The following is a 142,198-nucleotide window of genomic DNA, read 5'->3' as shown; positions in this document are numbered from 1 at the left end:
TGTTAGACATTTCAGCGAGTTAGATCGAGACCTTTTGTGTTCTTTCCTTTTCTTAGATGTCTGTTGCAAGGTGGCAGTCTTGGCTGGGACTGTTTCCCTTAAACAGCAAGAAACTGAGGGCCAGGGATTTAGCTCAGTGGTTCAGCCGCCTGTGCCTGTCTCGCAAGTGCAAGGTCTCAAGTTCGATCCCTCGAAGAGCAACAAACTGAAGTTAGAAGCAGAGGCTCTGGACTCAGACAAACACAGGTTCCAATCCCAGCACTACCTCTTGCAAGCTGTGTGACCTTGGGCAAGCTGCTTACCTTCTCTGAGGAACAATAAAGTAAAGAGATGGGGAACTCACTTGCAGGCCAGTTGTGGGATTAAATTAGGTGAAACATCTGAATTACCTCGGGGGAGCACAGGTGCTATTGCACACTGGAGTCTGAAAACAGGGCTTGGTCCTAATGTGACAAGGGGTGCTGAATGACCAGTCTGAGTGCTGGGCCTGGGCTGAGCGTTGAAAGTTGCCTACTCCTAGACTCTGATTTCACAGCAGAAGCCTAGAAACGACTGCCATGGTCATTACTGGCGATAAGAGCGATGGTTTACATTTTACAAGAGCTATCCAGCTCCTCTCCAAGTGCTGCTGAGGTCACTTGTACTTGAGGAAGGTTACACGGGGGCCTGGATGTCTGCTGCTTCCTCCTGCTTTCCAGCTTTGGGTCAGTTTGTTCCCCAGGCCCCTGCAGAAGGGGCTTGCCAGGCAAGGCTTGCTTTAAGCCCTCGATTCTGCTGTGCATCGGGATGGAGTGGATCTTGATGGGCTGATGAAGGGGACTCTCCTGGGAGATCCTGAGACATGACGTCTGCCACCTCTTGTTAAGCACTTAGCTCTGGGCAGGCGCTGGGCTTGGCGATCGATGCTTCCCCTCATGACATCCGGCCCAGCAGCTCACCCCACCCACCAGTGCTCAGGGGAGGATGCTGAGTCCCAGAAGCAGGGGGACCTGCTCAAGGCCCCGAGCTGGTGTCAGCCCACATGTCCACTTCCAAGGGATGCTCTTTCCCAGAGCCCCAGCCTCCCCAGGAAACCCGGCATGGCCCTCTCACTCCCTTAACAACCTCACAACCTGCCTGCCCCTCCTAGAACGCCTCCCTCCCTCCCTCAGTTCCAGTCATGCCCGTCCACAGCAGAGAGAGCTCTCCAGGGGCCAGGTGCTGAGTCTTGTCTGACTTTGTTTACCCCATGGTGCCCAGCACAAGGCTGATCCTAAAGTGGGGATGTGAGACAGATTTGTGAGCTTCCCTGAGGGTCTGGAAAGCTACTTTGCACCCACTGCCTCTGCTACACAAGCCCACTATAAACACCACGACGGATGTTGCCACACAACAGTGACATTGCCCAGGTCCCCCTGCCAGCCTTGGTGTGAGGCCCCTAGAAAACAAGAGACACAGCTGTGGAACAGGATCCTAACAGCCAGACACGGTTGACTTAAACCAGCTTGAATGGCAGCAAGAGAGCCTGGCTGGCCGCCCCTTGGCAAGAAGTGGGACTGGTTCAGGAGGAGGGCAGGTGAGAACACGCTTGCTCTGCCCCAGCACCCGCCAGCTGGGCCCCTGCCCATGCAGCCCAGCCAGCGGGGACAGGAGCAGGGGTGAAGCCACCATGCTTGACAGCTGACCTCCCCCTCCTCCATGTGACAGTGATTTCCTGTACAAATCCTGAAATGACAGGAAGAGCGATTGTGCAGGTGCACTGGAGCGGCTGCACGGCCGATCTCAGAATCTTTCACTAGCAGCACATGATTTCAGACCTGACACATGTTTAAATCCACCCAGACGTGGTGGTTTCAGTTGCCTTCTCTTTCAGTCTTCTGATTCTTCATTGTTGAGCTTCATGAAATTCACGTCATTTTAGGTTGGCGCAGGTGCCCTGCTCCAAATTTCTTTAGAAATTCAGAAAAATGACAAGCCACCTGATGGTCTCCCAGTACTGTTAGACACTGAGTTACTCTGAGTTTCTCCAGGACAAAAAAGTACAATGATTTACCCCCTGGCTTTTATTTATACACCTATCAGTTTGCACTTTGACCCTTTGGTTACAGTGTGATGTAAACATGATTTATGTCAATAATTAGCCAGTGACTAATAATAGGATGTTAATAAACCCAGTTTACTGATAACTCATTGTCTTGATTTTGTTCTGTCATTTTTAAATAACTGAATAGTAAGTTTCAATTTTTGAAACATTATTGAAATTCAGCAAAATATTTTAAGCAAGAGCTAAATTATATACTCAGCAAAAATATTACACCTCAGAGTTCCCACTATTTTAAGTTTTAGATAAAAATAAATTGCAGTCACCTAGTACGAATGATATGGTAACTCCAGTTCATTTTGCTCATCTTTGTATTAATGTGCTCTCAGTGTTTACTTTAAATCTACCTTTTAACAGTATGCATGCCTGTAATCCCAGACTCAAGAGGCTGAGGCATGAGGATTGCCACGAGTTCAAGGCTAGCCTGGGCCATACAGTGAGACCCTGTCTCAAAAAAATAAAATAAATCTACTTTTTGAATGCAAGAGTGTGACACAATATACCAGACACAACCGTGCTGGGGAAGAACATAACTAGGTTTGTACTGCACTTTAGAAGGCTTAGTTCTGCACCTTGACCCAGTGCCTCTCGAAATAACTGCCCCAGTGGGTCTGAGGAACCCCCATGCATGATAAAACACTCACTAAAGGCTAGGTCAGAAGACCGCCCCAGTTGAAGGCTTACGGACTTGTGGCTGTTACCATCAAAGCCTCCATCCTGGAGGTAATCACTGTGCTCCAGACCCTCGGCAACTGCGGCTACACCAATCCTGACAGTCGATGGCCCGGCCACCACCCACCTCCCCATCACAGCATCCTGGGATGCAGAGGATACCGTGCACCCAGCAAAAGCTCCCAGGAGCCACGCAGCCCCCAGCCCCTTCTCACAGACACTGCACAGCCACAGCCTTTGGCCTCTGTCACTCCAAGCTGTCCCTCATCTCTCAGAACAGTGACCGCAAGCACCGACCATGGGTCTCTCCTGCTGCTGAACCCAGAATTACCAAGCACTGTGCTAGGAACAGTGGGGAGAATGACTGGCATGACAGTTGAATTATTAAATATTTCTGGTCATAAATGTCCTAAAAGAAGGGCATGGAATATTTGTAAGACCCTTTTTCTTTCCCATCTAGAAGCTCTAAGACAAGATAGTCATACCTGCACCAACTTTACAGCCAGAGCTTTTGGGTTTGAATCCCAGCACCATCTCTACTGGTGGCTGTGGTATATGATACAAGCCTCACTGCTCTCTGAGCCTTAGTTTCCCCTTACAACGTAAGAATGCTAACTCTTACCCCTGTCAACCACAGAGGGTGCTTTAAGGATAAAGTGAGCTAATGTGTAACAAAGAGCTTTGTTGACCGTGCAAATGTTAGGTTGTTCTTTCAATAAACATTTATTAAGCGTGCACTCGAGCCAAATGCTGAGTTAGGCATTAGGCCTCTCAAGTGTAAACATCCTGTCTTCCCTGGGATTCACCCTTTTTTTTCTTTTAGGTGAAATTCACATCACATAAAATGAACCATCCCAAAATGAATGGTTCAGTGGCATTTAGTGTGTTCACAGTGTTGTACAACCAACACCTCTATCAAGCTCCAGAACACCGTCACTTCCCCCCCGCCAAAAAAAAGACTGTACACTGCGTTAACCATCAGCCTCTTTTTTTTAGGAAACCTTTCTCTTGCTCTCTTTGGTCCTTTCCAGACACTGATTCCATGCACTCGAACTGCAAGCATCCCAAGTAGAAACCCAGCCTTCTCTGCCAGCGCCAGAGAAGCCAGAGCCCAGAGCCTGCCACTTTTAATTACCCCAGGGCTGGGTGAGCAGGTAATCGTCATGCATTTCAGTAAATTACCTCGAATAAAGGGGCCATCCTGTTTGCTCACGTGCCCTCCCTTCCGGGAACAGCTCCCTGCTTGCCAACATTGTATCTTCCCAGCAGCCTGTGCGCTTGCTGAATGTCCTCCTTGTCAAGCTGGGGACAGTCAGGTGCAGGGGGAGAGGGCAGTGTGTGGACAAATATTGGACTTGGCCACACTGCTGTCCATATCGGGAACCCAATTGGTGTTATTGATTGACAGATCCAGGGACCAACTGTTTAGAAAGCTGAGCCCCCTCGGAGTGGGCTAGGTGTTTCAGCAAACAGCCCTAATACTGGGCAAACAGGGCTGTTAGAAGAAGTGCCCAGCATGTTAGCAGAACAAACCAAGCACTGAGCAAACAGCTTAAAAGAATGTGGGCCACCTCCTCGTAACCTCGACCAAGGTATTGATCCCACTAGAGGCGGGAGAGGGCCCTCGTGGGGAACAGAGAGATACAAACCCCGGCAGAATGTAAATGTTATCTTTAAGCTGCGGCTGTCAGGGCCCTAATGGGCATCTGTTTGGAATTTGTCTTCTTGCAAATCTTTAAATCCAGGTCAGGGGCAGGCACAGAATTTAATAACAACTTTTCTGAGAGATGGGGGCTTGGGGCTGATTTCATTCTTCATAAGCCCAACTGGGACTTTTTCTGTTTTTCTTGGAGACAGCTGCCTCACATGGAAAGTTTCTGGGTACAAGTCCTACACTGGAAGAGGAAAATGTGAATGCTGGTTAGCAGGCTACTAAAGGAGAAGTCTGGAAATAAAGATGCTTTCTCTGATTTCTGAGCTGTTCATGCATGAGAACTGGTCAAGATGCAAAGAATTCCAGAATCAGACCCAGGAATAAAGGGAATTTTAAAACTCTTCTGGCCATCTCTGCTGTTGGCATCTGTTCTTAGGATGATAAGAACTGGAGAAGGCTGTGGTTCAGGACTAGGGCATCCAACTGGGTGGGTCTTTGGGCAGGGGCTTCACTGAAGAATGGACAGGAAGCAGTTCAGAGCTTGGACCTTGGGGTCAAGTGTCTTGGGTGGCATCCCAGCCCTGCCAGCGCCTGGCAACATGGCGAGTCATCTTACTTCTCTAGCCCTCACTCCCCTCATAAAAAAGGGTTATTAATGAATGTCGGCTCTCAGTGCTGCACCTCAGATCTTCAAGGACAATAAGGACATGGGTCTAGGACCTTCTGCACAGAGACAGTTCAGCGAAGTCCAGAGAAAAGGGACTTGCCCAAGGTCACAGAGCAGTTCAGTAGCTGTGCGGGTCTTTGAGACAATGTGGAAGTGCATGATGAGGCTGGGGTGTCTCAGGCAAAACCTCTGATGGGTGACAGGGAGAAGTTCAAGCCTGCCTCAACAGTGAGAGGACAGCGACTCACCTCGCCTCCCTTATCAAAACCGTGTTCATGTGGGATGCTCTACCACGGTGAGAAGTAAACAGCAAACTGTGCGGCGTGAAAACGAACTTGGACGAGTGGAAATGTCAGCCTCAACCAAGGTTGTCTCAAAGCCATTTGCTTTGAGGACAAGAGAGAGAACCAAATTCACAACCATGGAGGCAGTTCATGACTTTGGTTAAGTAGAGACGACCCTGCTCCTAAAACCCTACCTACACCTCTCCTCTTGGCTCCAAGGGGCAGCAGCATGCAGGCTCCTTGCCCTAAACCAGGATGAGGTCAAAAGTACATGGGGTGCCACCTGCCTCATAAGCACAAGATCCCAAGTTCCATCCCCAGTACCAAAAAAAAAAAAAAAAAAAAAATACATGGAGGGCATGATGGCGCACGCCTATAATCCCAGCACTCAAGAGGCTGAGGCAGGAGGACTGCCATGAGTTCAAGGCCAGCCTGGGCTGCATAGTAAATTCAAGCCCAGTAAATTCAGCTGAACTACATAACAAGACTCTGTCACACACACACACACATAAACACACACACACACACATACAAAGTGCATGGGAAAACTTGTTGAATAAAATCATTGGCTTTTACATGGGTCGGGGAAAGAAAACAAGGTCACTTGCAGACTACAGGGCCTTCCCCAATTATCCAGAGTTCCGGAATTTAGTCTCACTTCTGAGCAACAAAGTCTTTGTCTCTTAGCAGGAAAGATGCCAGACTACTCTACAGAGCCGGGGGAGAAGCAGGTTTGGGAACAGGGTGGGTCCCCAGTCATTGGACCACCCATCCCTCAGGTGGGAGGCCTGGCAGCCAGGAGCCCAGGGAACATGCACTAGGGTTTCTGGGAGCCTTGGCCCAGAGTGGATTAAGATTCAAATAGAGGTGTTCAGAGGGCGTCTCACCCCACCTTAACCCAGGGGCCAGAACTCCCTATCAGGTACCTGTTTTGCCCAGGGCCAAGTTCTAGGCAGTGGAAGCACTGTCCTGATTCTGCAGTTCCTGTGTGTACCTGCACATGCCACACTCCTGCTTCTGCACGTGCAGGTCCTCAAAACCAGAAATGCTGTTTTCTCTGCATTCCCACTTTCTCAGGCCACCACCACACAGTTGCAATTACCAACTGTTTACAGGAAAGGCAATTACTTGGAGTCCCCCAAGAGAAGGGGTTAATTATTACAAGACAGGAAAACAAGGAGACGCTGTGTGCTGACCCCACCTACCTGGATACATAGTAACTCATGCTGTTTGCAAAACACCCAGTTTAGAGCTGAGTTTCCCCGTGAGAAGCGTCAGCTACATAAGGACCAGGATGATGGGCACTGCCAGATACCACCAGCGTCACTGATGAGTATTGGACCGGCTGGGCAGCTCCAATGCTCAATGAATGATTCCCCGTGAAATGCATCTCTTCATGGGCCCAGATCCGCTAGAACCCAGACTGCTAGAACCACAGCCCTCTCTTAGAAGACTGGACCTTCCATCCAGGCTTTAGATACCTTCCAAATATTCTTATGAGAGGACAATTAAGTGTTTTATTTTATTAGTATATGTTTGTGATACCTAGTAAATACATTCATTGTGGAGAAATGGTACAGGCACATATTATATGTTGATTATTTTTACTTCCCCTTCCCCTCCCAACTTCTTCATTGCCAGATCCCCTTCCCATCTCCACAAAGTCTACCTCCTTGTTTTTTATCATCTTTAATTTGCTCTTTAAATTATTTATACTTTAGGTTTCTCATATAAGGGAAAACATGCCATATTAAGTTTGCATGTCTGATTTATTTCACTTAGCATTACGGTCTCAGGGTGCATCCATTTTCCTACAAATGACTCAAATTGATCCTTCTTTATGCCTGGGTTCAGAACATAGGACTTGGGAAAAAGCAGACTGTAAGCCCTATACGTAGGTATGGCCCGTGCAGCTAATTCCTTGGGCCCCCGCTGGGTTAGCGCTCTCCTCCCACCCTCTTGAAATGTTGAATGATTTTCAAGCAGGGGTCCCCAACATTTTCATTTTGCACAGGGTCCCGCAAGATACACCACCAGACATCTATCAAACTGTTCAAGACAAAACAAGAGGTCTTGCCTTCGTCTGTTTTCTATTGTTATAATAAAATCCCCGGAGGTAATTTATAAATAGTAGTTTATTTGGCTTGGGGTTCTGGGGGCCGGGAAACCCACAAGTATGGCACTGGTATCTGCTTGGCACTTGCCCAGGGCCTTCTTGCTGTGTCCTAAGGTGCCAGAGGGCCAGCTTTGATCTCTTCCACTTCCTATGACCCTCCAATGCCACCCTCCTGACTTTATCTAACCCCTAAGCCCTAATTGCCTCTCAAAGCTCCAGATAGCACTAACGTATGGATTTGGGGATTAAGTGTCCAACACATGAAATTTGGGGACATAGTCAAACCACAGGAGGTCTCTATGGCACACACAAAAAAGCCGTAGTTTGTACAGAATATGCAGAAGTAACAGATAGCTGTCCCCATGTTTTCTACAAGCTTTGGACCCCACAAAATGTGCATGCTCCTCTGCTCCCGTTGCCACCGCTGGAGATGCCACCCCTAACGTCTTAAAATGTACCCACATCCCACATTTGATATAATTTATAAATAACTCTAGGAGTTGAGTTGGAGTTGGCGTAATGTCATTTGCCTAGTAGGCTTTTAATTAAACATTCTTTCATGTTGGTTTTGGTTGGCTGTAAGGAATGTTAATTTTGGAGGCGACCTGTTTTAAATTTCCACCATGCGATCATTTCCCTAGGCCCTGGAGAAGCTGTGGCTCCCGGGTCGCAGGGCTACTGTGCGTGATGAATGAAACAGGACCAGCATGAATATCTGCACAGTCATTTCCAGTGCAATAGAACTGTCTCTGTAATGTCTAATTCATACTAGAGAGAGATTGGAGTGGTGGGGAGAGTCAAGTGTGGATTTCAGAAATTGAACTTGTATTATTTTCAAGAAACAGCAGGTTCCCACAAACTAGGTTAACAAGGTGTTATCTAACAAGACCTTAGGGGGCTGCTTTATTGGTTAGGACAAGATTGTTGTGTAATTAGCTTATCAACTCTGTGTATGCAAATGTAGGCTTTTAAAGTCCTTGAAACTGGCTTCTGTTCTTAAGTAATTGAACTGTTTCCTCTGGATGCTCTTCATTCTCTCCAGTTTGGACACTTCTTCCCTTAATTAAGCCTCTCTGCAAGTCTGTCTTCTGCGAAGGACTGTGTCCAGGAACTGAAAAGTACATGAGCACCAGCCGCTGCCCTCGGCCAGCCTCTTGTCCAATTGGGGATCAACAAATATTTTTTGCAAAAGGCCCCAGCAGTAAATATTTTCAGTTGAGCAGACGTCTCTGTTGCAATGACCCAGCTCTGCCCTGCTATGCACAAAAGCAGCCAAAGATAACATATAAGCTAAGGAGGATGACCAGGTTCCAATAAAACCTTATTTGCAAAAGCTATATGGCCATAGTTCGTGGAGCCCTGGTCTAATGAGAGGCAGATTTGTGAAAGAATTGGCTGTGGGAAGGTAGACACCTGATTCTGTGCAGGGATGGGAGAAGGAGCTACCTCAGCACTAGATCAAGATGGAGAAAGAAGTCATTGATTCCCAGGGGAGCAGAAAAAACTTTCTGCTTTTCTTTTTTCCAGTACTTGGTATTGGACCCAGGACCTTGTGCATGCTAAGCAAGTGCTCCATCACTGAGCTACATTCCTGGAAGTTGTCAGAAAAAGGTATCCAAGTGTAGGGAGCCACAACCTTTTGGTTCAGGCCTTTATTGTCCCCTGGTTGTTCAGTTCTTATCTATTTGTCTTCCGCAGAGGCTCAGGGCCTCTGATACCTGGTGTTTCCTGTACCATTCACTGCTCAGCTAAAACCCGAAGTCCTGCCTGCAGAGCTATATTCAGAGTCAGTGTCCTGTCCCATAAGGCTGGCACTGCAGGAGCAAATCTGACATCTGTCTACTCAAGCTTAGGTCACCCTGACTTATTTGGAAGCCATGGTGCTTTGGAGGAGAACTGGACACTGTAATCTCCCACACAAAGCCTCTGCTCCAACTCCACTTTTGTCCTTCCAGCACTTTCTCAATACCCAAATGCAACTTGGTTTACTGTAGCTTGTTTACTCAGGGCTGGGCAAATAACAGAACAAAGAAGCTGTGAACATCACCAGCCTCTGCCGTCACCCACTCTCCTGGGAGCCTGGCAGCGTGCAGCATTGTGCCCTGCCCGTATGGGGCAAGGCCATTCAGGTTTGGCAGGAGGCAGCCGCTCTCTGAAAGGTCTCCTGATAGCGGATCTGCCACTGCAGTAGGACCTGGGAAAGGATGGCACCTGGTGATGTCAGCGGGTCCGTGAATGCCTCACAGTGAAATGGGCGGGCCTGATGACAGCAAGGCCCAAAGAGGGTGGGGTCAGAGTGGATAGCAGGGCGTGGCTTTGAGGATCCAGCCCCTGCTCAGGTCCTCCAAATTAACAGCCAATCTATCTGTGAGTACAGTGTGCTGGCCATGCCACACACACACAAGTGCTACCCAAGCCCTTTCTCTAGAGACCGTCTTGCAGCCCCTTGGGACCCACCCAAGATCAAGGTTCAGAAATCCCCAACATGTGGAGGATGTCCCAGGAAGCCAGAGGACAGATTCGAGGATTCTGGGTCTCAAATGCAGCCTGCTGCTCACCTTGGCCTCCTCCTAGGTGGACCCACCCCTCTCCTCCCACAGCAGCCTGCTCCCTGGAGCACGTCTTCCAGCACACATCTGTAATCCCAGCACTCTGGGAGGCAAGAGGATCCTGAGTTTGAGGCCAACTTCACTTCACTTTAATCTTTGTTTTACCCGCCCCCCCAAGTACACTTAGTGCACAGCACCGAGCTCACCATCAGCTGGGCACATGTGCATACCATGGGGACTGAAAAAGACATCTGTGTAGACAAATGTGCTGCTGTCCTATTGTTTGTGACCCAATCTTATTTCCCAGAGAACTCCAGTGAGCCTCCAGGCCTCATCCTGACATAGGACCCAGAGGGCAAAGGGCTGGGGCCAGGCCTTGGGTACCCTAGGAGTGCACTGGCTCCAGGAGGTAGTGATTACAGTTGGACTGGGTCAGATGACCTCAAGCTCTCTGCATGCTGTCTCTGATCTCTCCCACCAGCACGTACCCTTTGCTTGTCAGGTCTCAAGGCCTGGGTGCACCCTGCTGCTTCAGGGTTTCCACCTGCAGAAAGCTGTCCCTAGCCTGGCTTCTGCCCTCTGGCCTCATTTCCTATCCTGCCTCTGATTCTGCCTCCCTCATCTCTCTGGGTTTCTTCCTCCTGATCCCAGGAGGCCAGATCTGCTGGACCTACCCTTCCTCCAGGGGTACATCCCAGATCACTGTCCTGCGGACGGATGCCTATGACTCAGGCTCTGTCTTCTGCTCTGGTTACTGGGGCCGGAGTAGACACAGTCCAGATTGCTGTGGCAGGGCCAGCAGTCTGCAGAGGAAACTCCCCGATGGACTACCCACCTGCTGCCTCCCCACCTCCCTAGGGGTCCCCCACCCTGACCCACCAGCTCTGGCTCCAGGCTGGCTCTTCCAGGAAGCGGCCCTCAACCCCTACAACATCAAATTTAATCACACCCTGCCCAGTCCCACTGGCTCCTCCCATGTGCATTCAGCGTCTCCCCAGAGGCTCCTCTCTGGCTGGAAATGAGGCCTCCACTTTAATCCCCCGTACACCACACAGGGCCAAACAGCAGGTGCCCAGCAAATACTTGGAGTACATTTCAAGGACTTTAAAAGGGTCTAGGCCAGCGTCCTCCTCTTTTAAAAGAAGCTATGAGCATGCTAATAACCAGTACCCACAAGGCATTATCCATTTGGCAGAGACTCACCATACTCATTATCTCAATTAACCAGCAACCCAGGGCTTCAAGGCAGCAAGAGCCAGGGGTCTGCCTGAGAGCACTGCTCACGGGTGGCTTGCATTTGAACCCAGGCTGCATGACATCAGTCCTTTTTTCATGTCTCATGGGACTGTGAGCCTTCAGAGCCAAGGCCAGGGTCAAGGGGGGCTGGTAGCTTTGCTGGAGAGGTCACCGAGGTCATCAGGAGATGGCAGCAGGTTTGCACCACACGCAAGGGTATCGGGGGAGCGGGGGGAGTTCGCAGGACCGAGGCAGAAGCAAGGCGCCATGGGCAGGTGGGAAAAGGGGGCAGAGAGGAGTGCCAGGCCCAGGCATAACGGGGTGAGGAAAGGCATCTGTGGGTCCCACTGCACAGCTGGCACAGAGCAGGGAGAGGGTGCAGAGCCTGGCAGACCCAGCATCGAGCTGCACAACTGAGGACGAGACCCGGGTGCGGGCAGAGACAGAGGACTCCACGAAAGACAAGTAAGCCTAAATCAAGGCCATTCCACGCCCAAGCCAGAGAGATTGCTAAAATGTCGGTGTGATTAACCACCACGGGGGTGGCAAAAAAAATTTGCCACTGATTTTGACTGGGAAGGAAACAGGCAGTATCGCACAATGTGAATTTAATAATATCCTGTCGCCAGGCACTATCTCATTATTCCACCCATGTTCATTATCTCCCCAGATTGCACATAAGCTGGCTTTGGAAACTCGGTCTTTCCGCCTCTGCAGCTTCTCGTGCAGGGCAAAGCACATAGCGGGGACCCAGCGGATAGCAGTGGGGATAAATTTCAAGAACATAAAATGGCCCTAAATCCCATGGTCTATGGAGGAGCATTTCAGAGAGAGAGAGAGAGAGAGAGAGAGAGAGAGAGAGAGAGAGAGAGAGAGAGGTATCAAGTCAATACTTTCCTAAAATCACTTTGCAATAGCGGCCAGAAGTATTCAACAATGCCCAACATTGAGACACTATGACTTGAGGTACAGGGTACCCTGTCTCTTGCAGTATCCAAGTAGAAACTAGACAACCAACTATCAGGGGCTCCGTGGAAGGAACCCCTACAATGGGAGGGAGGCCACACAGAACAGCTCCTGCAGCCCCATCTCTCAGACACTATGGTTCAAAAATCCATTAACTGGGCATGGTAGTGTACACTTGTAATCCCAGAATTCAGGAGGCTGAGGCAGAAGGATTGCCATGAGTTTGAGGCCAGCCTGGGCTACATAGTGAGTTCAAGGCCAGCCTGAGCTACATAACAAGACCCTGTCTCAAAAAAAAAAAAAAGGCTGGGAGTTGGAGCTGCTTCATTGGCATGCCCCATTCTGAAATAGCCAGGCTGACTTAAAAAAGAAATCTCCGTGCCGCCTTCTATTTCTTCCAAACCCTTTAAATGTCAAGTTCCAGACCACGGCTCTGCCTTGCCGGGTGGTCGGATACCAAGCCCATGAGTGCTGAGTTTAGAATAGCGCCTGGCGTGGCCGGAGGAGGAGCCTGACTTCGTGCATTCTAATGCACATCTATTTTTACAGGCATGAGACACGTCGCCTTCCCTTGCTGTGCACATCAATATCACACAGGGACGCTGACACAGGGCCATCTGTCCTCGCAGACGCATTCTTTTGAGAGGGAAGGCAGAGGGAACAGGAGGGGGATGGAGATGCATTTTCGTTCTAAGTCTGAAAACGGACACGGGACATGATAGCTCCCAGACATCAGCTGGCCAGAGATGCCCCTTGCCAACTCCATGGGGATGGCGTGTCCTGTTTTGTCACCTCCTTCTGGAGTTTAGCAAGGCTGCCAAGTTGCCCAGGCACACACTCATCACTCACCGTCTGCCTCTGGCCTGCCAGCGCTGGTCATCATCCTTTCCCCTGCCTGGAGCCTCTAGAGGCCAAACTCACCATGCAAGAGGGTGTGAGGGGGAGGACAGGACCCCATGGGTGACAGACGAGGCCAGTCCTCCTGAGCACCTCCAGTGTACCCAGCCTGGGCCCGGTCTGCAGGTCCAGTGGGTGGGAGTTTCCCCTATAACAATCGTCCCTGTGTCAGGCAGGAGGTGACCCAGGCCTGAGAGCACACCTCCTGTGTGCTGGAACGAAACTCTCACATGGACAGAACATTTTGATCATTCCAGATGAAACTCTGTACTTCGTACTTAATAACTCCCCATTTCCTGCCAAACTCCCAGCCCCCCATAGCCTCTATTCCACTTTCTGTGTCCATGAACTTGTCTAATCCAGGAACTTCATGTAAGTGGAATCATGCAATACTGTATTTTCATTTTTATTCCTGGTTTTGTTCACTTAGCATAATGCTTTCAAGGTTTATCCATGCTGTAGTATGTATCATTCCTTTTATGACTGCATAATATTCCATTTATGGATATACCACATTTTTATTTAACCATTTATCTGTTGGTAAACACCACACCTACATTGTTTCCACCTTTGGCTATTATGATTAACGCTGCTGTAAACATGGGTATCTGCTCAAATCCTGGCTTTAAATACAGCTGGGTACATACCTCGGAGTGGACATGCTAGTTCCTCTGGTAATTCAGTTAAACTTTATAAGGAGGCATTGAGGGACATTTGATGCATCTGATGGGCCACACCCCCAGTGACCCAGTTCCTTCAATCAGGCCCCACTTCCCAATAAACCCATTCAGCTATGAACTGGATGAGGTTGGTGTGCAGTTATTCTTGATCCAACGGGACCTTTCCAATGGATGAAATAGAATCTGAAACCCAGCTTCTCTACACTCACTGAGCCACGTGATCCCGCAGAGGGTGCCCCCTTCCCTTATCTGCTCCCATGCTGCAGTGAAAGTGGAGTTTCTCAACTCAGACCTGGCCCCTGCCCCATTTCCCCAGCACTGTGGGGCTCCCCATTTCCTTAGGGTAAAGTCCACACTATACCGTGTGTCTTCTGAGACCCACAGACCCTACCCCTCCCTGCTTCTAAAGTGCCCGTTCTAGCACCTGCTTCTTGATCCCGGTTCTCCAAGCCTCTTGTATTTCTTTCCTTTATTTTAATGTGAGATTCTCTCTGCCTCTCTGATCTTTGGATGCAGAAACTGAATCTCTGTCAAGACAAATGCCATGCCCAAGGTCACACTACTGGCAAGAAGCACTACCAGGCTGGGACCCAGATCCAGGAAACTTCAACTGTATGTTCTGGCTTCAGGGGCAGAGTGCAGAGGGCATTAGCAGTCAGGAGTTCTGGGGTGAAATACCAGCTCTGCTCTTCTGGGCTGGGTGACCTTGGGAAATCACCTCCCCAGGAATCTTGGCCCTGCCACATGCTAACTCTGTGGTCCTAAAGTGCTACCCAATCCCAGGATCCTTAGGTGTATCACAAAGGGAGTGTATGATTGCTGTTACCTGAGAGTTGGCTGCTCTCGTCTCTCCTGCCCTCAATGGGGACTCTGTTGGGCCTTGTGAATAAAACCTGTAACATGAAGACAAATTTGAATGGAAAAAGCCCTGGGCAGCATAGCTCCATATCTAGTGGCCAGGACATCAAAGTGGCCATGGTATCTGGAGACGGCTAAAGTGCTCCAAGCAGGCATCCAGGGCTGGCAGCTCATTTCCTTAACAAAGATTGGAACAAGCAGAGAAACGGCACTGCAGGGACCTAGTTTACAGACAAAGATTGGGAAAATAAGAGAAAACACATTTTCACCCCTGCAGTCTGTGAACTCCAGCTCCTCTATGGCCAGGCCAAATGCGATGGTGCAGCTATCAGCAGGTGACACTGCATGGAAGGTCAGAGGAGCTTCCCCCAGGGTCCCAGGCTCTCACTGGCCCACCATGGACAGCTCTCTGGGATTCAGGGTCTGGGACAATCCTTTAGGAATTCTCTAGAAATGCTGGCCACTACCTCAGATGATTTTCTCCCAATATGGCACTCAATTGCTCTGACACTATTTTAAGGGTTGATGCGTAGCCCTCCTACTCCTGAGTTGGGGCAGTGGTCAGAGAAAAAGTAACCAGCTTCATTATAAATTTAAATAATATTGGCTCTCCAAAGTGTGCACATGATCACAAATCATACAGGCACACATCATGACCTGGCAACTCCCATCCAGGTTGTATTATTCAGCTATGGCTGCGTAACAAATTGTCTCAAAATTTACCAGATTAAAACAATAAGTATCTGTTATGTCCATTTCTGTGGGTCCAGAATTTGAGGGAAGTTTTCCTGGGTGAACATGACATTGATAAACTGTCCATCAGAATGTCAGGTGGGGCTGTCACCTGGCCAGGGCTCAGGCAGAGATTGAGGCTAGGAGGACTATCTCCAACATGGCTCACTCACACAGATAGGCAGGTGGTACTGGCTGAGGACAGAAGGCCTGCTTCTCACCACCTGGACCTCCCCATTGGGCTTTTACAGCTTTACATCCTTCAGGGAAATGTAAGATCCTGTTTCCAAATATCATTGGCTCTCTTTGGGTCATATGACCACCCCAGGACCAAGCAGTGTGACCAGAGAAATAGTCTGCTTGGCTGAGCCTGAGCCTTACATTGCAAGTCTACACTGGGGTAGAGGACCTGTTCTCCCTGTTAGAAGCACAAGAAATTAGAGTGGGGCAGAATGGGGTCCTTTCCACTTGGGGAATCAGGACACAGGGACTGGGCAAAGGGCACATGGGACTGGGGTGGCTCTGTGGTTGACAACCACCCTCTCTCATGAGACACATGTCTCTCATGAGACATGATGTCCCTGCACTGTAGAATATTCCCAGTATGCATAGCTATCGCCAGCATCTGCTCAACATTAGTAACTTCTGGGTATGGGGGCATAATGATATTTTTAAAGCCTAGAAATCCCCAAACTTGGCAGCATGTATAAAGGCAAATCTTTATGGTCCTCATGAGTTCTTAGAGATATTGGTTGTGCCCAGTCAGTACCATCCATGATTTTATTTTGCTTCCATAAATCAGAAAACTTTTACACTCCATGACTTTTGAAAGAATATATATGTAATTCAGTAGAGAGGCTCTCAGCTTTAAGTTTCAAACACTGTTCAAGTCGATCAGAATCTTCAGGAAAAGAAGAAGCAGCCCAGTCTTCCCCATTGGTCCCACATACAACTCAGGCCCAGGTTTTTATCCCCAGACTGGCCACACTGTTCAATCCTTTTCCACATGCGAGATTCCTCCCCTCGTCTTAACGTGAGCTCCTGGAAGACTGAGAATCCATCCACACTGCCTGAGTCCCCAAGAGCCACCAGGGAGGGTGAAGGCTGCCGAGGTGGTCATCTGGCTGGCTGACCCACTGTCTGTCTGACAGTCTGTCTGGCTGCTGGTGCTGCCTGGATCCTGGCAGTTGGCAGAATTCCCATTTGTCTGCTCAGCCCAAACCCCAGCCCCGCTGCCAGCCAGGGTTTAGGCCCCGACCATTAGAGGCTCCATTTGTGCCATTAACGGGCGCGCCGGCGACAGCTGCCAGCAGCAGGTGCAAAGCCAAACAGAGCCAGCTCTGGAGACAAGTCTTTTGCTTGTTTGAGCCAGCTGTAGAGACAGTGTGAGAAGCAGGAGGGGAGGGGAGGCCCCTTCTGAAAGCCTGCGTAGAGCAGGGCCCTGGGTTTTCATCTCAGAGTCAATCAGTCTGATGGGTCAGCTGTTTGTGCACCCAGCCATACCAGCACCGAATGCCCCTCTTCATGGAGAATGGGGTGGTGTCAACTGCCCCCCTCTTCCAAGGAGCGAGCCCCTGCTCCACCTCCAAACCCAGACTTTCCTCCTGGAGTTGTTGAACATGCAGGGTTTCAGCCCTGCTCCAAAGCTCCCAAGTGAGAATTTGCAGGTTAACAATTTCCCCAGGTGGACATGAGGGTCTGAGAAGTGCTGGTTTGGTAATGAGGTATCCAGGTAATTGTTTAACCATGCCTGGCACTGTCTTGGGTGCTGGGGCACACCAGGGAGTAGGGAGGTAATACGTCCCAGTTCTTGTGAAGCTTCAAGTGGAGAGAAACAACAAATAGGACATAAAATAGAATGGCAGTAGATGATAGCTGCTAAGGAGAAAAACAAGGTAGGGAAGAGGAGACGAGAATGCAGGTGGGGAAGGGGGCAGATGCAAACAGGATGGGCCTGAGGAAGAAGCCAGGCTAAGAGGAGGAAAGGAAGGATGGAAGGCAGCCAACACATGGTTTTCCCAAGACTAAGGGGAGTTCAAGGCCAACTTGTTTCAAAAAACAAAAAGCGACAACAAAAAATGCCGGGCATACTGGCAAACTCCTGTAATCCTAGCACTTGAGAGGCTGAGGCAGGAGGATTGCTGCAAGTTCCAGGCCAGCCCAGACTACATAAGTTTAGGAACAGCCTGACTCATAGTGAAACCCTGGGTCAAAACACACACACACACACACACACACACACACACACACACGAAACAATAAAACAAGACCAAGGTGGCTCCTGGTGAGACTTTCAGTTTGAAAACCAAGACAGTCTCGGGCAAACTGGGACAGCTGACCCCCACAGAAGGAGGGTGTCTTAGTTATTTTTCTTGTTGCTGAGATAAAATACCCAACACCCAAAGTAAAGGGAGGAAGGGTTTATTTAGCTCAGTTTGTAGACGTTTCAGTCCATAATTGGCTGGTTCCAAGGCAGGGTGGCACAGCAGACAGGCATCACAGAGAAAATTCATGGCAGGCAGAAGGTAACAAAACAAGCAAGGGGCCTTAACAGCGTCTTTCGGCTCCCTCTATTTTATCCAGGCTACTTAGGGTGGGTAACACTCACAACTTTAATTAGTGCCTTTGAGCCTAGCATCGCACCATGAATCAATCCCAGCAACACACACTCTACTTCCAGCCACCTCTGAAAAAGCCCTACCTATGATCACATGAGGCTTTGGAGGGACATCTAGGCACAGCCCCTAACAGAGGTTGACACTGGCAGCCGAGCTCAGAGAGGGGACATCATCCTGCAGAGTCTCTCCACGCAGCTCCAGCGTGGGAGCTGTCGGGAAGCAGCTCTCTGGCCCTGCCAGACCTCCGGAATCGGAATCTGCATTTCCACAAAGCCCCCAGGGCATCCAATGCTTATTGGCTCCTTGTAAACCTTTGTAGGGACTTTGGGATTGACTCTGGGTGACACAGGAGACTATCACAGATGGCACACTCTGATGCTGAACAGGCTGCTGGGGTGAAAATGGCCTGGGGTAGGCACAGGAAGGAGAGGCCACATCATCCAGGTGGCATTCAGGTGGCCCCAGGCTGGTTACAAGAGGGGTAGTCTGAGTGATTGGGTATTGGATATATACTGAGGTGTTAGCATGGAAATCCTTTCTGCAAGTGTGTTCTCCTGACCTCGCCTCCTCTATTAATCTCTTGCATTCATCCCCTTCTTTCCATCAGCATGTTGAGGGGCCTGGCTGAGGAATGAGGCCTGCCTGGGGGTCCAGGCATGAGGACCATGAAGAAGGAAACCCCAGGGCCCCAGAGAGGACCAATATGGGACAGGGATGGGTGCAGACAAAAGTCCCCTCCAAAGACTTGTCCTTGAGCCACAGCTGAATCTCAAGGAGCCCGAGGTGCTCAGCACCTGTGAGTACTGGGGGCCTAGGGGCAGGGAGCATGCCCAGATGTGGGGTCATGGGGTCCGCCATCACCTCTAGCAACAAGTCCAATCTCACAGCCCAGTGTCCAATGCCGTATTCATTCAATCCCAAATGTCTCTTTTCCCTTTCAGCTGTTCCCTCCCCATTCACCTCTCTCCTCTGTCCCTGCCTGGGCCAGGCACATCTAGGCCTCCACACTCTGTTGAGCCCCAGAACTGGGCAAAGAGCCCCGCTCTGGACTCAGTCTCCACACGCCCTCCTGTGGCCTGTCCTCCGGCTCCCTCCATATGGTGACCCTGGACCCCACTGCCCAGCAGGCCCCTCTCCCCAGGCCAGTCGTGAGGGAGGAGAGCAGGTCGGCCACTTACAGGGCCTGAAAAGCTTGAACAACGTACAGTGCTTCCAAAGTGTGGGGTGGAGTCTAGGTGGGTGGAGAAGGGAGGAGCTATAGGCCCAGCTCCTCGGGGCAAAATTCCAAGGATTCTGGAAATTCTAAACCAGAGCTACCTCCCTGGTCCTTTTGACGATGCACTTGTACAGAGGAGCAGACAGGCTTGCTGCACTGAACACGCTGTTAGTGTGAGTTACAGCTTTGCAGCACTTAGACATCTGGTCCACAGCCTTCGTGCACACGCTGACCCTGGGCCCCACAGGTGCTCTGTCCACTCAGACCCTGCGGTCCTCCTTGGCAGGCTCCACCCCTCCCCTGCTTGTCCCATCTGACCTGAAATATATTCCAAGTCCACGTGGACATCATCCATCCTTGTTGTGGCCTTTAATCCTACCCCTGTTCAGCTAGTGCCCACCGCCTTTCCTAGAAGAAACCCATTCCCTTGGCTTGGGTGCAGCTGAGTTCCTAGGAACTATCAGAAAAATCGGTCTTTTAGCTGGATGTGGTGGCAATTACAATACCTGTAATCCCAGCTACTCAGGAAGCTGAGGCAGAAGGTGTGCAAGTGAGGATGGCCTGGGCAACTTAGTGAGATCCTATCTCAAAATTTAAAAATAAAGAGAACTGGGGATATAGCTTGGTGGTGAGTGTTTGTGTATCATGCATGAGGCTCTGGGTTCAATCAATCCACTCAGAGAGAGAGAGAGAGATGGAGAGAGATGGAGAGAAGGAGAAGAGGAAGAGGAAGAGAGGGGGAAAGGGAGGGGAGGGAAAGGGAGGGGAGGGGAGGGGAGGGAATGGCATGGAATAGAATGGGAGAGGGAAGGAAGGGAGGGAGGGAGGGCAGAAAGACTCTATCTCTTTATGATGGAAAGACAAGCCAGCAGAGGACAAAGCAGGAGAGCAGGTAGAATAGGAGTGAGACAGAGCCCAGGGAGCCCTGTGTGACCCGTTGGATCCAGCCATCCCTGACACAGCCCTAACCTAGGCCAGTAAGTGGCCCCTTTTCTCATTAACAGGTGGTGCACACGTGACTGTCCCATCCGGTGGCTGTACAGCTAGCCGGGGATGAAGTGGCACCGTCATGCATCTCATGGGTGTTGTGTCCTGATTCCAATCCCACCATCCTCACCAAGAAACCGTGGGGAACGACTTCCACACAGGACAGATAATAGGGCCTGGGGACCACTCGCCGAGGGACCAGTCAAGGCCCTGATGTGGAGTTCCTAGATCCGGCCTCGGCCCCATCCAAGGAAGCGCCTGGCTCTGAGTTCATGCTTCTCGCAGGAAAGCCTTTTGATCTAACAAGCTATTTCCCAGGCCATTAGGAAAACTACAACTGGAGGCAGGAATGCAAGGGTACGTTTTTTTCCCTCCATTTCCTTTTATTTTCAGTTTTTTGCCTGCGGAGTTCTCCCCCCCCCCCATTTTTCAAAGCCGAGTTGCTAACTTGCACCTCGCAGGCAGCTCCTCAAACTGGGTCCCGAAGTGCTACATGTCTGTAACAGACACTTGCGAGCAGCGCTTAGCCGCGGGAGGGGCTGGCAGGCCTCGCTAAAATTACATTTCCATTTTGGTGCCTATGTTTTTAAGCTGTTATCTTAGCATTTCTGACTGATTCACAGTTGACACCTACTGATGGAAAATTAAATGAAACTTGGCCAAGAATGCGCCTTCCCTAGCCTCCCCAGGCTGGGCGTTAGCTTCTTTTTGGAAAGAGACACAGATGTTGGGGGATGCGGAAAGGCTCCCTGATTTGGGGACGAAGTCTGCAACACTGTCCCAACTCTGCCACCCGAGGCCCCTAGGACCTGGGGGCAAATCAGCCCCGTGCCTCTGGACGAAGCCGTTTCTCTGTCTGGGAGGGAAATCAAGTGGAAATTTGGGAAACCAGAAGGGGTCACAGGACATCCTGCTATCTGACCATACAGTGACAGCACGAATGCCGGGCAAAGTCGTGGTGCATAGTAGGTGCTCAACAAATGTGGGTTGTGTCAGGTCTTAGTCCTTTCTCTCCTAGTCATTTGATCTGACATCCTTTGGATTGGTTTACGCTGTAAACTGCGGAACTAAGTGATAACTTAAGAGAATCGTGGGCTCCTCTTCTTCCTAGTCCAGTTAAGAGACTGTGCCCCACATCCAGGCTGCACCTTGCTACCTGTTGGTCTCAGCGAAAGCACTGTCCTTGCTGGGGATGGTGTCCTAATCCACGGAGCCACACACAACACATATTGGCACCCTCCTCCCTCTTCCTCCTGGCACACCAACTTCTGGAGCCATGTGCTTCCAGCTACCAGATGCCCTTTCCTGCCTGCTAGCACACTGTGGGACAGTGTTGCCACAGCCCGTCATGGGACAGCCCCAGGCCTGCACTGTTGCTGTCCAGCCCCTGCTACCCAGTGAGTACCAGGACTGTGGACATGTTCACACCTGCTCATCCTTATCCTCAGTGCCATCACAATGCTTGACATACAGTAGTGGGTCAGAAAATGTCCCATAAAAGCATAAAGAGGACTTGCGAGGTGTGGTGGCACATGGCTGTAATCTTAGCACCAGGAAGCTGAGGCAGAAGGATTGCCACAAGTTTGAGGCCAGCCTGGGCTACATAGTGAGTTCAGGGCCAACCTAAACTCCGGAGACTCTGCCTCAAAAAACAAAAACAGAGCAACAACAACACAAAAAACAAATGGAAGGTCAGCAGCCAGCTGTCTCCACAGGAAAGGCAAAGGTGGATTACGTGTGGCATCAGCCAGGATCGGCCAGCTCTGCTGTGGCAACAACACGCCCCTGAGCTCAGCGACGGGCCTCAGTGAAAGCTGATTCCCAGTTCAGGGTCCAGGTCCCTTCCCTCTAGGCCTCATCTGCTTAGACCCCCACGTGGCAAAGGAAATCTGGGTTGGAAGCCCAACTCCAGAGACCTGTGCCGCAGCCTCCCTGGTTGTTCAGCAGGAGTGATGGTCGCAGGTTGTGTCTGGTGGGCTGCTCCTGGGGACTGAATGGCAGCATGCATTGCTAGATCTGTGCCTGGACTGTTTCCCACAGGTGCCAGAATCGGACTTCATCTACACTGCTTGGATATGGGCAAATTCATGCTGTTGGACCAAACAGGTCTCTTAACAAACATGGATGTGATGTCAATCAATACAGTGGTGTTCTTTTTTTTTTTTTTAGGTACTGGGGATGGAACTTGGGTCCTTGCGCTTGCACAGCAGGCAGTGAAACCACTGAGCTAAATCCCCGGCCCAATACCCAATACAGTGGTGTTCTTGACCCAGAGGCACAGCTGGACATGTGGGTGTTTTCCTGTTTGGAAGGAGAGGTAACCTGGGAGCTCCAGAAGGTCTTGCAATGGCCTGGGGTTCCTGGGCAGGGCTGCAGGGGCATGGCTAAGGACCTAGGGATAGAGCAAGGAGTCCAGAAAGGAGCCGAGAAAGCGCATAGAAAACTGGCCTGGGCTCCCCCATATCCTGCTCATCCTTTGGGAGGTGGCCAGCCCGGCTGCAGCCACCTTTCCCCACCGCCTGAACATTCCTCTTGCCAGGCCCCCAGCTTGTCCTTAGAAGGACCCTGGTCTTGGCCTGCCCAGCCTGCCTTCTCTCAGTGACAATGACGTCTCAAAAGCTGGGCAGCAGCCACCTTGCCTTAGGTCTCTGTCACCCCATCAGGTGTGGTGCAGGACCTGAACAGAGAATAAGGACTCGGAAAATGCGTGCTGAGATTGAGATGCAACGTCACTGAGCTGGTGGCTTTCCTTGGGGCCAGTGCTGGGCCCCACTGCAAAGTGGGCTATCGATCTTATAAAGCTGTTGCACTTGGGAGGAAGTGGGGAACCTGGAAGGACACAAAAAGCCAGGACAGGGACCAGTGGCAGCAAAGGAATCTCAACCTAAAGGAGTGGAGGAGCAGCCAGGAATAGGGGTGCAGGCCTGTAATCCTTGTACTCTGTGCAGCTGAGGCAGAAGGATCACTAAATTTGAGGCCAGCCTGGGCAACTTAGTGAGACCCTGGCACAAAATAAAAAAGGGCTGTGGATATAGCTCAATGGGAAGGTCCTGGGTTCAACCCTCAGTATGGAAAAAAATTGCTCAGGAGTACTCTTGGTTGGCAAAGGTGAGCCCAGGACACGTCATGAAGTCGCATTAACAAGCAGGCTTGCTGCTGTAACTTGGTGCGTTTACTGGGGCAGCGGGGAGGGACAGCTACAGAAAGCGAGTGGGTGGTTCCAAAGAGACATCAGCCTTCCCCCAGCCACCCAGCTAATGGTGCCAGAAGGCACCCTCCCTGCTAGATGTCAGCGCCATCCTTTCCCATCCTCAGGAACAGGGGCATCAGTCTGCCGTGGCAAACCTGGCGTCATCTTAGTCCCACCCGTCCAAGGTGACCTTGGCAACCCACTTAACCCGCTGGGTTCCCATTTCCCCCGCTGTAAATTGAGCCCGACCTACAGCACCCTTCACTGCATTTTAAGCAGGCCACCTCCCTCACACAAAGGACAGCGATGGAACCCAGAGCCCGGTGCCTAGTATCAGTGAGCGGCACAGGCTGCAGCTGGGGATTACAGGAAAGCCACTGGAGGCCACCACTGGTGGCACCGCCTGCCCAGGAGGCTTCGCTCTTGTCAGAATATTAACACCCTGGATGCATTTGTGTCTCCCGTGATTGCGAGCTCAGTTCCAGAAGGGTTATGCTGCATGCATATTTATGAGACAAGCCTAGACAAAGACTACCACATTTTAAAAGATGCAATTATCTCTAAAAAGTTCAGCTTTATTTTCATGCTAATGAATACAATATTTTTAAGCAAACCTAATTGGTTTGCCTGGGCTCCCATAAAAGCTCTCAACTCATTAGAGCTCCGAGGTCCCCTTCAAAAGGGGCTTTAGAGGAGATTGGGGGGCACCGAGGGAACCGGTGCCCAGGAAGCCGTTTGCACAAGTTTCCAAGCCGTGCCCTCGCCACTCCCTTCCCAGGCTTTTCAGCTGGGCCACCCTGGTGGTCCAGGCCCTGGGAATAAGGCGATCAGGGGAAGCTGAGGGCCAAGAAGATTGTGCTCCCTTCTGCCTGCAGGCCTGCTGAGGCCTCCCTGATCCTCAGCCCCAAGGCACAGTGTACAGCTGTGCAGGATGCACACTGTGCAATGCCTAGGGACAATACAGTCTATGAATGGTGGCCCCAGAGTTGTAAAGCAACTCAGAAACCTGGCTTCTCCTGGCTTCCTGCAGGGTGGTTTGGGGAATGTGTGCCTATAAGGTGTGCAGGAAAGACTTGGGGATTACCCTGAGCTTTTCTGCTTGAACAACTCCCTTTAACCACCTCCTTGGGGTGAGATCCAGGTGCCTGGCAGCTGCAGGGTGTTGCCCCGGAAATGTGCAACAGGGCAACAAGGGGTTGGAGGAAACCAGTGGGGACAAGGCAGGAAGGAGGCTGAAGATCCAGGCCAGATGCTGCCACTCTGCAACCTTGTGCCTCCACTGCCCCGGCTGCTGATCTCGAGATCCCACCCATAGCAGGCTTCTTTTGACTCCAAAGCAGCTTTCCCCAAGAATTGCTGGAAGAAGCAAGGGCATAAAGCAGAGAGGCAGAAAGAGGGTCCTGAAAGCCAACCTTGTGGGTATGATTTCACAACCCTAGCTGGGTTGCATTTCCAGGACTAAGCTCTGGGGGGCGTCAGGGAGCAGGCTGGAAAGGCTGTGGCAGAGGAGGGTACTGATTGGTGCTTAAACACCAAGCCAAGTGACCTGGGCGTTGTGGTGCATGCCTGTAATCCCAGCACTCAGGAGGCTGAGTCAGGAGGACCCCCACATGTTCAGGCTCAGCCTGTACTACACAGACAAACCCTGTCTCAAAAAACCAATTTTAAAAATAAACCAAGTAACCCAAGAGGCGCAGTGATCCTCACTGCCACCTAGGAGGGAAAAGATTGGTAAGGAAACAGAAGCCGAATAGGTGACACATTGCCTGTCTGAGGACACCCAGTGCATGCTGGGCCAGGGTTGAGTCTAAGACTGAGATGAGAGCAGGATTATTCTGAGTTTAGCAAGAGGGGTTTCATGTTCCCTTCGGGGCCTCCTGCTGATCGCCAGGGCATGACCCAGATGCTTTGGGCATCAAACTCTCGACCTGGAGGTGTCACTGCAGGGACCTTTCAGGAGCTCAGAGCCAAACCCACCCCCCAGTCTTTATCCCACCTAATTGGTTTAGATTTATCAAAGTAATTTTAAGGAGGAATTGTATATGAAGGTAATTAGCTCAGCTGAACTAATTTTATTAAACAATGCTGCCTTAGTGACAAACAGATCTGTTATTAATTTGTAACCAAGCAGCTATTCCATTCAGTTTGCAGCATTAGTAATGAGCCCTGTGGCTGCCTAGGACCCGAGGCCAGACTCGGGCCTGGCCCCAGTACTACAGTGCACGCATGGGACTCCAAAGGCCCTGCTCTCTCTGGGCTGTTTCCCTGAGATATGAAGGTCTCAGACCAGAAGCTCCCTAGAGGAATGCCCACTCTGCAGTACTGTGTGCCTCAGTTTCCCCATCTATAAACTGGAGATAACAGTGCCTACTTCCTAGAGCAGTGATGGTGAACTTTTTAGAGCATTCAATGATACAAACAGCCCTCTGCAGCTCGAGTGCCATAGGTTCACCACCCCTGTCCTAGAGTAACTGTGAGCATGAATTGAGGGAGCGCCTATTCCGCATCTCACCCAGGGCCAGGCACACAGAAGGTATGCAGAAATGTGGCTGCAGATGGCAGGGAGCCGACAGGTGGGGATGGAATGGGAGGGGCTCTGCTTCCCCTAATCACTAGCACCCCTGATGCTGGGTTTGCTGGGACCCATCTCCTTCCACCCCTTTCTGAAGGAGACAGTCACCCTGGTGGCCTTCAGGACTGTGCCTTGGTTTCTTTATCTCGTGGCCACTCCAGGGAACAGGCGGGATCATCAGATAAGTCTCAAACATGGCTGTGGCTCAGGACACCTGGAGGGAGGGCTGATGGGAAAATACTGCTTCCTGGCCCTGTCCCCCAGAACTACACCACAGTTGTGTGCTTGATGGTGAGTTCCGCAGGGCACCCTACACCTGCTGCCTTGGGGGTCTTTCTGTGCCTCTGCACATGGAAGATTAGTTTCAAGAAGAAACTGAAAGTACGTGACTAAAGGGGTGAGAGTGATGTGGGCCACCAGCCCACCCATTCCTGGTCCCGCTGAATGCTTGGTGGGGCTGTGCTGGCTGGAGGTTTGTGCAGTTTGGGTTACTTTGGGGCTGCACTCTAGAGAGGCCTCTCTGAGTCCACCTGCTGTCTTGGCTGCTGAGAAACAGGAAGCACTTGAGATTCAGGCTTTCAGCAAGTAGCTATTAACATCCCATCAGCATGCTGTCACACAGACAATAACCTCCCCAGGTCACAAGAGCCCCCAGGCCTATCCCAGCACCACTTCTGCAATTAGGCCCTCCCTCATGCCTGGGAAGAGGTAATGTGTCTCCGGAAGGCTGCTATGAAATCCCAACACACAAACACACACCATTTAGCCAGGCCCTCCCTGCCTCCCTCCTCTCTCCATCCCAGTAGCGAAATTCCACTCATCTTTTGTGACCAACTCAAGTTCTACCTTCTCCTCTGCACTTCCCAGCCTCCCTCCAAAGTGGGCAGAGACTATGTGGTCACTGCTGACCAATAAAATGTGCTCCTTGAGGCTGAGTCAGTAAGAGCTGGCCACAAGTATCAGAGCCCCACACTAAGAGTGTATTCATCCGCTACTGCTGTGTAACAATGAGCCCCAGGCTCGGTGGTTTAAAATGATAGTAACCAGCTATGACCTCACCCAGTTGCTGCAGAGCAGAAATTCTGGAGCTGTTAGGCTGATGGCTCTGGCTGAAGGTCTCTCAGGGAGAGTCAAGGCATGAGGCAGGCCTGCCAGCAACTGAAGTCCCATGGACTGTGCTTCCTCAAGACTCACACCTTCCACAGCTGGTAAGTTGGGCTGGCTATTGGGAGGCCTCAGTTTCTGCCACATGCATCTCTCCAACTCGTTCTTCTGACATGGTGGCTGGTTCCCCCAGAGCAAGCCATACATGAGAACAAAGCTGAGCATCGACATCCTTTCTAGCTTGTTGTCCTCAAATGTCACACAACTACACACATCAGTTCCCTTATCTTCATTAGAACTGAGTCACCAACTTTAGCCCACAGTCAAGTGTAGGGGAAGTAGCTCCACATTTGGAAGGGAAGAAGGGCAAAGAACTGGTGGACATACTTTTAAAACCACTACAAATATTGTTTATACTGGCAGAGAGGAAAAGAAGCAAAAGCCTCCTTCCCCACATCACTCTGTGATCAGAGAGAAAGATTTTCCCAGAAGGCTTTGGTAGTGTTTCCCTTATGTACAGCTGGCCAGAACTGAGTCAAGTGCTTGCCCTCTGGACCAATCACTGGCAGAGGGAAACAATCTCATGACTGGATTAAACCAATCATGAACCTTGTTCTGAAACCAGGCTCATTTCTGCTTTAACAAAATTAGGTTTCTAGCAGCAGGTTAGGGGGAATGACTGCTGGGTGGGCAACAAGAGTGCCAGGCCTGTTGTTCTGTTAATTAGGTGATTGGGAAAAGTTAGACACTGAGGTGGTGATAATCCACAAACAGGAAACGTTGTTACTTTATTAACGGCTTTCACATTGCCAACCCAAACTGAATCCATTCCAGGATCTGTCTGAGAGAGGGATTTGTTCACTTGGGCTGGAGTTTCATCCCTTGGGTGCAGGGTTTTCAACTCAGCAGACCTGGCCTGGAGTCCTTGTTCTACCAGATGTTGCCTGGGCAACCTGAGCAAGAGCACTACCCTCGCTGAGCCTCTGCTCCCAGCTATATGCAAAGAGAATGATATACTTCCCAGGTTCCAAGGCTAATGGAATGTGCTATGTGACCTATCAGGCCACATGCATTTTCATCATCCTCATTTGCTCTGGGTCTTGGGTGAGAGACTAGACACCACCACCGCCCCCACAAGGAGGCTTTTTGTCCCCTTTCTTCCCATCTCCAATTCCAGCACACAATGCCAAAAAGAGGAGAACTGAGCCCAGAGGCCAAATCCCCCAGCCTAGAAACAGTAGGTGCCATTGTCAACACCTCCGGCCAGAGTGCCTCATCCGGTTGAGGAAGCCGCACTCCTACCCCGCTTAACCACACATAGGCTGATTTAATGTGAGCAGCTGATCTCACCGCTTCCCTAGCAAGTTTAATTTGCTAGGAAAGCAAGCTGGTGAAGTTCTAATAACACAGAGCTACAAATAATACCAAAGAGAGTTTGCATTATGATAACTTTCCAATTAAAATGGATTAATGGAGGAGAAACAGCGGCAGTAGTGTCTAGACAACATATTACTAAATCCTTGGAGAGGGACAGGGAAAGGAGCTGAGGGAACACAGGAAAGCAAGATAAACAGGTGAGCTGCATGAGTGGGTGGCGCTCCTGTGTGATGTGACGCTCTGGAGGTGGCAGGCAGGGACACCTTATCCCTGGTGTCTCATCAGTTACAACACCGGACTTTCCCTCACTTGAGAAAATCAATCTTTAAGGACCCAGAGGCCTTGGGTCTCTTGGATTCCTTTTTAAAATGCAAATCGCACCTTGGGTTTCCTTGCCTGCCTCAGAGCTGGGATTAACTTGCTGCAACCTGGGAGCCACAGGACCCACAGAGTGAAGACTCTGCTGGCATTAGGGGACCCACAGAGCTTGCTGTGACACCAGCTGTGAACACATCCAGGCTTCATTACAGGACTAGAAACACCTTCTGCCTTACAGAGTTGCCACTAAGCAAGAGAACAGTGATGGCAGGTAAGGCAAGGACAGGTTGATTGGGGCTGGCAGTTTTGATCTCTAGTTTTTAAGGCTGATTATTTTCCAGCTAGGTCTTATTTTTGGAGAAACAGCAGTTCCTCCATGACTGTGCCAGTGATCCTGACTCCAACCCCTGTTGAGTGACCCCTGGGTCCATTCAGAACTTCTCTTCTTGGAACCTGCATTTCAGACCTGAGCAGCGCAGGGTCTGGCCACGCTGAGGCCAGGCTCCTTCATGGATCCACCTCTGGAGCAGAAAAAGCCATAAGCTCTTGCCAGTTCTTGAACTGCCCAGGAGGGCCCAGTTAATGAACGTGCTTGCCATTTTATAAGTAACCTGGATCCACACTCCTCTCCTTTGCTTCTGCTAGGTGGCCATTCTCTGCTTCCTTCAAACCAAAGAACTTTACTCTGTCTCCTTTTTCTGACGATACCTGGGAAAAGTCACTTAACCTGACTGAGGCCCTGCCTCTTCGCCTGGAAGATGGGAGCCTCCACCACAGACCTCCCTTGCACACTGCTTTCTTCCTGCATTGGTAAAAAGATGGATTAGAGATCACCGCTTAGGTCTCTCTCAGCTCTGAAGTTGGGAGGTTTCAGAAATGACTCTCAGAGATCAGGGAAGAAGCTGTCTGGACACAGGGGCAGAAGACTGGGAATCTCATGGACCTCCATTCTACCAGCATCACTATCTTGCAGGGTATCATGACTATTTCAGCACAGGGCTGTGGATCCTCCCAGAAACCCCCAAGCTTCCCCTGTTCCCAAAGGCGCTAATCTCTTGCAAGGCCCATGAGCCTGTGAGCCAGTCCCTTGTGGGTGAAGTGCTGGCCATGCACTGCCCCCTGCAGGCCCCTGACGCTCATCACACAGAAAAGAAAAAGGCCCCAGAATCATAGGCAGTCACAGGGGCTGTATTCAGGGCACAGTTCTCCTCCATGGTAATGATTCTCTTCTCTGGGTACACATGGCCACAAAACTGCCACTGACAACCAATAATCCTGGGGATAAAGAAAATGAGACAAGGCCCATGGATTTAGCTCTGGTTTCACCGCCTGCCTCACAACCACAAGGACCTGAGTTTGATCCCCCATACCAAAAGAAAAAAAAAAAAGAAAATGAGACAAGAAACTACTAGGGAGATCCAGGTGTGGTGGTGCTCACCTTTAATCCCAGCAGTTGAGACGGAGGCCTGAGGATTACTGTGAGTTCAAAGCCAGCCAGGGCTACACAGTGACTTTAAGGCCAGCCTAAACTAAATAGTGAAACCCTGTCTCAAAAATAATGATAACAATTCCTGGGCCGGGGATTTAGCTCAGTGGTTTCGCTGCCTGCTGCACAAGTGCAAGGAACTGAGTTTGATCCCTGGTACCAAAAAAAAAAAAATCCCACTCCCCCTCACCCCCAGCTCTGGCAACCACCATTCTTTCTATTTCTGTGAATTTGACTATTTGAAGTACATTGCATAAGTAAAATCATAAGATTTTATTTGTCTTTCTGTGGCTCCTTTATTTTACTTAACATAATGCCTTCAAGAGTCATCTGAGCAGCAAGGCATGGTGGCACATCCCTATAATTCCAGTACTCAGGAGGCTGAAACAGGAGGATCACAAATTCAAAGCCACCCTGGACTTGCATTCAAGCCTGAACTACATGGTGAGACCTTGTTTAAAAAACACACAAAAAAAGATTTATCCAAGTTGTAGCATGTGTCAGAATTTCCTTCCTTTTTAAGGCTACTCTTCTACTGTATATGTGCACCAAATTGTGTTCACCCACTCCTAAGTGGGCACTTGGTTGGTTTCAGAATTTTGGTACCGTGATTAGTGCTCCATGGGCATCAATATAGGCACACACATATCTATTGAAACCCTGCTTTGACTTCAGTTAGGTATATTCCCAGAGTGGAATTGCTGGATCATATTCTAGGTTTCATTTCTTGAAGAACCATCATACTGTTCTCCCTAGCAACCACACCATTTTAATTCTACTTTCTCCACATCCTCATCAACACTTGCTGTTTGCTGTGTGCTTTGATGGTAGCTACATGAAGGACACAGGATCTCCTGTTTACATTGTCATTTGTCTGATGATGAGTGATGTTTATCTTCTCCTGGGTCTATTGGCTGTTTGTATATCTTTGAAGAAATGTTCATTTGAGCCTTTGCTTTTTTATAATTGGGTATATTATTATCACTTTGTAGATTCTTTATATATTATGGATAGCAATCCTTTATCCATATATAAAATCTGCAGATATTTTCTCCTGTTCCGGGGATTACCTTTTCACTCAGATGCCAGGATCCTTTGATGCACAAAAGTTTTTAATTTTATGGAAGTCTAAGTTATTTATATATTTTTTCTTTTTCTGCCTGTGCTTTTTGGTGTCATACTCAAGAAATATTTGTCAAATCCAATATTTTAAAGTTTTTCCTTTTTTTTCAGTAGTAGGGAATGAAGCAAAGGCCTTCACATTGAGCTACATCTCAGCCCTTTTTATTAATTTTTTTTAAATTTGAGACAAGGTCTTGCTAAGTCATTAAATTGCCCAGGCTGGGCTCTAATTTGCTATCCTCCTGCTTCAGCCTCCCAGAGTGCACAGATTATAGGTATGTACCACCACATCTTATTCCTTATGTTTTCTTAAGAATTATGTGTTTTATAGCTCTTACACTTAGGTCTTTACATTTTGAATTAGTTTTCGTATGTGGTATAAAGGGTCCAACTTCAATTTTACTGCACGTAGATAACCAGTTTTCCCAACACTCCTTGTTGAAAAGTTGTCCTTTCCCCTTTGAATAGTCTTGGATACTGGCTTATTTCTGGACTTACCATTCTATTCCATCGGTGTACATGTGTCTTCATGCCAGCACTACAATGATTTGATTACTATATCTTTGTAGCCAGTTTTAAAACCAAGAAAGGTGAGACACCCAACTTTGCTGTTTTTAAAGCTTGTTTTGTCTGTCTGAGATTCCAGCTGAATTTTAGGATGGATTTTTTTATTTTGGCCAAAAAATGGAATTTTGATGGGGACTGCATTGAATCTGTGAATTGCCTTGAGTAGTACTGACATTTTAATAAAATTAAATCTTCCAATCCATGAACATGGGCTATCTTTCTATGTATTTAAATGTCTTCCTCAATTTCTTTCAACAATGTTTTGAAGTTTTCAGTGTGCAAGTATTTCACCTCCTTGGTTAGTTTTATTCTGAAGTATTTTATTCTTTTTGATGCCATTATAATATTTTAAATCTCTGTTGAATGTTCATTATTAGTTCATAAATATGTAATTGATTTTTATGTGTCAATTATTAATCCTACAACTTTTATTAGTTCACTTCTCCCTGTGGATTGGTAGGTGTTTGGCTTTGCGTACCAGGAATATTTTATTTAAAACTACATAACTTGGGCTGGAATTGGTAGATTGGTGGTACAGTGTTTGCCTAGCAAGTGTGGGACCATGAGTTTGATCCCTAACACAGAAAAACAAACAAAGAGATCCTTTAGGCCTCAAACATGCTCCCAAGAAAATACCATCTCTGGCCAAAACCAGGGCCCACGGAGAGGACAGCTCTGGGCTCTCACTGGTGTCTATGGTGCCATAGAGACTCTATCTCTTCTCTGTACCCCAGCAGATTCCAGCTCCCCAGAAAAACAACAGTGCATCCCAAAAATGAGCAATGCAGCCACACAGTGTCTGAAGAGGCAGAATGGTTCCCAGGAGTCAGATCCCTGGGTGGGAGGATGGGCTCCCTTCATAGTATTCATGGGGCCAGGACAACCCTCTCCCTGGGTCTTAGTCTCCCCCTAAAGTAAGCAGGTAGGTTTGGTGATCTCTAAGGCCCTTTGCACATGAAGAAGGTCACAGGATGAACAGGCAGAGGATGTAACTGGAGTCACTGGGATCTGGACAGAAGCAAGGGTCTCAGCTGTGATTCACATAACTACTCTGCAACCTCCTAGCTCATGAAGGAAAAGCTCCCATTATGACTTCTCCAACCTGTGACTTTCAAATGACAAGAAATGATTTATACTTTGGCTGCTGTGTTCTCTCCCACATAGCAGCCCTCACACTGTAGTGTAGTTGTTTTCCTACTTTTATTTGACCCAACCTTGCTCTGCAGAGCCTGTTTCTTTTTCTACCATTAATAAACCTTTGCTACTACTAAAAAAAAGAAAAAAGAAATGACTTATACTTTAATTGTTATGAAAAGAACCCCTTGCTCTGCAGTCTGTAAAGTGCTTTCACATTTTTTCCTCCCTTTACCAGTGAGGAAACTGAGTTTCAGAAAGTTGGAACTACTTGCCTCTAGCCAGGTAATAAACAGCATCCCTGGTCTGGCTGAAAATGAGTCCCAGGTCAGGTCAGCTGCCTCAAATGCTGTATGGCCACTACTGAATAATGAGATAGTTAAGGGAAAGAGGAAAGAGAAGGGATGAGAGAGGAAAAAAAACTCCAGAAGCTTGAATCATACGTTGATTTAATACAGTTAATTTTCTGCAAGGTCCAATGAAAAACCAGGAGGTAGACTCAGAGTGTAATAAAATATTGCACTAGTTGGAAAAACCAATCCTGCCCTCCATTCCCACTCCAGTCCTGGGGCCCTTCTGCCATTCATGATGCCAGCCTCACCCCTCCCAGGGAGGCCTTCTGGCTGAGTACTTTGCCCAGGCCACCTCTGTTTCCATCATCCCTTCCATGTGGTATGCCACAAAGATTGACAGTGTAAGTCTACAGGACATGACAAAGGTGACAGGCATAGGGAGAGCAAGTGAGAAAGATAGGGAAATAAAAAACAAAGATGGGAAGGGCCCGGGACTTAGCTCAGTGGCAAGGCGCCTGCCTCACAAATGTAAGGTCCTGAGTTTGATCCTCATTACCAGGGGGAAAAAAAAAGATGGGAGTCCAATGTGGTGGTGCACACCTATAATCCCAGCACCCAGGAGGGTGAGGCAGGAGGATCCCTATGAGTTCAACGCCAGCCTGGGGTACACAGTGAGACCCTGTCAAAAACAACAAGAGAATGAAGTTGGAAACTGCTTCACTCCAAACTCAAAACATAAATGTATCAATGACCTAAGTATAAGAGTACGTTTCATAAAACTACTAGAAGAAAACAAGGGTAAATATACATGATCTTGAATTTGACCACAGATTCAGATTTGACACAAAAAGCATGAGCAACAAAAGAAAACATTGGTAAACTGGACTTTATAAAAATTAGGATTTTTGTGTGCTAAAGGACAGTACCAAGAATATAGAGCAACCTTCTGGTGGTATACACCTGTAATCCCAGCACTCAGGAGGCTAAATTGCTGCATGTCTGAAGCCAGCCTGAGTTACACAGTGACACCCCATCTCAAAAAAAAAGAAAAAAACAAAAGACAGTAAAGCAACCAACAGAACAGGAGGAAATATTTGCAAATTATGTATCTAATAAGGAACTTGTATCCTGAATATGTAAAGAACTCTTATGGTACAACAACAACAACAAAAAACTAAGCAATAAGATTTTTAAAAAGGCAAAAGATTTGAATAGACATTTCTCCAGAGATGATACACAAATGGCTGAGAAAATCATGAAAAGATGTTCAACATCATTGTTCATTAAGGCAAGTCAACATCATGATGAAATACCACTTCACACCCAGTAAAATGGCTGCAAGTTTAAAAATGGATGATAACAAGTGTTGGTGAAGGTGCATAGAAAGAGGAATCCCTAACATATTACTGGGGCAGATGTGGCATAGCTCATCTTCTGTGAACAACAGTAAAGTACTCCTCAAAAAGTCAAATATATAATTAGCCCATGACCCCACAAAGGAGAACACATGTTCAGTAACTGGTAGATGAAAGTTCATAGCAGCACTATCTATAACAGGCAAAAGGTAGAAATAACTTACTGCCCATCAGCAGATGAATGGTTAAACTGTGGTGTATCCATTCAATTGACTATCATTCAACCATAAAAACAAATAAAGTACCCCCACATGCTACTGCACAAATGAACCTCAAAAACATTATGCTAAGTGAAGTAAGCTAGACACGAAAGGTTACATGCTATTTGATTTCTTTCATATGAAATATTCAGAGTACACAAAGTGTACTGCCAAGGGATAGGAGGAGGAGGAGGGATAAGCAGAGATCACTTGATGGATATGGAATGTTCAATCAGAGAGAAGTGGTGTTTGCCTAATGTTGTGAATGTACTAAATGCTCTGAACTGTACACATTAAAGTGTTTGATTGTGCCTGGTATGGTGGTGCGTGCCTGTAATCCCACCATGCTGGGAGCCTCAGGCAGTAGGGTCACAAGTCCAAGCCCAGCCTGATCAACTGAGCAAGACCCTAGATCAAAATTAAAAAATTAAACAAGACTGGGGATGTGGCTCAGTGCAAAGGTCCTGGATTCAACCTCCAGTAATGGAAAAAACAATTGTATATCATGTGATTTCCACCCCAACTTACAAAAAACAAGAGAGCCTTGAGATAGCAGAGAGAGTGGAGATAGCAAGGCTGAGACAGCAACAGGGACCCAGAGAAAGAAAGATAGAGAAGGAAGACATGGAGCAATCAGGAAAAACCACGGCCCATTACAAGAAATTTATTAGTGCTATTTGGTCAGCAGGTTGCTGGCTAAATTTAATATGGATCTATATACAAAGAAAACGCCTCGTTCTACGTAATGAATATTTAATCTTGCATGGGTCGGGCAATTTCACAGAAGTAATTAAAAGCTGCCTTTTGTTTATTGCTCCAGAATGATGGCGACCCGCTGACCGGTGCTGCTGATGCGCTGATATATTGATGCGTTACCTCGTGACACACGTTATTAAAGAGGAATTAAGGGCTGTGCTGTTGCCTTCCCTTTGGAAGTCAGTGTCCCTAACTAAGCCCTCCTGTCTGCCCACACGTAGAGGCTGGGGACCAGGCCAGCACCCTCACCACCCCTTTCCCCAGATCCATGAACAGAAACAGATGACAGGCTCTGTGAAAAGTTCCTCCTCTGTCCTGAGGTCCCAGCCAGTGGCAGCATTGTGTCCATCCTGTCCCTGGGCTCCTTGCCACTGCCTGCTGCTCCCTGTTCTTGCCCACTAGTGACCTTCCCTGGATCTGTAAAGCAAGGCTTTCCCTCACTCCTGCACCTCCCATGGCTCCCCATTGCCTGCACTCCTCCCTATGCTGCTGTTAAAGGGTCTCATCATCTGGCCCCTGCTGCCCACTCTGCATTGGCATTCTCACTCACCAACAGCAGAAGGTGACTGTGGCTGTTCGATCAGTGATCTTCTTGTGCTTTGAGGAAAGATCACTTCACGAGCGTGGGAGTTGCCCTGTGACCAGTCCTTGCCAATGGAATGTGAAAGAAGTCTTTCTGCATCACCCAAGAGGTAATCATTTTTTTAACTTAGTTTAATCCCTTTTATCTAAGCAATTTTAGGGACAACGCATATAAAACCTCAAGAGAGCCATTCCCATAAGATAGGCCTCCTTGGGCTTCAGTTTCTCTATCTGTAGGACTCTCCTCCAGCTCTAGCTATGGATCTAAGCTGGACTCCATCCCCTTAGCCTCCCTTTCCCTTCTCGTCTGCCCCGCCCCGGCTAATATTTCATCTGGGAAAGAGAGACCCTGGATTCCCTTCTCACATGTCAAGCCCTGCTTCTCTCAGGCTCACAGAGACCTGCCTGCCTCCCTCATCACATTCAGGTCACAATTCTGCCCTATCAGTCTCCAGAACAAGCAATTCTGCTGCAGTCTTATCTCTTCTGGAATACAAAACACCACAGGCTCCTTCCCTGGTCCCCCTCACTTCCTGGTCACCATGATACGAGCAGCTTCCCTCCTCCAGACCCTTCCTCCATTCTACCTTGGAACCAGCTGACTGGACTGAAACCTCTAAAACCGGCCCAAATAAACCTCACCTCCTTTAGGTTGTGTGTGTTAGGCATTGTGTCCCAGTGATGAGAAAGTGACTAAGACAGGGTGGGCTCCTGTGTCCTTGTAAGAACAGGAGATCCAAGATGTAGGCGCCCCAGAGGAGAAGTTAGCTGTGTGACAGTGAGGAGACTGAAGAACTGCAGGGCAAGCCGGGGGCGCCAGAGGCCACCAGCACACAGTAGGCGCTAGGAAAAAAGGACACGACCTCATCACCCCTAGGCCCTTTCCAGAAAGCCCCGCCGATGCCTTGATCAGAACAGTAGAGCATGCAGTTCTGTGCCGGCAATGGTACTTGGCCTCATGGTACTTAGTGACAGCAGCCCTTGGAAATTAATTCTCTGCTCCAGGAGGCTGCTTCCAAGGCGGTATTTGCCGAGACCTTGCTCTCCAGCTCCCGGAGAAATGGTGCCAGCACAGATGACAAAGCAGGCAGAACAAAAGCAAGATGACAGGCAGAACTAGGGCAGTGGGTTTGGGAAGTGACAGGGGCTGGACAAGCTGTCGAGGCCCCCGGCTCAGAGCGCCAGTTGCAGACGGTCAGTTCGTGTGTTCAGCTGCACCAGAAAAACCTGGCCCTAAAAGAGCCCATTGTGCCCCACTGAGCTCAGGAGGCCCTGGGGCCCCTTTGGACCATGCTCCTAGGGTCTCAGGCTCAAGCCCTGAAACAAGATCAAGCAGATCCCATGGCAACGGGGGCCACTTTCATCTTCCCCCCAAGGCTGAGTCATCTCAGTGATAGCTGTGCAGGGACCCAGGCACCCGGAGCCCAGGTAGAATCCAGGCCTTGGCTCATACTGAGCCTGGGAGCCCAGGGAGCCTTCAGCTGGGGCAGCGGGGCCATCGAGTCAGACTGGACGCAGGCACCATATGGCTGACCTTTCCACGCGGCCCTTACCCCTGCCGGGATGCACATAATTGAGGTCTTCGAACAAAGACAGATGCCAATTTCATGAGACGGGCAGGGACTTCAGCAACTGCCACACAGAGGGTGAGGGCAGGGCAGGGGCTCTCACCCTCACCAGCAGGCCTGGCGCTGAGCCCAGGTGTCTTGTGATGAACATGAAAGCGACCGACTCAATTATCTCGAAGGCCTTTCCTGCCTCAATTTTCTCTCGCTGCAGGCACCCTGCACCCTGCCAGGGGCCTCATACTCTCCCTCTCCCTCCAGCCTTGCCAGTGGCTCATCCAGGCCCTCCTGTCCTCCCTGCCACCAGAACCTATGCTTAAAGCCTGCCATACCCCTGCCCCATCCCTGGCTCTGCTCTGCAGAGCAACAACCAGAGAGGGGGTGAGCTGGTCAGTTGGCAGGAGGGGCACCAAGAACCCCCTCCCCGGGGCTTCTCCATTAGGAAGGAGCTTTTGCTCACCAGTGAGTCCCTTGTCCCAGTCACAGCTCAGAGCCCCTGCAGGTGCTGGGGGAATATTTGCTGAATGAATGAATGAATGAATGAATAGCATTTGAGTCTCTCCCATTAATGTGTAAGGCAGGGAGGGGAGGAGCAAGGAAACTTCTAGGGCCCTTTGGGGCCAACTTCTGCACACAGCATCTGCTCTGTCCCCAAGCCTGTCATTCTGCACTCACCTGGCTCATACCCAAGGGCTCCCACTACCTCAGCAAGGGAAGGGCACTGACCACCCCAAAAGGAGCAGTGAGACTCACGTGGCTGCAGGCACTGCATATTCCCCAGTCTGAGGCTAAATACAAAACAGGAAAAAAATGAAAGGGTGGGGAGGGGCAGGAGACTCCCGGAGAGGGGCAATCAAAGGGTACCCGCCTTCAAAGCTGTTCCACAGTAAGCAGGATAATCACAAGGGAAGCAAAGCTGAGCTTCCCCAGGCGGAGGAGGACTCTAATTGGTTCCCTTTGTGGTGTCAGGGCACTTGCCCTCCCTCTGTACCCTCCCAGGAGATGGTACTGGGTCAGGGGCCTTGACCCCACAGCCCTTCCTTCTGAGCAGTCTGCAAACATACACATACGCCAGTCTATCATGTGTGCTTTAAAATACGCACAACAGGGCCGGGGATTTAGCTCAGTGGTTTTGCCGCCTGCTGTGCAAGTGCAAGGACCCGAGTTTGATCCCCAGTACCAAAAAAAAAAAAAATACTAAAATAAAAAAAAAATACGCACAACATCTGCATTTAGCGTCCATTGCCAGGACCTGTCCTTCCAGCCTTTACTGGCACCAAGCCTTTAGCCACACAGACATCTTGTTTTTTGTGTGTGGGGGGGGGGGGGGTTGCAGTACTAGGGACTGAACCCAGGGAGCTACATCCTCAGCCCTTTTTATGTGTTGAGACAGGATCTCACTAAGTTACCCAGACTGGCCTTCAACTCATGATCCTCCTGTTTCAGCCTCCTGAAGAGCTGGGATTCCAGCATGTGCCACCATGCCCGGTATGACTTCACTTTTCACCATACATACTCAGTCTCTGTTGCTGTAGGAAACGCAGGGAATGCAGGGAATCACTCCAGACCCCCAGGAACAGGCAGCCCTCCATGCTGGTCTCAGCCATGGGCCTTCAGTAGGAAAATGTCCCCAGTCCCCAGTCTAGGATGTGGACCCTGGAGCAGCTGGAGCTTAGGGGCCCCTGGAGATGGGCCCCAGCCAGCACCCAGAGGGCTATGGAGTCTGCACCTGGGGCCTCATGCTGGTGGCATCAGATGCCCACCTGTGAAGGGCAGGTAAGGCCAGAGTCAGGGGCACACAGAGACAAAGACAGAGAGACAGGGAGAGAAAGGCTGCGTGGGCTCCTGTTGGCTCCCGGCCCTTGTGAAACCATCCTTCCTTGTGTTGTAGAACCCACTCCTCTGTTCTTCCAACAAACTCACTTCTTTTTTTTTTTTTTTTGCTTATGCCAGTTTCAGTGAGATCCTGTTACTTATGAGCAAAAAGGCCTTGGTCTCCACACATGGGGTGCACTCCTGTGATCCCACCTATTCAGGAAGCCGAGGCAGGAGGACCACAAGTTCCAGGTCAGTCTGGACTACATAGCAAGACCCTGTCTCAAAAAAAGTAAAGAAGCAGGCTGGGGATTTAGCTCAGCAGTGCCACTGGCTGCCTCGAAACCGCAAGGTCCCAAGTTCAATCCCCAGTACCAAAAAAGAAAAGAAGAAAGGAGAAGGAAGAGGAGGAGAAGGAAGAAAAGAAGAAGAAAAAGCAGAAGCAAAAGGAGACAGAGAAGGAAAAGGAGGATAGGAAAAGGAAGAGGAAGAAGAAGAGGAAGAGGAAGAAGAAAAGTGAAGTGGGAGAGGACAGTGCTCATCCTAAAGCTCTGATAACCAAGAGGAGGTGGTGATGGTCAGAGAAAGATCAAATGGCACACGCCATCAAAAAGAGACCCCTGCACGCACTCCGAGGCTTTGGCCAGACCAGGAGAGGGGGGAACGTCCACAGATGCCACTCAGTGACTTCTCTTCCTTTTCTAACCTCCTTTTCCTTCTCTGCCTCCTTTTGCTTCTGCTTTTCCTTCTCCTCACATAGAAGAGAAGTTGGCTTCTATCTCACACAATATAGAAAAATTAAATCCACATGCTTTCAGAGTGTCAATTCCAAAATCAAAACCTTCTGACTTTTAGTAGAAAACATTTGGTGACTATATTTTGTATATAGAGGAGGGGAAAATATTTTTTAAACAAGATATCAAAATACATTAACTACAAAATATTGAGAATTGTACTAAAATGAAGAACTTTTCTTTTTATTTTTTTTTAAGTTTTATTTTATTGGTACATTTTAGGTAGACAATATAAGGACATTCATCATTGGAAATTTGCACCTTTACATAATCTCTCTTGGTTCTTATTAAGAACTTTTCTTTATTGAAAAACCTTTAAAATGAAATGTACTAGTTAAAGACTGGAGGAAGCTATTTGCAAAATACAAATAACAAAAGATTAGTATCAGCGATACTATGAAGAATTCTTACACAGTTAGTAAATGCAAATAACCTAAGAGAAAAAATGGACAAAGATATAAGAACACAAAGCACAGAAGAAAAAACATAGAAGGCCAATAAATAAAACATATAAAAAGATGTTTAGCATTTGCAGTAAATACAAGTCAAAGCCACAAAAATGTGTCATTTAAGGAGGGTGTGGTGGTGCATGCCTGTAAGCCCAGCGCTCTGGGAGGCTGAGTCAGAGAGATCTCAAGTTCAAGCCCGGCCTAGACAACTTACTGATTTAGTGAGACCCTGTCTCAAAATAAAAAAAATAAGAAAGGACTGGGAATGTAACTCAGTGCAAAGGCCCTGGGTTCAGTTCTCGAACTACCCTCAAAAATGTCATTTTATATCCATTTGGCAAAATTTCAAACCAGCATGGCCAAGTGTTGGTGAGATTATAGATGCTATAGATTCATAGAACTGCCTACACTTTGCAAGTGGGAGTCTAGTTTGGTACAAGCACTTTGTGAAACTGTTTGACTTTATCTCACAAACTGAACATTTGTATATCTAAATCTCAACAACAACATGAGTCCAGCAATGGACATTATGAGGGTGAACAGAGCAGCATAGTTCACAGCATCGTAGCCCTGGACACACCGGCCGTGGGGCAGCAACAGGAGTGGGATAACACTGTGGTGTCCCTGCAGGGTCTGATGCCCAGCCACTGTGGACTGAAACCTCGCAACTGGCAGCCAAAATAAACCCTTGCTCCTTTAATTTGTAGGGTTTGGGTACTGTGTCTCAGGGACAATAAAAATGACTAAGACAACATCCCAACAGAGAACTGGGCAAAGCCTATGAATAGGCAGCTCACAGAAGTAACTGATTGAATGCAATGGCCTTAGTCTCACTAGCAGCTGGGAACCAAACTGGAGTGAGAGAGATTCCACTGCACACCGATCAGATGGGCTAATTCTTGCAGATGTGATTACATACTTGAAAGCAGGCAGGAAAAGGAGCTCCTATACTGGATGGGAGAGTGTGAGTGCGTCAGCACAATCACTCTGAGCAGGAATTTGGGGATATAGAGTGGATTCGAAGTGTAAGTCTCACATCTCAGAAAAACCAATCTTTAAAAAAAAATTTTTTGGCAGGACTGGGGAATGAAATCAGGGCCTTGCTTGGTAGACAAGCATTACCACTAGGCCACACCCCCAGCCCTTAAATGACCACTCTAAAGACAGCCTCTCCCACATGCACAGTTCGGAGGAGGCCTGCATAGAGGTATTCACTGCAGTCCTGTTTATTATGGTGAGAAAGTGGAAAGCATCATTCTGAGGAGAGGGAAATCTAACTTGTGGTTTCTTCGCCCAACAGGGAAACAAACCAGATGCATACATGTTACCTCGCACATTTGCATCTATGCCACCTCCTTGCTGTCTGCAAGCCCCTCCTCCCCACCCCCTTGCCAACACCACATCCTAGCTTTGGCCAGGCTGGTGCCACAGATGCATAACTGGCCTCCCCGAGCCGTCCAGCCACAGGCATCTTTCCAGGGCACATGTCTGGCAAAGGCTTTGCCTCTGTACCCTTTCCATGACTCTCTTGGCCTAGGCAAGTCGAAGCCCAGCTGCCTCTGCAGGGCTCACAAGGGCCTTGCCTCTCACATCCTCCCAGCCCAGGCCTTGCGGGATGTCTGTGGTTTGCCACACACACCGGCTGCTAAGCCCCCTGCTTTGCTCTCTGGCTCTGAGTGGGTTTTCATCTTCCCAGCCAGTTCTTGCCCACATTTATCCACCTGTCAAAGTGGATCATGCTTGCATGTGTCCACATTCGCCTCATGAGGCACATTTCTAGAATCCCTGTGAAAAAGCTGCCAAGTGCCCACTCCCCTCTGCTTTCTCCTATAATCCCTCCAGTGCATCTCAACTTGGTCCAACCTCATCCTTTTCCGTGGCTGCTTCCCTCCCCTCAACTTCTGTATCCCTCGAGAGTTTACGCTCCACAGTCAGCCCTGAAGACTCATAGAGCCCAGAGTAGGAGAGAAGTGACCTGGAGGAGGAGCCAACGGATGGATGCTTGAAGCCAAGCTCCTGTGTCCTCCTTGGCTTCCCACACGGTTGTAGTCAGGGTTACAGGGGATAGATTTAATGCAGGACATATAATTTATAGGATTATTTTATAATATTCACCCAAAATGTCAAATGCAGAAGAGTGCTAGAGATCTGTCTGCACACTAGAGGCCCGAAGAATCCAGCCCTGGGCCTGGATCCACAGCAATACCCCGCAGGAGTCCAGCAGGAGGACCAGAGCTCCTGACAAGAACAGCCGAATTCAATCAGGAAAACCAGCCGCGCCAAGCTTCTCCAAGAAAATCAACAGCATGCAGTCTTCCCCTCCCGTTCTCTTTTTATGTCATTTTGGCAACAATCCTCGGGTGGCCAGCTCTTCCATGCCCAGAACCATGCTGACTCAGTTCAGCTGGGCATTCTCACTTAAATTGACCATTAATTAATCCACCACACACACAGAGGTTCCCAGGGGAGGGGACAGAGCCGGTGCCATCTCAGAGGATGAAGGGGAAATACAACAGCAAGGTCAGACAGCAGCCAGGGAGGAAGGAGCCATGTCGAATGGTGCAGAACATTCTCACAGGGCGGGGTGGTCCAGACCTAGCACCCCAAGCCCCACCCAAGTGGCTTTAGGCCCCCATCCTTGTGCAACTCTTTTTTTTTTCCTTTTAATCTTCATGACAACAGCTCCTTCCTGTAGAAAGCTGATCTTATTAAGTGGCATCTTTTTTGCCTGGCAGGCACCTTGATGGGTTTGTGTGCACACATGCAGGGTGAAGGAGCTGAGAGCTGAGCTGCTCTGCAAAATAGAGGGAAAAGAGGGAGGGAGAGGAGAGCAGCAGAAGAGGAAAGGAGGAGAGAAGCCAGTGAGGTGGGGGAAGGGGGGGACAAGAGGGACCCCTATGTAACCTTGAGTCATGTGCTGGGTGCCGTGCCTGAGGCCCCGAGCATTGTGGTGTAGATCTTAGGCTCCTGCCTGACATGCAGCTCACATTTATAGAGCTTGCTGCACCTAATAAACCTAGAGAAAGTCGGCGACTTTTCCCAAGTGCACCCGAGCCTCTAGCATCTTGTTTCCTCATGAACACATCTGCTGGGTCACACATAACACACAACAATCCTCCCTTACCCTCAGCCACAGAGCACAGCCACCCATCACAGGATGTGGCCATGGAGGACAGGGCTACAGAAACACAGAAAGGGGAAGCAGCTCTCTCGAGACCCTGTAGCTAATGGCTGCAGAGCTCAAATCCAGATTTTCCAGCCTAGGCTTCCGCACTCTGCCGAGTATCGTGGCTGCTGTGCTGATGCGGGCTTGGAACATTTCACCGGCGCCTGTCCTGAGAGTCACAAGAGGAGACAGCGAGGCCTTGTTCTCTGAGTGAGTCTCCCAGGTCCGAGCAAACACATTCCTGAATCTCTGCCACCACATGAGAGCCAGAACGGAGCAGCTATAAATGGGCTTTTTCTCTGGGCAGATAAGAGAAGCACAGAGTGTGGAGTCCACAAGAAGTGAACTGGCGTCTGTCTCCCACCCAGGAGCCCTGCAGCCAGAGTCCGAGTTCCTGGCCAGGCTCCTCAGAGCTCCACAGGCTCATGAGAGGTGCATGTCTGCCTCAGACCCTTCAACAGACACTGTAAATACTTTAATATTTTTTACTTATCAGAGAAAAACAATAGCCATTAAATGAATTACATTCACTGTTTTACAAAATATCTACTTTATTCAGTCTATCAAGAATCCATTTCTTCAAGATTGGGAGCCAGGCACAGTGGTACACACCTGTAATCCCAGCACTTGGGAGGCTGAGGCAGGAGGAGAATTGCTACAAGTTTGAGGCCAGCAAGACCCTGTCTCAACTAGAGAGAGAGAGAGAGAGAGAGAGAGAGAGAGAGAGAGAGAGAGAGAGAACAAACTGGCAGGATATTGAGGGCCAGGGATATAGCTCAGGGATAGAGCACTTGCTTAGCATGTGTGAAGCTTTGGGTTCCATGCCAGCATCTTAAAAAAACCCCAGAATATCAGAGAGTTGATAACAACTGAACCTGGGTTCTGTGTACTTGGGGGTTTATTATACTGTTCTGTTCTACACATATATTATAGACATATATACAGAGTATGTGTGCATGTTTTAATTCCATAATATAAAATTAAAACTATATATATAGTTTTAACTTTATAACTTTATATTATGGAATTATTGTATATATAAAAAATAAAGACTTCTTCTTAAATTAGTGTCACAGCAGGGGCTTCCATCATAATCATTCTGCCTGTCGGTTAAAATGTATACACAGCAAATTGCTATCAAGTAGCCCCACCTGCAGACCTGCGCTGGCTCCAAACTCATTCTAAAGACATCAATATGAGCTCCTGGATGGAGGGGACGGCTGAGGGCACCACATGACCCCACAGAGCTAAGGCAGCAACTACATCTCACTCATCTTGGCTCCTTTACTCCACATGTGTGTGTCCACACACACACAACACAGCACTGAAGGTGTTGGGGGCTCGTGCGTGGGCAGCTCACATTCTGGGCTCCCAGCCTCTCCCATGTATATTCAGCACTATATCCCCACTCTCCCTCAGAACCCATCATCTGTCTCCCACTGCCCTCCAAGCTCCTTCAAGGAAAGGATGGAGCTGGTCACCTTTGGTCCTGGGCTGAGAAGGACCCTGCCCCACACTGAGGGGATGCTCTGTATCTGTGTTGGAATACTTTGCAGCCAAGCTGTGTGGCATTCTGGGCTTGGAGGACAGAGTGGGGAAAAGACAGGAGAAAAGAGAAGTGATGGAGATCGTCTTACTATGGGGCTTTGGAAACTTTATTTGGCAGCATCAGAGAAGCTGGGTGTGGTGGTGCACACCTGTAATACCAGCACGCAGGAGGATCTTCTGGAGTTCGAGGCCAGCCTGAACCACACAGCGAGACCCTGTCTCAAAAAACCAAAAGCCAAAAGTACAAAGAGGAGAAATGATGGATGCACAGTGCCTGCACACAGTGGGTGTTAAATAAAAGGCTGCTGGGCCTAGAAACATGACCCTGGTATGATGACCCCAACACAGAGTGATCCAGCCAGAGGCAGCAAGGGATAACAGGCTGGCTTTCACCACAAATCAAAAGCACAAGATCTTGTAATAGAAGTGGAGAGAGAAGAGAGAAGAGCGAGCACACTGGTCTTTAGTGCCCTTGTGTGCCGTGTCCACCCCTAATCCTCCTTCAGTCTGTGGGTGGTGGCTCCACGCATGCATCTATGGGAGGAAATGTGAACAGATTCAGCCTCTTGACCAGACTCTCAGGGTTAGGGGAGGAATTGCTGGCGTCTGGGGCAGGAAGGATTTCTGGCCTCCTGGGTGCTCTCTCTGTTCTCTTTACATGAATTCAAGTCCTGGAAGCTGCTCAAAGCTCCCCCTCTTTGAGGCCCAGGTCCCGCGCCTTTGTTTAACAAACACAGTTTCATTCCAGGCTGGCCCAGTTCAGGCTGCTCAGGGCAGGGCTGCCGCTGGGGAGCTGCCATCTCCTTTTCTTCCCTGTATCCCCTGGACCTGATCCTGTCTCCTCTGAGCTTGTGAGCCAGGTGCCCACTGCACCCTCTGGAAGCTGAAGAAGAATCTTCAGGGGGCTCAGAGAGCACAGAGGGGGCCCTGCCAGTCACCACAGGGCAGGAGCAAGGTCAGAGCAAACCTAGCTCCTACCTAGCCATGGGGGGCGGGATGTCATGGTACCGAGCCTCTCGTGCCTGCCACACAAGGCCAAAGTTGCTCACCTCAAAGGCTGCTGGGAGGGCAGTTGCCCCTATAGCATGTACAAGACAACCACCCGTGGCCTCTTTTGTCATCTAGAGGCCCCTCGTCCTTCACTGTGACTTTGCCATTTCTGTACACCACCCGAGGGAGCTTGGTAGCTTCCCTTAAACTGACCGACTTTTCAAAACTCCACCTCCTGCTGCACAAGTGCAAGGACCCGAGTTTGATCCCTGGTACCAAAAAAAAAAGGTCTTTTGGCCCAGGATTTAGCTCAGTGGTTCCAGTGCCTGCCTTGCAAGTGCAAGGTCCCGAGTTCAATCCCCAGTACCAAAAAAAAAAAAAAACAAAAAAAACTCCACCTCACTTCCACAAAGAGAAAGTGGTGGACCTTGGGCAAAGAAACTGGGCAGACAAGAGCAAGTGCTGATGAGGACCTGGAGCCAGAAAGCCCAAATGTCCAGTCTGTCCAGGAATGAATGTGGTCCATCCATGCAACGGGACAAATGAATGACTGTCACACTCAACCTGTGTGCGTGTGCTAGATGTTACACTGCATGGAAGAAGCAGAGCCAAGAGCGTTTACCTGTCTGCTGCCGCTGCATGACATCCTAGTGACAGGGACAGAAAGCGAATGGCAGGTGGGGGTACTGACCACACAGGGGCATGAGAGAGCTATCTGAGGACATCAAAATGTCCCACCTCTTGATTGTGAAACATATACTTATCAAAACTCACTGAATTTAAAATAAGTGCATTTTGCTACATGTAAGTTACATCTTGATGAAGTAGACATAAAAATCACATCAAGGCAGGTGTGATGACACACACCTGTCATCCTAGCCACTTGGGAGGCCGAAGTGGGAGGATACTTGAGCCTGAGTTCGAGACCAGCCTGGGCAGCACGATGAGACCCAGGCCTAAAAAAATCCCATCACAGCACACTGTCCACTGACAAAGCCCCTCCTGAGATCACTCATCTACACCCTGAATTTCACACCTGGGAACCTGCAGCCTAAAGAGGGAGTGGCCGCTCCAAGGTCACCATCAGGCTATCGACCCTGTGGGAACACAGGGTGCCAGGCCCAGGGCAGGAGGCCAGCTCCACAGCAACCCAGCCTGCCCAGTGGCTGCTGGCACAGAGGGAATGTATTCCTCCTGCCCAAGGTTCCCCCTCGTACCCCACACCCTCCTCGCGCACCAGGGAGCTCAGCCCTGCACACCCTCAGGCAGAGTGGGAGGAAAGCTGAGCATGAGGACTTGGCCGCTTGGGGCTGCGGTGCTGGGTGCCACTGGGGAGGGCACACCCGTAGTGCCAGGGGGTTGACGGTGAGACAGCTTCAGCTCTGCCCAGAGCCATCTGGTTTCCCCTGGACACTTTTTCCAGCACAGCCTGCCAGAAGAGATCAAGATCTCAGGCAGCAACATGATGCCTCTGGCAAAGGAGATTAGTGGGTTCCGGGGTGCTTGTCTCCCTGAGAAAGGTTTGAGATCTGATGCCAACCCACCGGATGACACCACGCCAGGTCCCACAGGAGCTGATAGGAGGAGGGACAAGGGCTCGGGCCAAACCAAACAGGACTGGGGCTTCCTGGGTCCTGGAGGCACCACGGAGGGGCCTTGGCACTCCCCCTACAGAGGGCAGGTCCCAGGTGAGACCCTGGGTCAGCCAAGAACCCGGGTGGCCTTGGTTCTGCAGGGCTGGGAGGATGGACCTGGGGCCGGGGAAGCCTGGGGCAGTGGGAGGGGAGGTGGCAGGATATTTGAAAAGTGAAATGTTTAGACACCACGAGACACCTCCTGGTGACCAAAGAATCTTCAGGAACATGTCTGCCACCTGCGGTGACCTTGGAGTGGGAAGATCAAGGAGAAAGGGGGGGGCACTGTGGAAGGGACAGTGTGCGGGAAACTGCATCTTAGAGGGCCTGGGGCTCCCCTGGGGCACGAAATGAGGGTTTCTGTCACTTCCCTTCAGGTTTCCAGGGCTGGGCACACTGGTGGCCTCGGGTTACGGGTGTGGGTGCCAGATGTGTGCCCCGGCTATGAGAGGAGATGCACACAGAGGCATGGCAGGTGCAGATGGGCAGGCGGACAGGCTCCTGTGAGCTGGGGAGAAGAGAAGGGGCAAGAGGAGGAACAGAGGGAGTGCTGGCGGGGCGGGGGGCGGGGGTGAAGACAGAGAAGGCAGGGGAGTGAGGAGCAAAAGAGAGGTGGCAGGGAAAGGAGGGGAGGAGAGGAAGGAGGGAGAGGCCCGCAAAGACTCTGAGGCAAGACTGAGCTGGAGCCTTCCAGGACTTGAAATGAGTCCTCTCCTTGCTGCTGTCCCTTGCACAAGGAGCAGTGTGACAGCCAACCCCCACACACACACACTGACTCGCTCCTAGCTGCTTCCGGCCAGCCCTTTGCTGTCTGCAAGGGCCTCTTGGCCCCACTGTTCTGCTTCACGGCCCCCAGCTGCCCAAAGCTGCAGCTTTGGGGAGGCACAGCCTGCCTGTGTCTCAGCTCCGCTCCTCCTTCTTGCTCACCTGCCCGAGGCTCTCCTGACTCAGCGGCCTCTAGACTGGAGTTCCCAGGAGCACAGCCTGGAGCTCACAGCCCAGGGGCTCCTTCCCGACCCAAGGCTCCCCGATGCCCTTTGTGCCAGGTGCCTCCTTTCCACTTCATCTCCATCCACTTTCCCTGCTTCCTAGGAAGGCTGTCAGAGAAGCGGCTGATTGTGCTGTGCTGTGGGGAGCCCAGCAGGAAGAGCCCGAAGGAGGAGCACTGCCATGGGCTTGGCTTTCTCGGGAGCCAGGCAGCTGTGAGCCCCCATGTCCCAAGCCTCTGCTGCTCTTTGTGGTTTCTGTCCCCTGGGGACCTGGCGGGAAGGCGCCTCCAGCCCCAGGCCAAGCTGTGTACACAGCCAGTCCCTGTGTTTGCTAAGAGCGCTGACCTCCCCGACAAGGACAAGACGACACACGAGTGACTGGATCTCGGGAAGCTGCTGTGTCCAAATGAGAAGTGGCTGACCCATCAAACCTGTCTAATGACCTGCATCTCCACAGGCTCCATGGTGCCAGCCCAAGGTCCTGGTGTAATGTCCAGAGCCAAGGCCCCGATGGCTCTGCGTGACCCCAGAGAAGGCGCCAAGCCCTTGGTCTTTTCCCTGTGAACTGCACAAGCGTGACGCCATGCCCAGGGTCCTTCATGCTCGGACAGGACCAGAGGACCCCACCCCCACCTGCAGAATGTCCCCCACCCCAGTGACCTCCTCCTGTACCGCTTCTCAGAGACAAGGAGTCTGCAGTGCCCAGCTGCCGGCTGCTGTCTCCATGGGAGAAACGGGTGACCATCTCCAAAACTCCAGGTGACACTTTAACACCACCATGTGCAGGGAAAGGACAAAGTCCATCCCTAACACAACAGCAGGACACACGAATCCAGAGCATTCTGAGAAGCATGAACACAACAGTGACATAGATGATGGCTGGCGTTGAGAGGCCAGACTCTTGTGTACAGAGTGACTCTTGTTAGTGTCCTTATCAATCACAGGTGTCCAGGAAGCAAAGCTCTCAGCATTTTATATATATATATATATATATATATATATTTATTTATTTATTTATTGGTACCGGGGATCGAACTCGGGTCCTTGTGCTTACAAGACAGGCGGCAGAACCACTGAGCTAAATCCCCGGCCCTATTTCACTATATTTTAGTTAGCTTTTAGGAAATTGGTTAAGGAATTGGAATTACCAGGATGTTATATAATTTTTCCCTTTTAAAAAATGGAAAAATAAACAAAAAGAAGAAAGGAAAGGAGCAGGAAGTGGTGGCACACACCTGTAATCCCAGGACTCAGGAGGCTGAGGCAGGAAGGTTGTCAGTTGGAAGCCAGCCTGGGCTACATAGTGAGTTCGAGGCCATCCTGAACTACACAGCAGGGTCCTGTCTCAAAATAAAACAAAAGCAAATGAGAGAAGGAAGGGCCGGAAGAAGGAAGGAAAGGAATAGTTCATTTCTGGGAATGGACCACTGACAGGCAGCAGGGGGCGCTGTCCGATCTTCCCACTTTACACATTAGCTGCACTCCTGGAAATCAGTGTACTAAAACCTTGCAAACACCCTGGGTGTTTAATATGTAAAGCAGAGTTCTGACGTGGGAAACTTCCAGAAGCCTTGGGCCATGCAAGCAAGATGATTCTTCACTCCGAGATGCCCCGGGCACTGCAAAATGCCCAGCATCTCTGGTTCCTCAGCGGCTGCATGCAGCTCCCATGGCCACCATCAGCACTGCCATGGGTGACTTAGTAACACTGCCACCCAGCTTCTCACCTTCATGGGAAGCTGCCCTGGAGGACAGCCACGCTCACCCTCGGGGGGTGCGGCTATCACTGTTGAAATGTTCCCAGACCCCAGCATGCTTCCCATGAGCTCTTATTTTTAAAACTATAATACTGTTCCCAAACCATAAAAGTCACCCCTAAGATGCCTTCTACACTCTTGGTGGGAGTGAGCTCTGTGGAAATCACTATGGAGATTCCTCAACAAACTGAAGCTAGAATTTCCACTGGACCCAGCCATTGCCCTTCTAGGCGTCTTCCCGAAAGAGCTGAAGACATCATGGTACAACTCGCAACAGCTGAATCTTGGAAGGTCACAGAAGGGCGAGCAGCACAGGGCCCTAGGCCTTGGAAGGCAGGGGCCTCTCCTCAGGACAGCCCTTCCGACCACACAACCCTTGATAACATTAGCAGTGAGCAACATTCCCAGCCCTTTTTTTTTTTTTGGTACAAGGGATCGAACTCGGGTCCTTGAGCTTGCGAGGCAGGCGGGGGAACCACTGAGCTAAATCCCCGGGCCCCTAGCCCTTTTTAAAGTTAGTTCTGAGACAAGAGCTCACTAAGTTCCTAAGTTGCCCTTGTTGGGCTTCAACTTGTGATTCTTCTGCCTCATCCTCCGTGGGATAACAGGAAGGCACCAGCTCTGCTGAGAAATTTCCCAGCATCGTTACACTGGTCTTCCCGACAGCCCGTGAAACTGGTACGAATTTTTGTTCAAGAGGCCACTGAGAACCCTAGGGATGAAGTGACTGCCCAGGCTCACACAACTAGAAACAGCGGAGAGGTTTACAAACCCAAGCCCACCATCTCCAGAGTGAGGGGTCCTCTTGCCCCAAGCCGGCCCTGATTCCTGGAGACTGGGGTTCCCTGCCCAGGTCTCAACCCTGTCTCTTGGCTGGTGTCACAGCACCCCCTGCTGCTCGCCTCGCGCCACTGCAGGACCCCTTTCCGCTAAGGGCTTTTGTTAAAGACACCTGGCGCCGGGTGAGACCCCTGCTCTCCCACGCTTTTATCGTCTCCAGTTTCCTGGACAGGGGGAAAAGCGGGGAGAATACGCTTCTCTCTGCCTTCGAGGTCTACACCTAAAAGACCCCCAAGCCTCACATCTTCCTACCCTCCCTGCTGTCCCAAATCAGGCCAGGGACCAAGCGTGACACTACGGGCTGCACCTACCCCAATTCTTCCTGGTGCTGCAGGCTTGTGGAAACTGAGTCTTGGTTTCCGGACCCGCAAAACGGAGACCAAAGCGCGTGTCTTGGGGGGGGGGGGTACCGGGGATGTGCATGTGAGTTTCCCTGTGACTGCTCCCTGCCTTCCTGTGCCTCGGTTTCCTCATCTGATGATGCGGTCACCTGCCCCACCCCATTACCACAGTGACATGAGGGACACCAGGGAACCGGCTCAGCAGGGTCAGGCAACTTGCCCAGAGCCACACTGCTTCCAAGTGGGGAGCCAGGCTGCCAACCCAGAGAGCCACCCTGCCAGTCACCAGTGACAGTCTTCCAACGTGAGGTGGAAGCGCCGGCGCCTTGAGAGCTGGAGATGTGCGGTCTACGGAGAGGAGGAAGGAACCGGAGCACAGGAATGAGGCGTTTACAACACAGGCCACACACAGTAAGCAGCTCCTGGATCCGTCCTGGCTGACTTCCCGGAGGAGGTGGTGAGCTGATTTGCCGGATTTCACCACATCCCCGGGAGCATCAGCCAGCGCCTTGGTGGAGCTGGCCGTCCTCAGAAGAGCACCCGTGGGGAAGGGTGACATTTCCCTATGTCACAGGAGCAGAGCGAACAGGAAGCAAGTTGGGTAGGCACAGGGATGAACATGGGTGAGTGAGGCCTGGTGCCCGGAATCCCAGCACTCGGGAGGCTGAGGCAGAAGGATCACCGCAAGACCGAGGCCAGCCTGGGCTACATAGTGAGTTCAAGGACAGCATGAACTACACAGCGAGACCCTGTCTCGATCGATCAATCAGTTGAATGAATGAATAAAATGAACACGGGAGGCACAAGACTGACTGCTCCGTGTGGACCCTCTCCTACACACCTCCCTGGACACTGCCCTCCAGTGAGGAAGAAGAGAGCAGACCCTGCCTCTCCCTCCCCCGCCCCCCATAAGAAGGCAGAGATCGCGCCTCCGAGGATTTCCTGTGTCTCTGCTGCCCCCTGCTGCCCAAAGGGGAACTGCACAAGAGCCGCCCTGCCAGTAGGGGGAAGGCCCAGGTTGCCCTGGGTTTCTCCTTGTCGTTTTTATTTACTTTTATTGTTATTGGCAAAACCTAATTGCATGCATTGGTGGAGCACTGTGATGTCTGGTGAATGTGTGTAATGTGGAACATCATCTTGGGTGGTGAGAAGCGATCGAGGATGATTGTTCACCGCCGTCACTGCGCCCGTGCAGTGGATCCCAGGAAACCAGGTCTTCCTTTGCCTTTCAGATTTTACACCCTGTGAACAACATCTCGCCAGCGCCTGGCATGGCCTCTGGTCACCATGCTTCTACACTCTGCTTCTAGGAGCTCTGCTTTTTGTTGTTTGTTTGGAGCTAAGATTGCAGCCAGGGCCTCCGGAATCCTGAGCTACCCACTCTGCCTCGAGCAACACCACAGCCGCTGGGCGTCTGAGCGAGACCGGGAGGCGTCTGTCCTTCTGAGTCTGCTTAGTGCACTTAGCACAGCGTCCTACAGGTCCATCCCAGTCATTGCGAATGACAGGGCTTCCTTCTCCTGAAGGCTGAACGGTGTGCTCTGCAGGCTGGTGCAGGACGATCACAGAGCAAGCCCAGACTGGGAGACAGGGAAACAGCAACTGAGGAAGACCCTGTCTCAAAATGAAAAATAAAAGCGGGTTCGATCGCCGGTACCAAAAAAAAGAATATACACAAAATGAAAAATAAAAAAGGGCCGGGATGGCGCTTGGAATTCACAGGGTTCAATCTCCAGTACTGCAGGAGAAAAAACGGGGATATCATAAAAAAAGAAGACAGCTGCAGTTATTTTTTAACTTTAATCTGTTGAGAGCCAATACCATTTTGTAATGAATTCATGAAAATGAATGAATAAAAAGAGAGGAAGGAAAGGAAGAAAGGAAGGAAAAGAGAAGGAAGGAAAGAAGACTGGTGTGATGGCGAATGCCTGTAATCTCAGCACTCAGGAGGCTGAGGCAGGAGTATTGCACGGTCCACACTTTGAGTAACACTGGCCCAAAGAGGGCCAACCCCAGGCCAGAGGTCACATGACTACCACAAGGGCCCCATGTCCACAGGTGCCACCTCCGTGGACAGCAAGACTCTTGTGCCACTCGGGGTGCAGCTGGGAATCTGCCGGGGAGAGACCCCTGGGGCAGGAGCGGGCAGGAAGCGAGGCTGCCTGAGCCCTGGACCAGAAATCCCTGGGGACGCAGACTCCTGATGCAGGGCAGGTCTGGGCTGACCAGGAACCAGGGTGGCCAGCGCCCCAGGCTTGGGAGCAAATGGTGCCCCTGTGATGACCCTAAGTCCATCCTGCTCTCAGGACCAGCCAAGAGCTGGCCGGCTGCTCCCCTCACTGCCTCTCGGGGTGCTGGGTGACAACAGCGAGGACTGGTGGGCCCATGCACACCCCACCCCACCTCCACCCCTGATGCCACCTCCCAGCCTCCATCCTGCACACTTGTGATCTCCGAACTAAGGAGGCTGAGGCAGGAGGGTCAGAGTTCGGGGACAGCCTGGAACTTACTGAGACCTCATCCTGGGGCTACGGATGGACCTCAGCGGCAGGCCCAAGGCTTTGGGCTCTGTTCCCAGTGCAGGAAAGAAAAGAAGAAAAGATGATGCCACCTCAAATTTAAAAGGAAAAGGGGCCCAGGCTGCAGCTCAGTGGCATAGTCCCCTAGGTTCAATCAACCCCAGTACCAAAAAAGGGGGAAAAAAAATGCAGGAAGCTTCTCCACCCTGAACCGCCACTTGCTCTGCAGACCTCCCAGGCCACTTTAACACTCTCGGGTCTGCTACTCCACGAGAGAGATGGGAGTACGGGTGACACAGGGTCTCCCTGTGAGGTCCACACTGGCCTCGGACTCACAGCAGTCCTCCTGGCTCAACCTCCCAGGTGTTAGGATTACAGCCATGCACCACCACCCCCCCCAGCTTCAGACAGGAGATTTCCAAGAGCCAGAATTTGATATTCATCTCTGCATCTCTAGACTGCTGGTGACTAGTGCTGGATAATCCTCTAAGTAGATGGGTTACTCAGTCCACAGGAGTAAGGACAGGAAAGAGAAGCAACCCGTGCACCTGGAAGCACCAGACTATCCCATCCCATCTGCAGCCTGTCAGGGGCCGGGCTGAGCCCAGTGGGGCACTCACTGGCTATGGCACAGCCAGTCTCGCCGAACACTGGCTTCTAGCCAGGGCTCAGGATGTGACGACCCATGCCTGTTATCCCAGCACTCTGGGAGGCTGAGGCAGGAGGATCACAAGTTCAAACCCAGCCTGACCAACTTAGCAACTTAGCAAGACCTTGTCTTAAAAATTTAAAAAGAAAAAAAAAGGCTGGGATCCAGCACTGCAAAGGCCCTGGGTTCAATCCCCAGGACACCCTCCACCACCACCAAAGGGCTCGGTTAAAACGGATATTGCAACCTGGACCTCCAGAGTCACAGTCAACCAAATCCAGTACCGAGGGACACCGCTAAGACTGGACCCCAAGGGGCTCCACCCTGGAGGCACTGCACTGTCTCTCCCAGGGCTGCGAACCAAACAGCCAGATGTTGGGGTGAGAGAGGCTCTGGGAGGTGGGGCTGCGGGGAGCTGCAGAAGAGCACCAGTGGAAGGGACAGAAGGGACGCAGCAGTGGCCAGCGCCATCAGGCCCACACTGTCCAGACCCTTGGTATTTGTTTTCTGTCTTGAGATAGAATCTGGCTATGTTGCCCAGACTGGCCTCTAACTATTAGGCTCAAGCAATCCTCCCGTTCAGCCTCGCAAGTAGCTGGGAATAGTGCTACCACACTCAGTCCCATGATTTATGAAAAGAAACCAGAAGTCAAGTTTTTTGTAAGGTTTCCCAATTTTTTTAAACTCTATACAAAACACTCCTTGAAATTTATGCAAAGATGAAAAGTTACTTAGACAAAACCAACACACAGACATGCATAGCAGTTATATATAAACTCCTGAGCTCAAGAGATCCTCCTGCCTCAGCCTCCCAACAGCTGTGTTTATAGCCTGGCTATAAACAAGCCTGGCTCCCTGCTGCAGGTCAGGGGTAGTGAGGGCAGCAGCCCTGGGGCTCTGGACTGGGTGTGAGCTCAGTCCCTAGCTGGAGAATGAGTAACAGCTTAGGGACCCAGAAGCCCTGTCTCTCCTGCCCCAGGCCTGGCTACCCCTGAGGCATGAGGCAACAAGGCTGAGCCTGTAAGGGTGATCTATGGTGGTGCATGCCTGTGATCCCTGCACTCAGGAGGCTGAGGCAGGAGGATCACTGCAAGTTCAAGGCCAGCCTGGGCGACATAGTAAGATGAAGGCCAGCCTGAACTACACACCAAGACCCTGTTCTCAAAAAAACAAAGACCCATAAAAAATAAATCTTGCATGTTGCTGCTACCCTTAGCATGGGCAGCCCAGAGAAGCCAGGCAAATGGAGCCAATGGGAATGAGCATTAGTGGGGGTCAAAGGCTAACAGCTGAGGGACTTGCAGTAGGCTCAGGCACCCAGCCCCACTGTGGTGAACAGGCCTGTTTGGCTTTGACAGTGGAAAAGCAATCAATTTCCACTGCCCAGTGACGGCAACAGCAGGACATCTCAATGTCAACAGTCTCCAGGCAACAGAGACACCAGATATACAGTGCCTTCACCCGAAGAGCTGCTTCCGGTCACCCAAAGAGCAAGCACCGGGATTGGGGGGGGGGGGGGCGCTGAGACAGACAGCGGAGGCAGTGACGCTCTGGGACAGCCAAGCATCTGAGTCACTGCAGGGGGTCTGTGGGGGTCCACAGTGATGACACCATCCCCTGGAGAGCTTGGCACATGGTGACTCGGGGAGGGCTTCCCTTGGGGGGGGATTCAGGCACCAGGCATCACAGAAGGTGGAGAGATCAGATGGGGTGGCTTGTTGAGTCACTCAACAAACACTTTTGCGCATTCTTAGGATGTAGGCTCAGGCCTGAAGCCTCAGCTTAGCTGTAGCGTTGAACCTGTAGACAACTTGCTGCCCCCTCAAGAATGAGGAACTGAAAGCCAGATACAGGAAGTGGCTGTCCTTGGGTCACACAGCTACTTAGGCCCTTTGTTGTACTTGAACCCGCAGCCCCATGTGCCGTGTAATCACAGCACAGCCAGGGAGGCCACAGTACTGTGTGCCTGGACGAGGCTGGTGACACTGCTGGGACAGACTCAAAATTACCCTTTGAAATGAACACAGGGTGCTTTCCAGAGACCTTCAGCGGAAGCATTCAAACATTAGCCAGAAGTGGTGGCCACACCTGTAGTCCCATCACTCGGAGCCTGAGGCAGGAGGATCACCCTGAGTTTGAGGCCAGCCTGGGCTGTATAGCAAGACCCTGTCTCAAAAGACAGAACACAGTCAAGAAAGTGTTCAGATACTGAACCTAAAAATGAAAATGACACCACGAGGCTCACTGATGGCGCAGCAGTACTGTTATTTTTAACTCTCAAGGTGGCTCCAGCCCAAACAGAGCTGTCCCCGGCACAGTGTCGGCCCCACTCCAGGACGTGTCCCTGTGTTTGTGTTACTGCTTCCCAGCAAATGTCAACTCGGCTCAAGAGTAAGTCAACATGGGTCCCCGTAAATGCCGGGCTTGTTAGCAGAGCAAACCGTGCGCTCAGCCGGTCTTGAAAGGATCCTGGCTGAGTAAACAGAAGGAAGGCGTCACCTCAGTCAACAGAGCTGGGGTTGTGCTGCCCAGCAGCAGGTGGGAAGGTGCTGTGGGCCACAGACGGGGAGTGGCCACCAAAGCCCTTCACGCCAAGATGAGGAAACTGGCCCAGACGGGGCCTGGGGCTTGTCTGGTGTCACACAGGGGTCAGGCAGAGCCCCCTCCCCCAACCAGTGTCACTTTTCCTGGTGATGGGCCAGGACCTAGCTCTGCTCGGGCCCTCAGAAAGGAGGACTTGAGAGTCAACCCTTTTGCTCTCGGATACCCAGAAACTGATGTCAGGACCTCACCAGGCAGAGTTTGTATTGAAAGAGTACTAGGAACCATGGTGGCATGGGCCTGTAATCCCAGCACTCTGGGAGGCTGAGGCAGGAGGATTGCACAAGTTCAAGCCTAGTCTGGGCAACTTCTCAAGGCCCCATTTCAAAATTTAAAAAAATACAAAGGGCTGGATCTAGCTCACCCTGGAGGCCCTGGGTCAATCCCCAGTATCCTCCCCTCTAAAAAAAGAAAACTACAAGGAAACACAGCCCTCATAGGGGCAAGTCAAATATCACAGTATCAGGAACGTATTTTTTGTCCCAAGAGGTTGCCAACTTTTGTTCCTAAACGTTGATGGTCATTCAGTATTATTCTTGGTGGTAGCTGATCGTAGAACAAGTCTGAGTAGCTTCCGATCAACTCACAACTTCCTTGACATCTTTATTTACACAAACTTCTCATCTCCTGAAGTAAAGAAACATCACAGTCTGAACTCTCTTGATCCATAAACACATTAGTTTCAAAACCAACTCAGGTCCAAATGCTGACTTAAAATCATCTTCAATCACTTTTTGCCACAAGAAAAAAAAAACCCCTCCAAATGTTTCATTGTAAATTTCTGGATTCCTTTTCCTGTTTCTCAGAAGGATTGGAGAACATAGATCAAAGGTCAAATATGCAGTAAAGTCAATAAAAAAAGCCACAGAATTGTTTTTGAAATCAGTACCAAATCAAAGAGGCAGCAAATACATTATCCGCTCGGGTCAGGTTAGCTGCTGGGGTCAGGCATTAAGCCTGGGGCTGAAGGGCTCAGCAGCAGAGTGTTCGAGTCACAGAGCTCTGGTTATTACACAAGAGGATGGTTACCAATTCCCCATGGACACAACTTTCTCCTGGGCCTCAGCTTACAAGACTTTGTTTTGTTTTGATGTAGTCCAGCCTAGTTTCAAACTTGCAGCGATCCGCCTGCCTCTGTCTGGAGTGCTGTCATCACAGGCCTGCGTCACCACGCCTGGTTTACAAGAATTTTTTTTTTTTACACGACCTCCGAGAAAGTCTCATGGCCAAAGCAGAAGTGGTTTCCATGTGGCTGCTTCTTCCAACAATGCTGGAGGAGAGCCAAGCTCGTATTGAGTCGCACAACAGCTCAGGGACAGTCTTGTTTTCAGACACGCACGAAGTGAATTTGAGCCTACTAGAGAAGTCAAGGGTGCTGAGCAAGTCACAAGAATGGTGAGGCCAAGACAGCGCACTCGGTTTCCTCTTGGCTAGGTCACAGGTGGCCACACAAGCCTTTTCTTACCGGGCTGTGGCTGCCCACTCACTCCTTGGCACCTGACTTTTGGATACCCCAGGCAGGGCGCTCTGTGAATGGAGCCGATCCAGGCAGCCATTCCCTTGCTTGGCCCCTGAGGGGCAGCACCGAGCCGATGTTTGCAAAGCAGCATGTTTACAATTCACCTGTGTAATCTCATCAGTGCTGAAAATCCAACATTTGACCTTCCTCACAAATATTTAAAAGATACAAAGACAAAACAGCCCCTTCATTAGTAACAATTATTACTTAATTCCCTCTGATTTTATAATCATCAGTCTATCATATGAGAGCAAAGTAATGTTTTGAGGGGACAGGATTCTCATTAGGTTGCCCAAACTGGTCTCAAACCTACGTGCTCAAGTGATCCTCCCACCTCAGCCTCTCAAGTAGCTGGGACTACTAGTGTGTACCACCACGCCTGGCTATAACATTTTTTGAACAAAAACTAGGTGCTTCACATGTATCATTTCATTTAATCCCACAAAAAAAACCTATGAGGTAGGTGTCTTTACCCCTGTCATGCCTATGATGAACCTGAGCATGGGGTTAAATAATTGATCACATAGCCTGATTAGTGGCCATGAGATTTCAATCACCCCAGGGAGTCTAACCCTGTGTACCCAAATACCCACAGGATCTCACAGCTGGGCGAGATACTGCTGTGACTGAGTGAAGTTTGTCCTCAGAGCTTCCTGTCCCACAAGTGTGATCTTCAAGCAGGCTGCACTGAGGGCTGAACTTTAAAGGGGCATCACTGTGGGTACAAGACACCCCATCATACTTTTCTAATGAAAATACATACTTTAGGGCCGGGGATTTAGCTCAGTGGTTCCAGCGCCTGCCATGCAAGCACAAGGTCCCGAGTTTGAGCCCTGGTACCAAAAAAAAAAACTACATACTTTAGCATAAGAGTAGCTGGCTATGTATCTATCTCAGTGCTGGGGGAATACAGGAAGCCATCCTTGTGTTCACCCACTTGGTACAATGAATGGCAAGGTGTATGCATGTGTCTCAAAGTGTAAATAGGTGAGTTTTAGCCACGTTATACACCATGTTACATTTTTGTGTATTTATAATTTTATCACATTTTCTTTTGATTTTCCTTGTAGAATTAGCCCAATTCAATACGATATTGCATGAAGATCCACTTTTATAACTTTGGGAGAAAGTTGAAAGTGAGTCATTAGGTGACTTGGCTACCAATGACTTGGATTGCATAACCCAAAGAAGTTAGCAAGAGGCCAGGCACAGTGGTGCATGTGAGGCAGGAAGATAGCTGTGAGTTCAAGGCCAGCCTGCCCCAAAAAGAAAACAAAACAAAAAAGGGCCAGGGATTTAGCTCAAGTGGCACCACGCCTGCCTCACAAGCACAAGGTCCTGAGTTCGATCCCTGGTACCAAAAAAAAAGTTAGCAAGATATGACAGATAGAGAAGTACAGAATAAAGACCTTGATTCAGATGAGGAAGAAAACAGTAATACAAATAAATATCTGACCACTCAAAATGCTTCAAAATGGTAACATATACCTGAACAATCCAACAGAACTAGATTGGAAAATCGGTATTAGTTCTTGCCAGGGGTGAAATCTATGGAAGGAATGTCAACACTGTGATTCAATGTTGGAAACTGTAATGGACAATTATGCTATAAGATGTTTTGAGGGCCAGGGATTTAGCTCAGAGGTTTCGCACCTGCTGCACAAGCACCAAGGACCCGAGTTCGATCCCTGGTACCAAAAAAAAAAAAAGATGTTTTGAAATACATCAATAATGAAGTACAAGCAAAACAATCTCTATGCATCAATAGTAAACTCAAAAATATATTTATCATGACACCTCATTAAATTAAAAGCCTTCATAGCAGGATTTTTTCATTCCAATTGTAAGAATCTAACGGTTTTATGAGAAGTGACAGATGTATTCAGATTTTTAGAACAATAATAACACTTGAGATTTGATTTCTTTCAAAATTGCCTACTTTTTGACGACAAAAAGTCCCACGAAAGAAAAAAATCTGACATTTTGGCTGCTATTCAGTCATTTTTTGAAAGCTTTGTTTTGAACTATCAAGCAATTTATACTGTCTGAATACATGACAATTGACAAACTTGCATCATTTTGTGATTAAGGTTTTGGCAATATATGCCAAATAAACCTTCCAAATATGGTATCAAAATATATGCCCTGGTAGACGTGAAGACATTTTACATCTTGAATTTAGAAATTTTTCCTGGAACTCAGCCACAGGTCTTTATTCATGCAGTAATAAACCCTATGACATTGTGAACAGACTTGTTGCACCTATTTCTAAAGTAACTCAAATGTCACATTCAATAACTGGTTCACTAGTTACCTATAGATGTTACATTTGCTAGAAGAACACCAGTTGACTGGCACAAGAACTATTCACAACAAAGCAAAGATTCCTAAAAAAAAGTTGCAAGTTCACAACAAAGAAAAGTATAGTAAAATCTTTGGATTTCAGAAAGACATTAACATTGGTATCCTATATGGCAAAGAAAAAGAAGTATTGATACTGTCAATGTTACACTATGATGATAAGATTGATAGAGAAGCAGGGCATGGTGGTGCACACCCGAATCCCAGCACTTGGGAGACTAAGGTAGGAGGATCCTGTGAGATTAAAGCCAGACTATGCTACACAGTGAATTCAAGGCTAGTGAGACCCTGTCTCAAAAACAAACAGTGCCGGTGCCTGCCTCTCAAGCACAAGGTCCCGAGTTCAATCCCCAGTACCAGAAAGAAAAAAAAACAAAGACTGATAGTGAATCCTCAACACTAACAAAGCCAGAAATGTTCACATTTTACAACAAAATGAAAGGCAGAGTAGATATGGATGAGTTATCCTTCAACTATGCCAGTCAAAACACAAGCCAATGGCCAATGGTTGTGTTCTACTCAATCCTACACGTTAGGCAGTTTCATAGTTTACAAAGAAACAAGCACAAAATATCAGAGAAATTTTCTTAGAGGATTGGGATTGAAATTAACAAATGATCAATCACAACAGAGAAAGAACAGTATGTATCTCCCCAAAGAACTTGGCAAAAGAATTCTGAAGCAGCCTGAACAGACAGGTGAAACATCACAAGAACCTTCTAAAAAAACAGGAAAACCAGCAAGATGTCACTTATGTTCTACCAAAGACAGGAAAACAACACACATGCTATCAATGTAACCAATACTTGTATATGGAATATGCTGTTTTCATGTGTGAAAACAGCCTTAGATGTGATATTAAATTTGTATTTTCATTGTAGTTAACATAGAAATTTGTTGTAATTCAGAGTTTTCTTTTAGACAGGGTCTCACTATACAGTCCAGGCTGGCTTTGAACTGCTATGTAGCCAAGGGTGACCTCAAATTCATGGAAATCCTGTCTCTCAAGTGCTGGGATTACAAGCATGTGCCACCATACCTGCCATTTAAGTATATTAATGACTCACAAAATTAGTAACTTGTCACTAGAAATATTCCTAAAAAATGTGGGTGATATACAGCCTTCATTATGCACCTCTTAAGGTGGGGCCTGGTGAAGGCAGTCAGGTCAGAAGGGATTCACTAAGGGCTTGTGGGACTAGACTAATTGCCTAGAGAACAGACTGCTCTACAGTACCCTGGCACCTCCCGAGCTTCTCTTGCACACACTAGGTATCAGCCACCAGGCTGGGATGTAGCCAACATTTCACTACAGATGTAGCCACCGAACCTCAGGCTCCCTGCCTCCTAAATCGTGTTTTAAAAAAATTACTCAGAGCCTAGGTGGGTACAGGGGTGCATGCTTGTAATACCAGCACTCAGGAGGCTGATACAGTAGTACTTCAAGTTCAAGGCCAGCCTGGCCTACATAGCAAGATCAGCTCAAAAAAAGACAGCAAAAACTATTAAGACTTCATGAAGGTGGTCTTGACAGGCACTGAAGGAATTATATATAAATTAACTTAAACAAAGTCCAAAGTGGAGCCAACTTTCTGCTTTTTGCTCTGCAAAGAGCAGCCACCTAGGAATGAAGGTGCTAGGAACAGGTAGGATGTGAGACCTCAAAGTGACAGAAGAGGTCGTATCCAGGGGACAGCTTATCTCTTCTTGCCCAAGATCCCACCTCTCACCAATACAGCTCAGGCTCAGAACCAGAAAGTGGAGCTGATTTTGTAGCAAATGAATAAATGGTGGGCATTTCTATCCTGTACATGGGTCTAATGACTTTCAGATTCCTTTTAAAGGCCTTGCCACCCACTTCTGAGGCTACATTAACTCTCAAGTCTTACCATTTATAGTGCTCCTTTAATTCCAAATGTCTCCTGCTATCTGTAGTCTCTTGGATAAAGCCTACAAATGGCTTGCCCAGAGTTAGGGCCACCGTAAGGCTAGGAGTCCTGCTCTCTACCATTCATCTTGTGTCATCTAGTAAATGGACAGACGTAATACCTCCTATTCACTTCACAAATTTTACAAACTAAATTTCCACATAATGCTATTGTTTAATTGGCAAAGTGGTTACTTTTTAAACTCGGGTTTGGATTCTGCCACTCTTAACAGGGGTTTATGAGTTTCACCCTAGCTCAGATGCCTCAGCACAGGTGGACAGTGTTGTACAAAGAAATCACCCAAGACGCTTTCTAAAGCTCTTGTGGCCCCCACCCCTCCTCAGGGTGGATCACATTTCTATGTAATCACATAATCACAAAGGAAACCTGGACAAGGGCTCTCCTCTCACCTCCGCAGAAGTCCTCACGTTGTAGTATTAGGTGCCTTGTCAGTGTTAGGCACTGGATGACCACGGCAGGGGAGTAAGAAACAGCAAATCACCTTTGCAGAGCATTCAAACACAGCAAGACCAACAGCAACTCTTCAGTTTTTATTGAACATGTTACAAAATGAGGTTTAGTCAAAAAGACCAAAGCCCATGTCGTCGTCAGACTCCTCAGATTCTTCTTTCTTTGCTTCCACCTTCTTCTCCTCAGCTGGGGCAGCAGCGGTGGAGGGGGCAGGGCCTCCCGCAGGTGCAGCACCAGCTACAGGAGCAGGGCCACCAGCCCCTACATTGCAGATGAGGCTCCCAATGTTGACATTAGCCAGGGCCTGCAACGCACGCGCACACATAGGTAAAGACTCAGCTCTGTCCTGTTACACCGTACTCATCTACCTAGAAAGCACCCATTTCTGCTTATCGTCATGAATTCTTAACTTGCATCTCTCCCTTCTTAACTATGCTGAAATTACCCTGACCATTTGGTCAGCTATGACACCAAGCTTTCAATTTAGCTTTTCATCCTCCAGACTTGACTTTGCTGACAGCAACATTTGGATAGAGCAGTGCACCCCGTTACAGTCACCAAAACTCTACTCAGCTTTAAATCTTATCTAGTACTCACACAGCTATATACAAAGAGAAAGGTTCAACTAACTGAACCCCTTCCCTTTCCACCCCCAGCCCTTGTTACATTTATTTATATTTATATACGTGTTTTTTGTGTGTGTGTGGTGTTGGGGATTGAGCCCAGGGCCTGTGGCCCTGAGCTGCCATTCTCAGCTTTTTAGAATTCTGAGACATGGTCTCACTAACTTGCCCAGGCCAGACTTGAACTTGTGATCCTCCTGCCTCGGCCTTCCTGATATTACAGTCATGTGCCACTTCAGCTGGCTTTAAAATTTCCAGACTTAGCAGGGCGTGTTGGCACACACCTGTAATCCCAGCACTCAGGAGGGGCTAAGAGGACTACCCTGAGTTCAAGGCCAGCCTGAACTACATAGTGAGACCTCGTCTCAAAAACATTTAAAAATTAAGCGCAGACTGTTAAGCAATCTAGCATTTTCTCAAAGTTAAACCATCAAGTCGTCACAGATGTAATAGTGTCCATCTTTCCAAATTCTAGGCAGAAGTGGCTGGGTCTGATGCTATTATTAGCTTCACTTGGTGGAGATTCAGTGACCTTTATCATGGAAGATAGCCAGCACTCCACGGCCAGGAAGGAACCTCCCTGTATTAGCAATAGTCTTTTACAACCCAAAATACAGCAAACAGCCAATAAAAGGCCACCGAACTCAATTTTCATGAAACCACATGGATTACCATACTAAAGATTTACTTGGAACATTATCACTAGTGCTATTTCCCAAGTAACCCTTTTGGAGAATGAAAAACTTGGGTAAGAATTTTTTTACCCTTGTTTCAGAACATAGGTATTGAGTCAGGTATGGCAGCACCTGCCTGTAATCCCAGCACTTGGGAGGCTGAGACAGGAGGATTACAAGTTCAAGGCCGGCCTGAGCTACAATATTGAGTTTAAGACCAGCCTAAACTATGAAAAGTGAGACCCTGTCTCAAAAAAAGGAACAGAAGGGCGGGGGTGGGGATGGTGGTAGTGTTTGCTCAGTGGTTTCACCGCCTGCCTCGAAAGCACAAGGTCCTGAGTTCGATCCCCGGGACCAAAAAAAAAGAACAGAAGGGATAGGAAACCAAAGTCTGAGACCAAAAGTCCACGTTAAGACACAAGCTGAAACCTCATTGGCACCTAAACTGCCACGAAACACAAAGGAGGTGCAGTAAACACACGCACCTCACTCAATACATCAGGTTTCCCGAACCACCTCCCCAAAATCACCTTACCTTTGCAAATAAACCAGGCCAAAAAGGTTCGACATTGACACCAGCCGCTTTAATGAGGGCATTGATCTTATCCTCCTGAAACAAACAAAATTCCAATCCTTCAGAAAGCTTTCCCAATCACATCTCCAACGTAACTGCAAGTCAAAATCGAGTCATCCAAAACGCTGTACATGTCTATCCCAACTATATGCAATGCACGACTGCTTATTCTGCATCTTTACCGTTCACACGGTTACTAAGACCAAAATATTTGCACTGGGTGCCCCCGCATGCGCCAAGGCCCTAGGCTGCCATTACATGCTGGAACGGAGCCACGCGTCTCTTCTACAGACCGGAGAGGGAAAGACAGAGCCGGCGCATTCGCCACAGGGCGCAGCCTGGCCCCACGGGCGCACCAAGGCCAAAGGAAGCCAAGGCAATCACACCAAAGTATGAGGAGTACGAGTGCTGGAGTCAGGCAGCTGCGGCTCAGGATGCCCGCCCCGCGAACCCCACGTGCGCCGCCCAAGATCGCGGTTTAGGCCAGGCCGGAAGCGCTGGGCCCGCCTGCCTGGAAGCCGGAAGCAGGCCGCCCGCCTCCGGACCCGGCCCGCACTCACCGTGACTGTCACCTCGTCGTCGTGCAGGATAAGAGCAGAGTAGATGCAGGCGAGCTCGGAGACGGAGGCCATGGTGCGGGCTGCCGGGCACGGTGCTAGTCGCCGGGTGAAGTGAGAGCCTCACCTCAACTCAGCCTTAGCTCCCTCGGAAGAACCGAGCACCTTGGCGGCAGCTGAGGAGAGGAAGCCACGCGCTTGCGCGCAGACTCTTATACGGCCATACGGACCAATTGGCGGCCGTGCTGGACGGAAGAGGCGGAACCAGGAACTTCCGGTAGGGAATGCGCCCAAGGCAAGTCTGGCTCTGCGCTGTTTTTTGTAGTCCCTAAAAGAGAGTCCTAGGTTCCCGGGGTTTGGTTGAGAAGTGGAACTCGCAAACGTTAAAAATATTTCTTAGGAGGTTTTCTAAAAAAAGTCCCCATTGGTTCCACACGCTACTTTAGTTAATAGGAGCTCTACTGCAGTCTTGTGACACTATTTGGACAATCACCTAATTACTAATTACGTTCCCCAGCCTGCAGTGACCTAGAAGGCAGGAGTCATCTTCTATCTTGGAGGCTCATGCTTAAACCGGTGTCTCTGAAATAGTTAAGTACAGGAGGTAAATTCACTGGAACAGAACATTAGAGCTAATGCAGAACTGAAAAACTATGGTCACGACTAAACAGGACACAGTAGTGCATCTGAAGAGAATTACTTATATTAAATTACCAAAGGAAATCTATAGTTCTTATAGGTAGGTCAGCAAACCACTGATAAAATTCAACTGTCCACATAGATTTTTAGAAAACTTGAATACCTTCAATCTCCCGATAAAAGTTATCTACCAAAATCTAAAGCAGTTCACAGTTTTTGAACTGTTCACGGTTTGGAACTTTTGAAGCATTCTTTTTAAAAGCAGGAACAAGCCAGGCGAGGTGGTGCATCCCTATAATCCCAGAATTCTGGGAAGCTAAAACAGGAGGATCACAATTTCCAGCCCAACCTGGGCAATTCAGCAACTTAGGGAGACCTGTGGAGAAGTCTTAAAAATAAATAAATAAAAATCACTGCAGATGTAGCTCAAGGCCCTGGATTCAATCACCAGTACTACAAAACATACATCAGGAAAAAACTATGGCTTCACTGCTTCTGTGTCAATTACCACTTTAATTTAGCCATCTCTGTAAGACAAAATGTATTAAAATCAGAAAGGTTGCTCATTATTCATAGATGATATTGTTTAACCAGAAGTTTCCAGGGGACCCATAGGTAAACAGCTCGTAGTTCAACAGAGTTGCTAGATCAAGATTGTTATACAAAACCCAGCAGCATTTCTGTACCTGATTATAAAATATAGCATTAAAAAAAATTTCAAGGTTGGGGATTTAGTTCAGTGGCACCACACCTGTCTTGCAAGCGCAAGGTCCTGAGTTCAAGGTGGGGAGAGCCACACATTTCATATTGGAATGTAGTTTAGTGGTAGAGTACATACTCAGTATGTACAAGGCCCCAGATTCTATTCCCAGTACGAGGGAAAAAAAAATCTTAATAAGATGTACCTTTTTTTTTTTTTTTTTTTGGCTGGTTCTAGGGATTTGAAGGCAGGGCCTCCCACATGTGAGGCAAGTGCTCCCCCCACCCATGACCCTTATGTTTACATGTATAAAACTTTGACTTGCCAGGTGTGGTGGTGCACGCCTGTAATCATAGCACTCCTGACTGAGGCAGGAGGATCACCACAAGTTCAAGGCCAGCCTGGACTACACAGCGAGACCCTGTCTAAAAAACCCAAAATAAATGTTTTGATTCTCCAACACCTCAAAAACATCATGAACAACATCAGAGGCAACCTAGAGTGATATGGTATGGTCACAGATGAGAAGGCCCTAAATTATGTAATTTCAATCAAAATTCCAGTAGAATGTTCAGTAGAATTTGGCAGGCTGAACTTAAGTTTAAATGGAAGGATCAAAGGCTGATAATAACCAAGGGAATGTTTTAAAGTAAAAAGGGAAAGCTTTGATGTCGCACTGGGCTTAACATAAGCAGACTTTGGGGTTATGAGGAAAATCATGTTTCTTCACCTGTAAATTATAAATGGCTTTAAAGGGTATCAAAGAATGATCACCCTAATCAATCACAGCTCTTCAAAACTATTTAAGAGATTTAAGCAAAACATCAATTTCCCATGCATTTTTTTGTGTGTTGTATGGGATTTAGAGGATTCACATATATTACTTCAAATCCCACTTCCCCACATTCCCCTTAGGAAAAACTTCCAATTAAAATGTTTTCAAGGACTGGGGACGGGACATAGCTCAGCTGCACGGGGCCTAAGCACAAGGTCCTGGTATGGGGGGGGTGAGGGGGGAAGATTTCCAAACTAGGGGTGGTGGCACACACCTGTAAAGTAATCCCAGCACTCTGGGAGGCTGAGACAGGAGGATTGCCAACTGGAACCCAGCCTAGGCAGCTTGGCAAATTGGCAAGATCTGGTCTCAAAAAAAGAGCTTAATGTGACTCTCCTGGGTTCAATTTCCAGTACCCCCCTCCCACAAAGCATATTTTCAAACAACTACTGAATATACCATTAAACAAATGAAGAAATTATCAAGGCTGTAGCTTAGTAGCACAGCACCTGCCTTGCAAGTGCAAGGTCCTGAGTTTAATTCCCGGTACCAAAAGAAAAATGAAAACATTAACTCCTCTACAGGAACTGAAACAGAACTTAACCATTTAAGGATCTGAAGCATTCCAAGAAACATACAGGACACTTTTTGGTTTTTGTTTTGGTACTGAGAATTAAGCCCAGGGCCTTTTAGGCTACATCCCCATGTCTTGTTTTGGCTTCTTCCCCCTTAAAGACAGGGTATCACTAAATGGCAAAGTTGCCCACTCTAGGCTCAAATTTGTGATCCTCCCACCTCGGCCTCCCGGGAGATTACTACTATTCTGAGTGACAAGGGATTTTCCTTAACTTTGAATCTACTTTTGGTCAGAACGAATATCACACCTTCACTATTAATAAAAAGCAGATTAAACCTATCATTTTAGTTGATACAGAAAAGTTTTAGATAACTTAATAGATTGAATATTAAGGTAGTTGTAGAAGCAAAATAAGTTATGTGTTCTTTTAAGATTTGCTTTTCCTGTAACTACTTGTTTAAAGTGAGGATTATCTGACTCTAACCAGTAACTTCATTAACCTAACAAAGTTACCTTGCGAGGGTGAATTTACAATGTATATGGCCTATCTTGTGTCTGTGACTTGTGAATAGGAACTGGAATTGTATTTACATATCAAAGACCACTAGGGATGAGATAATGGCTAAAAAGGATATAAAGAGGGAAATGCTGAACAAAGGGGGCGAGGATATGGACCAGACTGGTTTCTAGCATTCCCGTCCAATCGAGAGAAATTTTTATTATTTTATCCAAATTCTGTGTCTCTGTGTATTTCTTTCCGAGATTTCTGCAACAGTTACAAAAACAGAAGACTTCAGGGCCGGGGGATTTAGCTCAGTGGTTTCGCTGCCTGCTGCACAAATCCAAGTACCAAAAACAAAACAAAACAAAACAAAACAAAACAAAAACAGAAGACTTCAGCCTCAAAAGAAATCCAAACTTGAGCAGGGCATGGTGATGCATGCCTATAATCCCCACACTTGGGAAGCTGAGACAGGAGGATTGCAAGTTCAAGGACATACAGGGCTGTTGTGCCCAGATTGTGAAGTCCCAAAGACCACCAGGAGGCCGTTTCCGATGTAAGCACACAAGGGTCGTTTATTCAAGCTTAAGCAGGGACTCTCAATTGTCACCGACCCAGCGGATCGAGATTGAGAGCCCTGAGTCCCTAACTAGCAGGGTTTTTATTGAGAATACAACAAGCTTTGGTTATTAGTAGCCAGGTGATTGGTTAATACTTAATACATATGAAGTGTAGGGTTTTGGTTGGCTAGGCTTTGGGGGTCGAAGGGGATTACGTATTGGTTTTTGTAAGGGAGAAAGGGGCAAAGATTAACGGCCGATTGTCACATACTGATCGTTAGCAGACCCACCGACTAATGGCCGCATCTATCTTGTGTGGATAGTTAGCTCATTAACTGCTTATCCTACAGACAGTGTGCCTGGAACTCTTTCCCCGGGTACACAGGTGGTTGGGTAATAAACTCAGGAATTTCAAGTGGTGAATTCCTAGTTTAAGCACAAATTTGAGAGAACAAAGGAGACGGCTCCAAAATGGAGTCATTTTGGTCCCACAGGGCTACATATAAGAGCTGTCTCAACCCCCACCAAAATACCCAGCAAATTTAATCAGAGAAAAAATGTGTATTCACCAAGCGAGAATGGATGTTTCACCATGAACTTCAGCATTACTTTTCCTAATTTATGTTGTCCTCAGACCATCTTTCTTCCTTAAGTGTCTAGAATGTACTTGATATGTAGATATTAGTTATCACACAGAAAAGGTGCTGTCCCCCTGCAGTCAAGTTCCTCTGTTTTCCAGTGCTTTCTCTTCATTCAACCCACAGCTAGGAAGAGCCAGGTAAATGCCAAGCTCTGTGCTGGATGACGAGAATATGTGGAACAAACGACCACCACACAACTCTGCTTTTCCAACAGTGCTTTTAATTTCAATTCTTTTGGTATATGTGAATATCACAAAGAATATATACACACAAAATTCTCAACATCTTCCCAGAAGGGCTTTATCATTGGCCCATTCCTGACATCCTTATCTTGCAAGTTTGAATTGTCAGATATGTCTAAAGTGCATTCTTGCAGCTAATCAATAGCAGCGTTTGAGAAATATTCAGACAAGAACTGGAAAAGACAGTAAAAAGTAAAGTGTGTTCTAGATATAACATATTCTTCCTTAATTACCAAGAAAAACACTTGCTTAAAATACCATAGTTGTAAGTGTACAAAAATATACAAAAGAGCATTATAAAAATAATTCATATATATATATATATACATATAAGGAGGAGAAATTCCTCTGCTATTAATATTAAATACAGCAAGGTCTATAAAACACAAAGCCTCCTGGACCCTAGATTTGGAACCATGGAGGAAGCTTGTTCTAGGCCAGTGTAGTAGGTAGCTGAGGACCCTGATGTTGCATAAGGTGACCCAGAAGATGATGTCTGGGCGGCACTGGAGAAATCAACACACACTGACAATGTTCTTTTGCTACTGGGACCATAAATTCATGGTTTCTTGCGCCTGAAACAAAAACCAGCATTTAGCATTGAGTTTTACCATTAGTGACACATTCACCAAAACCAGTTGTTAGAACATTGGAAAACTGCTGTTTTCTTGAGCAGCTGCTATAGAAAGATGGTAAGTTCAAGGCTAGCCTGGGCTACACAGCACCTGTCTCAGAAACCAGAAAGACAGGGAGAATGTAAGTTGTTCCAGAAAACAGGACTTCCCATCCTTACTTGTTGCAACAATTTCCAAAATTGCCTAAGGAATCCAAGTGTTTTAAAAGTTGTAGCCAAGCATGGTGGCGCATGCCTGTAATCCCAGAACTGGGGAGGCTGAGACAGGAGGATTGCCTGGAGTTCAAGGCCAGCCTGAACTACGTAACAAGACCCTGTCTCAAAAAACAAAACACCAAACAAAAAAAGTTGTAGAGATATTTGTAAAGAAGGGATTTACTAAAGTAGAGAAAAAGACTCCCGGGTATGGATTTAATAGAAGAGAGAAAAGATGTGATTCCTTCTCTACTCTGAACTCTGACATTTGGTTTCATTCATTTATTTATTTAGCAAACACTGCCTTCTATACCCAGGCCAGGAGGAAAGAATGACCCCATAAAGCCAGATTCCCAGCTCCATAAAGCTTTAGGAGCACTGGCAGAACAGGACAGAGCCACCAGTCTGTCTCTGTCCCCTGCAGCTCTGATGGCGCCATCCAGCCCTCCAAATGTCCCAGCATTGTGGCCACCTAGGGCACTCTGCAGCAGGGCCCACACAATCCGGGGGACCACATTTACTCCCAAGAACAAGGCCCAGCTGGCTGGGTGGAGTGGCAGGGTGCCAGCACTAGAGGAGGGAAACTCACTTGGGTTGTGCGTGGTGCTGGTATCCTGGTCCCAGCTGAGACCCCGCTCTCATCTCCACAGCCATGGAGCACTATGAAGAAAGACACAGAGGACAAGTCAGCTCTCCCAACTGAGCACTTCTAACTTGGGCTCTCACAGCTGGAGGTGCTGCTCACCAGTGTGGCAAAGGCGCTGAGGTTAAGGCTCCAGCCAGGCACCTGCTCTGGCTCGGTCCACACCTTTGGGACCAGAAGGGCCTTTGGGTGTCATCCTAGGAACTTCTCTTGTTCTACCTCAGGGCGAGCTCTCCAGAAGCTGGCAGCCAGGACCAGAGCGCTGCCTCTGGGCTGTACCCACATTCTTTCCATAGGAACCCTGCACCCGTTTCTATGACCTCCCACCTGTCTGCCATTCCTCTCATTACCCCTGTTACCTCTGGCTCCATTCCTGAGCCCTGTCTCCACACTGAGAACAGGGGCTCTGCACCAAGGAGCCCCAGCAAAAAACAGGTGCCCTCGGGTATTTGGGACAGGCCCCAGGCTGCACTGTCACCATGAAATGGGCCTCAGCATCTTCAAAAATCAGGAAGAGCCACAGTTGTGGAGCTGAGAGCCCGACACCTACTCTTCAGCAAGCAGATAGTTAATGTCCACCCTACCCGTGTCTCTATGTCAGTCGATTCAGACTCCATGCCATCTGGTTGGACAGGTGCTGATGATGAACGTCGCTTTCGATTACTGAAAAAAAAGGGCAACACAGTGCCATGGTTATGTGTGCATCTAATAACAAGAAAAACGCTAGGCATGGGGAAAACCCACTATATCCTTGGTGAGTTCATGACACATCCTGAGGGTGCTGTGTTCCCCAGAATGACCAGCTAAGAAACAGTCACCCCAAGAAGAGCTCACTCACCTGCCTGGTGACTGTTGTTTTAAGGTCTCAATACCAGTAAACTGAACAGCCTGTCCGCCACCCCTTGTTTTATAAACATCGCCCTAAAGCCAAGAGAAAGGGCCACAGTTACACTCAGATACAGCTGAAGGATAAACACACGTATATCATATTTCACATTAACCTCAAGATTCTACTGTTTTATCCAAACTCCCACCCACAAAACCAGATGGTGCTTGGGCAGCCGAGTCTGCACGAATAAAGCACTTTACAAAGTTGAGTTCATCTCTCTCGCTAACAGAAACCCAATACAGTGTATTCAGAAACATTCCTGATTGTGGAGAAAAAGATACTGTAATTTTTTGTTCTACCTATAATTTAAAAACCAAACTACAAGCCAGTGTGGTGACACATGCCTGTCATCCCAGCAATTAGGCTGAGGCAGGAGGGCTGTGAGGTTGAGGCCAGTCTGGACGGCAGAGCTAGACCCTGCTTCAAACCAAAAGGGAACAACAGCATGACCGTGAATTAAGGATCAAGAAAGCTCCCAGCACTGTCTGCACATTCCAAGGCCCTGTGCCTTCCCTCTCGGCTGTCCTCCCATCTTTAAACAGTGGTCTTGCTTTTAACTATTTCTAAGCACTGTCCTCAAAACTGAATTTGAAATAAAAAGTGTTTTCTTTCATGATTGTCTTTTATTTTCCTATTCATTGATTCTATGATTAAAGGGAAGAAAATTCTATAGACAGGTAAGTCTTTTCTTTCCAGAAAAGGGCTCTGGGCAGCTAAATCCTGAGTAATTTTCAGGAGTCAGATTTTTTTTTTTTTTAGGTACCAGGGATTGAACTCGGGTCCTTGCGCTTGCGCAGCAGGCAGCGAAACCACTGAGCTAAATCCCCAGCCCCAAGAGTCAGATTTTAATACAGGCTTTTCTTTTGCTTTTTTTTTGTAAAAACTTTTTAGTAAAAATTGTTTTCAAATCAAAATACTTTTATTTAGACAAAAGATTTCCAAATTTTGAATCAAAGGATGTGATTTCAGTGCTAGCCCATGACTTCCTAGCAAATCACTTAATGTCTGTGAACTGGTAAACATGAGAGTAAAAATACCACTTTTATTATTTACTATTTACTAGAAAGACTTAACTATTTCATGAAGAGATATGAGGCTTACAAATGATAATAGAAGAGCTTGGAAAACTGAAAATACTATGTACTATGTTGTACATAGCAATTATTATTTTAATGCCCATTTTATTTATTTTTTTGTTTTTGAGACAGGATCTTCCTATGTAATCCAGGCTGGCCCTGAACTCATTATGTAGCCCAGGCTGGCCCTGAACTCACGGTGATCCTCCTGCCTCAGGCTTTTCATCTTGAACTAACAGCAAAGACACAAAGGTCTTGCTAAGTTGCTAAGTTGTCTGGACTGGGCTCAAATTTTCGATTCTCCTGCCTCAGCATCGCAGTAGTGCACCACCATGCCTGGCTTAGGTTTACTTTTTAAGTAGAACTAAGCTAGATATACTATAAAGGACAGTTAGACAAAACCTGTGAATGTAAACCTATTTAAGGACATTTAGTCACAATTTAGTAGATCCACAATGTAGATGGTTTGCTGCTAAGAAAAGTTACACCAAATGCCCAGTTATGCTCCACTTGACAATGATGTGCCATCAAAATGGCAGCAGGGGAATGGCTCCTGGCTGATTTTTTTTTTTTTTTCTTATTTCGGTACCAGGGACCAAACTCAGGACCTTGCGCTTGCTAGGCAGGCGGCAGCACCACTGAGCTACATCCCCGGCTGGCTGATTTTTCAAAGTATGTTTGCTCCTGTGTACATCGTTTTTACCTTAATTAGCTTAGTCTCAATCTCTCCATCGGAGGCTAGTTCCTGGTGGGTCAGCATGTACTTCTCACACTTAGCTAGTGCCTTTTCACTGGGAACAGACACCGTGATAGCGCGGGGCACCTGTGGCTGCATGACTGTTTCGTTGTGCACGTTAGAGGCGGGCTTATGATCTACCCATCTTTCCCCTGCAGAGCGGGATCGTCTGCGTCGGACACCAATTGGTAGTGCATTCTGATCAGGTTGGAAGAGGTATTGAGAAACAAGCACAGCCCAGAATTAATCAAAAGGTATTATTAGAAGTGCAGCAGGCTTGGCTACATTAGTGGATGACAGTATCAAAACAAAACTTTTTCACAAGTGGAAGGTCCCGAGTTCGATCGCCGGTACCAAAAGAACAAAACAAACCTTTTACAGAGCTAAATGTTACTTACACAATTAAAACATTCTTTTCCTATTTAAGCACAGAACCAACACACATCTTTTCACACCAGCTTGTATGTTATATATTCTACCTAGGAGTTTCCCTTTCACCAAAGGATGAAAGGAGAAGACCTGGTAATTCTCCTAGTTCTTCAGTTTAGGCACAAATCATTTATTTTGCATTTTGGATAAAAAATCAATATTTATGCCTGCTTTTGTGAGGCAGTTTACAATCTATTGGATCAGCAAGTCAGTTGAAAACATCAGTAAGACCAATAAAAGCCCTAAACATGTCCTAGGCATCTAACAAGAGAAAACACTCCTTACACAAAGAGACAAAAAGAATAACAAAAGCTTATGAAGCTGTATAGAGCAAAAATGCTAAAGGACATAAGTTGTAATGAAACCCTATGTATAACATGATCAAAGCAACATAAAGTACTTCTTTCTGAATGCTTTCAGTTAATATTTTTAAGTCTTAGAACTTCCCAAAAATTTCAAGGACAACAATGGCTAAAATATACCATTTCCCTCTATAACTTCATAAAGGCTCTAAGAATCAAAGACTATAGTATTAAATCAGTCTCTGTCATACAATAAAAAATTAGCTGCCTCCAGTCAAATGCCATGTAGATCTGGGAAAGTTACATTTGGCACATTCAGCCTATGAAGATACTTCCAATACATGACATAGTTAACAGCTTGAAGCAATTGTGTGAACATCTCCTGTTTATAAAATTGAAAGCAAATGGAAAACATCTACCACAGGCCAAAGTCTTCAAAGCTGGCCAAGTATGAGGATCTCAATTTCATAATGCACATCTGGAGAACTCAATCATTTTCCCTGTTACAAAAACCAGATGCAGCACAGCTCAATTGATACAATAAAACACAGCCAATGTAATTTGCCACTAAAGATACCCGCCTCAGCACAGGCAGGAAATTGCATTCCTCACATGGTCTGATCAATAATGAAAAGAAGTCTGGCCCTTAGGATGGACCATTTAGCAGAGGTGAATATTCTTGAACCCATTACGCAGTAATACGTTCTGAAACAGGTTTTGGGAAGCTCATGGTCGGTACAATCTTCTAGCACTCATAACATAAACATTAAAATGTTTTTCCTCACTTCAGAATATAATTCAGTCCACCTGGTTATTTTTGACCAACAAACCTGGACACATAGATACTAACCTTAGGTAACTTCTGCTGCACTTCTAAGAGGATTTTGATTTCAAGGGAGAAGTTAAAGTGCCTCTAGTAAATCCTCTTAAATATCTCAGGGCCAAATTAGGCATTTCATTACTCCCGGCCAGGCGTGACCAGGCCTAGAGTGGTTTCCAGTCTACATACGCTCACAAAATAAGGGGATTGACTAGAGTTGATCAGAAGGACTATTCACCATGATTTGCTCCCTAAAAAGGCTGAAGGCAAAATTTGCAAAGTAAGAAATTAAAGAGATTTCAGAAGCATCTGTTGATAGGTACCTTGGAATTCCTCATTATGTTAGTAATGAGTAATCCAGGTCCCCCAAGTTAAGAAAATCTAAAGCGAATATTTACTATAAGACCAGTTTGCTTAGAAGTTTTAAAAGAGCTATGTTAAGATGTTACTAAATATAAAAATCACAATATTAACTTGGTCCCTTTATTTAGATTCAAAGGAAACTTAATTTTGTAAAAAAAACAATATGAGCAGGAGTTTATTTCAACACCCTTGAATCAGGCAAAACCCTTGTAATTTGAAATAAAAGCCTGGAGATTAAAAGCAATTTTGTGGATATAGAAGCCATCAATAAGTTTCAAATCTACTCCTCTAACTTTAACAGGGAATGTCATGAAAATCAAAAAATGTGGGGAGCTATATAAATAGAGTTTAACGAGACATACTTAACACACGCAATACAGTTACCTTGATATCGTGGGCTGAAAAACACAAGAAGCCAATATTGGGATAACCAGGGAGGTTAGAGGCTATTCAATTAATTCAGCAGATGTGATTTGTAGGTTATGTAGGACAATGGCTTTATTTTTAGACATGCAGTCTCACAAAGACTGTGACTAACTTTCAGAGGATTCAGGGGAAAATGTTTACAAAAAGTAATAATCGGTAAATCTAGGTAAGTGGGAAAAGAATTACTACCCCATTCTTTGAACTTTCTTTGGGTTCAGAATATTTCAGAATAGCTTGAGAAAATAACTTTAAAAATTAAACTTCCAATAAAACAAGAAAAATAAATTTTTTAATTAAATTTGGAAAAGGAAACCTGAAAGAAAAAAACGGAATATGTGCTTGAAGACACTTATATTTGAGCTGAGAAGCTCAGTGGTAGAGTTCAGGCTTAGTATGTGTCAGGGCAGAGGTTCAATCCCCAGCACCAAAAAAAGTAAAAAGAAGATAGAAAAGAAAAATGAATGAAGACTTCCTGTTTGCCAGTTCTGTGCAGAGCTTGCTAACTTCTGCAGCTGCAAAGCAGACTGCTCTCAGTGAGCCAAACTGACCTGCGATAACTGAGCTCACATCTGGGGCCAGATGTGTTCAGGCTGTTTCAGATGAGCTCGGTCTCAATTTTAGGGTGATTCAGTCTTTCAAATTAAGTGACAAAAACAATCCAACCTTGTTCACAATGGACCCCGCCCATCTTTCCGTTGAACTTTGGGAACCAAGTTAGAAAAAAGGAAAGGAGATCAAATCTATAGCTATGATGCTTGGCACTGACCCTGCAGCAATGATCCTCTTGTACGTCTATCTCATTCCTGAAAGTAGGAACCACCTCCCTGCCTTCCATCCAGTACATCCCTCGCCTTCTGTCTGACACGGCACAAACTTTACTTTGTCCTGGCTCCCGCTGCCTATGCTTTGCAATAGATGTGACATTGCCAGGTGTGTTGTACGAAGGAATTTTCTGCTCCCATTCCGATATACAGGAAGCCACAGAAATGCTGCTCCAAGAGTTAGAGCGCCTACGTAGATGTGGCTGACTCATGAGTTGCTGGCCGTTGGAAATCTGAGCAATATAGTTACTAGAAAGCTAGAAAAAGTGGAGAGAAATTAATGAGCGAGATGGAAAAACTGAGAGACACAGTTCATTACTCTTCTATCATTTTAGCAAAAGACAACATTATAACTAATTATTTGGATTGTTAGTTAATTTTTGGTATTAAATATGTTTAAACTCGATTTTTAAAATTTTCCATAGGACTTTAAGAAAGTAATAAATCGTATAAAACAAAAACTTTGACTTTGATAGAAAGTCCCGTGAGCTGAGCAAACTCTGCAGGGCAAAGCTGGTACCCAACAGGTAACTTACAGCTGGCGACGCAGAAGCCGATCTGCGAGTAACTTTTTCTTGGCCCTGCTCTCGATCCCGCTCCCGAGAGGGCCTCTCTGGCTTTTCGGTTTTGGGCTCAGTAACGATAGCTTTCAGCTGTTTCAGTTTTTCATCCTTAACCCAAAGTTGGTTTTGCATTTCCAGCTGCGTGGCTGCCACGCGACGGTCCTACAAATGATCGGTGGCATTTTATCTTCTATTCAGTCATATCAAGTGAGGACACCTAGCTACCCCATCACTTTATCACCTTAAACTGACAGTTCTCCCGTTCTCCCTACATGAACCAAAGCCATATCACAAGTACAGTGATTGAAAATAACTAAAGTACCAAAACAAAGAAAAGAACTAAACTACAACTTGAAGAAAACCACCCAGCTCTGGGAGGAGCACTGGAAGGGTGACACTCACGCATTCCTTCTGCCACTTTGTTGTCATTTCGGCCACCACGCCTTGAAGCCTCGTTTCCAACCTGCAGTGCTCAGAAATTTGTCGCTGAAGTTGCTGATTCTGGTTTTCAAGTTCCTGTTGCAGATTAAGTCGGTCTTTTTCATATATAGAAGTTGTTTTCTCTAAAATCTCAACCTGGGGATATAGACCATTATGTTCAGTAGCTGGCATGTGAACATTTCACATAGCTATAAAATCTTTCAAAACTGCTCATGGAAGCACTATTGTGGAAAGAAAAAAATCATAGAAAAAGCACTTTTTCTCTCTAAAATTTCATCTAAATTCCTACCTCCATTCCCAGAAATGAGATCTTGAAAGACAAGATTACAACTAACTTCAAGCAAAAATCCTTTTCCCCTAGAACTAAGGCCTAACACTGTATTTCTTAAGCAAGTTTCAGAAGAGAGAAAATGGTGCAAGAACGTGTTCCTGCCGCCTCTCCGTGACTCTCAAATGAAGCTGAGGCCTCCCCAGCACCATGGTGCTCCCCAGAGTGCATGCGAGGCCATCCCGAGTTTGTTCTCTTACTATGTGATTTGTAAACCAAATCCACATCCACTTAACATTCACTGAGTATCTTCTCCATTCAAGGCACCATTATCTCATGTAAGCATTAATTCCATGAGATTGTTTTTTTAAAAAAAAAATAATATGGAAGAAACATTTCTAATGATAAGCCAAAAATCTTGGCGAAGGGTATGAAGACAGTAAATGGCAAGTGACCACTAATGAGCAGCAGGGACAGGCACGTGGAGGAACCCAGACTGGGAGCAGCACTACCCCACTGGCACAGACACCACTGTGAGACCCCAGGGCAAACCTTGTGTTCCAGTGTCTTGTTTTTCTTTTCTAGGCGTTCTATTTCCACTTTCTGTCCTGAAATCATCTTTTCTTTCTCGTTTAGTTTTCTTTGACTACAGTTTTCTTTATTTCTAACAGCACTTTCAAATTCGTGTAACAAAGCACTGAAAGTATTAGCTGAAATAAAAGCATGCAAACCAAACTTTACTCCAAATGCAAAAGAACTAAATGGAACCAACTTGTATTTGAAAACACTAGATAAAATGTAGCTTTCAGCAAACATCACTCTATAAGGCTATAAGGGGAATCAGGAATTTGATTCTCAAATATACAAAAAACGTTCACAGAAGCATCCTTCCTTCTTCCCTCTCTTCTCTTCTTTCTTCCTGAGACAGGGTCTTGGTATATAGTCCAGGTCATCCTTGATCTCTCTATGTCTCCCAGGCTGGCTTTGAACCCATGATCCTCCTACCTCAGCCTCCTGAGTGCTGAGATTATAGGTGTGTACCACCACGCCCAGCTTGAAGCTTGCTTTCTAATACTGAAAGACTTTCATTCTGCACTACAGTATTCTTCTCTCTATGCTTACAGGTAAATAATATGCTTACAAATACAAAAACAAAAATAGCTTGTGATTTAGAAAGATACACCAGTTGCTGTTGTATGTTGGGCTAAACACTGAGATACACTCGCTCGCTGGGTACCCAGAATTTTCTTACATTTCATTTTTCCCCATAACTTCTTGAGGTACAAAGAAATCAAATCCTCATTTTATAGACAGTGAATCTAAAACAATAATCCTATGTTCCCATCACTGTTAGTAAAAAAAAAATAAAGGTTAAAAATAAATAAATAGGGCTGCAGATTTAGCTCAGTGGTTCCACTGCCTGCCTTGCAAGCACAAAGACCCGAGTTCGATCCCCAGTACCAAAAAATAAATAAATAAATAAATAAATAAAGATTGAGGTGGAATATACTCATTTTTTCCTTTTCGTTGAGTTTCTTAAAATATATTCTGTTTGTTTGGTTTTTTTTTTTTGGTACCGGGGATCGAACTTGGGACCTTGTGCTTTCGAGGCAGGCGCTGGAACCACTGAGCTAAATCCCCAGCCCAAGTTTCTTAAAATATAAAAAAAAAATCTGCAGGGAAACAATTTCTGTCATTCTAACTCACAAATGCTTTGCATACTACAAGGCATAGAGATGAAACAGCTCTTCCTTAAAGAGGCATCCTGCCCTAGAACTCCAGTTCACTACAAATGCTTTCAATTTCTTGAGCTAACACAACTAGAAGCAGTTCTGCCCTCACCTTGTCTGGTAAACTCATCAATTTTCATTTGTCGCAGGTGATGTCGTTTCTCCAAGCTCTCGATCAGTCTTGGAAGGGTCTGCTCATCATTGAGGTCCAAAATCTCACACAGCGGCAAAGGTGGAAAACTCTGTAGACCCACCTCGGTGACCAAGGCTTCTGGATCGAATCACACAAAACGAAAAGGTTACACGAGAGAGAAAGAGCTTAAACAAGCCTGTGTAATCAGAGCCCCAGAGCAAGGAGCCACAGCGTTTCTAACATTGGCATAACCTTACTGCCTGAAAAATGAAAATTACTGCAACAAAAGAAATCTCATTTATATTTTGGTTTAAACTTTTTTTTGCATTTGGTTCTTGAGAAGGGATGTGAACAGTTGCCTTTTATAAAATAGATTTTTTAAAACTTAAGAGCCAGAGCAGTCAGTGGGTAGAAGCTACAAGGCCACATCATACCATCTCCAACTGGGCCTCCTCGGATCTGGTTTCGGAATCGCCTCCCAGGTGTTAAGCCCCACACGGCCTTGTCTACTGCTCTGGCCACCTCCACCTCTTGCGTCACTTCTGCAAATCTCATGACTTGCTGCAACACAAAACAAATGTGGTTTGTAAAAGACAAGCATCTCCAAGTCCTCTTTCAGAAGTCACTAAATGGAGCAAAAATAGATTATTTATTATTTCACTTCTATATCCAGTGGTTCTGCCTCAATTTATAAAATGTTCAAAATGCCAATCTTCACCTTAAATAGCTGTCTTCCCTAAAAAAACAACAAGACAAACCATTTGATTTTATGGGATAAATAAGTGAAAGTTACCAGGTTTTCTTCGTAATCGGTGGTCTTTGGATTCACACACACGATCATACGCACTTTTCCTTCTCCATCAAAATAGTTCTTGAACAGATGGGTTAATTTCGAATCTCGATACGGAACCATCTAAAAGAACATTCAAATATAAGAACACAGGGCAAACACACAGAAACAAAACCATACAAGTGGTCGATGCTGACTGACACTGACCTTGTTAGTTCCGTACATCTGGTTCTCTCTCAGGATCTCCATACATGTTCTCAGATTCATCAGTGACTGATTAATGTTACCTGACAGGAAAACGTGCACAGAAGGCATTTGAAAGCAATGTAGTAGCTAAGGTGTATTGTGTATGCCTATGAAATCTCAACTTCATATTGACTATTAGATGGGAACCAAACATTTTCATGGCTCACTTTAAAAAGTGGTCTATACATGGTCTAGACTCTCTCCATTTTTGTTTTTTTTAGACAGGGTCTTGTTCTATAGTTCAGGCTGGCCTTGAACTCACTATGGAGCCCACGCTGGCCTCAAACTCAGTGATCCTCCTCCCTCAGCCTCTTGAGTGCAGGGAATTCAGGGATGCGCCACCACACCTGGCCAGGCTGTGTTTCTACAGTAGCTCTTCTATACAGGTTAAGAAACATCCTTTGGGATTCTACTAAAAGGCAACATTGCAGGTAATGACCCAGCAGGCTTCTCTAGTTTTATAGAGAATGTACATGAGACAGATGTTTAATGTCCTCATATTGAAATCTCCTCTCTACAGCATTCTCCAAAGCATGACCATTTTGGGCCACACTGGCTCCACCAAGAGTCTAGAGTCCTCTCTGGCCCAGAGGGTACATGTGTCACAACTGTTGAGCATCTTAGGAACCAGCCAACTCTGTTCCTTTGGCATCTCAACAAGGATTCCTAAGCAGCATATTTGTTATGTCTGACCAATCTTGTTTGGATTTCTTAGCTAAGGCAAGCGTGACAGATACATCAAGCCTCTAAGACCACAGACATCACTTGATTAGACCCAAGCGTGCCTAAGAATGCATTCATACTGGAACTGTGTTAAGGGCAGGTAGCTCCATCGTGCTCTGGTCTCTGTGTTAGCAAATAGATGAGTTAGAAGCTAAGTTTAAAGGTCAGTGACATTGCTTTAGTTATGCTGGTTGGGTATAATGTAAATTATCTAAAATGACGAGTATGCTACGGCTGCCATTGACAGAGTAGATAATAAACTGGTAATGTAAGTTTTTGAAAGCTGCAATAAATAAGTAAGATGCTTTACCCACCTGCCTCACGTAATCTGTTCCCTTCCGCTTTGGTGCGGTTAGTTCTTTCACTTCCAGCAAGATCTACCAAGAACAGCTGGCTTATAGTGATTTGTTCTTTTTCCTGAAAGGGATCACAAAGCCAATAACCTAAAATAAGTTATAATGGCTTACAGTGTTCGTGAAGCAGAATCAAGTCACCAAATCAGTAAGTCCTACCCAATGCGATATTTGCTCAATATAAAATGGGCAGGAGAGGCAGAGGACACGTGTTATAGGAGAGCATTTGCTTCAAGTGTATGATAAACACACTCATGACATTAAACCACCACTTGTCTGTTGTCTGGTCTTCTGTCTACATCAGAATATTCAAGGGCCGGGGATTTAGCTCAGTGGCACTGCGCCTGCCTTGCAAGCACTGGGTCCTGAGTTCAATCCCCAGTACCAAAAAAAAAAAAAAGAATATTCAGGCTCCCTGGCAGCAGAGGGACTCGGTCTTCACCACTTTTATCTCCAGCACCCTGCACACTTTTCAGTGAAGTGATTCAAAGGAAACCAAGTGTATATGAAAGGTTGATTTATACCCCATTTCTAGCTAAAATGTGTTTACTTAGCAGCTATAACATTCATTGTGACTATACACCAAGCACTGGATTATGAACTTCATAAACATTACATCCTTTAATCCTCACAAGCCACCCCGCCCCCTTCCCATTATTAAGGATTGAAACTAGGGCCTTCATACTGAGTGACACTCCAAGCCCTTTTTTATTTACTGAGGGTCCCGCTGAGTCACAAAGTTGCCCAGGCTGAACTAAGCTTGCAGTCCTCCTGCTCCAGCCCTCCAGTGTGCTGGGATTACAGGTTTGCACCGCCACACAATCTTAGGAGGAGGTTCTATTATAGTATCAGACTATTATAGTTAGATCAGACAGCTAGTAAATAAATAGGAATATGAATTCAAATTCTGGTAGTCTGCAGAGTCATTTCTTCCTGCCACCTACAAACCACCATGATGTCACAATTTCATGATACAGTATTATGATTACAGTTAAATGGCTTACAGTTATTAATTGTGTACTCAGGCTCAAATACTGTTAATGATTGCTGAAGCTTTCTAGCATGCCAGGTCTGAGGCTGGGGATATAGCTCGGTGGCAAAGTGCCTGCCTAGCATGCCTAGTATGCATGAGGCCCTGAGTTCAATTCCCAGTGCTAAAAAAAAGCATGCCAGGCCTGGCAGCAAATAGTGATCAGCAGGTGGGGCCCCACTGGTCTATCTGCCAGAAGATAAGCAATTGAAACCACTGGCCACCCCGTAACTGTACTTATGCTGAAAAGTAAACTGCTGACATTTAAAAATATTAACTAAATTTCCCCATACAAAAGAATCATTAAAGATAAAATAATCAACTGCACATTCTTATTCTAAGAGATTTTTAAAAATATGTAAATCCTTTTCATAGCAAAATTCCAGGTTCGCAGATTCAATAGCAGCTTCTCAAAACTATACTATTTAATGAGAAAAAAAATTATCTTGAAGTATCAGCTATGCAAATATTAATTCTAGAGCAATCTTTATCGCAATGATACCTTTGTAATGTAACTCTAATTCCAGAAATTGAGGACTGAGGCCAAGAGCAACCCCACACTCTGCAGTTTACCTGTAGGACGTTGTCCCCATCTGCATCCAGCGGAGCCTTCACTAATTTAATGTTGAACACACTATGGGAACGGCTGGACTCATGGTTCAAGTGCGTGTTAGCAATGCGTCTCTTTGTCTGGCCTGTGATGACAGAGAAATTCTTGATCATACCTTTACTTAATCATTTCATTGTACATACTTTCCAATACATCAAAAAGAACTGCTGTCAAATTAAAGAACCCACTCTCAGGGTTCAACCCATATTTTACATTCCTCTACTTCTAGTTGTGTTTCTCACCTCTCCAGAAAACTTCAAAAGCCTCTTCAGTAGATTTCACTTCCACTTGAGTACACCCGGCAACGAATATGTTATGGCTCTTATCTTCCCGAAGCATTTTAGATTGTGGCGGTCTGTGGGAAAGAGAAAAAGGTTAGATTCCTAAGTGATACTAATGTGATAATGTGATATTGAGATACTAATGTGTTCACTGAGGACTAGAACTACATTGCTTAGCAACTCTATTGTTAACTGGAGATAAGCTCACCTAAGACCTCAGAAACATGCCAGAGCATGAAGCTAAGGGCACACAGGTGAGGTTACTTACTAACAGGTAACAGGAAGCAATTCTGTTGTGAAAGCTTTGCTCTGATTCACTAATAAAGCACATTAAACATTCATAAACTAGAGCACAGTAGAACCACTGCAGCACCACTGGTTCTGCTCTCACACACATGACAGAGCTGGGCTACACCAGCAGCAGCAGGACTCTTTCCAAGATCAGATAGTTCAGGAGCAAGAAAGGCGCAAAGGTAGCAGCCAGCCCAGTGCCAGTAAAAACCTACATGCAAACATGCTACAGGCACCAGCCACTAGCATATCTGCACCCTTCTCCTTAGGAAAGAGACACAGCATCACATACACAAAATCAGTGCTCCTCCCGGGGTTCCTGCAACTGTTCCACCTACCAAAGGAATAAGGTAGATGCTGCAGCTTCCAGAGCAGCATTTCTGCCCAGACTAGCAACAAGTACAATGAGAGGTTATCTTTAAACCCTCCACTTCCAATATTTGTTCATTGCATTAAGAACCACTAAAATTGTCAGGTGTGGTTGTGCACGCTTGCAATCCTAGCACTGGGGAGGTTGAGGCAGGAGGATTGTTCAAGGCCAGTCTAGAATATACAGCAAGACCCTATCTAAAAAAACTGAAAACAGGCTGGGCATGGTGGCACACACCTATTATCCCACACTGGGGAGACTGAGGCAGGGGGACTGGCTCAAGTTTGAGACCTGTCCGGGCTATATAGTAAGTTCAAGGCCAGCCTGAACTATAAAGCAAGGCCCTGTCTCACAAACAAAAACAATAAAAGTTAATAGCTCAGAGAGGCAGGTCTAACACCACCCTAGCAAATTAAATCTGAATCAGATGGCTAACAGGCACCCTCGTAAACTCATTCAAGGAAATAAACAGGCACTTTTGATGGTCTTTCTTTGCATAAGTTAGTTAATCAAGACAGGGTGCTCTGAAAAGAATCCCAATTTAAATAAACCAAGCCAAAACATGGCACACAGGCAGACACGGAAGTAATGAATGACATTACCAAAGTTTAGGAAAATGGATACACACAAAACTGGAGTCAAGACAGCTAGCAGCTTGAAACAAAGAGGAAAGTAGTAAAATCAACAATTTGATATAAAAATTAAGCATCACCAGATATAGTGGTGTATACCTGTCATACCAGCACTCTGGGAGGCTGGGCCAAGGGGATTGCAAGTCTGAGCAACTTAGTGACTTAGCAAGATTCTGTCTCAAAAAATAAAAAAGCGGAGAGGACAGCTGAGGCCATAGCCAAATGCAAAGGCCCTATATTCAATCCCCCGTACACACACACACACACACACACACACACACACACACACACACACACACACACACACACACACACACACACACACACACACACACACACACACACACACACCTCTAACACTCCAAGGGTAAAGAATAGTCCAAAAAATAAGTTCCTTGGTAAAGTTGGCATTTACAGAAGGTTTAAGCAAAGCAAAAAAGGGGACTCTTTCTTCACAAAAACGTCTAGAATTAAAACATTTATATTTAGTTAGCTAAACTACCTACTCTGTAAATTCAAGGACCCCAAAGGAAGTTCCTTCACTGAAATGTGATTCAGTAAGAGCCACACAGAATTCATACACATTTCATAGAAGTCAACTGCACATACTACCTGTTCTCAGTCTAATGATTTTCTAAATCCAGCTGTTTCTCCAATGTGTTCCATGAGGCAGATCCACACAAGCTAAATTTGTTTGGTTTTCTGAGACAGGTTCATACTATGTAGTTCAGGCTAGCCTTGAACTCACTATGTAGCCCAGGCCTCGAACTCACAGTAATCCTACTGCCTCAGCATCCACAGTGCAGGAATTGCAGCCGTGTGCCACCATACTCAGCTTACACAAATTAAATTAAATATAAGACACAGGTCTGTATAGCATGGATGTACTGAGAGGCCCTAATAAAGATGGCATTCAAGCACAGCTTTTAGCTGGGGAACAAAACCTTCCACATAGGAACAAGATACAATACTAACATTAGACAAAAGAGTACAGTCAGCTCGGGCACAAATGCAGACTTATTGTGACATCTGATGTTAACTGGGCTTCTGCTTCCGAAAGGCAAAACCCAGGGAACCTAAGGCACAGTCTGAACTCTGGCAGAGTAACAACACAATGTCACTTCATGTTAATCAGCCATGGTCAGAGAACTACTTGTACATCGTGATCCATAACATAGAGATGGCAAAGACAAGAGGGCTAAAGAGGCTGCAAAACTCCCCATGCGGAGTGTCTGGTCCTCGGAAGGGAGCCCCAGCCTGCATCAACAGGGATGCTTCCTTATGTAATTAATCCGGGGACCTGCTCAGCACAGCTGAGGGCCAGGAGCTCTCCAAAGTAATGGCCAAGATGAATATTTGGGTCACTTTTTTACCTTATATGCCTGAGCCCACTGGTCCCCTAAAACAGCCACTATCTTGCTAGTAATAAAAGTGCTCATTGAACATTGACTACATAATGTCTGAGCTACTTCATTCCATCCTCAAAACAAATGCAAGCACTGGCTCCATTTCTAGCTGAAGAAATAAAGGGTCGCTAAGGGAAAGTGACTTCCCCTAGGTGAACAGCTAAGGGGCTCTCATCTCTACTTACTTGCTCTTTATCGGATCAAATGGCACCTCTTCCAACAGATCATAAATGTAATTATTATATATTTCAATGTAAGAGACAAATACACCATAGACGCTATCTTCATCAACTTGTTCTACTTTACAGAATTCTTGTACATTTATTATATCTGCAAAGTCTGGATCTACTTGTCGTCTAAAAAACAGAAACAAAAAATCAGTCTTATTCACTGTAAGTCTTGATCTAAAGTTAACAATCCCACAGGGAAACTAAAGCTCCAAGGCTGAGTACACAAAACCACTTTGTTCCTATTTACTCAAGTCTGCTGCCACCCCAGCAGCCCACCCTGGGCCCTCCCAGTTTCCCAGCAGACTCTAACCATCTCCCACACAGAGACAGCTTCTCACAACAATGCCATACACCAGGGGCTGGGAACCAGAGGGAACACCCAAGCAAAGACACCATTCACCATCCCGCAGCCACCTCTTCTGCTCCTCACACTGGGGCCAGTGACCCGCAGATGTGATCACTTACTTGGTGGAGGGTGTCTTCGGGTTGAGTGTGGCTTCTCGTTTCTGACGTTCTAATAAGGCATCGACTTCACACTGAATTTCCATACTATTCCTATCATTAGATTTAAAAACCTGAAGGAGGGGCAAAAATCAAACCGTGCTTTTTAGACTTTGACTTACACAGTGCAAAACACATTTAAGAAATGAGCCGTGTATCATTTAAGTTTCAAAATGGCTCTGATACTTTGCTTCTTCCTAACACCACTGTGTCCAGAGGCATCTTGGGCCTGTATAAAATACGCACAACACAGGCCACCTGTGGTAGCGCATACCTATAATCTCAGCACTAGGGAGGCTGAGGCAGGAGGATCACCATTAGTTCTTGGCCAGCCTGGGCTACACCCTGAACTACACAGTGAGACCAAAAAAAACCCCCAAAAAGCAGAAACAAAAACAAAACAAGCTAAACTAAAATAGGCACAGCACAGAAGACAGATACTCACATAGCGTTTAGCCTGAAATGGCCCTACACTGTTGAAGATCATCTTCAAGCACCGAGGAAGCAGTCCTCCTTCCCCCGGAGAACCTGTCATGGTGTGAGTTTTCCCGCTTCCCGTCACGCCATATGTAAAGAGAAGACCTGAGGTGCAGCAAGTATGATGCGTTAAAGTCCCGTGTTAAAATGCCTTCCATTGGGGCCGGGGACTTAGCTCAGTGGTTTCACCGCCTGCGGTGCAAGCGCAAGGACCTGAGTTCGATCCCCAGGACCAAAAAAAAAAAAAGCCTCCCATTATAAGCAAAAAACACGAAAATTAACCTGCTCAAAAACGGCAAGTTTAATATTACTGTAACAAACCTGAATTCAAGAGAAACAGAAATCAAATATATAAACATCAAAGTTTTATCAGAAGATGGGGCCGGGGATTTAGCTCAGTGCTTCTGCTGCCTGCCTTGCAAGCTCAAGGTCCCAAGTTCAATCCCCAGTACCAAAAAAAAAAGTTTTATCAGAAGAGAAGAAACAGGGAAATCCCACCAAACTCCCAAGAAGCGCACCATTTTTGCCATGAATGAGGTCGTCTACTAAGGGCTTCGCCACGATGTCAAAAAGCTCCTGCTGGCTGGTGTGAGCAGCAAACACTTGCTTAAAGGAGTACTGAGTCTGTGGACAGAGAAAATAATAATAATTAAAAAATGTTAAGTCTACTACAAGACTGATTTGATTTTAAGTGACAAGGAAGATCAAAAGGTATTATGATTTAGTCAGATTTGTGGAAATCTCTAAATATTACTTCATACAATATTCTACTTTTCTGGATAAAAAGTCATTTAGAATAGCAGTAGCTAGTGTGGTGACTAATATGTAGTGGTGCACACCTGTAACCCCAGTGCTCAAGAGGGTCCAAGAGCTCCAAGACCCAGGGTTAAGGCGGCACTTGAAGGCAGGGCTCTGGCTTATCTGATGAATCCAAAAGATTGTTTAAGTGCTAAACACTACTGGGAGAGATAAACAGGAGGCAGGTGCCACAGCATTTTGCCTCTTGAAAGACTTTATTCATCGAAAGATTTTAAATGGGAAAATGATAAGATCTCCTTCATGGTTTAAAAGAGCATCCTGGCTGCTCTGTGGAATACGTCCGATATGAAGACTGCCAAGAGAAGCAGACAGTCCAGCTGGGCTGCTGCAGCAGTGTGGTCCAAGTCAGCTCAAAGCGAGGTTAGCAAATCAGTGCGAGCCTGAGAACTGTTTGTCCCCAGGCTACTTCAGCATTTGGAAACATTGTCAGCACACCATGGCTGCAGCACCTCAGCCTGGGTCCCGTGGGCTCTGCTCACAAACAGGTTGTCATCAAACTCGCCCAGCTGGTTCCATTTAGCACAAGCTGCACTGCAGCATCAGCTGTCCTGTAGCAAATGTGAAAAAACAAAAAAAAACTATTCCTTCTCTACAGTTTGAGCGGCTCTGGTCTCGGGGACTAAGGGGATACAGCAGTGGCAGCGGGGCTGGATACAAAAAGAGTGCTTCAAGATCCACTTTGGAGTAGCCCTGTTAGGATCCACAGGTGCTGGGATCTGAACAGAGGATCTGCCGAGGACAGGATCTGAAAATTAAGCTCCTGGATTCTGCCCAGGGCAACTGAACAGGAGATAAGAGAGTAACGATGGTTTCTAACTCCATTTATTTCTTTTCTACATGGTAAAAAAGACTAAAACATTAAAAAATTATTTGTCTAGAAGCCCAAAAAGGAAAAAAAAAAAGATAAGAGAAAGTAATTTAGCCATGCTCAGTAGCACACAACAGTAATCCTAGTACTCAGGAGGACTGAGAGTTTGAAGCCAGTCTCAAAAGACACCAAAAATAAAACACCACCACCATCCTTGCAAAAAAAAAAAAGAGAGAGAGAAGGGAAAAAAATCAAGTGTTGCTTTCTGGACACTTAAAACTTGAGATGGCCATGTGACATCCAGCAGAGATGTCAAGTAAGTGGTTGGATACTCAACATTAGAGCTGAAGAAAAGGTCTAGGCTGGAGATGAAAATCCCAGAGTTTTTTTTTACCTATAATCGACATTTAAAGCCATGGGAAAGTATAAAAGAAAACAGAGCCCTGGGTGCAGCTCAACTCTGTATTTAGAGGCTCAACCACAAGGAGCCAGCAAAGGGCGGTGAAGGAGGAGGGAGAGTGGGAAGGAGCCTGGAGCGGCTGCCGGAAGGAGGCTGCTGAGGCATTGAGGACAGAGAGGCCCGCATCAAATGCAGCGGCGGAGGCCATGGTGTTCTCCAAGAGGGCCGGGTCCTGGCCACAGGTGCACAAAGAATGTGCAGCAGTGGAAAGGAGAGAAGACAGCAGGGAGTCCGCTTCCCTCCGTCCTCCCCTGGTCCCGAAGCACTCGACTTGCTGCCTTGCATGAGGGCTACCTGTCTGCTACCCATCCCGACTATGCTGTCATGTCCATCAGGGCAAGGACTGTCTTACTCATCTTTACAGATGTCCTACCTCCAGCTACCACCTCCGCGCAACACTAGTCCAACTGAGCTCAACTTTGTATTTCTGAGTTTACTCAGTATCGTACTATACATAAAATACTTCCTAAGAGGTTGATACAAGCTAGGTGTGGGGGGTGCATGCTTGTGACCGTGAAAGTGTATATGTAAAACTGACCAGCACAAGATCCTGTCATTGCCCATTAAACTCTCCCTAATATTATGCCCCGAAAGCAGTCCTCTAACTCCAGCGCACCGGATGTGTGCATATCCTGGAAATCAAAACGCTTTAGATACAGTGCTTATGAGAAAGGAAATACGTATTTCAAAAATTGGGATCACGTACAAAACTCTGTTAAATTCAAAAACAGAAAAGCCATTCAGGAAACTCAATCAAGTAAAGACAAGCCGGTTCTGGTAGGAATTACCTCCTTGTCATTTCCAGTTCTGTTTAGTTTGTAGTAGCCCTCGGGAGGGTGGAACTGCACCGTTGTGTCGCTGATGACCTCGATGCAGCTGCACTCTTGGTCAGGGAGGCTCAGCGGGCGCACCCTACAGTACACCTGGAAAACCAGGAGGTTGCCATTCAGCCTCATTTCTCACTTAAGCTCCCCATTCATTCATTCATTCATTCATTCAACAAACATTCGGTTCCTCAACTTATGAGACCAATATAAACTCAGAGCCATGAAAAGCAAAATCTGCTACTGAAGATTGTTGAATGGAAACAGATACATTAGACATGAGAAAAGATTCAAAATATGCATAAAATCCAAATAGATCTGGATAACAAAAATATCGAATTGTACAGGTTGTCTTTCACTATTATATTGTGCACAAATGACTAAGCTTTGCAACTAACAAAAATCTCTCCAAATAGTAAATAAAAGCTGCTAGAATTCTTTGGAATTGGATATCAGTTAAAACTTTGTTAGCTCAACCTAACATTTAATACAGAAAGTATAAAAAGGGGGGGACCTTGGGAAAAACCTATCCAATCGTGTCCCCAAGCATCTGCTGTCCTACTCCAGTGGCAGGGCAAGGAGGTGGATTTAAAATACCTCTGAGCAAACCAATCTTATGTTATTTTGTCTTATTTTATTTTTTATTTTTTGGTACGAGGGATCGAACTCGGGTCCTTGCACTTGCAAGGCAAGTGCCAGAACCACTGAGCTAAATCCCCGGCCCTTTTCCAACTTATTTTAAAAGCCAGTTCCCAAGCCTGAAATCACTTGCAATTATGAGGAGGCATTCAAGGGAATCAAGCTGCACCAGTCTATGAATCTTGGAGTGCAGGGCTCTGTTGGAAACATGTCCCCGGTTACCACATGCAAGTAGGAGAGGGCACTCAAGTCTGAGCACAAAATCTCCCCCCATTCCAAGGAGGATGAAATGAACCCAGGCAGAGACTTCTGATTTGTTATACCACTAATCAACCAGGAATAATGCAGTCAAAGACCGCATTTGCCAAGACTTAATTAATCCTACTAAGGAGCACAGCTAGAACCAGGTAGACACAATTCAGTAAATATAATCAATTCTTTTTAGCCCGCTTCCACACCTCTTCCTTCTTCCCTCCCAAGCACACACAGAAGACAGAAAAGGACTGAAGAAAGAACACACACGCATCAAGCCAGGTGAAAACTTACCCCCACCGGCTCCTTGAGGTTCTTCTGGGATCCTTTTTTTACTGCAGGTTTCTTAGGTGTCTTAGCTCTCCTGGCCATGAAAAAATAAAAAAATTAAAACCTCAGTTCAACACTAACATACAAAGACCTCACATATAATTCATACAAAGCCAACCTTCCTCGGGCTTATAAAATTTTTCTGTAGTCGTTCCAAAACACTCCATCCCAAATAACATTAATAATAAGCTGCAGGAGAAGGTGGCATACGTAATCTAAAAGTAATTAAGTTTCCTGTAGCATCTATTTTTGGCACCCAATGTACCTTATTTTTAATACTTCTGTATTTTAAATAGCTTGCACGTTTTCTTGAGCAATAGTTCTACAGAAGCACTACAAATAACTGCCCACACTTACCTCTAGAGACACATGTACACAAGCACACGCTATGTCAACAGTCATTTCCAGGCACAGTGACGAGTCGTTAACCTCAATCACAAAAATGCACAGGGGAAAAAAAAAATGCACAGGGGAGAATATACTCTTAAAATTTATGTCTAGAGCGTGCTTTCGCAGAACTATTCATTGAATACTCAACGCTATGGTCTCAAACTGCCAATTTCTCTCCTTTGCCCTATGGCTCTCTCAAACTACCACACTGGACACCTTGCTCTCTTAAGTAGGAAAAATAGAAAATGTCATTTTCATTTATTTCCCCACCATTTAACATTAAAGTAAAATGACTGGTTTGGACCACAGATTTTTAAATTATTTTTCTCAACATATTCCCAGATGAAGCAGAAGCAAATTAATGTTCTTGATTTGCACGAACTCAATATATCCTTTTTCAAATATAGAGATTTTAACTGGGTATAGTGCACACCTGTAATTCCAGCACTCTAGGAGGCTGAGGCAGAAAGACTGCAATTTCGAGCCCGACCTGGGAAACTTAGCAAATCCTACTTCAAAATAAAAATAAATTTTAAAAAAGGGGCCTGGGGATGGAGCTCAGTGCGAAGGCCCTGGGTTTGATCCCCATTACCGAAGATTAAAAAAAAAAAGACTTTTGACTCTAACTTCTTAATAAAGTGACTGTCCTTTTGCAAGCGTCTAGCCACCCTCTCCTTCACAGAAGTCCTTCCTCAACCGGGAAAGACGCTGCGGTCCGCTAGCGTCGCCTACCAGGGCAGAAATGCGGGCGTTAACTTGGGGCGGGGCCGCCCGGGGACAGAGAGAGCGCCGGCGAAAGGAACTGGCTAGGCCTCAAGGCCACTGCCCGCGACCCAGGATGCCGGGCTCCCGGGCACAGAAACCGCCTGGCGGTCCCCAGGGTCTTCTAGCACCACTGTACTCAGGGCGTCCCCAGATCCGCACCCCTCTGCAAAACGCGATCGGCCGGGGAGGAAAGGAATAGTAGCAAGGGCGGTGACGACGCTAGGCGGGGGGGTAACACCGGCCAGCAGATCCTAGGGGCCGTGTGAACCCCGACTTCGGGAGCCCCTTGCCGGCAGCGGGCGTGGCGGTGGGCACCCAGGTCTGCAGCCGCCGGGAGCAACGGGATCGGGGTCTCGGAGAGGGGACAGCGGGAAGCCCTACTTGGAGGCGCAGCGTGAGGGGCGCAGGCCCGGCCCCCAACCCGGTCCCGCCCGTCCCCACCCTCTCGGGGGCCCCGAACTCACATTGCCTCCATGGCAGCAGGTTTCGTGTGCCCCACACGCCAGAGACGCGGGGCACAGCCGGACAAGGAGAAAAGACGCCGAGAAAAGGCGACGCCGGACTTCGCAGAGGCGCTGCGCTCGGAAAGGCCGGCGGCGACGCTGCGAGTCCCGACGTGCTCCCGCCAGGCGCTGTTCAAACGGGCCAATCAGTGCTCGCTCACGAGGAAGGGGCGGGGCCGCGGGGGAGCGCGCCCTCGGAAGTGGTGCTCGTCTCCTAGGCGACGACGCAAAAAGGGCGAGCCGACTCAGTCAAGGCTCCAAGGAGACCCCTTTCGGGTGTGTTATTCTATACATTTGACATTCTCTCACCACCCCAGTCAAATGTATACTTTTTATTGTTTTATTCTTTTTAAAATTTTTCATTACTGCATGTTTGCAGTACATAATGGTTATGTTCATGGTGGACAGTTGATATATATAAGTAACAAACTTTAATTTTTTATCTTAATAAATTGTATTTCCATTATACTCAAAAATCCCATTGTGCCCCTCGTCCCCCTACTCCCAGCCCTTGCCAGCGCGTTCTTGAGTCCCCTATCGTTTGCCTTGTCCAGAATCTTCTTTCACTCACCATAAGCGTTTGGGGGGTTATCTCTGTGCTGTAGACCTCTGTGTCCTTTGTACTGCCAAGTCGTCTTCCTGGTGTGAATACTTGACACCGCATTCATTAGTTGACAGGCACCTAGTGCTTCTACTTTTTGTGATTATGAGTGAAACCAGTATAATTACTTGCACAAAGACAGGTTTTTCTCATGGGTAGGATTGTGGGGCTTGTGACAGGTGTGAATGAGACATTGCCACACTAGCTGGGAGGGTCTGATGGAGATGCTGAAGAAGGGCTGTGTGGGTTAATTGTGATCTGGCAATTGACTGGATTTAGCCAGTCCTAGGAGATTAGTAACCGCTTCTGGGCGTGTCAGTGGGGCATCTCCAAAGATGATTGGCTTGTGGGTCAGCAAACCAAGGGGGCCGCCCCAGTGATTGTGGGTGGCACCCTGGGTTTATAGCCTGATGGAATGAAAGGGAGAGGAGAAGGAAGTAGCCTGCATTTGAAAACCTCCCCTCCGTTCTGCTTGGGTGTCTTTTCCCACTGCTGTCACCTGTGAACACCAAGCTCCAGCTTCTCCAGTTTCTCCACGTGGACTCCACCAGCGACTCTCTAGAGAGCTTCCAGGCCTTCAGTCTCCAACTGGCGTAGCGGCCTTGATCCCTCTTGTTCTTTGGCTTCCTGAACTGAGTAGCTGCAGAATTCTCTGACACTCCATCCCACAGCCAGCCACTGTGGACATCCTGCTTCTGGCCCTGTAAGCTTATCTAAAAACCCCCTTGCATAATTAAATATATTTTTAATTGATTCTTTTCCTTTGGAGAACCCTAACCAATACAAGGGCAGACCCTTGAAGAAATGCAGACTCACCTTCCCAGGAATCTCCCCCTAGGCCATCTGCAAAATGAATGGTCAGCTGTGTATGTTTTATATACTCAGAAGACGGATTCATAAAACCAAGGAAAGGCTGGAAAATTCACACAGAAACAAGTAATCTGAACTGTATTTCAAATGAATAACTTACTCACACAGAGAAGGGGAAATAACTACATCCAAGTAATTTAGACCATTTACCCTATACCTCCCAGCCTGAAGACAAAAGAAATTTGAAACATATAGTGAATTCTAACTAGTAGGCTTTTTCACACAGGCATTGGTAATCCTAAAACACACAGTATATTCTCAGATGGAGCAAGTAAATATGTTGTAGTTAATGGGAGCAAGTTTTTCACTATTGAAGGAGTTACAAGTATCAAAAAGTAGGAGAGTAAAAAGTACAGTTTTGCAACATTCTCCTCCTTTCTTTCTTTTTTTCCTTTGTTGTATTAAAGATTGAACCCAGGGTCTTAGCACTGAGCTACATCCCCAGTCCTTTTAAAAAATTTTTTGAGACGCAGTTTGCTAAGTCACTAAATTGCTCAGGCTATTGAACTTTCCATCCTCCTGCCTCAACCTTCCAGAGTGAAGGGATTACAGAGATGCTTCACACCCAGTTTATTCTGTGGCATTTCACTAAGTCTGAAATTATGTTTTAAAAACTGGGTTATGCTACCACTCTGTTCTCTCTTGCAAAGTGGCCCAGCCTCAAGCTGTAGGGTGTACTCCTTTTCCTACTTTTACTGGCCCAAACTCGCTCTGCAGAGCCTGTTTCTTTTCCTACCTTTGATAATAAAACTTTGCTACCATTACAAAAATTAAAATTAAAAAAATGTGTGAACCATATCAGTGCTTTTTTTTTTTTTTTTTTTAAACTGGGGATCGAACTCAGGACCTTGCACTTGCCAGGTAGGTTCGGTGCCACTGAGCTAAATCCCCAGCCCTATCCGTGTTTCTTATACTCTGATCTTAAAAATCACTTGAGGCTTTTGCTTAAAATCCAAAACTGGAGGATCCCTAAACCCTCCCTAGGTACTTCGTGTCAGTGAGTTTGGGCCCCAGTGTGTGTATGACATCTATGAGCAAAGTGCAGACCGCCTGAACTCATTGATCTCTGAGGTCCTTCGGTTCTACTCTGGAGCAGGTGAAAGTTCAACAAGTTGCAGAAACCTGTGGCTTAACAGGAAGACAGATGAGACGCCCTGGTCTGCATGGGACAGAGAGAACTGTCGCTGAGTTGAAGCATTCCATGTAAGTACAAAGGGACCGAAAAGCCCCTCAGCAAGCCCTTGGGAAGAACAGCAAGGGACATTTCAGAATCCCTCAAAAGCTGAGTCATCCAGTTGCCTTCCAGAGCGGAGCACTTCAGGAAACACTGGCCTGATTTCTGTGATTTCCGTAAGAAGCACTAGTGCCAGCCTGGGGGCTGTGAAGCACCTGTCTCCACCTGTGGCATCCCCTCCCCAGCCTAGCTCCTCCTGCCCCTGGAGCCTGTCCTTGGGCATCACCTTACCAGCCACATCCAGGCCACCTGCACTTCCCTGTCCTCCCAAAACCCTGCACCAGGCTCATTTCCTGCAGGCTCTTGGCATTTCCTGAATTTCCGGCCTGTCTCTGCCCAGCCAGAGTGCCGGCTCCGCCAGGGAGGAAGGTCTGGTCTGGTCTGGTCTGGATGCCCAGTTCCATGGCTCACCGATGGTCACAGGTGCAGGGATCTCTTCCGGGGCTGAGTCCCAGGGGTCTGCAGAGTAGCAGGTAAAACGTGACTGAACCAAAAGGGAATCAGGATGGCTTTATGAATCCACTCTTTTATCTGCTTTCTCTATACACACTTCAAGGCAGAACATGTCCCCACTGGGAGTGGGTAATTGCTGTGACCGCTGACCAGGAAGTCAGGCTCAGCCAACAAAGACTGCATTGAATCAAATATCTAGATCACTTGCACTCAAAAAGCTTCTAAATTTCCCACAGCGTTCTACCAACAACCACAAATTCATTCTTCAAAACAAGATGGTGCTGGACATGATGGCATTCTCCTGTAATCCCAGCCCTGGGGAGGCTGAGGCAGGAGACTTGCAGGTTCATGCCCAGCCCCAGCAATTTAGCAAGACTCTGTTTCAAAATTAAAACAAAAAGGGCTGGGGATAAAGCACAGTGGTAGAGCACTTGCCTGGTGTGCATGAGGCCCTGGGTTCAATCCCTAATAATGAAGAAAAAAAAGATTGCATTATTCTCTAAAAGCTGAGCACTGGAAAATGAGCAAGGAAGATAAAATTAACCAAGGGGCCTCATTCAAAGGTATTCAGGGTCCATCACAGGGGCCATGTTTCTCAAGCAAGGAAAAGAGAAAGAAGTCTCCCTCACCAGTGTTTTTTGAGCCTGCCATGGTGAGCAGCTGTCACATGGGAGTATGTCACATGCCGTAGTGTACTGAGACTTTTTTTTTTTTTTTGAGGCAGGGTAGTTCAGGCTGGCTTTGAACTCACAGCAATCCTCCTGCCTCAGCCTCCCAAGTGCTGAGATTACAGGCATCTACTACCTGTTTTTATTTATACCTGGCTCAAGACATTTTCTAAGAGCTTAGAACTGCTGCAGTAAAGAATATCTCCAAACCAGGTGTGGTGGTGCATGCCTGTAATCCCAGCACTCGGGAGGCTGAGGCAGGAGGATTGTTGTGAGTTTGAGGCCAGCCTGGGCTCCCTAGTGAGACCCCGTCTTAAAAAAACAAAGAATACACAAACACATATATACACATATACATACAAAAAAACTCCAGTGAGGTCTTCAGCCAACCCCTTGCCAACAATTTTGGCTTTCTGGGATGGCTCGGGTAAAACTATACCCATATTAGACATCTAACGTCTATTACTTAATACTTAATGATAATTAGTATCTGTTAACTCATTCTCATTCCACATTAGAATCTTCACAATTGGCATACTGAAAAACCATTATAAAATTCCAGCCAAGTGCGGGTACACACTTGTAATTCCAGCACTTGTGCTCGGGAGGCTGAGGCAGGAGATCACTGTGAGTTGGAGGCCAGCCTGGGCTACATAGTGAGTTCAAGGCCAGCCTGAACTACACAGTGAGACCCTGTCTCAAAAATCCAAAACTTTAAAAAAAAATTACAATTGAAAACACTGTCCAAAATCATACAATAGGACTAAAGTTTACCAAATATAAGAAAACATTATGAAATACTTGATCTTATTCTGTTGATTCTATGTTTTATTCTCATCTTCAAGCATGATGAAAAAGTAGCATAAGCAAAGATTAAATCATCTAGAAGTCCTTCACATTGATCAGCCACAATCTTCCAGCTATCTCTAAACAAAATGGAGAACATTATTTTATTACCTTTAAATGAGAGTTTGAAACACTTTGTCTTTGGCATTACTAGAAAGAGGTGTTTAAACTTTATACCTTTTTTCACTATAAAATTAGAGTTATAAACCGGGTGTGGTAGTACAGGCCTATAATCTCAGCGCTCAGAAGGCTGAGACAAGAGGATCTCCATGAGTTCAAGGCTAACCTGGGCTACATAGCAAGACCCTGTCCGAGAAGAAAAAGAAAATGGAGTTACAGTGAGAAGAGACAGAAGCCCACAGACCCCGCTGGTACGGGATTCTACTAACAATATCTGATCATTGCCCCAAAGCAAAATTCATCCTGAAGCTTGCAATGAATGTACCCAAAATGTAGCAGCCCATATAATTTTATCAGTCTGCCCTTCTCCCAGAGGAAGTAAACAGATAATAAAATAATGAAATCATATTTCTTGACCATTATCATCCAATATGAATTGTTAGTTGTCCTTAGAGCATTAGATGATGAGCTATTACAGAGGCCTTGAAGCTAAATCCCCAGCCCATGTACTGTCAATTTAAACAACGGATTCTCCAAAGATAATGAGTTTATTTGGGAATGGGCATCACTAAGGGATTATTGGTGCTGTGATCCATTATGTGCATGTGCAAGGAGGTCAAGGCCAGGGGACATCTTCAGAGGCCAGAGGAGAAGGATTCCATGCCTTGTTCTCAAAACAATACAGTAACCTTTGGCTACAAGGACAAATAGCAGAGATGCCATCGGTGTGTGTAAGGCTGGACAGGCAGCTGCTGGTCAGATGTCCTTGCAGGATTTTTCTGTACAAGGCTGCGGCTCTGCAGTGTCTTTTGTGACAGTTCTTGGTATCAGAGATTCCTTCATAATCTCCCAGCTTTATTTATTCCTTCTTTTTGGCAAAACTCTGACACATGAGACTCCATTTTTATGGAGAAAGGAAGTGGGAGACATACCCTGAGGGGCTCAGGGGCTGCAGCTTGCATCCACCCAGCAAAGCCGACAGAGCCTGTGCCTTCAGGAATGTGTGATGCTAGCGTGACTCCAAGTTAGGCCCCTGGTCCCCCTGCATCAGAACCATCGGAGGCACTTGCTCCAGGCAGATGATCTCCAAAACCTACACCTAACCTAGTAAAGCAGAGCCCCTTGAGCCACCTGGGAATCTGGATTTGTCACAAGCTTTACCTGGTGTTTCTGACTCACAGTAATGCTTGAGGATGTGGCATGTGCTTGGCCCACTAGCAAGGTATTTAACATCCTGTGCATGAGAATCCTAAATTCAGCAGCATATCTGGAAGGCTCACAGCATCGCATCTCCAAACACAGTACTTCTCTTGGGTTACAAAAGTGACAACAAGCACAATCAATTGGAATTCCCTCGTCCACCTCCACAATTTAACACATTTGACTGGCACTGCATAATACTTTGTACCTCAAATGGACAACAAGAGGACAGGGCATAATACAACATGACACCCAGCCACAGGCTGTGGATTTAAACCAAAACAATTTCCAGCACTCAGGAGGCTGAGGGAGGAGAATCACCAAATCCATTATGATGTAGAAACTTGCACTTTGAAGGCTGAATGGACTTGTGGGAAGAGAATTCCACCCCAGTTCATTCCCTCGCCAAGGTGGTGTCTGAATTCTGAGTGTTTCCCCAGCCTCCAGGGCTCCCACTCACCCTCCTCCCTCTTTCCCAAGTCCTTCTAGGGACCTTTCCTCTCATGCTCCCAAAGGAGCTACCAGGCCACTCTGGAAGCCTTGGAAGAAGCTTCGTTGCATGAAGTTCACCCAACAAATTTCAACTTTTAAAGAGTAGGGCAGCTGGGTGTGGTGGTGCATGCCTGTAATCCCAGCATTCTGGGAGGCTGAGGCAGGAAAGTTTGAAGCCAGCCTGGCAATTTAGCGAGCTCCTGTCTCAAAGTATAAAAGTTTGAAGACGGCCAGGATCTAATACAGTGCCAAAGCCCTGGGTTCAATTAAAGAGAGAAAAGAAGGACTTACTTGAGCCCATTTTAAAATCACCATCCAGAATCAGTGCCCACTTAGAGAAATCTCTGAGTTAAATACCCTCTGGTGTGAACCCTTTCAAAAGCACCCAGGAGTTGGAGATATTTCGGCCTTTGTGAGCCAGAACCACACCACCAGTTCACAGCATGGGGAGTCGCCGCTGAAGTGACACGAGGCACTGGAAGCTTCCAGCCTGAATCATGTTTCCTTTTTCTGTAACTCTGATTCCGGAGTCCAATACAGGGCAGCAGAGAAATAAATGATGTTGCCGAGGCTGAAGATGAGGCACAGGAGCAGGGATGCGACGATCTGCAGGAAGGAGAAGGGCTGGGACACGGTCAGCAGCCACTCCCTCCTCAGCGCCTTGTCCAGCAGGATGGCCTCAGTCTGCATGTGCGTGGCCAGGATCACGCACACATGGAACAGCTGGTGGCTGTGACCTGCGGCAAACACACAAGGGCCATGGTGGTCACCACATGGCAGCCTTGGCCAAGGGTGCAACGCTAGGCGATGCTAAGGCCACCTGCTGGAAGTCACTCATGGGAAGTGTGCAGGAGGGGTGAGTGCGATGGAGACAGAGAGGACATTAGCAAGGGTGACCCGGGCAAAGGTGGGGATGGGGACCCACAGCCCTGGGGCACAAGGGTGGTGCTGGGGTGTGAAGGCCTTTTAAAATGGATGGGGGTGGCCACTGTACAATGGGGTAGATAGACTGAAGATATCATTGAGTTGTATACTTGGCAGCAGAAGATCATTTAACCCATAAAACACACCTTAATAAATCTATATTTATTTATTTATTTATTTATTTTTAATAAATCTATATTTAAAAAGCAATATAAGCCTATAAGCTGGGCATGGTGGTGCACACCTGTAATCCCAGCATTTGGGAGGCTGAGGCAGGAGGATCACCTCAGATTCGAGGCCAGCCTGGGCCACATCGTGAGTTCAAGGCCAGCCTGAACTACATAACAAGACTCTGTCTCAGAAAACCAAAAGCACAACAAAACAAAACAAAGAAGAAAAAAAATGGATTCTCTTTTGGTGAGACAAAAAGAAGAACCCTAGGAGGCACCCAGCCAGAGCAGCTCAGCCCCAGGAGGGGGCAGAGTGTGGAAGAAGGGCCGAGACTCCCGGGTAGGTGTCCGCGAGGTGCCACCCTGGCCTTGTTCAGGCTGAACTCAGGGGCCTGCCTGCCACCAAGTCTGTGTGTCCCTCTGCTAGGTGGCTTCTCCTCAGAGGGAGAGGGCGTGACTCCAGCTTTCTCTACCCAGCCTCTCTGAGGCAGTGGGTGGGGCTGACCTGTGCTTGCTGAGGAAAGTGGCTTCCTCCACCCTGCCTGGCCAGAGCACGAGGCGGCCAGCCTGAGCCACCAGGCCGGGCCCTCAGGTCCCACAGGGCCCAGCTCCCGTGCAGCAGGGGCTTCCACCTGGGCAGAGCCCGTGACTAAGGATGGGGAACCTCTGGTGACTACCTGCCATAAGGAGTTGTCTGGCTCTGCCCCTTTGGTCCCAGGAGGACAGGACAGAGGGGAGCAAACTGAATATTTGAGAAGCCAGAATGCTGACAAAATAACACCCAGGGTATTTTTCCTACAGCCCCCAACTTGGTCCCAGCCCCCTCTACTTCACCTTAGCGTGGCGGGGAGCAGCCAGACAGGCAGCAGCCTTGGGCCTGGACGGGGGTGGCCAGAGAGGCCTCTGCCTATGCCCCTGCAGGCCCGCCCCCAACCCCAGCCCCTGGCAGCCACAAGTGTCAGGGTGGCCCCGTCCAAGCCAGGAGAGCCACGCACACTCACCCACATAGTCAAAGAGGCCTGGAGCCAGGCGCTCGGGCAGGTGTGCTGAGTAGAAGAAGGAGGCCAGGAGGGTCATGGCCATGTGCTTCCAGTGGTACAAGATGGCTTCATTCTGTGCACTGACCCCCGGGAATAGGAGGAGCTGCAGGTGTTTAAGGAAACAGCGAGCCCTGAGAGGAGGCCAGGCCTCGGGCCTCTCCCTTCTCGGTACCTGCAGGAGGCCCGCACATCTCAGGCCCAGGCCCAGGGAGGACGCTCAGGACTGGGACAGTGGGACTCCTGCTCCATGTGGAAGGGGTGAGACCCAAGCCAGCTGTCTTCAGACCACCACATGCTCCCCAGGGCCTTGGGTTATTCAATTACAAAAGTAAAAGAAAAGAGAGGGAGGGAGGGATAGAGGAGGAGAAGGAAGGAAGGGAGGGAGGGAGAAAAGGAAGGGAAAAGAAAAATCATACTGGATATTTTGCTACTCTTTCTGGGAGTAGCAGTCAGTAGAGTAGATAGTTGTCTATTCACACCTGAATTCACTTTTGTTTTGTTTTTAGTTTGAGACAGGATCTCACTGTTAGTTCAGGCTGGCCTTGAACTCACTATGTAGTCAGGCTGGGCTCCAACTCACAGTGATCCTCCTGCGTCAGCCTCCCTAGTGCTGGGATTACAGGCAGTCACCTCTACACTGGTTCCGTCTGTCCTCTGAGATCCTTATTCATACCTTTCCTTCTATACTAATCGTACATTAACTGATGATAACATAAGGTAATGCATGGATTGGATTCTTGCCACCAGCTGGCGCTATACACGGTATCTCAGAATTCAGAATCGGTCACACACCCCAGAAGTGGCATGATGATAATGTTTCAGATGGGGGAAATGAAGGCACAGAGAATTTGCCCAGGACTGGCAGCAAGTACCAGAGATTCACCTCCACAGCTCACTCCCCGCTCCCTTCACCAAACCCCAGTTGCCAGGCCCTGCCCGACTCCCAGGTCTCTATTTCTGTGGGTCCTGCAGTGCCCAGTGTGGTTGTCTGACCCCCAGCAGCTCAGGCATGCAGGGACCCCCACTGCTGCCATCCTTACCCTGTAGAAGATGGGGAGTGAGTCCCAGATGTAGGGGTACGCAAAGGCCAGGATGCGGAGCAGCTTGGAAAGCCCAGGTTTATGGACTTCGAGGAACCTAAATCAGGGAGGGAAGGGGGAAAAAAAGGAGATGAAAAGAGTCTGGGGAACTCAGGCACACACACAATGATAACCAAGAGCTGCCACCAACTGAGCCCAAGTGCTCGGCAAAACCTCCTGTGTCCAGCAGCTTCTTCACCACCCTGTCATCCCTCCTGCATGGTGGAAGTGACAAAGGCTCAGCTGTGGAATTTGTCCTTTGAGGAGCTTTCCGAAAGTCCAGGGGGCATGGGGACAGGGGTGGGGGCTGGCACAGACCCCCGGGAGCACAGTGTGCCAGACTGAGATGCATCTAACAAGAGGGGTCCCCAGGTGTGCCCAGGGGGAAGACCTGGGTTCCTGGGGGTCCTGGCTCGCCTGCAGGTTTCCAGAAAGTTTATCCCACATGCAGTCGGCAGCCTGGATGCCAGGAGGGGAAAAGGACTCTGAACTGGGGCTCCCTCAAGGAAATACTCAGGCCCGGCTGGGCCACCAAGGCGGGTGGGTGGCAGGGCCAAGGGGCATCTCAGTGCTGCCTGTTCTGCAGGGTGGGGCTCTCCCACAGGGCTGCTGGTGGGGGCCCCAGGCCCAGCATGGTGGCAGGCAGAGGGGTGGCCCAGCTGCCACCTGGAGAAGCTACAGAAGGCTCTGGCCTCCCAGGCTTCACGATAGCTCCCTGCTTGCCATGTACTCTGCCCCCACCCTAGGCTCTCTAGCCCAGCCCACAAGCCCTCCCGCCCTCTCTCCAGCACCATCTGCGGCTCCTATGGCTCCTAAGGGGCCCTGTAACCCTATCACTCCCCTGACCAGATGGCTCTGGTGCTTGGGACCCGGCACAGCCACCTGACAGCACCCCAGCTGCTGCTGGTGCAAGGACCCCATCAGCAGGGGAGAGCCTTCCCCGGGGCAGGGCTGGGGCTGGTGGGTCAGGCTCTGTCACACCCTGCTGGGAAGCTGCCTGAGGCCAGATCCCCCTCCAGCCCTCAGGGCAGCCAGGCACAGGACCCCAGTTCCCAGGAGGGGAGAGGCCACCACGCCCTGAGATGCACCCTGCTCCAGACACGAGCTCCAGCTTCACTCTGGCCTGCCCGCAGCTTCTTCTTTCCTGGCCCTGCCTCACTTAGGAAACGCGGCCCAGGCAGGGTTGGGGAGGAAGGGAAGCTGGGGGGAAGAGCAGGAAAGCGAGGGCCAGTTCCTCACCCCAAACAGGAAGTGCGGCCTAGATGAAACCTCAAACGTCCCAGGAAGGGAGGCCACACGGTCCGGTCCGCAGTGTAGCTGCACCCCGGGGCCTCGAGAGTAACCTGCATTGGCGGGTGACTGTTCCTGCTCAGTGCGCCTGCTCAGGACCTGATGGTCCGAGGTCCCTGGGTGAACTAGCGGCCTGCAAAGCCTGGCTCCCGTTTGGAAAAATTGTACACCTGGGTCTCTGTCCCCTCCCCCCATCGTAGGGCTACGCTGGACCCTAAAGGAGGGGCAGAAGGGACAGACAGCTCTGAGTGCTTTCTTAGAATCCAGTGAGCAAGGATTTAGCCCCAGGCAGTGGCCTCTCCACTTTCTCATGGCTCAACCCTTCTGCACCCCTCACCCACGGGCCAAAGCACCTGCCTCAGTCTACCCTGGCAGGACTGCCTGAGCATGGCTGGTCCCCGAGCCATTTTCCAGAAAGAGCTGCTGGGAACCAGCGCTCCCTGCAGCCACTTACACAGGGGCACAGCTTTCCTGCAACTTGAGGCAACATCGCACCTGGCCTGAAAAAAAATGCTTCCCGGGGGGCAAACGGACCAGCCTCTCCAGCTGCAGAGCCAACTTTACGGGTGAAAAAAGGAAAAAAAGCAGAACAGAAGAGAGACAGCAACACGGGGAAAGGCAGGAGAACGGTCAGTAGCCGCAGCTCCTCCCACTACCAAGATGCAATTCCACATCAGGCCACAGGGTGTCGCCACAGCCAGGGGTTCCAGGAGCGACATCCTGCGCGCCCCACGCGCCCAAAGCGCCGGCACCCTATTTGTGTATAGCTTCTCTCCATTCTAGGATGAGGTGTTGGTTTGCTGGGCTCCAGGCCTGGTCCCCACTGCACGGAGAGGGTGCGCGTTTTCTCATCCTTCCCCTCAAATGCAACAGCACACGGAGTCCTACTACTAGAGCGTGCTCATCTCAACTGGGTTCCATGATACTAAGAACCTGTGAGCGCAGGGGATCCATGCCCTGCTCTCTGCCCTCTTGTCCTGAGGTCAGCAGGCCCAGCGGGCTGATGGAAGGCCTGATGGGAGGCAGAAGGGAGTGAAAACAGGAACAGGCCTGCTAAGAGCAAGAAACAACTGAGAACCTGTGGACAGGAGAAGAGAGAGTCACTCTCCCTTCCTGGGACACCCTCCTGGCAGCCGGGCAGGCAGAAGCCAGAGCCCAGGAAGTCCCTTCCCAGGAACCACAGTCTGAGGGCCTGGCACCTGCACTGCCCAGCCCACCCCAGGCCCTGAGTGGCCTAGGGCTCCTCACTGCTTCCCTCACCTGAGCCCAAAGGCCCTTCCTCCCCTGAGGCTGCAATGTCTGACCTCCTTCCACACTCGCCGAGGTGACTTCTAGGACCCTGCATCGCCAGGCAGGTGGCCCTCTGCCTGCTGCACTCTAAAGGAAGGCACTGGGCCTCCTGAGATTTCTGGGGGGTCTGTGAACGGCGAAGGCAGGACTTGCTTCTCCCTGCACCCCCAGCTCTTCACAGGCCCTGGAGCCTGGCCACACGGGGATGGGGAGGCTGAGCAGACAGGGCTGGGGAGGTGACTGCTCGCTGTCCGGGGAGAAGCCCCAGACTAGGTGCTCAGGAGACTCCAGGCCCAGCTGCCAGCCTCACAAGTTCATCCAAATCCAAAGGACCTCATCTGGCCAAAGCCACCCATGCCTAGGTGTGGGGACCACCCAGGGGCTTCCGTAGCTCCAGCCCCAACCTGACCCCGGCAGGCACAGCAGGGCAAGTCCAGTGCCTTCCTGACGCCACTGTTAAACTATCTTCCATGCTTTTAAGTTTGTCAGTTTGTCAGGTCTGTGAAAGTTGTCTGCTCTCCCTGAGGGCGGGTCCCAAAAAACCTCTAACTGCCACCTAAAGGGAGCTGGAGCCAAGAGCATCCTGGAGAGAGAGCACAGAGCACATGAGCCCACCCTGTGTCTCCCAGGGAGGGGACAGTGGAAGGCTGCAGGAGTCCCCAGCAGCAAGCAAACTGGCTCTGGGCAATCTCGGCTGGGAGGTGAAGAACATAGGTGCCTTTGCCCATCTGCCACACCCAGCTCCTCTCCTACCTGGACAGGGCTGCCCCACACCCTCAGATGCACACAGCAGCTCACAAGGCTTCCTGAGTCCTTCCCGGAAGCTGAGGATTCAGATGGTTTATTTCTGCAAAGAGCTCCTGAAAGGATCCCAGCTGTCTCCAAGACAAGGCACCTTGTTATAAGCCTCATGTGCTCATAGCTGGGGCTTTGGGCGGGTGATGGATTATGGGGGCTTAGAGCTGACTTGCTATTGGAAGACGGGGTCTGGTCGGAAGAGGCAATCCCTGGGGGCACGGCCTGAAAGGTTTTGTCTCCCTACGGGCTCCTCCCTTCCTCTCTGCTTCCTGTCAACCATGCTGTGAGCAGCTCTCCTCTCCGCCAGACCCTCTGCCATGCTGCCTGCCTTGGAGCCCGCCAACTATGAACTGAATCATGAGCCAGAAGAAGCCTCTTCTCCTTTAAATTGTGGGTGCCGAGTATTGCATCTCAGCAAAGAGAAGAGCAGCTAAGACACACGATGAGTGGGTGAGTCAAAGGGAAGAAACAGTGGGAACCAGAGCTGGGCTCAACCTCTGGCTGAGGGGATGGGCTGGACACGTACAGGTCGCCAGGTTCCACCACATACACCAAGGCAAGCCCACCAGTTACTAGTGGCACACAGTCCATTTCCGAGGTGCCTACTCTGTCCAGGCTTGTGTGGGTCCTAGGCCTGTGACCTAGAGGCAGAGGTCCTGTCCCCACTACAGATGAGCGAAATGAGATTCGAAGACCGCCCAGCCATAGGGCAGGCATGTAGGGGACGGAAGACAAAATCACAGTGCAGGCCCCCCCAACCCATTCAGAAACCAGGGGGTCAGAGTGTGAAACCGGAAAGGGCCTGGCGCTGCCACGCAGGTGCCGCCTCCGCCCACCTTGGGGTCCCTGGAGCAGAGGCTGTGCCCTGACATCCCTTCCCAGGCCCTGCCCCCTGCCCCGCTGGTACCTGGAGTAGCAGGAGAGGCCGGTGCTGAGGCTGGTGTTGAACACGGCCAGGGCCATGTAGTAGTCCCGGAAGGCTGTGAGCACCAGTGCGTCTGGGAAGGTGTATGCGGAGTAGGCAATGGCGGAGCCTGGAGGAAGAACCAGCTGTGGGAAGGAAGCCGGAACTGGGCCCACAGGGACCCCGAGCACCTCCCCTCACTCCTCTGCTCCCAAACCCAAGGACTGGGATGAGCTGCTTTGCATATTGTAACTCGCTTAGTCCTTACAGCCCCGAGAGGGTTAGCATCTCACCAAGGGCCACACAGCCAGCATGGAGCCAAGTAGAGCTTACCTGAGTGTCCCAGCTCCCCTGCCCCTTTGGGGGACAGTGACTCGAGAGGGTGGGAAAGGAAAAGAGGTCAGGTGTGGGGTTCTGATCTAGGTCTGGGGTCTTCCGGAGCCCTGCTGGTTGGAGCCTCTTGGGAAGAACGGAGGCCACTGTCCTCTGTGAGGGTCAGCCAAGGTCACAGTCAGTCCCAGACATCGAGAACCCAGAGCTGGCCATGGCCACATGGGCTCAGCCTCTGCTCCCCATGGCTCTAGCGAGGCTGTCACTCTGACAGAGGGGCTGAGGGCCACGCTCCTGGGCCTCCCAGGCACTGCTCTGGGCTGAGCCCGGGCCACACTGCCTCTGTCCAGTGGACACTGACAGGCAAATGGGGTGCCAAACGCTGGGGTGGGTCAAAGTGGGTCACCCACTGGGGCCACACAAGAGCCAGGGGCCTTCGAGCAGCCTAGCAGCACTAGACCAGCCTAAACTACATAGCAAGACTCTGCCTAAAAAAAAGAGCAGAAAAGAAGTGGCCCATAGTAGAGCCCGCTGGGTCCTGACAGTCAGGAAGCTGGGGCCAGTTTAAGTGGGCAAGAATGTAGGGGAGAGCATTTGCCCACGGAAACACAAACCCTTATGAAAGGAGGAGGAGGAAGAAAGAAGACAGATGCAGGCTCCTTCTGGACAAAAACCATATTATTTTTCCAGTACCGGGGATTAAAGCCAGGGGTGCTCTGCCACTGAGCTACATCCCAAGCCCTTTTTAGTTTTTATTTCCAGACACCGTATCCCTAAGTTTCCCAGGCTGGCCCTGAGCTTGTGACTCTCCTGCCTCAGCCTCCTGAGTAGCTCGGATTACGAGTGCACCACTGCACCTGGCCTGGACAAGCACTTGTGAGAGGGTTCCACACTGAGAGCCCGAACAGGCAGAGGACGAGGCTAGAGCCAGGTTCTGGGCTGGATGGATGCCCACAAGCAGAGAGGAGGAGAGGAAGAAGGGGGAGGGGCATGCTGGGAAAAGAGAAAGACAGGGCTTTGGGGACATCCACACCCAACTTCCACTCAATTCCTGTGGTACTCTGAGCAGACGAGCCTGGTGACCGTGCCCTCCTCTGTGCCCAGCATGACAGACCAGCCCTGCTGTGCTGTCTCTGCCCAGCCTAGCTGGCCTGAGCTGACCAGGAGAGTCAGAGCTGCCGAGAGCTGAACTGTCAAACCCGGGCGTCGTTAAAAATTAAAGTACATAAACTTACAATTAAGTAACTCACATTAACCAAAGTCCCCAGCACTTGGCAGGTATACTTCCTGTTTCTGTATGGTGGAATTGCTATGCAATGGTTTGTCCATCTCCCCGCCTACTCTGCACCCAGTCATGGCTCATAGGGAGCTGGAAGTGGGCTGTGGGGGAGCATTTGCACCCAGAAATTGGCCAACACTGCAGATTAGGGCTGGTGTCCCCGGCGCCTGGGCAGGACCCTGGCCTTCCTGACTCCCCGAAAGCACACCAATGCCCTGTGGGAGGCCAGCTTAGCAGGCGTGGATGCCAAACGGGCTGCGTACCCAGGCTGAAGAGGTTGACTGCACCATAGTCCAGGAAGTAGCAGATGTGCCGGGCCTTCTTAGACATGGAGCTGAAGGTGTGCGCGCAGCTGGACGCCAGGGGATACACGCAGCTGGTGCACATGTACACGAGCATGGGCCATGAGTAGCTGTCATTCTGGATGTCCGTCGTGCACAGCGCAGTCACAAACCTCCATGCAAAGAACCTGGGACACAGCATGGACCACGCGGTCCTCTTAGATGCCGTATCCAACTGTCTGCAAGTCCTTAATTTGGGGAAATACCACGTGCCCGGGAGGGTGGAATCCCTCTTATAGCATCTTGCCTGAGTGATTCTCCAGTTTCCCTTGCATGCCTCCAAGGATGGAGGACTCACCACCTCCCAGGGCAATTCTGAGAGTTAGAAAGATCAGGGTCAATACACAGCTCTGTCACATCTGCCTGTCACCCACACGTGGGGTTCCCCCTGCCCAGCACCTCACTACCACAAACTACTGCTGGGGGAGCAGCTCCCTCCCTAGGAAGGAGATTAAGCCAGAAAAGGAGTGTCACTAAACCCTCTGGCTATACTTGCAGGCTTTCTCCTCCTGCCCCAGCACAAACAGACCTTCAGCAAACATGTTTGTTTGTTTCGTAAATTTAATCTCAGGGTTGTCCCACAGGCCTCTTTCTTTAAGGTGTCTTGCGGCACATTTGCCCACCCCCTTCCAACACTCTGTGCCGCTCAGTCCAGAGGTGTCTGAAAGCCCAGCCCTGTGTAGGGGAGCTGTGTGCAGTGTTGGGGGGCCTGCTTGGCTGCACTGTCAAATAGCTGAACAGTCACCCGCCTGGAATCTGTGCATGGTACCAGGGACCTCACACTGTGGAGTGGCACAAATCTCAAACCAGTCTGAGCCAACCTTGGTCCATCCACAAATCAGAGTACCTTGGACTCCCGGAAGAGCTCAGGACGACACAAGGAGCAGGCAGCCCCATGACCCAGGGAGGAGCTAGGTGCCAGCTCCGTTCCCTTCTGCAATGTTATAGTTTAGTACCATGGAGCCTTTTTACATAAGTAAAAGTTAACATGACCCGTGGCCTCCTTAGCAGGACCTTGCTGTTCCCTTGCTGAGGCTGCAGACCCCTGGGCTGTCAGGCTTTGCTTCAGATCACCTTACTCCCCCTCCAGCTCTCCAGGAGGGAGCTTTCTTGCCCTTCCATGGGGTGGCTGGTGGACCTAGCCTTCTCTTCATCTGGCCCTGGCTATGTCTTCCGACTTCTGGTTAGACTCGCCAGCCACTCCATGGACTCTGGATCCCTTCAAGTCTGTGTCTCAAATGACCTTCATGACCCAAATGACCTTCATCCCCGCCCATCTCTGATACTCAACCACCTCACCCTATCTATGGGTTCTGCGTCTTCGGATTCAACCAACCACAAATCAAGGGCTAAAACTGCATCTGTACTGAGCATGTGTACTTTTCCTGCCTCTATTCCCTAAGCACAACGTAACAGCTATTAACGGTGCATTATATTGTTTCGGGAAGTGTCAGCAACCTGGAGATGGTTTGAAGTATACAGGAAGGTGTGCATTTTGCATAAAGGCATATGCACAGATTTGGTATGGGGTCCGGGAACAGTCCCCATGGCACCAGGGTGTCCTTATTATGACGCGCGACTGTGGCCCCATCCCAGCTCTGCATTCCTCAGGCTAGGTGGGTGGTATGACCACGGGCCCCCAATGCCGAGGTTCCAGGAACAATCCGGAGCACCCAAAGCCTGGTGCCTGATGCCTTTCCTAACTCTTCTTCCGTCCTCACAGCCACCCTGGGAAAAGCACACACGCACGCCATGCCTACTCCACAGTGGCAAAGTACAAAGCTCAGAAGGAGTAAATGACTTGCTCAAGCTGGTGATGTTTTAACCCTAGGGACCCACAGAGCCTCTGAGACTGAAGGAGATGAAGGTCAATGCTCAGAGGAGTCCCTGGAATCCCACCAGGACCCGTGCTCATTCTGTGGCAGACCCACCTTCTCCCCCTCTGCACACATTCACCGGCACCCACAGGGGGACCCCAAGCCCCAGCACAGGCTCTGGGCCCTCTCAAGCCCGGCTGTGTTCTAAAGAAGCCTCGGTCCCTGGGATCCTGAATGGTCAAGGGGGCTGAAAGGTACCAGAAGGGCAGCAAGTGGGTCCAGATGTTGAGGGTCTCATTGGTCATTTGGAAAAGGCTGAGCACACAGGCAGTGGCGGAGCTCTGTGGGTGCCGGTAGCCGAAGAGGATGCCCTGCTCATGGAACACCTGCGGAGAGAAGGGGGAGTCTCAGGCCAGCACCTTGGCCCACTCAGTCCCCCCGCCCCCCCAGCCTGGGACTGAGACGGATTCCCATCAAGGGGCCTGCTCTCTCCTCCTCCATGCCCAGGCTGAGCTCCTGAAATCTTTGTCCTCCAAGAATTCCAGATGTGCTCACTCTTGGCATGAATGTTACCCTAGAATCCAATTTTTCCCTCTCTGCCTGGGACCCACAGCCCCGTCTTCAGATGCCTCCGTGGTTGGCTAACATGTGTGCTGCTGTCTGAGCCTGCAGAACCCGGCTCAGGGCTGGCAGGAAGAGCTCTGCAGCAGACGCCCCACTGCCAGGGTATTTCCCAGGGCGCTTCACAAAGGCCTTTTGATGATGGAGCCTGTGATGCTAGTGCCTGCACTGTGGCCTGGCCGCCCCAGGGCCACCCATGCCCAGACGGTCAGCAAAACTATGGGAGCAAGTTCCCCAAAACTATGGGGTATCAACCAGTGAGTACTGTGTTACATCCATTAAAAATGGTAACTGAGCTAAGAACAGTGGTCCATGCCTATAATCCCAGCACTCTGGGAGGCTGAGGCAGGAGAATTGCAAGTTTGAGTCGAGCCTGGGCAACTTAGTGAGACTCTGTCTGAAAATAAAAAGGGGGGAGGTAACATAGCTCAGTTCGAAGGCCCTGGGTGCAATCCTTCAGTGCCGCAAAAAAGCAAAAAATAGTAACCAAGAGGATAATGAGGCAAGAGCTCAGGACACAGTAACGAACAAAAGTGGAATGTCAATTACGTTCCCACCATGAGTCTCTGAGAACTGTGGAAATGCTCACGAACACAGAAAATCGAGGGTAATTTGGTGTAGTCATAGGGTTACAGGAGCCTTTTCCCCCTCTGTGTTGCCTTAGACCGAGGCAAAGGCTTTGCCCTTTATTTGGTGGGAGGAGATACTGGAGATTGAACCCAGGGCCTGACTCATCCAGCCAAATGCCCTGCCCCTGACCTACATCCACACCCCACTTTCCTCTTCAATTTTATGAGACAGCCTTTCATTAAATTGGGAGGCAGAACTCAAACTTGTGATCCTCCTCCCTCAGCCTCCCCCAGTTGCTAGGGTTACAGTTGTGCGACACCATGCCTGGCTTCAAGATTTTTCAGTTTGGACACTGCCAATATTTTGGGTCATGTAGGTCTTTATTGAGGGGACCCAGCCTACGCATCGTTTAGGAGTGTGTGCTCCTTCTACCCACCAAATGCCAGGAGCCCACAGTGTGCTTGAACACAGCCCATGCAAAAATGACCCCAGACGTTGCCCAAGTCCCCTGGGGGCCACATCTCCAGTTAAAAACCAGCGATTTAGATGAATGATGCTGTAGTCATCAAAAGGTAAATTATATGCGAGTGGGTTGATTGAAGATGTGGTGACAGTCACCGGGGTATCTGTCAGCTTACAAAGCACTGTATCACTTTCCTTTTGTTTGGAAAGACTCTAGCCTCACCCTGTTTCTCACTTGCATCACTAACTTCTCTGTTAGGAGGGCAAAGGCTCATTTAAAAATATGCAATAAGGCCACATGTGGTGGCACACGCCTACAATCCCAGCACTCAGGAGGCTGAGACAGGAGCACCACCTTGAATTTGAGGCCAGCCTGGACTACAAAGTAAGACTCTGCCTCAAAACAAACAAACAACAAACAAACAAGTGCAACATGACAGGCTGGGGATGTGGCTCAGATCTGCATAGAAAGAATGTGTGGTGTGGTGTGTAGTGTTGTGTACATTAAAACAGAAAAGGAAACATCTGCAAACAGCTCCACCTTCCAGAGCACTCTGACCCCAAGGCAAAGCACCCTTTCCTCCACAGCCCGGCCTCATCTCCAGGCACCAAGTCCGCAGGCACCGCTCCTTTGCACAGTGGAATTGATTTGCAGGACTCCGCTTTGCATCCCCGGTCACAGGCTGGGCAATTTAGAGCGAAATGAAATTGAGTCAGATCTTGGCAGCCTCTTATTTAGGAGCGAGCAGCCCCAGGCCGGCAGGGTGGACAGCACAGCTGCAAGTTTTTCCTCTTGCAGCCGCCAGGAGCGAAACCTCTGCACATCTGCCAGATGATGTCTGAAATGCCACCGGGAAGGTGTAAACCTTGCAATGATTCCAGTCATTAGGCTGGAGATCACCTCGGGGAAAATAACAGCATTTCCAGCTGGTGGTAAAGAACAGTGGGAGAAGAGGGGGCAAGGTGGGGAGGGAGGTGGGCAGGCACTGTTAGGGTGGACTTGGCATTTCCCATCCATGTCTCACAGCATCCACAACCACCTGGTAAAGAGAACTCACTATGCAACCCAGGCTGGCCTTGAACTTGCAGGGATCCTCCTGCCTCAGCCTCCTGAGTATGGGATGACAGGCACAGGCCATCACACTGGGTTTAAGAGGAAATCTGGACTCACAGAGAGATACTCGGAATGAGCTTGCACAGAGGGAGGAATATGAGAAGATGCAGAGACACAGTGGCCATTTGTGACCTCAAACCCTTGTCTTAATCACCTTCCCTTTGCTGCAGCAAAATGCCTGCCACCTGCAACTTAGAGAGGTTTTCTTCACTCACATACAGTCCAGGCCATCAGCTGGCTCCAAAGCAGCAACAGGATGGCACAGGGGCCTGGCAGAGGAAAAGGTGCTTAATGCATGGCAGCCAGGAAGCAGAGAGAAGGGAGGAGGAAGACAGGAATCCAACCTCCCAGGCCACGCCCTCGGGGACTGCCTCCAGCCAGCCCCTGCCCCTACCGCACAGCCAAGAACTCATCCGTCAATGGGGTGAATCCACTGATGAGCACAGCACCCCATGAGCGAGTTACCTTCCACACACAGGAGAATCTGGGAGACACTTTAGATCTAAACCATGACAGACCTCGATCTTGGATTTCCAGCCATGGAGAACTGGGAAAAGATAACCTTCTGGGGTCTCAGCCCCTTGGACTGTGGGTTGTTTTGTTTTAATGGCAGCCCCAGAAAATGAATATAGGTGCTGAGGTTTGGTGACACTCTCCGGAAGCCAACCTTCCTCTGCCAGTATCCACCTGTCACCCGAGGTCACACTGTGCTTGGTGGCAGGTGCGAGATGCTGCATTCCTCACCAGCTCCCAAGCCTGCTCCTGCCTTGCAATGCACCGTCACCTTCCCTCCCAGAATGCAGTTCATTCCCTCCCAGAATGCAGTTCATCTCAGAAGAGGAGAAAGGAGAGTGACAAGGCAACCACAAAGACACAGGGATGGGGCCGGGGATTTAGCTCAGTGGCACCGCGCCTGCCTTAAAAGTGCAAGGTCCTGAGTTCAATCCCCAGTACCAAAAAAAAAAAGTTACAGGCATGGAAAGCTAGTACAGGGAAACGTTGGAGACCTGGGGAGGTTCTGTTAGGGGACTGCACACAGAGCACAGTCGGAGAGAGGCCACCAGGCTGGCTTTGAAGCTGGAGAAATTGAGTGAGCGGCCAGCAACAGGGGAAGCTTCTAGAAGCTGGAAGAGGCAGGGAACAGGTTTTGCCCTGCAGTCTCCATGGACACCATTGATTTCAGCCAAGCCTGACCCAGGTCAGAGCAGTAATCTACAGAACTGTAGGATAATTAATTGTTTTGTTTTATTTTGTTTTTGCAGTGCTGAGGATCAAATCCAGAGCCTTGCACATGCTAGACAAGAGCTCTGCCACTGAGCCACATCCACATCCCCAGCCCAAATGTGTGTGCGCGTGCATGTGTGTGTGTGTGTGTGTGTGTGTATGTTGTAGTTGTGGTTGTTACTGTGGATCAAACTCAGGGCCTTGTGCATGAGAGGCAAGTGCTCTACCACTGAGCTACCCCCTCAGCTCTGTTATCTTTCTTTTTTTAAGTCACCAAATTTGTAGTAATTTGTCACGGCAGTGTCTTAGTCACTTTCCCATCACTGGGACACAATAAGAAACACTCAGGACTTGAAGGAGCACAGGTTTATTGTGGCTCACAGTTGTTGGGGTTGCAGTCCATGGCTGGGTGGCTCCAAGGCAGGGGAGCATGGTGAAGGAGAGCTACTCATGTCATGGTGCACAGGAAGTAGAGAGAGAAGGGAGGAGCCAGGAGAGAGATAAACTCCTCCAAGCCACGCCCCCGGGGACCACCTCTTCCAACCAAACCCCACCTCCTAACAATGAGTCATCTCTGGGTGCCCATAATCACCTTCCAAAAGCCCTGCCTGCGAATGCATGAGGGTCTTAGGGGACATCTAGATACAAACCATAACAAGCAGCAGCAGAAAACTAATACAAAGTAAGAATTTGACCAAAAATGCAAACATACTCTTGGCACTGCGTGTGGACAGCACATGGCATGAATTGCTTCCAAGAGAGGCAACAGCTTTCTCTGGAACAATGTGAAGATCATGTGTCCCTCCCCAGCGGGAGACATCTTGCTAAAACATGTATCAAACCTCACCTTAAAGTACTCTCATTCACACAGTGAGAATATGGAACTCATGCTGGTAAACATTTAGATTTAATTTAGACAAAATACAAGGTGGCTGGAAGAAATCAAGATCCTCACATACCACGGTGAATTCCATCTTTATTGGGAAATGACATTAATTTTGAATTTGAGCTGTCTGCTGATATTTGTTATGGGATAATGTTAGCAAAAGCTGACCAAAAAAAAAATCTCAGTTTGGCTATTTTACTTCTTTTTTTTTTCGTACCAGGGATCGAACTCAGGACCTTGCGCTTGTGAGGCAGGTCCGGTGCCACTGAGCTAAATCCCTGGCCTGCTATTTCACTTTTAAAGGGATTAAAAATACACATTTATTTTAAAAAAAATATGTACTGGATTTTTCTAAACCAAAGGAGCTGCACATGAAGTACACACAAAAACGGTGACATTCTGAAAAAATAAAATTCAAAAAAGAAACCAAAAATGTCTGTGAATTAAGAAAGAAAAGACTCATATATAAAAATCATCCTAAAATCAGTTTCTATAGAGATTCTTTTCTGGACTTTGTAGATTGTGGTGTAATTTTGACTAAGAAAATCCTGCTATTTTCAGCTTTCCTGATAGTATCTTTTTTCTTAATAAAATCATAATATTGTATTAACTAGATATTGCTTCTAGAGAAGAAAAATAGCAATATGAGAAAGTGGCCTACATAAAATTAAAATAATAATTTTTGGTTTATATAATTATATGTACATTTATTGCAATGATTTATTTCTGGTTCTCAATGTGGATTTGAGGATATCATTTGGTAATTCCAATTGTTCTACCTCAGCAAAACTGAGCAGAAACTCAGCAGAAATATCTCCCAATTGAATTAATTTCTTAATTTCTTTTCTTTTTTCTGTCTTTCTTTCTTTTTTTTTTTTTCTTTTTTAACTTTTTAACTGCTATGTAGTTCAGGCTGATCTTGAACTCACTATGTAGCCCAGGCTGGTCTTGAACTTGCAGCAATCCTCCTGCCTCAGGCTCCTGAGTGCTAGGATTTTAAGCATGTGCTACCATGCTCCACTAATTTCTTATCTAAGAATTGTAATAACTCAAGAATGACAATCTCAATATCTTTGTCAACAGAACACAAATTATATAACATCAATTATAATACCATAATTCATAATTTTGCTGAAATGAAAGAAAAAGAAATTTTATAGAATAAATGTAATAATTTATGAATTATGCATGAATTATGCATGTTTTTGCTTCATTACTTTTTCAAACAACACTAACGCATGAACATAACACCCAGATATGTGTGCTAATAATTAGATGCAGGTGTCCCAGATGTTCTGCTGACTTCAGATCTGTAAATAAGGATCCACATCAGGCAGCACACACCTGTGACCCCAGCACTCAGGAGGCTGAGGCAGGAAGATCGAAAGTTTGAGCCCAGCCTGGGCAATTTACCGACTTAGCAAGACTCTATCTCAAAAACTAAACAGGGCTAGGAATGCAGCTCAGTACAAAGGCCCTGGGTTCAATCCCCAGTACTCAAAAAAGAAAGCAAAGAATGGAATGAATGAAGGAAGGAAGGAACAAAGGAAGATCATCCCTTCAAGAAGCTTTCCTGACCCCTTCCTGCTGTATGACATAAGTGGCCAATCACCTATGTGAAACTGTCTGTCCCTAACCTTCACAAAGTGCTCCTTAATCCTCCTGATTCATAGGAGGAAGGACAGGATTTCTATGCAGCTATCGCCTGAATACTGTGGAGAAGCATTGTGCCCACCAGAACCAGTCAATGAAAACACCATGAATAAATAGATCAAGAAGTCACCCCAAGGTCCTGCTGGTCACCACCACCAATGCTCAGCAGGCAGAGTCATGCCAGGGGCAAGCAGAGGCCACACTTGGGAATGGCCTCCCACTTTGTGGGTTGTGCTTGTTTCCCCCAGCAGCCACTGCCACCTTCCTGGGGTCACCTGGCATCTCAGATTTTCAGGATTCAGCCTGGCAGGTGTCTTTTTGAATCTCCCATGTGTGGTGCTGAGTTTGGTTAGGAATTATTGGCGGGGGGTGGGGGGAGTGCTTGGAAGTCAGTCAGGTAGAAAAGGGCTCTCAGCCTCCCTGATAGTCCCCAAGTGAAACTTCCTGCCATGAATAATACTCTTTTGTCTCCAGTCCCCAAAGAAAGGAATCTGCCACTGAGACATGTGTCACTGAGGTGCAGCAACACATTTGCTTCTCCAGGGAGAAGGAGGTCACCCAATTGTCCCTGGACACTGCCAGAGTGACATCTCCAGTGTCAGCCAGGTGCAGATGTGTCAGGAGACTTCCCAGACCCAGGAGTCCATGGAAAGGGGGCACCAAGGTCTCCTCACCAGCCCCTGCCATCACCCTTACACAAGCCTGGCCTGGGCCTCCAGCAAGGGACCAGGATGATAGCAAAGCCACAGAGGTGACTGCAGCCCCATCTTGCTTTCAAGAGCCCACACAGGGTCCTAAAAATCCACCTCCAACTGCTTCAGCTTCCTCTCACCAGCCTGACCTGAATCTGCAACCTGGACAACTCTGCTTCTGGAAGAAGCACAGGTATCGCAGAAGGGCTATATCTTCCACTGCAGGGATCACTTCTGTTTCTGGTTTGGTGAATGCAAGGGAGATGCTTGTTTCCTCACTAGGGTGTGAGAAGGCACCCTTGAGGGAAGGGGCCTGCCGAGAGCAGGGGAGAGCTGTGTCCCCCCTGCAGATCCAGCCCCTGGCCGCACCCAGGGCTTACTTGACACAAACTCAGCACGTACCTGGGGCACCTGGTCTATGTTGAACAGCTTGGGGACCTTCAGGCTCAGCATGTTGATGCTGGGTTATCAAGGCCAGTGGGGGACAGCCCCTGCCTGTCGACAGGCTTTCCTCAAAGCACTGCCATGCCTGGGGTGCTGGGCTGCATCCCTGCAAGAAGACCACATGGAGAAATCACGTCAGTCACCACCTAACTCCAGCCAAGTCAGGGAAATCTGGCTATTCCACTATGGGATTTGCACTCGCTAATAATGTCAACACATCCAACTTCTTTAAATCCCACAACAAACCAGGTGTGGTGGTGCACACCTGTAATCCTACCACTCTGGGAGGCTGAGACAGGAGGATCGCTGCAAGTTTGAGGCCAGCCTGGGCTGCATAGAGAGTTCAAGGCCAGCCTGAATTACATAGTGAGACCTTGTCTCAAGAAACCAATAAAATAAATAAATAAAATAAATTTTAAAAATAAAGGGCTGGGGCAATAGTTCAGTGCAAAGGCCCAGGTTCAACCCCTATTGCTGATGATCAATCAATCAATCAAATAATGAATAAAAAGTTAATACTTTCCAAGTAAACTACAGCACTGTGTGAATGGGCCATAGTACAGTACACCCTTGGTTTCCCCAGTTGAAGTCACCAAGCCTTTCCCCTCAGAAGTGCTACCCACTCACCCAGTGGCAGGACAAGAGAGAAAGATGCAGGACTGGGGGAAACTCAAGCACCCCTGCAAACCCCCCAAATAGTTCTGGGAACCAAGGTTGGGCCTCACAGTTCCACCTGCCAAGGTCCCTTGGTTCCCCTTGGACTTGAGTCAGTTTCACCGTCAAGGAAAAGACATAGTCTTTATGTCACAGCATATGTCATCTGGGGAGGAGGACCAGACTCACAACAAAGTAGCAGAGCACAAAACTGAGTGATACACAAAGAGTAGGGTATAAACCCAGTAGTGATACAAAGTAGCAAGATATCAACCTTGGGACTGATACAGAGTAGCAAGGTATGAACCCCAGGAATGATACAGAGTAGCAGGGTATAAACCCTAGAAATGATACAAAGTAGCAGAGGAACTAATCATCACTTCTTTCTGTCACTGAAGTTTCCTGCATTCAGTCGGCCAAAAGCCAGGGAAAGGGCCACATGTGGAATTCTCTGTTACCCTGAAAGCTGCAGAAGCTTTAAGGAAAAGCTAAAGTTCCGCTGCTGGAAACATTGTATCTGTGTGTGATACACAGCACACCAGAAAGTAGGAATCCTCCCGCCTCCCTCTATGCTAGTCCCCTTTGCATGGGAAAGAGAACCTAGTAAGACAGTCCTTGTCTCCAAGAAATATATGCAAAAGGGACCGATACACACAGGTTCTCCAAAGAGAAAGAACTTCAACAGGACAGGGATTCCCAACCCCCCAGGCCACTGTCCCCTTAGATTCTGGGGCACACAACAGGAGGTGAGCTGCTGGATGGGGAGCGAAGCTTTGTCTGTGTTTCCAGCCGCCCCCATGTCTCTGTCACCACCCCAGCTCTGCCTCCTGTGGGATCAGTGAGGCAGTAGACGCCTAGGAGCTTAGCGCCCTGCTGTGAACTGCTTATGTGCGAGGATCCAAGTTCCCCGCTCCTTAGGAGAATCTAACACAATAATAATAGAAACGAAGTGTAGAATATAATAATAGTAGAAATAAAGTGCACGATGTAATAATAGAAATAAAGTGCCCCAAAACGTGATGCACTTGAATCGTCCCCAAACCAGCTCCCATGATCCCCACCCTGGCTGTGGAAATTTTCTTCCATGAAATGGATCCCTGGTACCAAAATGGTCAGGGACAGCTGCCCTAGGATCTCTAGGATCCCTAGGATCTCAGAGGGATTGAGTGGGAATCCGGAAGCTGAGAAATCCCACGACAAGTGGCCCACAGGCTAGAGTCCTGGCATGGTGTCTTGTGGCTCAGTCCATGTGCAGGGGCCTTGGAAAGGACCCAGGCAGCCACTGGTCCAACTCTCAGTCCCAGGCTCAAGGCTTTGAGAACCCAGGGGACCACAAATGTGAGTCTGGTAGCTCATAGCCAGAGAACCGGGAGTTCAGGTATGCACGGCAGAAGGAGGGCATCTTGCTCTGGAAGAGAAAGAATTTGCTGTTCCCTGCCTGCTTGCTCTATGCAGGTCCCCAAGTACTGGGGGACAGATCTTTTCCACAGCCCATGACTCCCACGCCCATAGGCCCACCTAGAAGTGATGCCATCTCAGCTCTCTGGTATCCTTGATTGGGGCACGCTGACACCTCTGAGTGCCACCATGACACCCAACTAAGCAACCCATGTCACCCCAAGGAGGGGACTTGCATCCACTCACACCATGCCAGCACTGGCCCCATCACCAGCTGCCAGGGTCCCACACTTGCTCTGCCATTTCCTGTGCAGCCCTGGGAAAGTCACGCAGTACCTTGGGCCTCGGTTTCTCCACCTGTGAGTCAGAAGCAACAGCAGCGTTTCCTCAAGGGCTGTCACGAGGGGTAGGAGAGGTGCCCTGTGTCAAGAGCCTACCATAAAGAAAGGTCCAACCAACACTAGCTAATGTTAGCTAATGTTATTCATTTCCAAATGGAAGATTAAGTTCACATTCCACACATGGGAAAGCAGAAGCTTGCAGCATCCAGGGGTTGCCAGATCCCGCAGCTAAGGACATGGCAGAGTTGGAGTTTGATTTCCAGAAGAAGTATGCTGACATCCCGGTCACCTGCACTGGCTGTGGAGAGCCACGGGATTTTCATCCCTAGTCACACAGACCATGTCGCCCCTAAAGAGTCTGCGGGGACAGAGGAGCAACAAGAAATCCCCCTGACTTTCCCTGCTGATGCTAACAAGCACCTTGGGTGGCCTGAGGCTCGAGAACGTCATGCCCTGTGTGACAGGAGCAAGACATGCAGGGCTTGGGCACCCCCAAGCAGAGGCCAGGCCTCCCTTCTTCCCCTCCCAGGTGTGACCTAGGCTACACTGAGGAAGCCACCTGACTTTCATCTTTGTCGTCAGGGAAACCAGATGTCCACGCCTACCTGGCCAGGCCAGCAGGAAACTAAGGAGATGCCAGATGTGAGGATGAGGGTTTGTATCCTAGGGTCCATGGGAACCCACAGATGGGCTTCAGGCGGTTTTTCAAATTACAGGTAAATCTGTGTGTGTGTGTGTGCGCGCACATGCATGCGCATGCACACGGGCTGTGCACACATGTGTGTCACTGGGGATGGAGCTATGGTTTCCAGTGAATCTTCAGTGATGTCTGAAGCCAAGGAAGGTTTGGGGCCCCAGCCCCCTGCGGCACACAGTGAACACAGCTAAAGCCACACCCAGGTCCTGAGATACCCTGGGGAATCCCAACCGGGCTAGGAGTGGCTGGGCCAGCTCTCGGGCAGTCATTGTGCCTGCTGATTAATGAGGGCCCTGTCCCCCACAGAAACCTGTCCCGCCCTGCCAATTGGCTGGGTGGGGCGCTGTCTCTGCGTGCACCCCACTCCGGAGAGCTGGTTCTGCAGGCTGCTCAGTTCCTGCTGTCCAATCTGGGGTGTCACACCCAGAGGCCACCAGCTTGGTGCTCACCTGCACCCCGGCTCTTGCCAGGCACTGCTGGCATAGTGTCACTGTGGGGATCCGAGGGAGCCCAGGATCACTCAAGCATCTTCTGAGCTAGGACTGAAGCTTAGCCAGCCATCACTGCCCCAGTTCTCCTTCCCTGGAGCTGTCGGTTCCTCTGCCAGCACCATGGGACTGTGTCCCAAGAGCTGCCTGCCACTGCGGGCTGTGTCCAACCTACATGCTGTGTCTTTTCCAATACACCTACACCTGTGACAAAGTTTCAGGATTTGGGGGCTGCCCCCGAGCTGTGCCCAGCCACAGTGGGGAACCCCGAGGAGCTGCAGGCCAGAGGTTGTGGGGGTCACCACAGGCTAAGCATCAATCCCGGTGAGCTTGGAAGATGCCAGTAGAGTGAGGATAATAAAATCATCAATGGCTTTGTCTTTGTTTTGCATGTAAAATGTGTTTTCTTGTTGTTTAACAGGGCTCAGGGTTTGGTTTTAAACCAGGCTGCACACATTCACCAGTGTGACATCTCTCTGACCATGACAAAATGGCTTCAGCTGCCAATACTTCATTACATCCAAAAGAAAAAAACTGTTCTAATTTTTAGGGGAAAAAAAACCCAATTCCAAGAATAATTAACATTTGTCTGTAATTTAAAACAAAATGGAGGCTAATGTTTCATGCTGCTTCATATGCCTTTCTCACACAGCCTGGGATAGGCTTCTAATACAACAGGTGTGCAAACACACACACACACAAATTCCTCCAAGCCATGAAACTCACAGCATGTCCACTGGAAAAGGTTTGTGACAGTACTGACCCTTGGGAGTTGAGTCCACTTAAACTTGGAGGGTATGATGTTTCCATTTGGAATCTATGCTAAAGGAATCTCTTGTCATGTTCAGATATAAAAGAATTTTGGGTAGTACCATCATTTTTCTACTTTAAAAGTCTAGAAACAATGTCAAAAAGCTTGACTTTGTTTTGTTTCCTGGGATAAGAGAGGAGAGTCTACAGGTTTGCATTTAGTTAAAAAAAAATCAAATGCCAGGTATGATGGCATATATCTGCTATCCCAGCAAAGGGAAGGTTGAGGCAGGAGGATCACTGGGAATTCCAGGCCAGCTTGAGCTACATAGTGAGTTCAAGGGCAGCCTGGACTACATAGGGAGACTCTGTCTCGGGAAAAAAAAAAATCACAACTCCAGCGACAGGAAGTAGGTATCAATGACTCTTGTGACAATGAAATACCAAGATATCTGCCAGATAACAAGCATTCAATCCAGGGTGGTGACTGTCACCCCAAGCCCCCAGCCCATGAAGCAGGCTCTCTCCTGCCCCTCCTGCCTTGGGCTTGTGAAACTGCCTAAAACACAGTTTCCCCCTGGGTCTTGCTCACCTCCCTGGCTGCTGCTGTGGTGGGCGACTACGATGGTGAACTCTCAGCTGGGCTTTAGGGTTCAGCCAGGGAATTAAACCTTTTTATGTTCAATCTTAGCTATTTAAATATTTACCGCTAGGACATTACTGCACATCTGGAAAAGGCTGAGTGATATTTCTAAGTCCACTGCAGAGAAAACTGGGAAAAACCCAGAGCTGGCTGTAAGTTATGGTCCATCCATGCAAACTTATACTGTGGTTATTAAAATGTTACAGATCCAGGGTAATGGACAGGAAACAGTATCAAGACAAGGTGTTAAATTAAAAGAGCGGGTCAGGGAACAGTGTAAATCTTGTAACAGTATCCACATAAATCTGTTACACTTCACTGCATGTGTATTTATGGACAGAAAAATGTTTCAAGACTGCTCCTCACCGAGTGTTCACTGTGGTCCTCCAGAAACCTAGGGGTTTGCCGACTTCCCTGGTCCTGAGACTTCACTTGCTCCACCTGTTACTCAAGGCTGAGCACAAAAGCATCATCCCACAATGCTCTAGGGCAAAACCAGCTTCCACTCTCTCTGGGGTTCGGGTTCTGCTGCTCCCAGACCCCATGGTCCAGTGTTTTCCAGGCAGGGGCTGCCACACTGCATTCACAGATATTATACTTCAGTGCCCACACTGTATATTTTGCTCCATGATATTTATTTCAGAAGTTTTAAAGAAAATTAGAAATTTCTAGTGGGTGTAGTGATGCTCACGTGTCAGCCCAGCACTTGGGAGGCTGAAGCAGGAAAATCACCAAGAGTTTGAGGCCAGCCTGAGCCACATAATGAGTTCAAGGGCAGTCTGAACTACAGAGTGAGACCTTGTCTCAAAAAAAAACAAAAAAAACAAAAATCTGAAATTTCAAACAAAAATAAAATATAAATTATAATACAAAGTATGACACAATTGGGGATATGAACTCTGGATATTTTATGAGGAGAAATGATCCATTTTTCAGGGGTCCCAATTGTATCATGGTACACTCTTTTTTTTGGTTTTATTTTGGTCTTTTGGTGATAGGAGCTCACTGTGTAGTCCAGGCTGGCCCCAAACTCATGGTGATCCTCCTGCTTCAACCTCCTGAGCTCTGAGATTACAGGCATGCGCCACCACACTTGGCAATTTATGCACAGTTTAAAGGAGTCTTGTCATTTAGAGACAGGAGAAGTGACAGGTGGGATGCAGGATGCTTCAGAGGGACTCTGAGTCTGGGTGATACTGGGGGTACTGAGCCAAAGCACCGAGGAATGAAGCGGCCATGATGGCTCACAGTGGAAGCCAGGCCTGGCAGTGCCTTTCCCTCCTTTCATTTCGCCCAAAGACGCTTCCCAAAGGAGACAATGACAAGTTGTAAAAACCTCAAAGATGTCCTGTGGCTCCTTGGATGCTGACAGCCACAGGCCAAGCAACACTGCGACCACAGTCCTTTCTATGGTGTGGAATCAACACTACGGTTTTGAAACCAATACAGGAAACGTTGCGTCAGCATCTCCTACTGCGCAGATAAAACTGAAGTCTGAAAGACAAACTGGAAACCCTTTGGAAACGAGAGTAATGGCTCCTTATAAATAAAAGACTTTAGAGTCCTGAAACAACACCACAGACCTGGTCAGCAGCAGAAAACAGGAGAGTATCACACACATCTACCATCTCCCCTCAGCCCCCAACTGCAGTATTCAGTCTGGAAAACTCCTGCCCTTTTTTTTGGAGACAGGATCTCGCTTTGGAGCCCAGGCTGGCCTCGTACTCATGGCAATCCTCCTGCCTCAGCCTCCCAAGTGCTGGGATAACTGGTGTGTGCTACCACGCCTATCTGCTGTTTGTAACATCGTCATACTGCCAATTTACTTTAAGATTCTGGTTTAAAAAGAATCAAGTAGTTTCTCTTAGGTTTTTAAGACTCAATTTTGAGCTTCTGAAGGGCACAGATTTTAGTTATGAATACTCCATTTTTACTTATTTTGGTGGTACTGGAGATTGAACCCTGGGGTGCTCTACCACTGAGCTACAGCCCCATCACTTTTGTTATTATTTTAATTTTGAGACAGGATCTTGGTAGGTTACCTCAGCTGGCCTTGAACTTGCTAGTCTCCTGCCTCAGCCTCTTGAATAGCTGGGATACAGGCATGCGCCTTGTGCCTGGCCATTTTTGTTTATTTTATCTACTAACATAGACCAGAGTTAGAATGCATGAGAATGTAAATTTACATTTACTTGGTGTTTCAAGACGTTTTTGTATTTCAAAGGATTAAATATTTGGGTTCGCTGTTTACGTTCTAAAATACCTTTTTGTACTATGCAAATATTTATGTCGGCGTTGTGTGACAGGCACAGGAACGGGCCTGGTTATTTCACTGCAGTGGGGCGCAGCTATGAGCAGGCGTGGTCCGCGCAGGGCAGCTCGGCTCCGAATCACCCAGGGAGATTCTCAACACTGACCCCCCGTCCCCAGCACAGTTATGTTGGGAGCAATGCTACATAATTCTAGGGAAAAATCATTTGAGTAGGCCCAGTTCTCCTGCCAACAGACCAGCCACGACATTCCAGACATAGTTGCATTTTGGCCTCGGGTCACAACTGAGACCTCAGTGATCCCCTGATGCTGTAATGCTCCAGGACAAGACCACACCTGCGGGAGACGCCGGGGAGGAACCAAATCTTCATCTGCATGGTTCCTCATTGTTCTTAGATTTCCACGGCCCCCCAGTCTTTTTACACCTTGTTTATCCCAATGTGAAGTACTCAACTCTGCATTTTCACTTGTTCCATCTGTTTCCCCATGTACTGAATAAAAAGTGCGGCAAGCTAGGGGGCTTTTGTCTTTGCCACCCTGAGCAGCACTGATCAGACCCAAAGCTCAGCTTCTTCTCGGTCTCATTTGTCTACCTTTCCTGTAATTCTCCGTGTGCTGCCGTGGCTTCCAGGAGACCAGGACTCACTGCAGAGGTTCTGGTAACGTCCCCTTCCCCTGTTCCCTACACAGTTAGAGCTGGCATCTGTCTCCTTGCAAACTTCAACCGGTCCAAAGTAGACAAGCAGACCCCCACCCCCACCCCACCCCCGCCCGGAGCTGGTCTGGCCCAGCCCTTTAGCAGAGCCCCGCCCGCCTGGCCACCTCTGTCACAGCAGTCACAGGGCTGACTCCCGGGCCTCCGCCCCTCCGCCCCTCCACTGCTGCTCTGCTATCAGATCACAAACTCGGGCTGAGATACAGGGGCTGCAGAGGAAGGAGGGGAAGGAGACTGAGCAGACAGTGCTGCTGTGGGCGCTCAGGGCGGCAGGCTGGGAGCCTGTAGGGCCGTGACCCCTCAGCACTGACCACGCCCAGGGCAGAGCCTCGGAGGTGACCCACCTGTGGTCACTGTCCCCTGGGGTGTGAGTCACAAGCCCAACAATGCCACTGAGTGGCCCAGGGCTGTGCCCACTCAGCCACCTCGCTGGGCTCTCGGCTGGCCCCGCAGTGATGCCCAGGCAGGGAGCATGGTCCTGAGCTCCTGGCCGGCCTGGCGTCCCCTGGGGACCGCATGGCACAGCCCACAGCCAGCAGCAGCACCAGCAGCGGGGTCACCAGAGGAGGGAGATGGAAGCTCCAGGGTGCTGCCCCTGCCCCCAGGTGCACAGTGGAGGCCTCACGTGAGCGCAGGTCCGGCCTGGCCCTCCCTGCGCCTGCTGCTCCCAGATGCCATTGCCGCACCCCCAGGTCCCCGCCACCAGCCTCCCCCCCAGGGGCCCGCACACCTCAGGCAGAGCAGCTCCCGGAGTGTCGCTGTCCCCTCTCTGAGGTCAGGGTCCTGCCTCCCTCGACCAGGGTCCTCAGAGCCATGCACAGCTTGGGAAAGGCCCGTGGGGCTCAGGGGAGCTCAGAGAGGCCACGGGGAGGGGATGGAGACCCCAAAAAGCCAGGGCTTGCATTGGCAGAAGGGGCAGCAGTGTCCCCGTGCAGCACAGGCTCGGTGGGGACAGCAGCGCCAGGCAGGGAGCAGAGGCGGGCACAGCACGGGTGCAGAGAGCACCCAGGAAGCAGCACCCCAAGTGCGTTGCTCCAGGCCCTGGAACCCCCTCTGATTTGCATCCAGAGCAGCCTTCCCTGGCAATCATTAACTCAGCTTCACCCCTGTTAACCAATAAAAGCGGCTGGTGAGCCACTCGCGTAATTATTACACCAAGACGCACCCGGGCGGTGAGGGGACGGGAGACGGGGGCACGAAGGTTGCATCCAGTGCAGGGTCGGGGCACAGCGATGCCCGGGCCATCAGCTGAGACCGAAGGGCAGAGGGGAAGGCAGGACTCACACAGGGCCACAGCCTGGGGGCTCAGGAGGGAGCTGAGAGGCCCTAGCCGGGGGTGACTCAGCGTCCCCACTGGGGATGTGGCCTTTGGGATTTGGAATCTGCTGCACCCAGGCCCACTTCCCTCCTCCGTACAAAGGAGATGACAGTGTTGGCCTGAAATCCCAGTTCTGGCTGGTGGGGTGTAATCCCAGCTGGATCCAGTGATGGACTAGGGACCCTGTGGCAGAGCTGTGACAGGGTCCTTATTCCAGCCCTAGGAAGCACACAGGTTGTGGTGGGAAAACACATCATTCAAAAACTCCTGAGGAACGGCTCTCTCTGCATTGGCCCCGAGACCACAAGGCTGAGCTCTGAAGGCTGAGGCAGGAGTCTCCTGTCTCCCCCAAGTCTCGCTGCCTAGGTTGACCTCTGGCACTGACCCAGGTCCCCTGCAAGCCTGGAGGGCCCTCAGGAGGAGGCAGCGTGGAGTCATGGGTGGGTGGAATGGGGTGAGCAGGACTCCAGCTGTGGCTGTCCCTACCCCAGGCAATCCTTTCTGTCCCAAGCTGTATCCCAGAGCCCTGTGGGGATGCAAGTGGCAGAGCTGGCAGGCAGGGACACACTCATTGGGCCTTGTGTTTCTCAGGGACACATCTGGGCTGGTGTCTGTGCAAGGAGGCAGGAAAGTGGTCCCCTCTGTGGTGTGAGCCAAGGGCCACTCCCGTGCCCTGAGACTTCACTGAGACTTCACTGTTAGAGATTCATTTCTTTGGGTCTTTTTTTTTGGTACTGGGGAATCAAAGTCGGGTCCTTGTGCTTGCGCAGCAGGCGGCAAAACCACTGAGCTAAATCCCTGGCCCATTTCTTTGGGTCTTTAAGGAAGGGCTTGAAGGATGCACTGAGGAAGATGGAGGTGCTATGGGAATTAGCTGAAATCCTTAGAGAAAATGCTTCTTTTTCTCATTTTTCACACAGAGGCCTGATGGCCCTCCCTAGCAAAGGGATTTTGTACCCCATAAGCTGGGGTTCCAGAGGGACAAGTCAGAGTAGGAAGGGAAGAGGGTCAACAGCCCCAGTGCTAGGCCCATCATTAATAATTTGAGGTACAAGGAACACTGGACAAGAGGTCAGATCTGTTCACAATGACTGAGGTGTGGAACCAGGCTCAGTGGCCACTGACAAATGCATAAATAAAGAAAATGAAGGGAGTAAACACAATGAAGAACTACTCAGCCAGGAAGAAGAGTGATAACAGAGTACTACTCACCCAGGAAGAAGAATGCAAACCCATTATTTGCAGTAAAATGGATGATGGTACTGCAGGTCACTGCACTAAGTGAAATAAGCCAGACACAGATAGACAAGTACTGCTGTTCTCTCTTCTGTGTGGAAGTGACCTGAATGTAGTGTAGTGATTAGAAGAGGTGGGGAAGGGTGGGTGGCTGGATTTGACTGACATGTGTTGAAATAGCACACTGAGCCCCATTAATATGTTCAATTAAGACATATTAATTAAACTGAGCATAGGGGTGCACACTCTTAATCCCAGCACTGGGGAGGCTGAGGGAGGAGGATCGTTGCCAGCTCAAAGCCAGCCTGGGTTACATAATGAGTTCAGGGCCAGCCTGGACTACACAACAAGACCCTGTCTCAAAAAATCTGCAAAATAAAACAAAAAGATATGTTAATCAAAAACAAAATAAAATATCACATCACAAAAATAGAGTACCCAGCACCAGCAGACTTGGTAGCTAGGCCAAGGATACAACAGGCTTGACCTTGGAGCCTGAAGCCTTGGGCTCAGCAGAGCCCAGCTATTGTAGATAGATGAGTGAGGTAGGAATATTACAGGCAGTCAGATAGGGCCAGGTCCTCAAGAGAGGCAGGGCAAAGGTGGAACACACCACAGCCGTGTGGAAACCAGGCCTCAAGATAAAGACAAGATGGCCAGACCTGCATACTTCCTCGAAGGACAGACACTGGGCCTGATGAAGCCCAGTGAGTGACCAGGACCTCTGGACCCACCACTTCCTAGGAGAATCTTGGTTCTTTCCATCCACGCTTGTTACGTGACTTGTTTCCCAATTGGACCACTGTTACCTGAGTGATGACTGTGTTTGTCACCTTATACGGCTGTGGCCCATGTCGGACCCATGTGAGTTCCACCCTATAAAACTCCTCTGTAATGTGGGGTCCCCGGCTACCCACTCGGGACGCCTGCTGTCACTCAGAAGCTTTCCTGTCGATAAATATCTTCCAACTCCTAACCTCCTTTTTTCCTAGAATTCATTCTTTGATTTTTAAAGAACAAGAGCTTGGCGGATCACACAGCTAACAGGTCGGGAGATGTCAGATTTCGTATTTCATCTCCGGTATTACTTCCTGTATCTCAGCCACAGGTGTTCCCTGCCTCGGCAACTCCCAGATTCCCTGAGGCCCCAGGACCTGGACAGGATCACTCGGAAGAGGGCGGTGCTTCTGGGAGAGCAGCCAGTGGGGAGCTGGGGCCCAGGGCCAGAACCCCCAGTCCTGCTGCGCTGTGACCTAGAAGCAGCTCCAGCCCCTGAGCCTCAGAAGCTGTCCTGGGACAAAGGTGCTTGACCTGCATGCAGGAAGCGAGGGCCAGTGTGACAGGACCTGCACCCCATTCAGGGCTCGGCGCCCCTCCCCTGCTTCCCCCGAGAAAGGGCCTCAGGCGGTGACCGCACCCAGCCACCTGGAGCCAGAGGTTCCTGCAGTGAGGACTGACCAGGCGCAGCAGAGGCCTCTGAGGTCACCCACCTCACCAGAGCCACCCCAGCTGCTGTCCAAGCCCAGTCCCCAGGGCCCCTCTGATGGCAGAGAGGCGACCGTCACATCCTCCGGCCTCCCCCGCCTCCTAGACACCTGGGTCCGAGGGACGGGGACTTCCTTCCGGTCCTCGTCCTGTGCCACCTTTCCCAGACCCACTTCTGCCCGGGTCTTCCTCTTTCCTGTCAGGGCCTCCGCCACCACCGCCTCGTAGCTTCCCCTTTTCTCCACGCTGACAGCTGCCGCCTTGCGTGCTGTGGGCAGGAAACGGACACAGGGACCTGTCAGGAGCCCCGGCTGGGGCCCGCTCAGGGTCCACGAGAACTGGGTGAGGGCTGGCCAAGTGGGAGCCACACCTGCACAAATCCCACTCTCACTCCCAGAGTGGCAACAGTAAGTGGGGTGTGGCAGTGCACGTCTGTAATCCCAGCCTATGGGAGGCTGAGGCAGGAGGATTTTGGGTTTGAGCCCAATTTGGGTCGCTTAGCAACTTAGGAAGACCCTGTCTCCCTCCAAAAAAAAAAGAACTGGGATGTAGCTCAGTGCAAAGGCCCTGGGTTTAATCCTAAAGCATCCCCTCAAACAAAAAGAAATCACAAGATGATACATGTGCTCACTAGAGGGGGGCTTGGGTGTGTGAACGTCCGGCCCACAGGGCTGGGAGCCCGGGCGGCACCGTGCAAGGGCTCCCTGAGAGATGTGGAGTGAGGAGCAGGCCCCCAGCCCTGAACGGTAGCAGCACTGCCCGCCTCAGTCCTCGTCAGTGGACTCCTCGTGCTCTGGGGACCTCGGGTTTGAGCATTCTTTCCCCTGACAGAAGGACCCGCTTGGATGGGGCCCAGACAGTGTGGGGCTCGGGCAGGAGGGGCCTGGGCGGCTGGAGCCAGAGAGGAGGGGTGTGGAGCTTCCTACACCCCTCAGGGGGAGGAGGTGGGGGCCAAGAGCAGCTGGCATGGGGCTGTCACTCACACAGGGTCCAGGAAGGCCGAGGAGGCCAGGAGGCTGAAGTGGGAGGGAGGCCTCTGGGGCACTCGGTATGGAGCCCAGCACTCTCCCAGTGAGCTACAGCCCCCACTCTTTTGAATGTTTTATTGGAGACAGCAGCTCACTTTGCTAAGTGACTAAGTTGCCCAGGCTGGGCTTGAACCCTCTTGGCTCAGCCTCCCAGCTCAGCATGCTGGGATCACCAGTGCACTTTGCCACACCTGGCTGAGCACAGAGCCTGTGTGCGGGTGAGGAAGAGGCCAGGCAGACGGCTCCGGGCAGGCTGGGTGGGTCTAGCTGGGGGCAGGGAGCCAGCGGCCCGGCCACAGAGGGCTCCCTGGCTGCCTCTTCCTGGACTGGGTGACCCGGGGCCTAGAAATGTCTCTGGGTGTGGGAGGGAGATAGGAGAGGCTCAGGCCTCCTGGATACCTGGGCAGAGGCAAACAACTCACCACTGCGTGGGCTGGCACCGGCAGATGCCACACAGACAAACAGAACCCGAGGAAACACCGAGCACAGCCGTCCCCGCCCTCCTGTCACCTTTGAGTCCCTCGGCCCGAAAGCCACTCTTGCTCCAGGCTGGGACCTGTTCACGGCTCCTCAGGGACCTCCAGGCCCCATGAATCTCTCCCTGCAGCCTTCATACGTCTTAAAATCAGCAGTGACAGAGCTGCGTGTAGTGGTGCCCACCTGTAATCCCACCTACTCTGGGAGGCTGAGGCAGGAGGATCCCAAGTTTGCACCCAGCCTGGGCAACTTAGTGACTTGGTGGGATCCTGTCTCAAAGTCAAAATAGAAAAAGGGCTGGGGATGGCCCTAGGTTCAACCCTCAGTATATAGAGGAAGGAAGGAAGGAAGGAAGAGAGGGAGGGAGGGAGGGAGGGAGGGGCAAATTAAAACCATACCAAGAAACTAGTTTTTGCCCTCCAGATCAGCAAACATGAGCTGCCTCCCCTCTATGCAGGAAAGCACATTCTCACTGACCCACAGACAGCAAACTGCTGCTATCTTTCAGAATACAAGCGCATGTCCCCTCTGACCCAGCCTGCACTTCTGGGACATTATCCCACACGCATCCACCAACTTGCGCAAAAGGACCCAAGTACAAGGTGACGCTGGGGGACATCATCTGTGGAGGCAAAGGCCTCACGGGAGCAAGTCTGGCGTGGTGGCGCATGCCTGTAATCCCAGCACTTGGGGGGCTAAGGCGGGAGGATCACCTTGAGTTCAAGGCCAGCCTGGGCTGCATGGCAAGATCCTGTGTCAAAAAACATAAACCAAAAAAACCCCAAAGCTCCATGTGCATAACCCAGGAGATTAGTTCAATAATGGAGCAGCTATGTATTGGAATATTAGGTAGCAGGAAACAGAAAGAAGCAGCACTCTGCCACTGTATGGAAAAACCTCAAGGTGGAGCGCCAAGTGGAAGATTAAGGGATGCAGAGTGTGCATAGTTCAGTGCCATCTGGGGAGACAATCTCGACTTGCATGAGACCTGCTTGGTGTGGGGCAAACAAGCAGGATTAAATACACAAAGTCCTCTCTGACTCACGGCCCTGTATGGCTCAATACACCCACCTGCCTCAGCTGACAGCTGTGTGGGAAGCCTGTCTGCAGCTGTCTCTCCTCCCAGCTGCTGCCAGCCCCTCAGGCCACCAGGTGGCGGCCACCTCCAGTCCCTGTCTGATGTGCAGCAACTCCTTTTGGCCAGTCTACCCTGCTGCCCCCAGCCCTCTGCCTGCTCACTGGGAGGCTGCCCTGCCTCAGCTTCTAAATCCTGGCAGACCCACTGCATTCAGGTGACTCCTGATGCCCACCGGTAACTTCTGAGTCACGTGATGTCCCTCAGGGGTCTCCAACCAATAAGCCCCAAATGAGACTCAGCTCCATTGTCGACACCTGGGGCATCCTTACCACTGCTTTGGCCAAACCCTTCCCATTACCAAAACCCACCTGTGTTTCCTCTGGGACATCCCCAGAGCCCATCTACCCAGAATCCATCTCCCTACCTCCACTACTGCTCACCTAACAGAAGCCTCTTGCATGGGCAGTGCCAGTGGCCTCCCAGTCTCCTCCATGCTCTTCCTACCCCAGGGCCTTTGCACATTCATATCCCAGGCTGAGAGTTCTCTCCTCTGTTATAGTTTGGATAAGTGTCCCCAAAGGCTTGTTTGCTAAATGCTTGGTCCCCAACCCATGGCCTCTTGAGAAGTGGTGGACCCTAAAAGGAGTGAGACTGGAGCAGGGTGTGGTGGTACAGGCCTGTAATCCCAGAACTCTGGGAGGCTGAGGCAGGAGGACTGCAAATTTGAACCCAGCCTGGGCAACTTAGCAAGGCCCTATCCCCAAATAAAAAATAGAGAGGGCTGGGGATGTAGCTCAGTGGTAAAGCACAGAGCACCACTGGGTTCTATCCACAGTTAAAAAAACATATATATGCCAGGGCCTGGCCGGAAGTCACACGGAGATGTGGCCTGAAGAGGACACTGGGGGCTTGGCCCCTCCCCTCCCACTCTTTGCCTCCTCAGTGCTTTTGTTGCAGTGACAGGAGGCTGAGGAACACACCTGCCCTCTACCCTTGCCTAGGAATCAGCTCGATGCATTCTCTTCCACTTTCCAGAATCACAGTAACATCATTTCCCCAGGGGACCTCTCCTGAGCCCCAGAACAACAGGTCTCAACTGGGGGGACTTTGCTCCCCAGGGAACAATGTCTGGAGTTTTTTCTTTTTTCTTTTTTTGAGACAGGGTCTCACTCTGTAGCCCAGTGTGGCCTGGAACTCACAGCAACCCTCCTGCCTCAGCCTCCTGAGCGCTGGGATTGCAGGTGTACACCACTATGACCAGCTTGAAAATAGACCTGTTTTCTTTCCAATGACCCCATCTGTGATCCTGTGTAAATAGCAACAGAAAACAGCCCAGCACAGGGCACCTTGAGAGTCAGTTCACAGGGACAAAAAGCAGAACTCTGGCTTCCAGGGGCTGAGGCTGGGGACAGTTTCAGCCGGGGAGGATGGAAAAATGGCAGCGACGGAGGGGGTGACAATCACAGAGCAAGGCGAATGTGCTGCCTGACAACCAACTATGCATTCAAAATGATTGAAGCGGTGACTTTCAAGACTGTGTTTTGCCACAATAACAAAAAGACAAAAACAAACCAGAACAAGAACCCCCACCTCTGCAGCCAGTTCGAGGCCAGCCTGGACCACACAGTGAGACCCTGTCTCTAAAAACAAAACAAAACAAAACAAAACAGTGACCAACTTCTAAGATTCATCAGCAACCCCACCTCTTGCCCCAGCCTCAGTGCCATTAAACATTGCAGCCAGAGGGGATTCTGGGGACAAAGTTAATAAACAGCTATCTTGGAGAAGTAAACAAAGTAAAACCAGGCAGTTTAGGTTGGCGCAGGCCTGGCCCTGCCTCCAGCATGGGCTGTGCTGGGGGGAGGCGGTGATTCACTTCCTGTGTCCCCGCCCAGGGCAAGGACAGAGAGGACAGTGGCTGAGAAGCTGGGTCCCCCAGCAGGACATAGAATCAGGCCAGAAGCCAGGCTCCGTGGTGCACACTTATAATCCCAGCCCTCAGGGAGGCTGAGGCAGGAGGATCTCAAATTTGAGCCAGCCTGGGCAACTTAGTGAGACCCTGTTCCAGCTCAGGGGTGCAGTGACCAACCCCAAGGCCAGCAGTAGGCTGGCAGTGCAGCTGTTTGGGACCCTGGGACCAAGGTCACCCGACCACCTGGGCCCAGGGCTGCCGTTCATCACAGGGAAGAGCATGTCATGACAGGGCGGAGGTGGATTCCGGCAAATGCCTTTTTGGGGTCCCCAGAGTCTGGAGCACACGGGAGCTCTGGCCTGGTGTCAGGGTCAGAAGGGACTGCGATTCTCCAAGGTGAAACCTGGCTCTGAGGCCCGCCGTGGCTGTGGCTTTGGGGACACTGTTTTCCCCCACAGGCCCCACTGCCAAGCTCCATAGCCCCCCGTTCTGTGCAGGCAGCCGTGTCTGTCTCCAGAGGGGGCAGATGCTGGGCACCCGAGCTCCGAGGAGGCCCCAGGGTTAGGGACAACTGACTCACGTGGTGTCGCAACGGCGTAGTTTTCCAGGCACTGTGGCTAAAGCCATCAGACTTGTAGGGATGGTGGTGATAGGCACAGGGCCAGGGGACAGCCATGTGTGACGCTGGGTCTCGGCCCAGGGCCTCTCTCGCTTCAGGAGAAGAGAGCCACAAACAACTCATTTCTCCAAGGGAAGTCTCATTCTGCCGTCTCATCTGCCTTGCCTCCTTCCTTCCTACTCAATGTTGCCCAAAACCTGGAAAACTCCTATACATCCTTCAGGGCCCACTTTCTGGAGTCCCTCCCACAACTCTGGGCTCGGCAAGTGCATTCCAACTCTGATTTGGAAAACCATGAGGGCAATGGAAAAAGAGGTTTAGGGTCAATGCTGGGGCGGGGCAAAAGGCCAAAGCTCCCCACAGATCTAATGCATGGGGACTGCAAGCAGGTGCTTATGCTGGGGCCCTGCAGCAGAGATGGGGCTGGCTTCGTACTAATGCGGGTCCAACTAGGAATGAGCATGGAGCTGCTTAGGGCCCCAGGTAGGGCGTCCCAGGAAGGACCCTCAGGTCCTGACTGAGGGAGGGTGGCTGCTAGGCAGGTGGGGCCTTCCACACTGTCCCTTGGCCTTGCCAGCAATGAGCAAGACACTGCCTGTCTCCACCCACAGGGCTCGAGGGTCCCCACATGGTAGGTTGCCCCCTGCTCCCAGCAGGCACGGAGCAGGGCCAAACCCTCCTTTCCTCCCCAAAGAGTCTGGGTTTGTATTGTTCTGGCGATGGAACACAGTCCTGTTCTTATTTTTCATTTTGAGATGGGGTCTCACTAAGTCACTAAGTTACCCAGGCTGGACTTGAACTGTGATCCTCCTGCCCCAGCCTCCCAGAGATCTGGGGTTACAGCTCCCTCCACCACACGCAGCCAGAGATCATTTTTTTTTTTTTTTTTTTTTTGGTACCGGGGATCGAACTCGGGTCCTTGCGCTTGCAAAGCAGGCGGCGGAACCACTGGGCTGAATCCCCGGCCCCAGAGATCATCTTTAATCAAGGAAACTTCTTGCACCTTACTGGGTGCTCGGGGTGAGGGCTGCTCCCCAAGGGACAGCATGAGGCATGGGTGCTGCTAGGAGGACACAGAGCCCACGGGGGGTGCAGGGCTAGCACAGACACACACGCACACTCACACACTCACTCACACTCACAGGAATCCCAGCCGGACAAGCAGATTTTCCCCACTCCGTGGCTGCCCGGTGGGGGATAAGAACATGAGAAGACAGTGAAGAGTAACATTTCCAAATAAAATATGCGAGGATGGCTAAGAATCCCACAACGGGCCCAGTCCTCTGCCACCACCCCAGGCCAGGCCACCAGGGGCGTTTAACCCCGCACCACTGGAAGTGGGTTTAGGGGATGGAAAAGCCATCAGCTGTCTGGGACACCCAGGACTGTGGGTGCTCACTGGTTCAGAAAGTTGCGTGGTGGGGATCCCAGCACTCCCGAGGCTGAGGCAAGAGGATCACAAGTTCAAGGCCAGCCTGGGCTACATAGGAAAACGCTATCTTTAAGAAGAAAGTTGCTCCAAGCTGGGGAGGATGACAGGAGGTGTCTGGGGCAACTTCCTAGTTACTGGGGAGAGAACCTGGCTGTTGCAGTCAGTTGACGCCCGGCGGTAGAGCTCACTCCCTCTCTGTGGCCCCAGCCATAGCGTGGGGAGCCAGCGGGTGCTGCACGTTGCAACTCTGGTGCTCCACGCTGAGTTTCCCCGGCTTTCTACCCGCAGGGAGGGCCCTCTCCTCGGGCACAGGCAAGGGAAGAACCCAAGGCGAGGGCAGAGCCTGCCAGGCAGGGGTGCAGAAGCACGGTCCAGCCCTGAGGTTGCTGGTTAAGGTCTCCCCCGCCTGGTGACAAAGTCCAAGACTTCTCCCACTGGGCAACACCTGCTGCGCCCCTCACCCCCTGCTGCAGGGAGATGAGATCAGGGACTGACCAGCCGGTGCTCGCCGCCTTAGCTCCCCCGGGGTTCCGGGGTCCCCTGCCTCCCTCTGGTGGGAGGGCAGCTGCTGGATGAGACCCATCTGCGGGTGTCCACCCCGCGGTCCACCTGCTCCCCAGCCCGGGAACCCCGGGGGCCTCGGCGACGCGCAGCTCTGGTTGCGCTGAGTTGGGGCGCAGAGGACGAACTTGGGGCTCCCCATCGATGTCCCGGCTCCGGGAGTGGGATGGGGGGAGCTCAGATGTCAACTTCCCCTGAGAAATCGCCACTGGGCGCCTCTACCGAAGACTCACTGAAGGGGTGCAGGGTGGGGAAGGGATCCAGGTCCCTGGGGTCCGTGGGTCGGAAAGCGGGGAGCACGCGGCTTAGGGAGACCCCGACCCAAGCGCGCCGGAGCTCAGAGACAGTGGCGGAGGTGACTGCTCCGCCCACCCGGGGAAACTTTTCCAAGACCTGCGCCCGCCGGGCCCCCCCCCCCGGGGTCCCCGCCCCGGTTACCTAGGTCCCGAGGTCGCGGCGTCCGTGGACAGGGCGCCCGGGCCCGCGCTCCCGGCCCCTGCACCTGGCGGCGCCCGGTCGGCGCCAGCCGGTCCGCCCTGGCTCCTGGGCGCGGCGGGCGGGGCGTTCCAGGGAGGAGCCCAGGGCGCGGAGCCCCACCACGTGCCACCGACCGACCCGCACCTCCCAGGCTTCCCGCCCTCGCCCAGTCCAGGGAGCCCTGGCACCGAGAACTCCTCCCAGACTCCCGAGGGCTGGGACCCGCGGGGCTCCTGGGGCACAGGGCGGGGAAACCTGCAGGAAGGACAGGAAAACCGGGTGGGAGGAGTTTGGGCTGCGCTGTACCCCACACGGGGTCTCTGGAGGGCCCTGGCCCTGGGTCTCCTGGGCCCTCCTTGTACCCCAGGGCTCCCGGACTGGAAGTGCTGGGCCTGGCCTCCTGCCAACTGCTGGCAGTGACAAGAGGGGAAAGGACACAGAGGACAAAAAAGTTAGGCTACGAGGACCCAGATGTGGCAACTGCCAGGTCACAGCTACTTCCTGCTGCCACCACCAGGCCACAAGACCTGGGAAAATCCTCCGCTGGGACAAAAGTGGGCAGGAGGCAGGGAGACCCATCCTCCTCCCTTGCCTGGCTGGCGGGAAAAGCCCAGGACAGTCGCACACCTGGGCTGTCCTCCCCCAACTCCCTGACCTTGGGTGACTCTCCTTCTGCAGTGGGGTGTGGTGCCCGCTTTCGGCAAGTGGGTTGCAGTTTATGATCTCGGGCCCCTTTCTGTGGGTCCTTGCTTTATTAGAGTGTGTGTGTGTGTGTGTGTGTGTGTGTGTACTTACACATGCATGCCCATGCTTGTCCTCTCAGAGCTAAGTCTTCTGCCAGCCAGACCTTGCCAAGGGCGCCCGGCACGGGGGAGAGGATCCTGGCTCTGTGTGGAAGGCAGAGTGGCCCTGGATGGGCCCCTCAGCATCTGTGTGACAGATGCCGCAGCTGGGCACTCTGAGATGTGGACAGGAAGCCCTGGAGGGCACAGAAGGTGTGCGCTTCCTGGTCCCTTTCCATGCCCGGGCAGCGATGGGCTTTGGAGACAGGAGAGGGCGTGAGGGCTCTCCAGGGGCCAAACCTCACCCTGGGCACCCACTGCCAGCTACCAAGGCAAACAGCCACCCGGAGCCCCGCCTGGAGCACTGGCACTGGAGCCCCTCGGTGTCAGAGGGAGGAGGAGGCGGCGCCCAAGCTAAATGTGGGTGGCCGGTGGCTCAGTGAGGGGTGTGGGCATGGCTTGGCCAACCCCACTGCTGGGTACCACCGAAACCCGTCCCTGCTCTTGGGGCTCCGCCCAGCTGGAGGATGAGATGGGTGTGGAGCAGGATAGGCGCCGTGATGGGGCCGCTCAGGGCTCAGAGCAGGGGAAGGGAGGACAGGGCTGGGGCGAAGATCCCGTGGAGAGGGATTTGGGGAGTACTGGGTTCAGTCACCTGTGTCACAGTGAGGAGAGGGAGGCCCAAGAGGGGAAGTGACCCGCAGCAGAGTTGGGCTGGGCAGGGCCTAGGCCCCACTTTCCAGATGAGAACATGGAGCCCGGAGAGACGCTGGGCCTTGCCTGGGAGCCTGGGCCTAGATTGACCACTTCTGCCTTTGCTGCTTTGGGCTGTGAGACAGAGGAAGGAATGGATACAGGGGCGCCGACCCAGCATCAAGACCTCCTGCTGCCGCGCCC

At 49.2% G+C, this 142,198-nt stretch overlaps 3 protein-coding genes across 23 annotated transcripts; all 3 read right to left on the bottom strand.

The window, feature by feature from the left end:
- Positions 1-64,331: 64,331 nt before the first annotated feature.
- Positions 64,332-66,901, bottom strand: Rplp1 (ribosomal protein lateral stalk subunit P1). Its single transcript, XM_004855563.4, has 3 exons — positions 66,696-66,901; positions 66,097-66,171; positions 64,332-64,568 (listed from the first exon to the last, which is right to left on the bottom strand). Exons 1-3 carry the CDS (start codon positions 66,765-66,767, stop codon positions 64,371-64,373), a joined length of 345 nt encoding a protein of 114 aa, XP_004855620.1. The 5' UTR covers positions 66,768-66,901; the 3' UTR covers positions 64,332-64,370.
- Positions 66,902-71,286: 4,385 nt separating this feature from the next.
- Positions 71,287-99,431, bottom strand: Kif23 (kinesin family member 23). 4 transcript variants are annotated; one of them, XM_087199208.1, is made up of 25 exons: positions 96,628-99,429; positions 96,099-96,218; positions 95,489-95,741; positions 93,834-93,903; positions 92,613-92,747; positions 90,256-90,361; positions 89,706-89,842; positions 89,225-89,334; positions 88,715-88,885; positions 85,792-85,904; positions 85,513-85,634; positions 83,871-83,973; positions 82,795-82,874; positions 82,591-82,710; positions 82,232-82,358; positions 81,777-81,935; positions 80,487-80,644; positions 79,628-79,801; positions 79,199-79,387; positions 78,608-78,919; positions 75,469-75,699; positions 73,639-73,721; positions 73,385-73,463; positions 72,747-72,817; positions 71,287-71,903 (listed from the first exon to the last, which is right to left on the bottom strand). In XM_087199208.1, the coding sequence occupies exons 3-25, from the start codon at positions 95,497-95,499 to the stop codon at positions 71,888-71,890; spliced, it is 2,877 nt and encodes a 958-aa protein (XP_087055334.1). In that variant the 5' UTR covers positions 95,500-95,741; positions 96,099-96,218; positions 96,628-99,429; the 3' UTR covers positions 71,287-71,887. The 4 variants fall into 4 exon arrangements, with proteins under 4 accessions (XP_087055334.1, XP_012931722.1, XP_004855624.1 ...); XM_013076268.3 differs by having other exon boundaries at positions 81,777-81,932; positions 96,099-99,431; XM_004855567.4 differs by lacking the exon at positions 75,469-75,699 and having other exon boundaries at positions 96,099-99,430.
- Positions 99,432-100,848: 1,417 nt separating this feature from the next.
- Positions 100,849-140,611, bottom strand: Paqr5 (progestin and adipoQ receptor family member 5). Of its 18 annotated transcripts, XM_087199210.1 has the most exons (9): positions 140,481-140,560; positions 133,046-133,203; positions 120,898-121,045; positions 113,532-113,659; positions 111,379-111,584; positions 109,510-109,636; positions 105,186-105,282; positions 104,107-104,248; positions 100,849-102,748 (listed from the first exon to the last, which is right to left on the bottom strand). In XM_087199210.1, exons 3-9 carry the CDS (start codon positions 120,946-120,948, stop codon positions 102,507-102,509), a joined length of 993 nt encoding a protein of 330 aa, XP_087055336.1. In that variant the 5' UTR covers positions 120,949-121,045; positions 133,046-133,203; positions 140,481-140,560; the 3' UTR covers positions 100,849-102,506. The 18 variants fall into 18 exon arrangements, with proteins under 18 accessions (XP_087055336.1, XP_004855627.1, XP_012931701.1 ...); XM_004855570.3 differs by lacking the exon at positions 133,046-133,203 and having other exon boundaries at positions 140,481-140,611; XM_013076247.3 differs by lacking the exon at positions 120,898-121,045 and having other exon boundaries at positions 140,481-140,581.
- Positions 140,612-142,198: the final 1,587 nt, after the last annotated feature.

The sequence above is a fragment of the Heterocephalus glaber genome, unplaced genomic scaffold (genome assembly GCF_053883595.1).
Source record: "Heterocephalus glaber isolate CG9 unplaced genomic scaffold, H.glaber_assembly_v1.0 deba00001689, whole genome shotgun sequence".
In the NCBI taxonomy this organism is placed as follows: Eukaryota; Metazoa; Chordata; class Mammalia; order Rodentia; family Bathyergidae; genus Heterocephalus; species Heterocephalus glaber.
This window is presented reverse-complemented; position numbering and strand designations above follow the sequence as displayed.

Coding starts and splice junctions, on each gene's coding strand:
- Kif23 (XM_087199208.1), bottom strand. Junction 88,886..89,224: donor CCGAAGACACCCTCCACCAA/GTAAGTGATCAC, acceptor TCTGTTTTTTAG/ACGACAAGTAGATCCAGACT. Junction 79,388..79,627: donor CAAAGTGGCAGAAGGAATGC/GTGAGTGTCACC, acceptor GATCATTTGTAG/GACCGTCGCGTGGCAGCCAC.
- Paqr5 (XM_004855570.3), bottom strand. CDS start 120,948: ATGCTGAGCCTGAAGGTCCCCAAGCTGTTCAACATAGACCAGGTGCCC. Junction 113,660..120,897: donor ACATAGACCAGGTGCCCCAG/GTACGTGCTGAG, acceptor TTCTCTCCGCAG/GTGTTCCATGAGCAGGGCAT. Junction 111,585..113,531: donor ACCCACTTGCTGCCCTTCTG/GTACCTTTCAGC, acceptor GCTGTGTCCCAG/GTTCTTTGCATGGAGGTTTG.
- Rplp1 (XM_004855563.4), bottom strand. CDS start 66,767: ATGGCCTCCGTCTCCGAGCTCGCCTGCATCTACTCTGCTCTTATCCTG. Junction 66,172..66,695: donor ACGACGAGGTGACAGTCACG/GTGAGTGCGGGC, acceptor TGTTTGTTTCAG/GAGGATAAGATCAATGCCCT. Junction 64,569..66,096: donor GGCCTGGTTTATTTGCAAAG/GTAAGGTGATTT, acceptor CGTGCGTTGCAG/GCCCTGGCTAATGTCAACAT.